This window comes from Fringilla coelebs, assembly GCF_963513975.1.
Source record: "Fringilla coelebs genome assembly, chromosome: 3".
Lineage (NCBI taxonomy): Eukaryota > Metazoa > Chordata > Aves > Passeriformes > Fringillidae > Fringilla > Fringilla coelebs.
Genome location: NC_140030.1, coordinates 5,482,206 through 5,623,774, shown reverse-complemented (window position 1 = coordinate 5,623,774; position 141,569 = coordinate 5,482,206). Strand labels below are relative to the sequence as shown.

The 141,569-nt window shown below is 42.1% G+C and overlaps 8 protein-coding genes across 13 annotated transcripts; 2 read left to right on the top strand and 6 right to left on the bottom strand.

The window, feature by feature from the left end:
- Positions 1-4,042: 4,042 nt before the first annotated feature.
- Positions 4,043-36,851, bottom strand: CDC5L (cell division cycle 5 like). Of its 2 annotated transcripts, XR_014615994.1 has the most exons (17): positions 36,583-36,851; positions 33,541-33,644; positions 32,555-32,716; positions 31,597-31,724; positions 30,676-30,775; positions 30,374-30,592; positions 29,101-29,245; positions 28,791-28,979; positions 27,288-27,436; positions 25,479-25,641; positions 24,269-24,433; positions 22,604-22,684; positions 22,035-22,280; positions 19,102-19,299; positions 7,479-7,691; positions 5,540-5,798; positions 4,043-4,173 (listed from the first exon to the last, which is right to left on the bottom strand). XR_014615994.1 is itself a non-coding variant. In XM_084201707.1 (16 exons), exons 1-16 carry the CDS (start codon positions 36,625-36,627, stop codon positions 5,694-5,696), a joined length of 2,412 nt encoding a protein of 803 aa, XP_084057833.1. In that variant the 5' UTR covers positions 36,628-36,851; the 3' UTR covers positions 5,175-5,693. The 2 variants fall into 2 exon arrangements, 1 of the variants encoding a protein (XP_084057833.1); XM_084201707.1 differs by lacking the exon at positions 4,043-4,173 and having other exon boundaries at positions 5,175-5,798.
- Positions 36,852-38,512: 1,661 nt separating this feature from the next.
- LOC311152184 (uncharacterized protein) lies at positions 38,513-44,679 on the bottom strand. The gene is made up of 3 exons (XM_084203041.1): positions 44,585-44,679; positions 43,752-44,354; positions 38,513-43,117 (listed from the first exon to the last, which is right to left on the bottom strand). Exons 1-3 carry the CDS (start codon positions 44,649-44,651, stop codon positions 40,476-40,478), a joined length of 3,312 nt encoding a protein of 1,103 aa, XP_084059167.1. The 5' UTR covers positions 44,652-44,679; the 3' UTR covers positions 38,513-40,475.
- Positions 44,680-64,359: 19,680 nt separating this feature from the next.
- LOC311151312 (opsin-5-like) lies at positions 64,360-70,424 on the top strand (the record flags this gene model as incomplete). Its single annotated transcript, XM_084201666.1, has 4 exons — positions 64,360-64,432; positions 68,039-68,332; positions 68,928-69,259; positions 70,077-70,424. 4 exons carry the CDS (start codon positions 64,360-64,362, stop codon positions 70,422-70,424), a joined length of 1,047 nt encoding a protein of 348 aa, XP_084057792.1.
- A 2,554-nt stretch (positions 70,425-72,978) lies between these two features.
- MMUT (methylmalonyl-CoA mutase) lies at positions 72,979-90,676 on the bottom strand. 2 transcript variants are annotated; one of them, XM_084203498.1, is made up of 13 exons: positions 90,622-90,676; positions 88,112-88,491; positions 86,829-87,196; positions 85,944-86,101; positions 85,552-85,723; positions 83,942-84,190; positions 83,540-83,651; positions 82,156-82,271; positions 81,508-81,623; positions 76,961-77,092; positions 75,266-75,413; positions 74,987-75,154; positions 72,979-73,394 (listed from the first exon to the last, which is right to left on the bottom strand). In XM_084203498.1, exons 2-13 carry the CDS (start codon positions 88,464-88,466, stop codon positions 73,266-73,268), a joined length of 2,223 nt encoding a protein of 740 aa, XP_084059624.1. In that variant the 5' UTR covers positions 88,467-88,491; positions 90,622-90,676; the 3' UTR covers positions 72,979-73,265. The 2 variants fall into 2 exon arrangements, with proteins under 2 accessions (XP_084059624.1, XP_084059625.1); XM_084203499.1 differs by lacking the exon at positions 90,622-90,676 and adding an exon at positions 90,382-90,515.
- CENPQ (centromere protein Q) lies at positions 90,661-95,506 on the top strand. 4 transcript variants are annotated; one of them, XM_084203502.1, is made up of 10 exons: positions 90,728-90,784; positions 91,148-91,248; positions 91,770-91,925; positions 92,207-92,264; positions 92,397-92,511; positions 92,668-92,736; positions 93,305-93,434; positions 93,654-93,773; positions 94,067-94,144; positions 94,753-95,504. In XM_084203502.1, exons 3-10 carry the CDS (start codon positions 91,773-91,775, stop codon positions 94,879-94,881), a joined length of 852 nt encoding a protein of 283 aa, XP_084059628.1. In that variant the 5' UTR covers positions 90,728-90,784; positions 91,148-91,248; positions 91,770-91,772; the 3' UTR covers positions 94,882-95,504. The 4 variants fall into 4 exon arrangements, with proteins under 4 accessions (XP_084059630.1, XP_084059627.1, XP_084059628.1 ...); XM_084203504.1 differs by lacking the exon at positions 91,148-91,248 and having other exon boundaries at positions 90,661-90,784; positions 92,210-92,264; positions 94,753-95,506; XM_084203501.1 differs by lacking the exon at positions 91,148-91,248 and having other exon boundaries at positions 90,661-90,784; positions 94,753-95,502.
- Positions 95,507-97,344: 1,838 nt separating this feature from the next.
- On the bottom strand, positions 97,345-104,855 carry LOC311152414 (cytochrome P450 2K4-like; the record flags this gene model as incomplete). The annotated part of the gene is made up of 9 exons (XM_084203500.1): positions 97,345-97,765; positions 99,063-99,204; positions 99,289-99,473; positions 100,142-100,283; positions 100,871-101,044; positions 101,689-101,849; positions 103,011-103,160; positions 104,242-104,404; positions 104,598-104,855. 9 exons carry the CDS (start codon positions 104,853-104,855, stop codon positions 97,578-97,580), a joined length of 1,563 nt encoding a protein of 520 aa, XP_084059626.1. The 3' UTR covers positions 97,345-97,577.
- Positions 104,856-109,180: 4,325 nt separating this feature from the next.
- RHAG (Rh associated glycoprotein) lies at positions 109,181-122,631 on the bottom strand. The gene is made up of 10 exons (XM_084201727.1): positions 122,478-122,631; positions 117,782-117,965; positions 115,945-116,095; positions 115,603-115,750; positions 114,722-114,879; positions 113,762-113,899; positions 113,411-113,532; positions 112,628-112,713; positions 111,706-111,779; positions 109,181-111,021 (listed from the first exon to the last, which is right to left on the bottom strand). Exons 1-10 carry the CDS (start codon positions 122,608-122,610, stop codon positions 110,944-110,946), a joined length of 1,272 nt encoding a protein of 423 aa, XP_084057853.1. The 5' UTR covers positions 122,611-122,631; the 3' UTR covers positions 109,181-110,943.
- Positions 122,632-134,639: 12,008 nt separating this feature from the next.
- LOC311151755 (cysteine-rich venom protein-like) lies at positions 134,640-139,310 on the bottom strand (the record flags this gene model as incomplete). The annotated part of the gene is made up of 7 exons (XM_084202389.1): positions 134,640-134,780; positions 134,968-135,056; positions 135,814-135,908; positions 136,470-136,615; positions 137,019-137,109; positions 138,267-138,398; positions 139,251-139,310. 7 exons carry the CDS (start codon positions 139,308-139,310, stop codon positions 134,653-134,655), a joined length of 741 nt encoding a protein of 246 aa, XP_084058515.1. The 3' UTR covers positions 134,640-134,652.
- Between the last annotated feature and the right edge of the window lie 2,259 nt (positions 139,311-141,569).

The window sequence follows — 141,569 nt, the reverse complement described above, 5'->3', positions numbered from 1 at the left end:
GAACACAATCTAAGGAATAATTTAACTTTTATTTATAGTTATTTTATGGTCTGCCATGGAGCCTAATTAATGTGGTCAGTAAACTCACTCTTTTTCTAAGACCCAACTACAGTGATGGCCCTGCCCAAGCCCTAAGATAATTCATGAACAATTATAGATAAGAGAGAGACAGCTTTGAAATCAATGTTTTACACAAGAGCCAGATATTACAAAGATCAATGCAATAATTAGGTTTTTTAAAAAGTAAATATATCATACAGTTGAATTACTCCAGGGGTGCCTTTGTGTCTGAGGTTCAACCAGTAGATTCTTTTAATCAGAATTAGTTCTGGAATAGATTTTGCTGGCTATGGAGCTAAAAACGTAATCCTGGCTGGCTATTCAGCTTTATTAGGCATTCATGACTATTTTTCAAAAGAGGATCTCTTTCTTCTCCTCACAGAAAGGCTCATCAAATACAGACAGGAGAGGAGAGGAGAGGAAAGGAAAGGAAATCTCAGCTCCATTGAAGCTGAAGCCAAATTTCCCATTGAATTCACTGGGGCCACAGACTCACCTAAGCTGCATAACACACTTAAAAATGCTACTGGCCTGATAATTATACAAAATAGACCCCACATTTCTGTCCTGGGAGGGGAGAGGGAGAGGGAGGAGAAGAGGGGAACCTAACACACACATCTGTTAGATCCTGTGAGGCATTTACCAGTAGCGTGTACTTGGCAAAAGATGTGATGTATGAAGTGAATAAATAACAAGACAGTCTGTGTTTCCTTGTGTTGCAATTCCTAAATGCTTTCGATGCACATAAATGATCCTAAAAGATGAACTTGCACTTCCTTTGAGGAATCCTTGAGGAATCCAAATGCATCAGCACCACGGCTGTGACTAGGAAACCTGAAAGTCATCGAATGAGGCAGGCCCTGTCTAATCTGATCTGTGAAAAACTTTTGACTTGAAAGCAGGACTTTTCTAACCCTGACACTAAGGCATCTCTCAATGAATCACAGTAAACCCAGACAACACCCCCCAACAACTGGCAAACAATCAAACCCACTATGAGTAATCACACCAGCAGCAGAAATGATGCTGTAAAACACTGCCATACCCACTTTACCTTTTCACCTACTGTGTGCATCACAGTCATGCCTGAGGCAGCAGGAATTGGTTAAAGCCACCTCATTTAAATACATAAAAAGCTAATGAGGCTTGCTGAAGGGGAGATGACTCACCTAAAGGCCTGCATGAAACCAAAAAAGTTAAGCTCCTCTTTTTTCTTTTATCCACAGCTACTCCCCTTTGCTTCAACATTATTAAAGTCTCAAAAGTGCTTAGTGTGGAACTTTCAGGGTGAGACAATTGCCTGTACTTAGTGGAGATACAGGGCTGCATTGGCTTAGATATGTGTCAAATGTGTCTTTTGAAGTCTTTTTCAGGGTCTGATCTCACTCCTAATATCGCTGCAAGTCTTCAAGATCAGCAGAACCAGGTATTTCTTGTTGGTAAGGAAAGGTAGAAACTGGAGCCCTGGAAAGGCAGAGCACACAGGTCTGGAATCAGTTACAGGGACACTCTGCCTTGAGATGAGTATCTGGCTATTTTTCAACGCCCTTTTCACTCAGCTAGGAAGATGGGGGAAATGCTATTTGATACTCCACTTTTAAATCCTGCTTGGGAGACAGGTGTTGCTTTGAACCCACATTATGGAAGATAACTGCAAGCTGGATTTCAGAGATGAATGTGAGGCAGATTAAGTCCAGACCGCAATAATCTCTTTTCTCCGGCAACATCACTGACCGAGGATACTGAAGGCAAGCCAAAGTTCACACACTGGTTTATGATACTGTTAGCAAGTCTGCAGCCAAAACAAAAGTTCAAACATGGGTTTTTATGCATTTTATTTAGAAATCTATGTTCAGGCCATGATGACAAAAAACAATGAATTTCCAGAGTTTTCATCAGGGGCACAGATCCAGCTGAGTCTGTCAGGGACCTAATTGTGGGTAGTTACCTCATGTCAGCTACTGGCCCTGGAGCACCCAGCCCATGTTTCACACTCACTTTAGCCAGACAATGAAGTGGGACATCCTCTGACAGAAGCAATCACAGAATCATTAAGGTCAGAAAAGACCTCTAAGATCATCAAGTACAAACATTAACCCAGCACTGCCAAGCCCAACGCTAAATCAGGTCTTTAAGCACCACATCTACATGGTTTGTGAACACTTCCAGGGGTAGTCACTGCTCCACTTCCCTGTGCAGCCCATTCCAATGACTGATCCCCCTTTCAAGGAAGAAATTTTTTTCAATATCCAAGTTAGCCCTTCTTAGTGCAATTTGAGGCTATTTCCCCTTGCCCTATCACTGGCTACCAGGGAGAGGAGCCTGACCACCATCTGGCTGCCTCCTCCTGCCAGGGAGTTGTGGAGAGCCAGAAGGTCCCCCTGAGCCTCCTTTTCTCCAGGCTGAGCCCCTTTCCCAGCTCCCTCAGCTGCTCCCTTGTGCCCCAGACCCTTCCCCAGCTCCATTGCCCCTCTTTGGACACCATTCTGCCCCACTTCCACATTCACTTGCACTTCCTACCAGGAAATGTGGCCCAACTCACATCTGCCCTGTTCAGGGGTTTAGACAATCAAGATGGATTAACATATTTTAACCCAAATGTGCTGCCTCAATGCTTGTCTCAGCAAACAAGGGTGCAAAAGGCAAACAAGCAGCAACAGGCAAAGACAAGATGCTCCTGTTGGCACTGGAAGTGTCTTTCTAAGGCAGCCAGAGAGCTCTGGTGTGTCTTGGCCACTGCTGGCTGCCGTGACTAATTACAGTGTTACACAGTGCTTTTTTCTCTGGAGATTTGCCAGGTTTGGAAGAGCTGGCTTCAGCTCTGTTGGGTTTCTCACAGGGAAGCTCCTTTGCCTCTGAGGAGTCTCCCCCTCACCCCAAGCTCAGGATCTCTGTTATCTGTTGGGTATGGCTGAGACACCCAGCTGTTATAATTTAGTCCCCTTGGCTTTCCCAGGTACCGGAATCCAAGTCAATTGAAGTAAATGACAGCCTTATCAACTCCACAGACTTTGAAGCAGGCTCCAGCTATGGGATTGATCCAATACATAAATGCCAAATCTGATTCCAGGAAGGGAGGAAAATCATCAGCTGAAATTATTTAAAGGCTTGCAGATATATTTTGGCATGCTGAATGGAAATGGAGGAATTTCTCGGGGAGAATGTTAAATAATTCTCAAAATAATTGTTAACACACACAGCACAGCCCCCATCCCACCTCTGTCACACAGGTTAGAGCTTCCCCACTGTAGTGAAATGTTCATAAGTTTGCACTGTTTATAGTTATTATTGCTCTTGGGAAGAAAGATCAAATCAGTGGCCGGCTTCAGAATTTTAGATAAAAATTTGTTGTCAAGGTGTGCTGGTGACTCTTGTGTCCAACAAACATCTGCATTTAGCTACAGGGCCATTTAGAAAGAGATTCAGGGAGTGCTGTTAAGGAGATAAAGTGGGCCAAAACCCAAGAAATAGATCTGGCAAGCCCAAGCTCCATCATCACCTGCAGCTGGAAGCACTGACATCTGCATCTGAATTTGCTTGGACAGATTTCCTGCGCACTTCAGTTTAAGATCCCGCACCTGAATGATCTCAGGATGTTTTATCCAGGCTCTGCTGCTCCATTCACACCATTCTGGAACCCACAAATGCACAGAGCACCCTGTGTGAAGGTTTTGGGGTAATTTCAGCAGATCTATGACTGGCTGCCCTAGAGCAGGAAGCTGAGGGCAGGTAAAAAGCTAAAGCAGGGCACAGCCAAGCTCTAAGGAAGGAAAGAGACTTTATTAGTTTTCTTTCTTTACTGAGATAGAAACTGCAGGTCAAAAACTCTGACTAAAGAGAGGGAAAACTGTGCACTTGCTTAAGTGTTGTGTGAACAAATTGTGCTGTAGAAACTGAGCAAACCTCCTGCAGGTACTTCTCAAGTAGAACCACCTCATGCCTGCTGCAATTAATGACTGATTAATTGCATACATTTCAAGAAAGAAAAGTGTTTTGTGACTGATCAGTCCTTCTGAATTTTTTCTTTAAAAAATTTAAGGCAGAGTTTGAATACCTGTCTAGCTCCAAAGCTGTCAAAAAGACAGGGCACATCAAAGAGGCTCTGCTGCAGCCCTAAAAAGAAAAGAAACAATTGTAGTTGTGGTATTGGTAAGCCTACAAGGGTTTCTCTGTTAATATCTCCAGCTACCACACAACCACAAGAACTGACATGATATGCCATGATTTTTCCTTTTGGGTATAACCATCCAAGCTAAAATACCCCATATGCTACAAGATTGATGCTTAATACTTCATTCCAGATGTGTTCTGGCTTAGTTAAATATTTAACACATTTCTAAAAGAATGTAGACTATAATTGCATTAATACTTCAGAAGAATGATGTCTTGGTGAGTAAAGGGAAAGATATTCCAAGGCTGGCTGTGTCCCTACTCCTGCCAGTGACAGCAGGACTCACCCAGGTTACATTTAAAAAAATCTGATAATCATTAATCTCCATGGATGGCTTGACAGAGCTACACAGGCACAACCCTGACAGTGTTTCCCAGTAACATTTCCAAGGCCTGAGCAAAGTGACACTGCAATCTGGTAAAATACCAGGCAGCAAAATTCTCATCTAAATTTCAAATATATCCAAGCAAAATTGCATGATGCATGTTACTGGATGTATTTAATTGCTGAATTTTGTGCTGTTAACAACAGTTTTGCCGTTTTCCCTGTGCCTTTCCACAAGTTATAGCTCAAAAACCCAAAGTGTAGGCACATTCCCACCTTTCCCTAATTCTACCCTTACCCTACAAGACAAAGCAATGAGACACTTAAATCCTGTTGGGATGTGGTGAAAGGAGGAGAAAACACAGAGCTTCTTTCTTACCCCACACCATGGGCAACAAAGCAGCAGATGATTTATAAAAAATAATACTTAGAAAATTTAACAGTACATTTTCTGCTGAAATCTATGGTGGCATTAGGCCATGCTGGGTGTCTTTATAAAACCTATCCCTGTATGGGTCCAGGATGGGGAGATTATGCCAGTATGACCATTAGAGCACCTAGATAAAGCTGAGAGTGTTTATTCACAGGCACAGAGAAGAGCTGGGAACATGGTATTTATTATCTGGACATTAACTATCCTGCACAGGTAATTCCTATTACAAATCAGTCTTGGAAAATAAAGGCAGCAGCAGGGGGAAGGGAAGACCAGAAAAACAAAGGAAGGCTGGGATAGGTGAAGATTCAATTTTAGTTAAAAGACAGACATTATTACTTCATTGTTTTTTAACATTCCAGATTTATTTAAAAGACATTATTCTGCACGTATCTTACAGGTCTTAAGACTGGTAAAACACTAGGAATAACGTGATAACCCTAGCAAATGAAGACATGGCTAAAATCATACCAGAGTGATTTTTCTTTTCTTTCAATAAAATTCTGGACATTTCAATCCCATTTTTAACACTGGCCAGGAGCTATTCATACCTAGAGCATTTGGAATAGTCCATTGAAGGAACAAAACTTGACAAGATGGAAACAGCAGACTACACTTGATTTCTGCAACTGCTGGCAAAAGCTGCTGGAGAAGTATCTGCACACTTTAGAAATGTTACATCAGTGACAGATGGAATTTTGTGCTTTAATACTTTGCTTGAAAAGTCTCTTTATCCAACATGAAGTCAGCAAATCTCTGCTGGAGCTCCTTTTCTCTCTCCTGCTGTCGCTGCACATCTTCCTTCAGACACTGTAAGGAAAACATCATTAAACAACCAGTCAGTCAGTTCCCCACCAGTCACACCCATGAAGATCATTACCAAAGGCTGTATTTTAGTTCTTCCAGAGGAAGAGCTCAGAATTAATTCAGAACATTGCTGAAATTACTTACTTTAAATATACATGTAAAACAGAGCAGTGGATGTAAAGTATCAAGAATCACAGTTATCTTATTTCAAATGTCAGGTAGCTCACCCTGTTTTTGACAGCAGCTAAGATCAAATGCTTCAAAAGGAGAGATTTCAAATTGGAACCTTGCAATTTACTAAAAAACAGCTGCTATTAGCAGCTATCAAGTGATTTAATATGCTTTAACTGTTATCTTTCAGTAAATCAACTAATCACTTCTGAGTTTGTAGACACACCTATCAGCATTTCTAAATCATCTTCACAAAATCAGTTTTAAGAACTGATGCGTTTTATCTTTTTTTAGCAAATGGTTGAGAATATCTAAGCCTCAATGGAAGCCTCTGTTCTGGAGTAAAACTACATTACAATAAAAGTTGTGCTCAGGTGAACACTTATTCCTTGTAAAGAAAGGCTGGTGCTGGTTCAAACCTAGGACTGAGTCTTGATTAAAGGTTGTCTCATTAGCTGAATAAAAGGAGAATATCCTGGAGATTCTTAAACTAAGAGAAACAGCACCAAGCTAGTGATTTCAGGTATATACCAGCATTTAGTCTGCTGGCTTTTAAGGAGGAAGGAGATTTTAGACAAGTTTTACATTTACCCGAAGCTCTAAGAGTAATTCAAACTGAAACAAACCAAATCAAGAGAAAGATGGAACTTGTACTGATATGCATTGCAGAAGACTTATAAAATAAACCACACAAAGAAATAAAAAAACCCCAAAGTTAAAGAACACACTGCCAGATTATTCCCAGCCTCTAATATGTGCATCACAGAATCTTTGATACTGAAGTAAAAAACAGATGAATCTGGTAACAGCCAAAAATATGACTTTAAGAGAACATTAAAAACTTGATACCAACTCAGGCTGTAAAGGTCAGTGTTGGGGAAGATGAAACAGGAAAGCCTTATAAATATGATTGTCTGGCAAAAGATTTTGAGAATATAGAAACTGTAAGCGAGATTGAAATGAAAGCAAGCTTTGAGATCCCTTAGTTACTGGACAACTGGAAAACAATGGTATGGCTGGCTGAAGGTAATCCCCTTTTGATGAAACAATAGCAGACCCTACTAGCATGGCAGAAGGGGTCCAAAGAGTAGTTTTTAGGGTTTAAAATGTAACACAGTATGGTAATGTAATGACTCTTAATAGGCTGTATGTAACTGCTATATGATTTGTATCTTGTACTAGACTGGTTAGTGAGATTTAGAATATTCAACACAGAAGACATTGTATTGTAATAGGAACCTCACCCTCTTACCCTCTCATCCTCTCTCTCTCTCTCTTTACGTCTCTCAGGCCTGCTCCAGCTGTGGCTGGCAGCTCCCAGCAGGGCCCTGCACCCAGGCCCTTTGCAATAAACCCCAAGTTCCCCGCCCTGGCTGCAGAGATCTCTCGTCTCTGTCCGTCCCGACCGTCTGACCCCCGTCACTCCTACAGGTCAGAGCCTGTGCCTTGTAAAAACATCTTTTCCACGAGGTGCCTGTGTGTGACCTTAGGTACGGGATTTTGGAATCTCACCTCCAGTCTCCGAGGGATGGCAGCATCCTCATGTTTCTTCAGCTCCTCAAAGGTGCGCAGCTCCAGGTGGGCCTGCTCGATCTGGTCCCATAGATCGTTCAGCTGCTTGATGAGCCCCATTGCTCGAGACTGGTAACCACCAAGAAGGATCTTCAGCTTCTTCTCCATCTTGGCAGCCCTCTTGGCTTCAGTGGTCATGTGGCCTCTGTTGATCTGCCAGAAGGAAGCCAAGAGTTGTTTTAGTTACCCAGAATTCAAAAGTCAAGAAGGAAAAAAAAAGTAAAAATGTATCTGTGGAATGGTGTTGAGTTGATCAAGTTCTTTGATTTCTATTAAAATAATCATAGTTCACATTTACAACAATCTAGACTTCTGGATTAAAATCTTTATAATAGACATAACACATCTCTAAAATTTTAATCCAGACAAAATCCATAAACAGACAAGTGACACAAATTACAAAATTCTGTCACCTCAGACACAACACCAATAACTGAACATATTTGAGTTAATTTGTGTTATAACATATTTGTGTTATAAATGTTGTATAAAACATTGTAAATACCAAAGGTAACAGAAGTCTTTGTGCATTTTTCTACCTGGGGTAAAATTAAATGAACACTAAAAGAATGAAATAGCCATCAGAATTTTTAAAGGCGTCAAAGAAATCTTTAACACTGAATCCTAATCACAAATGGCCTAAAGATGAAGACTAAATTACATTAAATATTTGGAAGAAATTGTTCCCTGTGAGAGTGGGGAGGCTCTGGCACAGGTTGCCCAGAGAAACTGTGGCTGCCCCTGGAACCCTGAAAGTGTTCAAGTTTAGGCTGGACAGGGCTTGGAGCAACCTGGGATAGTGGAAGGTGTCCCTGCCATTACAGATGGTGAAATGAGATGATCTTTACAGTCTCTTCCAGCCCAGGCCATTCTATGCTCCTATGAAACCCAGAAAGAACACAGGTCTCCACCACTGAGCACAACTGTGGAGAAGTGCAACAGCTCACATCTCCCAACAGGGACATAAGGTTCCTTGTTGAGGCTTTTTTAATGCTACTTCCTTAAAAAAAATAACCCAACAAAATAAAATAATTCTTTTTAGAAAGGACTGTGTGAAGAATGCCAAGCTCAAGAAAAAAATTGAACTTCTCATATTTTGACTTTTGCCACACTTAATGATGTATTAGTGCAGAACATGAAATATGATATGAAAGTTTCTCAAGTATTAAAATATAAAAGACTAATTCAGAACCACAGTGTTTGAGTCACCAATCCTTGCCTTGTTTCTTTAAAAATCAAAGCTTTGCTGGTGAATGTTTTCACATACAAAGAAATTACCAATAATCAACCAAAATGCAGCACCTTTTCATTGCTACAATGACTCAATATATCATTAATTACCAATGAAACAGAACTCCTTTGGGGAGGAACTACTGAAGAGGGATCTGCCCTTCACAGTGATAACTACAGTCAGCCATCACAGTCTCAACACCAAGCTACTGCAAAGTGCATTTCATCAGCGTTCCAACTGTACTGAAGTACCCTCTGTTACACAGCTGCAGGTTTCTGTAACGTGCCCTCCTACTCCTTAACAATTTATTCACTCATTTAGAACAGTTTTAGTTGGTGGTGCAGAGATAAACAAAGTGAATGGTCAAGGGAGCAAACTGTTAATGGGTGAGTGAAAGAGAAATTTGACTTTCTGAGCTGTCTAGTTTGCTCCTGGGGAGAGCCATGCAGACTGCTACGCTTTTCAAATTCTGCTGGCAATGTAGACTTAAGCTATGCCCAAGGTGCTTTAAGCATACAGAAAGGCGCCTCTTTTTCAATATTTATATAAATCTAGAGAAAATTAAATAAATAGATTAGGGATTTGTGAGGATACTCTCTGATGGAAAAGTATGAAAGCTTTAAATGTCTTCATTGGTAAATAATATGCTATTACTGCAACAACAAATACAGCTGTGCGGTCAATGAACTATTTTCCAATTAATGTTTCTTGGATGAAAAATGTGTGCTGAGCACCATGGACATTTAGAGATCATGGAATAGATGGATGCACAGGCAAACAGAATTTTGTTTGTAACAGAGGCCTAATGTAACAAAGATCAACTGTCCACGTTGCTCCCAGCATTACAGACAATGTAGAGTATGGCTGCTATAAAATTAAACTCCCATCACAATGTCACTCTTCAGAGAAGACTAAAAAAGACCATTTAGAGAAGCAGTTCCACTCTTCTGTCATGCTGAGTGAAGATCTCATTCTTTACTGTGAGGGTGGTGAGGCCCTGGCTCAGGTTGCCCAGAGATGTGGCTGTCCCATCCCTGGAAGTGTCCAAGGCCAGGCTGGATGGGGCTCTGGGCAACCTGGGCTGGTGGAAGGTGTCCCTGCCCATGGCAGGGGGTTGGAATGAGCTGAGCTTGAAGATCCCTTCAGCCAAACTATTATGTGATTCCTTGATCTCTCAACAACCTAATTTTCTCATAAAATGTTAAACACTGAGTACCTAAGGGCATAAATACAGTTATCAGCACTACCCCCACCATACAGAAAAGAGACTGGATCAGGGCACTGTGGTCACAAGCCCTGAATTATCCCCATGTTCCAAGTACCACCAGCAGCGGCGGCAGTACTGGCTTGGTCTCACACTTTTATACTTCAGCTGAGATTCACTTTGCTTGGCTTTTGACATCAACATCTGAGTTTGTCACAGGACACCTTTCTGTCATCAGGAGAGAAACTGGCAACTCCAGGGCCTTGGGACAAGATTAAACACCTCAGTGAAGGGCTCTTCACTGATGGTGATGGGACCACAAACTGTCTGTTTAGACACTGTTATCCAAGACCAGGTAGATCAATCACACCGTAAGTGTGTACTATCTTAAAGTGTCAGCTATAATAAAGCATTTTTAAATTTAAAGCTTCTAACAAAGCCAGTTCAAGTCTGATACTTATTACATTATCAGACCCCAATTATTTAAGCACTCTTGAAATTTTCAGAGAATTTGACTTAATATTTCTGAGTTGATCTGGATACTGGACTCTTAACTACTAGAGCTCCTTAGGTTATATGTTCCTGTATAGCTTTTCTACTCCGGCCCTTGTCCCATCTTGGATTATCATAGGCCTCACTGCTGTGAAAAGACAAAAACAGTAAAAAGAAAAGCAAAAAGTCTCCCAAGTTTCTAAAACCAGAAATAACAGACCTTTCTTCCTTCTCTGCTTAGGGAGAAATGTGAACACTCACCACCTTTTCCCCTCCCTCCCAACTACAAAATTTTAGGACCTACTACGAGAAGGTCAAAAGGAGGTCTCAGCTTTTGTAACAAATACTATTTATTAAAAATTGCTGACTGCTGCATTAGTGCCAACAACTGCATATAATTTCAGTTCAAGCTTCATAAAATTTTAAGGCTCAGATACCAAGCTAAAAATTCCAAGCAGTTATGAAGAGGTGTGTTTAAACAGTAGTCTACATTATTTGCTTAAAGCAAAGAAATAGATTTGAGTAAGATCTGACAACCATTTCCCCCTGAACCTAACAGAAAGAGTAAAGACATTTGAAAGTTTTCTCCACTTATTTATTTTGTACTGTTCCTTGGCCAGCTTTGGTTCTGCTGACTTTTATACCAGCAACAGCAAAATGAGAACAGCGTGTACAGACACGGGGTAAGATGATATATGATGTTAAGGCAAGTGTGAGAGCCTCATCCCATCCCAAATCTCCGATGTAAAAGCTTCCCTCATGACTCGTAAAGTGGTGTTCAGTTTTCAGTACTGCACTAGAGAACCAAGAAAGAGAAACCAAAACAAGCAGCAGACAAAAGAGCCAAAAGAGCAACAGACATAACCAGAGGTTTATAAAAAATGATCTAGAAAAGGGAGACTGACTGGAAAACCAAGGTTTGTTTGATTTGTTTTTCCTCATTAATTACCAATAACAAAAAAAGAGAAAAAGAAGACACAACACCCTGCTTTAAATATCCCAAAGTAAATTCATCTGTTCTTACTGCTACTGAGAAAGGAAGAGGGACTTAAATTTGGGAAGGAAATTTTAGATGTTAGTTGTGAGGTTTAACTAAGGACAACGAAGGACAGAGAAGAACTCCTTATGAGAACAAACATCCACTGGGAAAGATATAAGAAAAACTGACCCTGAGGAAGGAAGAGCTCAATTGCCTTAAAAACTGCATTTTCAGAATTCTCATCTCACCAGGTCTACTAAGGACACCCCTCCTCAGTTCCAAGGGTTTTTTCGCTGTACTGACTGGTTTGTTTTCCTTCCCTTTAATGTAGAGCTTCTGGTAATCCCTGAACAGCATTAAGCTCTCTTGTCTTTTAATTGATCTTCCTAATCACGCTGGATGGATTAAACAAACATGGAAGAAAAACTGCTGCATGTTCAGAGCAGAGGCACAGTCAAAGTAAACCAACCTGTTCCGTGACCTTGGAGAATCAACACAATCACAAAGCTGCCTCGCTTGTGCAGAGAAATCCTCTGCCAGCTTCAGCTACGCCGGCTGAGCAGAGCACTCCTGGAACATACATAGGACTACTCTAAATGTTACTGCAACTTCCTTCCTCACCTCAGACCCACATGTGGCCCTCCCAAATTCAGTTCTGCTGGCAGGAGATGGATTGACTTAATTGGACTGGCAGGTTTGTGAGCCTGGCTCATGCTGGCTCAGCCGCAGCGTCTGCAGTGAGAGCGCTCAGCTCGACAGCAGCTTGTGCTCCAGGCCAGGCATTTCCAACCACTCCAGGGACAACAAGGACTGCCACACTACAGAATCCTCTGGCCACGCTGGGGTCATCTGTCCTTACAAGGTTATGGTGCACTCAACAATAGCATGTTTTAAAAAAAAAGTCATTAATTACTCTACTTCAAAATGCTTTTCAGTTCTAAGCTTTTGGGCAGAATTCTCCATTTTTGGCTTGAAACACTGTTATATCTGTCTAGAGTTTGACCAGGCAAAACTCTCTGTAGAGCCTTGCCTGAATTACCCCCAAGTTAGTACAATATAAGTCAACTCTGCTGGAAACTGAGGCTTGGAGTTAGTATCAAACCAAAACTGCAGGTCCAGTGTAGAACAATAAGGCCTCAATCTACTAAACAACATTAGCTCAGCTCATTGACCAAAACCACTCCATGGGCTTGACACAATTTCACATTCTTGCTGTGGCACTTAAGATCACAGAATCAGAGAATGGGCTGGGTTGGAAGGGACCTAAAAGATCAAATCACTCCAACCCTCCAGCCATGGGCAGGAACATCTTCCACTAGACCAGGCTGCTCCAAGCCCAAGTCCAAGCCCAACCTGGCCTTGAACACCTCACCTCCAGTAAGCTGCTCTACTTAATGTATGAGGGAGAATGAGGATCATGAAGTAAAGGTGCTGATCAGGATCAGAGCAGTCAAAGAGGGACCGAGCTTGTAGCTAATAGGACATGAAAAAGAAGAAATTAATTCTAATTGACTGGGATCACACTAAGTTTTTTATGGAAAGATTCACTTAAAAAAATCCTCAATTTAAGGCATTGCTGGTAGGCAACTACAACTTCCCAACTGAAACTAGACCAGATGTTCAGAGCTTGCATAGCCATATAAAACTGACTTTTCCCAGTTTAATAGGGGAGCCCCAGATAAACTCCTATATTGTACTTTGTCATGTAGATCATGTACCATTATGACTTACTGATATCTGCAGAACACTGCTCTCTCTACTCACAGCCAAATCTAATGACCAAAGAGCATGCTCTCCCTGAAGTATTGTTCCAGAAATTATAATGACTTGTCTTCAAACACCATGAGTCATTGTGACTCTTGAGTAAAAACAATACAGGGTATATGAAAAGCAAGTGTTCCTACAGGGACTCACAGCATCAAACTAGAACTAGAATAATCTAGGAAAGTTACTGTGCAAGTCAGTAGCCATTACTGGTCTACAGCCAAGGCATTAAAGTTCACTTTGAAGATTTTTCTTTGAGAACTGCTTTTAAGACCAGCAGTTTTATGAGTGATATCCATATATGCTCCAAACAAAGAAAGGAGGTTGTACTGCAGTGAGGGGTCAGTCTCTTCTTGCAGGTAACAAATGACAGGATGAGAGGAAATGGCTTCAAATTGCATCAGGGGTGGTTTACACAGGATATTGGGAAAAAAATTTGTTATGGAAAGGGTTGCCAAGCATTGGAACAGGCTGAACAGGGGAGAGTGATGAAGTCACCATCCCTCTAGCTGTTCAAAAAATATGTGGATATGACATGATTGAGGACATGGTTTAGAGGTGAACAAGATAGTGGTAAAAGGCTGATGGCTGGACACGGTGATCTTAGAGGTCTTTTCCAAATTTAATGATTCAAGGATCCTATCTCAATCACAGCAGAAACATGTCTAGAAGAGCATAGGTTATAATAAAAACCGAATAATTTATTTTTACTCAACTTTTTTGGAAACTCTCTACTACCCATTGGGAAAGAAAAACCTTGCATTAATATCACAGACAGCAACACCCACCAGAGGCCAAGAGCTTTGATTAACCACAAGCAAACACGGGTCACTGCAGTGTCTGATGAGGTTCACAGGGCAGCCAGCACAGTGTAATTACCTTCAAACACCACTCCTGCACTGGCCTCTTCCAGAGGCTGACAAGGTTGTGGAAGCTCAGGCAATAGAGGAGCTGCCTGGCTCCCTCTCAATACAGCAGAAGCTCCGTGGTGATCCTGCAGCACTCAGTTCTGGACAGTGAGGGTGTGAAAAGGCCTTTGCAATGAGAGCTTTGCCAATGCTGACCTTTATTTCTAAGCACACTAAGTTAGCAGATTCTGAACAATCTGACAGTCAAGACCCCTGATACCTCTGCTGTGATCCTCTGGTGCCAACTACATTCCCAACAGACATTATTAAAAGAAGTGTATTCCACAAATGCAAGACATTAGGACAAAATAAAACATATGACCATAAAAGCAATTCTACTTAGGATGTTCACCATATTTTAGTTTGGTGAGTAATTTCTCTGTTCCTAGTCCTATAAAATCTCTATTTTCTACGGGCGCTTTCTGAGTACTGGCACACCTGAAAATGCAAAAGAAACTGCAAACTTTAGCACATAAACTAGAGAGAAATTAAAAGACAATCTCCAATGAACTAAAGTGACACACCCTGCAGCATGTATCCTATAAAACTCCACCTAAGCAAGTTGTTTTTAATCTGAATTAATTCAGAGGACTTGGGCTGCAATTAAAAGCAAACACCAACACTTTGATAAATCATCACCTTGATGTATCTTGGATACTGCAAAGAATAGTTAATTTACTAGATTTTGCATATACAGTGTATCTTGAACTTTTTCCCCTGTAGGCTTCCAATAGCATTTATAATTTAGTAATCAACTGAAATGATAATGTTAACTACAACATTTTTAATTAAAGTATTTGTATTCTGCAAGCCAACTTTATTAACTGTCTTCAAAGGAAAAGCAAAGATGGCAGGAAGTTTCTATGTTGTGAACTACAAAGGGAAGCAACTAGCTGGTTAAATAGATGCCTTTACTATCTCATTTAATCTAATAATGTTCCCATTTTAACATATGTTAGTAGGAATGCTTTATAAATGTATTGTTTGGAAGAGAAGGGAGCAAAAGGTATTGGAGAGAACTGAAGCTGTTACTCAACACAACTGCAAGCATCAGAAAACCTCAGTTTCTGAAATCATTTGCTCTGCAGTGTAGCCTAGCCTTGGAAAAATACTCTGGATTTCTAAAGCTACTGGAAAGATCAGAAAATTCCACAAATCTAAGGTGTACCAGAGCCACACACTGAGGTGATGGGGATTCACCTGCATAGACCTGAAACTCCCTATCTGTAATGCAAGAAAGTTCACATACTAATCCTCTAACACATTCAAGGAGTTCAAAATCCTCAAAACAAAGCAATGCAATGTACTACTAATACACAGCAGTACACTCCAAAATCAGAACTACTGATGAGCTGTGCATTACTGATGATGCCTGGACAGGATACCAGCCAAACAGAAGCTCTCCACAACGGCTCCACTTTGCCTCCTCAAGTTCATCAATAACAGCACAAATCTGTTCGTGATATCAGCATCCATTTGAGAAAGATAAATGTCATGTCAACGTAGGCTGCCACGACTAAACCACTCAGGCAGCGAGAACAGGACAATTAGAGGAAGATGAGTGTGTGTCCACACCATCAATCCAGCCAGGAATCTCTGAGTGACGGAGACAGACCCAGAAACAGCTTGGTTTTTTTGCACAGGATCTGCAGGGTGTCAGCAGCCCCATATGGAAGTATTAGACAGTGACTTCCCCATGTGCAGCTGTGCCAAATATCACTACACTTTCATGGTTTTTTCCCTCTAAAAATCTTAGTGCACTATAAATGGCAAGAAGCATCCCCCAAAACTGACCAACATCAGTTGGTGCTGCTGGTAAACTTTGTTTTACAGTTTCTACTCTTCTCACAAAGACAGCTAAGAGTACAAGCAAGTGTCTTGGGGTACCGAAAGCAGATCTAATATCCCTGCTTTTCATTAAGCTTGTCTGATATTTCCCATTAAAATATCTATTTCAACTGATATTGCTTTCAGACAATTTTAATTGGAAAAACATTAAAATGAAGGTGGGTTTTGTCATTGCTGAGAACAGGGTAGGAAAAAAAAATCTGTACTTTTTTATTGGATATTCATTAGTTCATTAAACTGCTATGCTTTTTATTTATTGCTTAAGAAACAATTCAGCAGGTAAGCTATGCTTAAAAAACCTGTATATCTGTCTTTTAGGAAGGCCTTTTAGGGTCAAGCCACAGAGCTGCACTAAACTGCATTTTGCACACACTTGGGAGAGATTTTCAGGTCAAATTTAACTTTGCACAGAGTCCACCTGCACTCAACAACAGTGAGTTGTGAGAGAGATCACAGTGCTCACTGCACCTGCAGGCACGGGGCTCTGCCGGCCCCACTGGTGTGGTATTTTGGAACACAGGAAAATGGGAGAGCAGGATTGTGTGTGGAATTGCACCAAGCCATGAGTCTCATCCAGCAGCACTCTGAGCTCCCAGGGGATGTAGCTCCATTAGCCAGAGTCTCATGACTGCAGTGACTGATAACAGACACAGAAGGGGTCACGCCGGAAGGGACCACAGTGGCTCATCTGGTCCCTCCTCCCTGCTCAAACAGGGTCATTCCAGAGCACATGACACAGGATTATGTCCAGGCAGTTCTGGAATATTTCCAGTGAGGGAGACTCCACTTCCTCTATGGACAATCTGTTCAGTGCTCAGGGTCACTGCACAGGAAAGAAGTTCTGCCTCCTGTCCAGGTGGAACTTGCTGGGATCAGTCCCTGCCCGTTCCTCTGGTGCCATTGCTGGGCCCTGGAGCAGAGCCTGGGCCCTGCTCTGAGCCCTCCCTGCACACAGGGACACCCAGGGCTGAGGGCCCCTCTCAGCTGGGTCTCCTCTCCAGGCTGAACAGCCCCAGCTCCCTCAGCCTTTCCTCCTCAGGGAGATGCTCCAGTCCCTCCATCATCTTTGCCACCCAGCACTGGACCCACTCCAGGAGCTCCATGTCTCTCTTGTCCTGAGGAGCCCAGAACTGGACACAGCACCCCAGATGTGCCTCCCAGGGCTGAGTAGAGGGGCAGGATCACTTTTCTTAGCTTGATGAGACACAGCTAACAGGATTTTGCTAAGTGTCTTTCACAGAGTCCCATGCAATGTTGGCAGAAAATAAAACCTTTTCTTTTTTTTGGCAAGACCTCTGATTTGCACTTTCCTTCCTGGGTGACTGTCTTGCGACTGCAGAGCAAAGACTATTTAGAACAAACATACATGAGCTTGATAAATTATAAACTTGACCTTATTTTGCTTCAGTATCCTTAATACACATTCCATCACCAAATACTCATTCAAATATTGGGAAGAGAAGGACAGAAATCAACAGCACAAGAAAGCCCACACAGAAGTAACCAATTTAGACTGCAGAAACAGTGTGCAGGATAAAGGCACAGGGCCACACACCAAACAATTAAGAGAAAACAAAATATTCAAGAGCTACTCATTAAGCAAGTACCATCCACCCTGTGCAGTAAATGAGTCTGTGGAAAAACTAGGCTGCAATCATGAAATTAAAGACTGTCTCAAAAAGCATATGCACAGGCAAATTAAGACTGTTCGTGCATTCCCTTACTTGGACTGTTTGACTTTGCAACTTTAATAATGCCCTTCTAATGTCGTTTTGGACCTAAGATATTTAAATTTCAAAAGGATTTGTACACAAATTAGGTGCAGCCCTCTGACTTCTGGCGCACTGCCCACCAGGCCCTGCTGCCATGCAGAGCCAGGCTGCTGCTGAGCTCCCACACGGGTTTGGGAAGGCAGAGCAAGAGAGAGTCTGTCAGGCAGCGCTGGGCAGGGCAATGGTGCTCTCTGCTGGGTGAGCAGCAGCACGACAGGGGCTCTGGAGTTCCTACTAAACCCCTTCTGCTGGGCTACATACACACAGGTGAACTGCTCCTGGCCCGGAGCTGGGCTAACACCTGCGGGAGCTGCACCTGGACAACGCCCTTGCCTGACAGACTTCACAAAACACACACTCATGTTGTATTTCACATGTATGAATCAAGTGAAAATTCAGCCTTTCTGGCTTCTCTAGTTATTTCTGGCGTAGCAGCTGTTTGCGGAGGTTTACTTCTAGCTACAGTAGCTATGTTGATAATAAATAACTTTTTTTGCAAAGTTTCCTTTTACCATAGGAAAAATATAATCTGATTCCTGCATAATTTAGAGAGACTTAGGCTAATGCAGTATTTTAGAAAGCATTTATGACTTACTGCAAGTCAGAACAAACACGTTCCGTGGGAAGAAACTGTTTCAGACCAGCTTACTTGTTATCATGAACATTGTCTATTTTTGCCTTTTTTGTATGGAGTGTTTGGGTGAAAATCTAGAGAGAGGAATGGGCAAGGGAAATCAGTGTCAAAGGGTCTGACAAAGATAAGTCAAATGGAATCACAAACATCCATTGTTCTCTTTTTTGGAGGGAACCTCTGGAACTGGAAAAAGATGCCAGCCTGGAAAGAATTCAAGACTATTTAACCTTCATGTATGTAATAGTCAGCCAGAAACCAAAATTAAGTTGGAAAGAGAAAATGAGCGGAACTTTGGCATAGAGATGATTTTTTAAGCATCTTTCTCTGAGGTTTCTCCTCATCCTGGCCACAATCAAGTGCAAACTGAGAAAGATCTGATCCACTCAGAGCAGAGATTAAGAAAACATCAAAAAATCCACATGTAATTAACATACAGCAGAATGTAACCTTCTCTCCAGTAGAGAATGGAGTGGATGAGCTGTGCTACAGCTACAGTGCAGAGAGAAACTTTGTGTGGGAATACTCTGTGTGGGGATATTGTAAGGAGGAAGATGAGAAGGTGATTTAAGCACCTCAAGAACATCTATAAACTCCCTAGGAAAATTCCTCAACCAACCTTTTCAAATTAATCCCTTCAAAAGACCTGACTGAATTCCTACAAAGGAAAACTAAAAAACACAAGGAAACTCAAAAAAAAGGAGGTGCAAAAGGCAGAAAAAAGTGACACTGACCTCGAGTCTCTTTTCAAGTGACTCTATCCTGTCCTTTTTGCTGGCCAAGTTAGCCCTTGTGTAGCGGCTCTGTCCAGGCAGGTACAACACTTGGCTGTAACATTCTTCCCACACCTGGTTATAAGCTTCACTTGACAGCTCTCCATGCCCCATTCCTTGCTTTACCACCTCCATCTCTTGTGCCAGTAGATCCTGTGCCTGTTGGAAAGGATGAGAGAAGTTGCAGTTACAATACACAGGATAAAAGGAAATTTCTCTTCTATCAAACCTTCAGTGTGCAATTCATGGGGGCAGCTTTTCTTTTCATACTCAAAGCTCACCATCAGGTTAAGCTAACTATGAAATTGAATACAGATGCTGTGGATTACAAATGAAACCCAGGCTAGAAGGCTCCTCACAGCACAACTATCCCTCATTTTATATAATTTGGCCAAACCTGACATCACTCTGGCGTGGCTAATGAAAGCTGTGGCACAGTGAGATACTTCATCTCGCTGCACAAGAACAGAGATAAAAGCAGGGACCTTGAGGGGAGGGAGAACTGTACAGACAGAAGCAGCTGTCCTATGAAACAAAAATCACTTTTCATTTCCTTTTGCTTGCCCTTCTCCACACAACCTGGAAAGTCAAGTCTAAACATTCCCGGGTGAGCTGCGTAAGCTGTGCTGCAGGAAACACAACTCTGACTGTAACTAACATGTTCTGTGGCTGAAGAACTGGTGAGATATGAGCATTCTGCTGCTTCCACTTTAGTTTTCAAAGTTTACAATGAACTGAAAGGATTCTTGTTGGTCTTACAGCTCTTAATATTCCTGACAAAGAGCTTGGCCCACAAAACTACACAGTCACCCAGGTCCTTCTGATTTTATTAATAACTAAAAAACTAAAGCATCTTTGCCAGTCTAGATTTCATTGGTTATAAGAACATGTCCATGTCCTATCTTTCAACAGCATTTACAGGTGCAGCACAAATTTCCCTATCAGCAGTAGGTATCTTACTGCAAGCAGATGTTATGTTTTGTAACTGCACACTGACCAGGTAGAAATTCAGGTATCACCAGATTACATGATTCCACAGACAGGGGAAAAGAAAATTAATTACTTGTTCTTGATGGTCAAGACAGATAAAATAGGAGTAACACAACCACACCTGACAAAGCTTAATGTTATAAATTACAATTAGCCAAGATTAGTACACTGTGAAGAACTACTTGAGGGTATTTACTTGTGGCACCAGAAGTGTTTCCCAGCTCCAGGACTCAGCACACCCTGCCCAGCACCATTGCTAATCTTTCCCAAAACAGAACTGCACATCAGGAAAAGAAAGGAATATTTTATGAAAGGGTTTTAGGATGAAGATGTTCTAAAAACAAATGAAGTAAAGCAAAATAAACAAGCCCTAGATGAGATCACAGAGATAGGAAAATTTTCTGGTTTGAGCTGGATTTTAGACAAGAGGGAATACTGTGCTGAATGCTAGAGAGCAAGCAGGAGCAGGGATGCAAAAAAACTTCTGCCCATCAGTTAGGAGATGAAACTTCCAGGGACTTTGAAGAAAAGTTTCCAGACAAAAACTACTGGACCGTGTAATAGTCTCTAAAGGAAGTGATAGCAAACCTGATTCTTGCTGCACTTCAAAACAACCAGAGAAAGCACTTGGAGAACATTCCTCAGGGAACAGTCTGACACTGGCAAGGCAGTGAAATTCATGATCTAACTGTATTTTCCATCTTAACGTCTCCTGGTAAGAGATCTTGAAGTATAATTTTTCATTTCACAGCAAATTGGAAGTACATACTGTTCAGAGTTTCTCCTTTCAGGCTCTACATTCATTGGTCAGATATGGTCAAGGACATGGATTTAAAATCTGCTTGTGTATCTTTAGAGTCACCTTAAAGGAATAAGGGGTTTAGGTGCAGAGATACAACAGGTATTGTTAGAGGACAAGGCTAAAGAGACAGACAACTTGGTGGCACATGATTTTGCTCTTTTCACTCCTTTTTATTCCTGTAGGCATTCGGTCAAAGGTTATTGGCACAGCTTCACAGGTGAAGCTCTTTGAAAGAGCTAAACCACAGAATTGCCTATCTGTCACTTGGCAGCAAAAGGCAACATCTGTAGCTGCTTAAGTAAACGAACACCCTGAACTGGAACCCTGGTCCAGAGCTGCTGTTTAACTTGGGATTACAATGCAAAACAGGACACAGTGCCCAGGCCGCCCACTCACTGCAGCCAGCCAGGGCCCAATTTGCCTGTTCAGCACTTCTGGACCAGGTATGGCTGCAAGATCAGCTGCCACAGCCCAGCAGGCTCTGCACCAGCACAGCTTGCCTGGATTGAGCTTGACAAGCATAATTAAGCAACTTGATTTGCTGCTCCAAGGTACAAGCTGACTACCATTGTCCTATTCAGTCTGCACTGTTTTGAAGAAAATGCTTTGTAATTCTGGATTAATAAAATTCAGAGGCAGCAGAAGGTGGGTATTATACCTGGTTAATGCCTCAATGATTTAACAGCAATTTACAGAAATGGCAAAGTAGAACTTGTTCTGGGGGTTAACTAGGGTATTATTCCTCTTAGCCTTATTTAAAATGATAAGCAACCACAACACATTCAAATTTGTATCTCAGTGACAATGTCTATGGGCAAATATAGCATCCTCATCATTCTGCTGAAAGCCCAGATTAACATCAGCTCACAGAAAGCAGAATGTGCACTTAAATCATCCTTACTTATAAACTAATCCTTACTTAATGCTTGGCAGTGCTGATTATCTTAGAGGTCTTTTCCAACCCCAACAATTCTATGATTACAGCCCTTCATATAATCCTCTGGAGATCTCCCAGCTGAATTCTGTGCAGGCTTTTTTCCCCAGTATTATAGAACTATGCCCTAAGGAGACTTTAGGTCTCCTTAGGCCACACAATTCTCACCTTCTTGAGATCCTCTTTGGAGAACTTCTCATAAGGATTTTGTTCCAAGTAAGCCATGTGCTCAGCATTGTTGCTTCCAAATCCTGGGCCTTTGCCTTTCTTACCAGTAAACTGTTCTCCAAATGGATGATGTAAAAGATCAAAGTGAAGCATGGTAATCATCTCTTTCTTTATGAGTTCTTCACTTTTCTGCAAGTCTGTTAGGGGTGGTTCCACATTTAAGGGTCTCAGAATTGTTTCATTAACCTGTCCAGGAATAAAAAAAGTTTGTAACTATAATATACACCAAAGATAGTATTAAATTCATGTATCTCCACTCAAGTATGAATTTTATGTATCAGCTAAACCCCGCAGTGGAGGTGCCAAAACCCTTGTGACACATGCAGCAATCTCAACATCTGCGCAGACGAAATGCCACATGACCACTCTGCTGGAGGAGTTTCTTGAAAAACAGCATAGTCAAAGATTTCACTCTCTCATGATTTCCTTTGACTGTATTTCCTCCTATAATGGTTAAAGCCTTTATTTTAAATTTTTCTTCCTTAAAAGTGAATTTTGTTTCCACTTACTTCTGAGGGCCGTGGTAGATTCTTCTGCACAGCTTTGTGCATTCTCTTCAGCTCCTTGGCACGCTCTGCTTCTCGGAGAGCCTAAACAAACAAGCCAAGTGTTACTCCAGCCACTGTAACACAATCAGATGCTGCCTAGAAATGTATGTGATATAAAAACTAATTGATTATTGCAGCAAAGATTCCTTCCACTATACAGACTTCATGTTACTAAGCCAAAGCTATAAATAATGTGATGACAATGTAATTCACTGCCTCTAAAGTGAATGGGAAGAGCACAGCAGATTAACTCCAACAGAAAAGAGATCTTCAAAAGTCATTTCCAGGCATCAAATTCTCCTTCAATCTCAACTGCAGCAAGATTTCCTTCTTTACACATTTCTCTACGTGTGACAGCTGCTCTAATTCTTCAGACATAAAATCCACCAGGAAAAGAAACACTCTTAAATTAGCAGCCATGACTCTGTTTCTCATCTTCAGTGACTTAAAGTACATATTTCATTGGAAAAACATGAGAGCTCTCTTTAGAATATACTTTCAAGCAATAAATAACATGAAAAGCCAGTGCTGTCAGGAACTTCAGGAACAATGACCAACATCCTCCATGTTCTAATCCCAGCATGTCATATCTTCACTTGAAGGAAGGATGCTCATCTCTTGTATGATGGTACAACTCAGATTTTTTCCCCTATTCTACATACATTACTTGTATTTATTTAGACTTTTTATTAGGTTATGTATGCACAAGACATACAAATACATGTATAAAACATGTTCCTCCCCAAACAGGACACATGAGGAATCAAATTCTGGGAAATGCTTATCCCATTTAAACATCAAAGCATAGGATTTTTAAAAATATTTTGCTCACTTGTCAAGCACAGCCATTGTTAAAACATTCTCTGGATTCAAAATCCCATTTATTTTTATAAAAAATGTATAATTTAAATAAGGTATATAATGGAAAGAGATTTGCAACACTAAATTTAGGCTTAGCAATAAATAGAAAAGGAACTTTTCTTAGAAAGATTTAAAGTGTCTCTGGTTACTGGCCAGTACAGTCATTTAACTGGCAGAATTTAGGCTTGTACTTTATCCAGCCTTCCTTGATTCTAAACCAAAACAAAACAGGGACCCATTCACAACTTGGCTGTCAGGTAATCCTCTGGTAGTGGCCAAGGGTGCCAATTCCCTGCATGGCAGATTTTCATCTGTGTGCTACCAGCCTGCCTGAGTTTGTATACACCTGTCTAACCTTTCACAAACAGCAACTTTTAACCTTGAGAGAATAACCTGAAACTGAAAAAAAAAGCACAGTTCTTATGTGCTTAAAATCAAGCAAGTGCCACTATAGAAAAAAGCTTTTAATTAAATTTTTATCTTCTGGGGGACAAACACAGCAGGTAGGACACAGGTACTCTTAGGGCCTTCATGGTTTAGAAAACAATGTGATCATAACATTAAGAAATTAAGAAAATTATTTCGAGAGAAAACTGATTTGGCTCCTGTGTGTGCATACTCTGACAGCAGCAAAGAACACAGGTATATTTTATTTTGCTATCCTGTAGAACAAGCTGTACCTCTTCCATTGAACAGGTGTGAAATACATACAAGGAACACATTTTATTTTACACAAAAAGCACCTTCCACATCTCACACACTGACCTGCTTGCGGGCTTCTATATCAGCAGCATCTTCTACAAAAGTTTCATCTACTTCATGTTCTTCAAGTTCCTTTTCTGCATTTTCAGGCAGAACAATCTCAAAGTCATTCTTTGGAGCAGGGAGGGCCATGAGCCCCAGGCGCAGGTGCTCCCGAGACTCCCTCTCCTGTGGGAAGAGCAGGGAGATGTGATGCTTCTGGATTCATACCCTGAATCACTGCAATACCCTGAGTGCAACACAATCAGACTCCACTCATCTGCATTAACAGACAGGAACAACACACTAATTATTCCCTGGCCACCTCAGTCTGCTGCAAAGCCAGCCAGCAGCAGATCTGGAAACCAGGGGAGTCCACCAGGGATTTGAGGCCTCAGTTTCCCTTCTAGCAGTAAAAAGTCCTTTTACTATAAAAAGGCTAAGAGAGAACTAAAGAATAACTCCATCAAATAAACCTTCTCCTTCCAGCTAAGAGGAGTTCTGGAATTTTGAACTTGAAGAGTTATTTTTGTGAGAACATGGCAAACACTTGGAGTGGATATCTTAGCTAGGCCAAAACCTGCTGATAGCTCAGGTGGGAGATATTCAAAGCCACAGTCGAGACTGCAGAACCAGCCACATAAAAGGAGGTCCCAAGGTGCTACCTATTAGGTATATGCCCTTTTATACCAGGTCTAATTGGCTGGGCCCATCTGGCTGAATCTCCAAGAATGGAAACATCTGTTGCCCAAGGTAATGAAAGAGACTGGATGGGACTCAGATTTCTGAACATCTCAAACCCCAGTGCTCCTAATGGCAAAAATGAAACTCCTTTAGTTCAGTGTTGTCAACACGGCAGGCTGATGAAAAGGTCCTGTAGGTAAATCAGAAAGTCAAGATGATGAGGAATTTGAGGATTGTGTAGGATTGCAAGGAAAATCAATCTTTGCTCAATGCATTTCCTGCTCAGCTTCGAAGCTAGAAATAGGATGGAAACTTAACTATGTTTCTCCAAAAAAGTTTTAGTGTGTTTACTGAGCACACTGAAAGCCATTCTAAGTGGCCAGACTTCTGTTCTTTTAAATAAAGACTGTATTTTATTATGTGATGAGGACAGACCTGTAGACAGGTGGAAGAAGTAACATTTATTATAAAATAAAATTATTTGCAGCAGATGAGAACTAAAAACCTGTAAATTGATAGAGCACATTTCCACTTCTTAACTACTACTTACCATTTGTTTTGCATAGGATGGGTCACTGTAATCTGCCATTCCCTCTTCTGGGTTGATGTTCAGTTTATCCCGCAAAGGAGTCCTCCCTGGAGTTGTGCCAAGTGCAGGTTTGGGAGTCAGTCCTCCTCGAGGAGTTAAGCCCTCTGACCCCTGAGAGGGTGTTCTAGTGAAGTGCAATTAGTCATTAGTTTTTTACTACAGAACTCTACTTACAAAAGTCTGAATTTTGGGAAAAGTTACATAAACACAGTTTATACATTCAATCTAGAGTTTTTTTTTCCTTGGGAGGCAGTGAAACTGTAAAGTGCAATTACAAGAATACTAAAAAGAAATTGTTTAAGCCAGTCAAGGTGCAACTAAGGTCCTGTGTCAAGCTGAAATCTAGGTACATCATCATTTTAAGAGAAGCTTCAGGAATTCCACCAACATAAACTCCCACTGCTGCTTTCGGGAGAAGAGCTAATCTAGTCACCAGGCATTATTCTGGGATACAGTAACCAGGGTTGAATTGCAAGCTCTGATTTCCCCACCTGGGCAAGTCTTTTGCTCTGAAATCATCTGGCCCAACAGCTGTCCCACACTGCAAGTGGATGGATCATCCTGAAATGCCTCTTTGCTTTCACTGACTATTGAAGAAGTAATTACATTATAATTATTACTTCTAAGCATCTATGGTTAGGCAACATGGATTAATTCTTAAGATTTTGTTGGCCCCAATTGCTTCTCCTCTATACTAGGAAGGAATATTGTTCTCTATCCCAATGACCTACTACATGAATGAGGGACTGCTTCATGGATTAATTAATTTTTTCCTCTGCTTAAGGATTTGATTTTCCCACTGACAGAGCATTTCTGCAAGCAAGCCAAGTTGACCCACAGGTAACATGTGCAAATCTGAACCTCAAAAGCTAAAATAACACCACAAAAAATCCTAAACAAAAAAAATTAGAGAATCTCTACTTTTTAAAATATAAAATAACACAAATCAACAGCCAGATCACTCCAGGTCAAATTCTACATTCATTTTGCACCACAGTGACACCAACAGATCTTCAAGAAAAGCACTCACTGCTGGAACTGCTCTTTTTAATTAATAGATCAGGGCTTTTGCACACAGCTTCTGAACAAAATAAAGAAGCTTTGGAAAAGCTGCCATAAAGGTCCTTTTTATTTCATTCTCCACTTTTCCTACTAACATGATACAAGTAAAATTAGATCCTAAGTGAAAAAACCTCACACACAAAATGTACCAATTGTAACATGTTTTAGCTGTATGGTATTTGACATTTGTGGGATATATATTTGTTCACTCTAAGAGTTAAACCAGCAATTCTGTACTATTTAGATTGGCAATATAAGAAATATTTTATTTTGGATATATATGGCTTATAAAATATTTACTCCAGCTTTTCAAAAATTCAGTGTGGGTTTGGCTGAGGGACCTCCCACATCTTTGATTCCAAGGTAATACTTTGGAAAGGCCAGGATCCACATACAGAATGACACTCCAGCTTACTATTTATACTCCTGCATTACTCCAGAATAATTTATACTGCTCCAGACCACAGAAGGCCACATTTTGGATCAAAACTCCAGTGAGTTGTATGAACACAGATGAAGAGGACATGACTGAGCTTTCTAAAGACACAGAGAAGGAGAGACTTGTACAACAAGGGCTTGAAATAAAAGTGAATTTCTTTTGAAGCTCTAATCATGATAGTATTTTACACATCAAAATTTGCTCCATTCACCCACCTCCAAACAGACACATGCCCACCCAGGCACCCATCACAAAAGGAGTCTGTTTACCTGAAAGGTGTGGAAAGCACAGTATTTGGAGTCTGAACAACCTGTTTCTGTGGTGTTACCCCTGAAAAGTCACTTTCATGCAAGGGAGTATTAAGACCTCCTTTCAGGGGCGTATCCACATTTGTGAGAGCCATCAGATTCTGGGCCTCCTGTATAACAGACAACACAAGAAGTGCTTCACCAAGACATTCACAGTCATGTTTAACAGATTCAGTAACAGAACAGCTACTGCAGCAGAGCAGCAGAAGAGTTATATGAATATCAGTTTGTGGAAAATGTTTAAAATTTTTTAGCCTTAACACCCATACATTGGTATTTACAAACTCTACTGTTCCACTGAGAGGCATTTGAACTTCATTTTCAGTAAAATATGTTAGAAACTGGACTTGCAAAACTGAGTGTGTTACTTATTGTTTCAGCTTCCTTCAGTTTGCCAGACTCCATAAATCTAAGATTTGTTAGTGACTGAACACTCAAGTAATCCTAAGAATTCTGATTTTAAAAGGGAAGAGCACACTTGAACTCTGAAACCTGAATTCAATCAACTTTATCCAAACTGCACTTCTAAGACAATGTTCCAGAAGAGATGGTCACTATTCAGACTTTTGGTCCATGACACAACAGAAGCTTTTATGATAGCCCCCTTTTTTATTTCATTTTTCCTTATTACAGTGAAGAATTAAGTCTTTCTGAAAATGAACTACTGCAAATAGCAAATATATTCCCAGAAGACCACTAATCCACCTATGTGTAGGCATAATGCTGTGACATTTATAATAAGCTCCATTTGAAGGTGAGACTGACCATTCCTGCAAACATTGTACAGTCTTAGGTTATGATCTGCAGAGCCAGGAACTTTCTCTTTTCTCTTATCATGGAACTGCTGAAATACAGCTCATTGTCAACTCAGAGGGTTTTTTGTTTTGGAGTGGGATTTTTGGGGTCTTGTTTTGTATTACACACTAGCTGCACTGATTTAATTTATCCATTTCCACATACTCAACAAAATGTTACTCAACATAACCAGCTCTTGAAAAATCCAGGCAACCAGAGGTTGCAAAGGCAGGTTTTGGCTAACCTAAGTTTTAAGCCAATAAAGTGCTATGAAAATATTCTTGTGTTGTTGCAGTTAATTACTACTTGTTATTTGAAATAAAAGTTGGACAACATAAAATACACTGTTTTAAGGAGATGAACTCATACATCTTCAGCATTGAGAGACACACAAGGAAGGGAAAATTATGCAAGACTCCAGGAGAATGGTTAAAAGCTTCACACAATATATGACTAAAAGAAAAATAATCAGAATGCTTTGAAACACAGTGACAATTGATTAAATACAAGCAGATCTGCTTTATGCCCTTCAGTGTGTCCTGAAGATTGGGATTGCTTCAATCCCAACACTGCACATAATCTAAGGAGTGTTTCTCTGGCACTTATACCTTCTACTCAGTTGACTCCTGCTCCAAAACTTAAAACCCACCCTGTACACTTATACTCTACCTGCAGGATCCTGTCCTGGGCTGCTGGAGTTTTGGGAGTCCTCAGAGCTATGCTGTTGTTGGTTACATTATATTCAGAGAGAAGAGTGCTGGAAGCTGAGTTTGTGATTCCAGATTCCTCAGCAGTCTGCCGTGCAATCTCACTTGCTTGGCCAACTTTTACAACTTCTTCAAGCTCTGTATCAGATATCTTTGAAAGAGAAAATCCCAAGGCACAGTAAGATACAATGTTGCTATGAGATCCAATCAATAAAACAGAAAGCACCGTTTTAGTGGCCTTATAAGTTGTTTATCATCAGTAAACACCTCACCTGAGGAGCTGGAAGCACCAGTTTACTCCTTTTCTTGGTAAATTCTGACACTCCACTGGTCTGCAGAATAGCTGAAGGTAAGTCTGACTCTTTTTTCCGTTTCATGTGCTGCTTGTCCTTTTTGCGCTCTCTTCCCTCCCTCTCACTGTTATTATGGAAACAGAATCATTTCAGAACACACAGAGCAGCTACAAAGCAAAGCAAACAAGCCAAGAGCAAAAAGGCTGTACCCTTTTCAAACACTGGATATGCTGAAATAAAACACTGCAGGAAGCGTGGAGCGCGTTGTGGGTGATTAGATGTGATCTGCAGATCTTGCAGCAGAACCTACTACAGGGCAGTGTAATGCTTTTAAATCATGGAATTAGCCAACAGATTTAGCTTTTAGGCTGAATAAATACAATCAACAGGGTCACTGGATCAATAAAAAAATGTCAGGCCAAGAATTCAGACAGTAAAAAGGAAGGAATGTGAAGAGTTCCTTCTCCAGCAGCTGCTAAGGGAAAGTGAATATTTTCTTTTGTGGAAAGTGACAACCAATTTCTTGTCAGTCTTTAATAAAAATGGAATTTCCTTCAAACAGCAATGAAGGCAGTCAGAGGAATCATAACCTTCAGTCTGAAGCTCCTGCCTGACCCTCTGAACAAAGAGCCATGCAGAAAAATCAGTTAGTAACACCACATCAGTTAATAAACCAGACTGTACATGGTACTGGACTCTTTCAGTAAAATGCAGTTTTGGCAGTAATGGGAAATGCAACTGTACAATTAAATATGTACCCAAGAGAGGCATTTAACTTCTCAACTACACTTTTGGGAGTTTTTGGGGGGGGATTGGGAGAAATTTTGGACATCAACTTAAGAATAACTCTATCAAAAGTAAAACTACAAATCTACTCCTACAAGCAATTGTTATAAGGTTATTATTTAAAGGGCACTAAATACAGAAGCAAATAAGCTGCTAAAAAAAAACCACCTCAAAAAAAAAACCAACCATTTCAACTTAAAGAGCAAGAACACGCATGAGAAACATTATTCTGATAAAAGGTGAACTAGAGGAAAGAAAAAAGGTGATCATAGATAACAGGTGAACTAGACCTTCTGGAAAAATAAACCACAGAAAACCGAAAAGGCAGAGGCCACCCGCACTTGTTTCTGTCGCATGGAAAATACATTTCCCACCCATACTATGTTTCCAGGACTTAACACAAAGATATTTTGGTTGCTTTTATTTTCAATTACTCTGTTCCCTCCTTATTACAACACACACTTACGATCTTAATTCTCCATCCAGGTCTTGCTGACGCAGTCTCCTGAAATCTGCATCCAGGGACTGATAATTTTCTTCTGATGTATCATAAAAACCAGGGGCAGGCTTCTTTTCAAATGGAATTTCTGCATTGTAATCCACACCTCTCTTCTTTTTTCTTTTCTTCTGGATCTCAATTCCAGCAGCGCGAAGTTCTCGTCTTTTCTGGAGAGCAGCAAGACGTCTAAAGAAACAGTAACACCACATGATTTAAAGTGAAGAGTAAAGAAAAGGAGTCCCAGGATATGAAACCAAACATAAGTTTACCGAGCTTCTTCCAGCTGCTTCTCCCTGGCTTTCCTCTTGGCCTTCTTTCCCTGTGTATTTGCCAGACGTGCTCGAGCCTCAGACAGCATTTCAAGCTCATCTACAATAGCACAGATAAATACAGCAGTGAATCTGCACTTAAAAAATGAGAGTCAGGAAAAAGGTGACATTAAAATCAGAAAACCATCTTTAAAAGCTGAATCAATCAATCAATCACAGGCATTTTGTGTCAGCACTAATCTCCAAGTTATCCCAATGTATTTACTGAATTACTGGCCAGGTGAAATGAAGACTTTTAGAAAAAAAGCCTCATATTGAAAAAAGTATCAATACGTATCAACACCAAATCAAAATATTTATGTAAAGAGGCCAACACACCACATTAACAAAAGTAAAACTTCATTTACATCTTTATCTGAGAGTATTTTCTTGAGAACTTGTTAATTGCATTTACTTCCAGAGCTGAGAATGCTATTTTTGTGAACCTGCGACTGTTTGAAATCACCAATGGTCCATTCATGGGATTTTAACAATGTGCATTTTTCAGTTTATAACATTGCTTTGTGCAAGGGGCAAAAAAAAAAAAAGGAAGTCAGGCAGCCCTGTGCTTCAGCATGGATTCATCTGAGAGGTGTGACCTGATGCAAAATGACGAAGATACAGAATTGCCCAAGTAAAGAACAGCCAGTCTTGGTAACAGATGAAGGTGACAGATGAGGAGGCAAAAAACACACCAAGAAAAGAAAAACTGGAAAAGTATAACTGACTGACCAGATACAGAAATAAGACAAAATTTGCAAGTAAATTAATGACCAGGCAGTGGCAGAAAAAAAGAAGAAACCAAGGTACAATGGCTGTGTAAACAGAAAAATCAAACAGAACATATTCCTGTCAAAAATGGTAAACACACTCCTAACTCACCTTCATCCATGTCAATGGGATCTGGCCTGGCAGGTTTGGTTTCTGGATTTGGATCGATTTCTCCAGGTTTCAGTTTCCGAGGATCATCAGCAGTTTCTTCCTCATTGTCTCTCTGAGCAGCTTTGTCCCTAAAACACATGGTAGGTGTTTGTTTTCCAGCTCTTTGTTTTCACCCAGACTCATAATAACCACTCCTTTAATGTCTCCAAAGACTGATGATAAAGCAGTACCCTTGTGCTCTGTACAATACAGCAAATCTGTTATACAATGCACAAATGTGGTACAGCTCCATAATCTTAAACAAGACAAGAGAAAGAAACCAACACAGTATTACATTACAACAATAAAATATGACATAAAATACAATGCTGATACACTTAGTAAAGAAATCCCCTCTTTAATAAAAAAACCAAGATTTCCACCAGTGTGACAAAATTAAAAAATCAAGTTTTATATTATGTTTTTTCTACTCAACCAATTGCACCAGAATTAAGAATGCTCACAAGGGAAAACAGCATGTCCTTTCTCTTCTCATGGCCAAAAGAAACTCTTTGCAGCAGAGATGGCATCTGCACATTCAGCCACTTCAACATATGTTTTATGTCTCTTTTCTTTCTCACATACCCACTCCTGTTGATCAGCCACTAAAAAAATGCCTAAACAGCCTAATAAAAGCACAAATCTTGGCAATCCCTTGGTCAGAATGACCAGGAACAAGAAGAGATAGACCTATCTCTATCCAAGCTGCTCTCTAGTGTGGATAGAGAACTCCAGGAACTTCTTTCATGCTAGACACAAGTGACTGAAAACAATCTTTAAAGATTTGCTTACAAAAGGACTCAGTCAACTTGAAACCACCCAAATTTACCAAAGGAGAAGGGAATGATATACTGCTACAACTCCACAGGTTTTCTGGGTATTCTAGGCTAGGTTTTCCTCTAGGCAAGCAGAAACTTACAGCAGAAATTCATAGTGTTCCAAGCACTGTGCAGCAGTTCTCCCAATGATGGGGGCAATGGTTCTCCACTGGGTTGGCATCAGCTTGGCCAGGTGCAACAGCTTCTCCTCCTCCTCCCGAGACCACTCTGTCTTTTTGATGCTCGGGTCCAGCCATTCGTACCTGTAGTAAGGGGAAAAATTAAGGATGACAGATCCAAGTTATCCCTTGATTTGTCTTCAAGAGTGTTTTCATGACATATGTATTTGAGCTTTAAACTGTATTATTTATCCAGCACTTTTCATACAGATACTGCCTCTTCTTCCTTTTCCCATCTCTATTCTGGCAAAGTTAAGAGTCACAGAATTAATCCTGAAAACAAAAGTAAAAATTACAACTATGAAAGATAGAGAAATGGTAGAATTGTTTGGTCTGGAGCCTTCAACAATTATCGTACTAATCCTCAACTGTGCCAGTACTGTTATCTCTACAAGAAGTATTCTATTAAATTTGTGCAGTTCAGTACTTGAGAAACTAAGTCTGATTCTCAAATACATTTATGCTGCATCAGTATTTGCATCAGTTTAAAGCTCCTATTTTTCATAAAATACTAAATTTCACAGTGCAATTTCTTAACATTTACTCTCAAGCCAAACTCTCATTACATGAAATTAGAAAATTATATGTAAGAGAGATTAGTATCTTACAATTTTACCTTCTTGGCAATATCCACTGATTAAAACATGTTTAAATAAAGGGAAAAACTAATGTTTATAATTTAAAGTGATCCTGCATTTGCTAACAGTGCAGTCACTGGCAAACAGAACAACTGGCTACTTTTTTCCAACAATTTTCAAGCAATAAGAATTTGAAGTTTCCATGATAAAATCAAACAGTGTTAAAACTGTTGTTGGTCTGTGGACATAAGTCAGTCTGTGGTAACATTTTTTCCTAAATTTCCACTAATTATGAAGGTCGCATTGCCAGGCACAGCACCTCTCACTTACCATCTGGCTTTGCACTGCTTTGCTGATTTCCTGTGCAATAACGAGGCAATTCGAGACCACTGGTTTTTGCCATATTTCATAACAGCTGCTTTCAGAATTTCATCCTTGAAAAAACCATAAATAAATACCCTTATGGACTGCAAAACAGAAAGTCTGAGCTCAAGCAAAGGAGAACGTGGTAAATTTCATGGGCTGTCCCGGAGGAAACAGCATAAAACACAGCTACTTCTGTTCCATTTTAATCTCAAGAAAAACGAGGATTTGAATTGCAAAGGTCAATGAAATCCATAAAGATTAAATGAAACAGACACATGATTATTGCTCCAAACTTCATATATCCAACAGAACTTCCCAGATAATTATTTTCAATGTTCTCTACTGCACTAGTGTTTAAAGGCTCTGTATGTCTTCCCTGAAGGACAGCAAGACAGGTAAGGAAGTGTTTGTCTGGTAATAACACCACAATTGGGAAAAAAAGTAGAACTGGCAGATATCCCTGGCTGCATTGTTTTAAATAATACTATAAAATTATCTATTTTTCACGTTTTAATACAACTGGAATAAAAATGTAATAGATTCAGCTTGGGAGCCAGGTTGTCCATGCACAATGAAGTGTGCACTGAGTTTGACCAAAACCAGAAGTGCTATCAATTGTCTGTCAATCCATCCATCAACCCCTCTCTCCCTTTCTTGATAGATGGGTTCATTATTTCTGGTTTATTCAGAGGAAGTGGTATTTTAAATGCATTAAAGCTATCCTTACAGCCCTGTCAACCACACACATCCCTCTCCTGTACCCAGTGAGAGTTCAGTGAGTCTGACACTGTCTCCACTGACACCTCCCAGGGAACAACAGCTTTAACTGTGAGCTTACGATCAGCCCTTGATCTGGCTTGAGCTGCTACAGGCAATAATTCATGTGATTGCTGTTCTGAAATAAATAATAAATCCTCCCCTGTGTGGTTTTTTTTAGCTTACTTGATGCTCTATGGCATACAAAAACTGTACCAGTGACATGAATAGGCTTTTTTGCCTGCAATTGGTCATTTTATGAATGACTTGGTATCACCTGACTCCCTTTTCTCAGTCTATAATGCTGTATATATAATCAAAATGTTAAAAACAAACAAAAAAATCCAACACTTCTTTTATCTCTGGTAAACAAAGCCTGGTGAACTAGGGATCTGTTTGGCCACTGGAACTGGCTCCTCAGGGCAGTGGCCACAGCTCTAAGCCTGCCAGAGTTCAAGCAGCATTTGGATAATGCTGTCAGGCACAGGGTGGGATTCTTGGGGGTGTTCTGTGCAGGAGCTGGACTTGATGGACCTCGTGAGTCCCTTCCCACCCAAGCTTTTCTGTGATTCCATTTAATGCACTGCTCTTTCTCTTCAACTGTCACCAGAATTTATCAAGTATGGAAAACCCTCAGAATGGGGGGAAGACAACATTAGTTTTCCTGTCCTCTGCTGACCTCCTGGCACACCACTGATACGGCACAAGTGCTTAAAAGCACACACAGCACATTTTATCTTCTATTACTTTTTCCTCACTGATTCCTGGAACCACACAGGTGCCTGGTGTTCACAGTATGCAGTGACAGAGTTCTGTATTTTACAGTGCCAGGTACATCCTCTTGCTTTAAACATGCATCTGATAAAACTGGCATCCTTGATTTCTCATGTTATTTATTTCTTTTTCATGACCACTTGTGGTTCTGAAAGCCTGTGATAGAACTGGAGGGGGATCATTCTTTTTTGGAACAGTAATTTCTGTGTACAGTATTCTTGGGTTTGCAGATGAAGAGTCCACATACATTGACAAGAAACAGACTGAAGTTGCACCAGGGGTTTAGATTAGTTATTAGGATTTTTTTCCCATGGGTGGTAAAGCATTGGAACAGGCTGCTCAGGGTGGTACTGGAGTCACCATTCCTGGAAGTGATAAAAAACCACGGGGATGTGGCACTTAAGGATGGGTTAAATGGTGAACATGGTGGTGGTGCTGGGTTGATGGCTGGACACTTGGTGACCTCAAGTCTTTTCTAATCCTAAAAATTGTATGACTCTGCCTTTTTCATTTCCACATTTGGAAATATCTTTAAAGGCAAGAGATTCCTGCTGCCTCATTCTCCTAGAGCATAAGAACCCTGCCTGTGCAGCACAAGTTACACTCTAGCCTGTGAGAGGGACATCTCCACACACAGCACAGCCCATGCTTCCACTCCAATGGCAGTGGGAACAGTTTCCCTTGGGCAGAAGGACACAACACACACGGCTGAGCTTCCCAACCTGCAGCCCAAGGGAAAAACAATACCAATGACACCTTGTGACCTTTGCCCACTGGAAGGAGGAAGGCACAGGTTACTGGGGAATTGGCACTCAACACAGAGCCAAGGAATCACAGAATCAGTTAGGTTGGAAAAGGCCTCTCAGACCACTGAGTTTGATCTTCATCTGATGACCACCATGTCAGTGAGGCTATGGCACTCAGTGCCTCATCCAGTCTTTCCTTGAACACCTTCAGGGACAGCGGCTCCATCACCTCCCTGGACAGCCCATTCCAATACTTAATAATCCTTTCTTGTGAAAAAAAAAAAAAAAATTCTTCCCAACGTCCAACCTAAACCTCTCCTGGTGCACTTTGAGGCCATGTCCTCTTGTCCCGTCGTTTGTTGTCTGGGAGTAGAGCCCGACCCACACCTGGTTCCATCCTCCTGTCAGGAAGCTGTGGGGAGCCAGAAAATCCCCCCTGGCTGAGCCCCTCCAGATCCCTCAGCTATTCCTCATCAGACCTGTGCTCCAGACCTCTCCCCAGCTGCGCTGCCCTTCCCTGCCCTCGCTCCTGCAGTCCCCAAACCCTCTGATGTCCCAGCCCAGCGGCTCCGGCAGAGCGGACCCTGCCCCGGGATCCCCCAACGCCGGAACCCCCGCGCAGGCGCACCACGACACCCGCCCCCTCCCGCGCCGGCGCACCACTGAGGGCTCCCCCCCCACCTGCCCGGCCCTGAGGGGGGACAGGGGCTCGAACCCCGCCGAGTCTTACCTCGGTGTTCCGCCACACGCCGCCTTTAATCATAATCCGCGGCATCTTGGCGCCCAAGGGAGGCGGGGACGAACCCCGGGAGCGAGAGAATGGAGAGGGGGCGGGAGCGCCACTGGCGTCAGCGGGGCCGGCCGAGACGGCGCACGGTCGCCCTCACGGCGGCAGGTGCCGAGGGCGAGGGAAGCGGGGCCGGCTGCTCTGCCAGGAGAGCGGGAAGCGGGTGCGGCGGCTTTTCCAAGGGAAGTGAGGCCGCTGCTCCTCCGGGTAAGCGGGTCCGGCCGCTTTGCGCATGCGCAGCCTCCCCCCCTCCGCCCCGCGTGTCCTGAGGCGGCGCTCCGCGCTAGCGCCGCCTGCCGGCCGGAGGAGCGCACGGCGGAGGGGCCCGGCCGGGGCCAAAAGGAGGAACTGCGCGTTCATTAAACAATTCAATTCCCCCAAAGGACGCAAATGAGGGAAGAAAGGCACAGCGGAAGGAAATCACATCTCCTCAGTGTTCCCAAGGTATTTTGTTAATTTCAGGAAAAAGCCCCATGCGTTTCGGTGTGGAATAAATTCTTGGCTGTGAGGGGAGGTGAGGCCTTGGCAAAGGCTGCCCAGAGATGTAGCTGCCCCTGGATCCCTGGTGGTGTCCAAGGCCAGGTTGGACAGGGTTTGGAGCACCCTGGGATGGTTGAAGGTGTCTCTGCCCATGGCAGGGGATGGAACGAGATAATTTTTAAGGTGCCAATGCAAAACTATTCCATGATTCTACAAGAAAGCAACATTGATAGTGCATTTGCATATTAACACTCACATGCCCACTAAGAGAATATGTACAAGGTACATACCTGAATCTGGGTAATTTTCATAGATAGGTACTCATGTCACTCTCAACAGGTGAAGGGTTGAGTCTAGGGAATGGGGATCTCAGCTCAGGACCTGTCACTGTCCCTCAGCTGTGGTCCCCCAGGTATCTCCAGCCTGGGAGCTGTGTGGCTGAGAGGCTCCACTCAGAGGGATGTGCTGATCTCAGCTTGCTGCAGTCTGGAGAGCTCAGAGGGTCTAAAATACCATTGCTTAGAGAGGCACAACAGACTTGTTTTGCTCCTAGCAATTTTCCACCCTGGCTGCAATTCGGGTTGGTAACTTTCTCTGAAAGTTCAAAACCAAAAACATTGTTCCACCTGGGTGGTTATTAAGCTAAGAAAAACAAGTTCCCAAAGGTTCTTAAAACCCAGGGAGCTCCTTAGCCAGCACAAGTTCCTGGGAGCAGATAGTGTTTTAGAAAAGCTCAAGAGGAGCTTGGCTCAGCTTGTCAAAGCCAAGCCCCAACAAGCATTCTGAGACCACAGTGTGGCCCAGACAGGAGGATGCACCACCACACCATACAGGTCTGCCTCACTGTTGTCCATTTACATCACCTCCAGTTTAACTTGTATTCATTTAATTAGTAGAAGCACAGCAGGTAAAATGAGAGCCTTTTGCTCAGTTTGTCTTGCTACATTTCCCTGTTTTGTCCAAATTCAGGATATGTTCATGGAGAAAATTATGAAACCTCTTTGGTTTAAATAGGAAACTTCATAGTATGATTTAGGAAAGGCTTTGATTTTTGTTTAAACTACAGGAATAAAAAATACTACACTTCTAGCTACCAAAAAAAAGAAAAAAAATCCAACAACAGCCCATGTCTTATTTGAAACTGAATATGCCTCAACCTTTAAATTTCACTGACTTAGCAGAGTGAGAATACCTTTGAAACCCCAAAAATCCAGGGCAGTGCATAAGGAACAGAAAGCAACATCAGGAGTCATTGAACTGCTTATTTTTATTAGAGGCAGTGACTAGGAATAATTATTTTTATAAAATCAAGCTCTAACTGAAAGTACCTTCTTGTTCTTACTTAAAACTTGAAGAGACTTACATTTACAAACTCTTTCAAAAATTTACTGCAGTTAATTTATCCCCCTAAACCAGCCTCTTTTCATCATTGTTGTACACCATGCTTTTAAACAACAGTGCTCTATCAGATTTAGCCTTTCTAGTCTCACCTAATATAGAGGCCTACAATTCCTTAAGTATTTTTGTTTTCTCTTTGTACCTGTTCTTTTCAAATAAATGATCAGAATTGGAATGTAACACACATAAGAACACCTCCAAGCTTGAGTAATCATTAATATTTCCCAGAAATGCTTTTCTTTCCTCATACAGGATAACATTCTTCTTTCTCACAACTGGATTAGGTGGCTCCAAGGTCTAAATCACTCATATGGAACCACACTGGTTCAGGCAAAGATACTTGTCTGACTTCACTGAAGCTGCAAAGAACTGGATCACTTGAATATCTTTGCTGATCTGGCCTTAAATACATTCATCTGTCCATGAGTTTCAATCCATTATTGGAAAATTGTCTTCCAAATCACAGAATGGCTGCAGGGGTCTGGAAGACAAGTCCTGGCTCAGGCAGGGCCACCCAGAACTGGCTGTCCAGGATTACATCCAGATGGCTTTTAAATATCTGAAAAGAGGAGAACTCCACCACCTGTCTGGGCAGCCCTTCCCAGCCTGTCTCCTACATTACCTGAAAGCCTCTACAAGACATTATGTGTATTTCTACAGAAAGACACACATCCATAAGGAGTTCCACATTTACATTCTCTAAAATAAACCACAGGTTTGTTCTGCTGCTCCATGGACTGAGCTGTAGCATTGGGACAGTTTGCACCACGCCTTTGCTGTTGTCTTTCCTCACACAAAGGAATAACACACTTAAAACCACTTACGACACTCAAGAGTTGCTAGCACTGCCTAACTCCAAAACAAAGATTTGTCTAGATTTGAATATAAATTGGAAGCAGCATCCATCTGGGTTCACCATACCAAAACAAAGATTTGTCTAGATTTGAATATAAATTGGAAGCAGCATCCATCTGGGTTCACCATACCCTGCACCAACTGCTGCATAGTACAATGGTTCTTACACACGGTCTTTCAGACTAAAAGTTCTTAAAGTAATTTTAATTAAAGATAATGCAAAGGTCTTCAGTGTAACTAAACAGCATTCACAATTATCAGTAACTGCTCATATTAACAGAAGTTATTTGAAAAGTGTGTCATCTATTTTAACAAACAACACAATAACTACCAACCTGAGAAAATGTAAGGCTTTTCATACTAGATTAACATTAGACATTCACATAAAATTGAAGATTTAAAGATTGCCAGTATCATAAAATAGATGTTTCTAGACATTACCATTTCTGTCAGACTACTCAAAAAATTATCAAAACTACAGACAAGGTAACAGCTTAATAAACATCTTATATATACAGACAAACGTTAAACATATCAATATCACAATTACCCAGTGATGACATGCACATTTTGTTTCTGTAATTTGGTGAAGTACTATTTTTGTATTGCAAAAGCACCTGGGAGTAAAGGAGGCAACTTTCAGCAGATGGGAGGTAGCATTTAGCCTCCAGATGCACTGATAATTTTTATATGAAAATTTATTACTACAAAATATAACATGCCCTTCCTTCCTTCCCAGTATACATTCTTTCAGTTAAAAAACAGGTTTTTTTTCCTTAGTAAATTTTTACAAGAAAATAAGTAGTGCAGAATAACTGCTTAAACACAGATGAACACTGGCCAAAATAACTGACCTCTACTGAAGCAGTTACTCAGGGATGAAAAAGTGTCTCCAAGATCTTCAGCGCAGCCTGTGCTAGAACTGATGTTCCCAGAAACACCTGCAGCAAAGCAGTACCCCAAGTGTCACTCTCTCGACCAAAATGCTGCATGCATCCATTACCAACCATTGCTCTGGGCACAGCAAAGGAACATAAAGCCATGAAGAAACTCAGGACATGTAAACCTGTCCAAAACCAAGCACCAGCTTCCAATGCTCAACCTCACATTCCAACATTGTGCTGCTGCTTATGCTTCTCCAGGAGTTTTTCGGTGGGCAGCACCACATTACACTTTGCACACCTGTACTTCTTTTTGTGTGTTTTTATGTGCTTTTGGAAAGCTTGTTTATCCACTGTGGAATACCTGCACCTCCTGCAGTGCAGCTTGAGGTGAGTCAGCCAGTGGCGCTTGAGGTGGCTGGAGGTGCGGAAAGCCAGGGAGCACTGCCCACACTGGAACGGCTTCTCCCCCGTGTGGATTCTCCGGTGGAGCTTCAGGTTCCCGTTGTGGGCTGTGCAATAGCCACACTCCTCACACCTGTACGTCTTGACAGGCAGCTCCTTGTGCTCGTAGAGGCAGCCAGGAGAGGAGGTTCCCTCCCCAGTGTGCGAAGCCAGGTGCTGCTTCAAGGACAGCCATTTGTTGGTTGAGTAGTCACAGCTCATGCACTTGAAATGCCCCAAGTTCAAATGTGTGAGCCTGTGCCTTTTCAGGTGACTGGAAGTACGGAACTTCTTCTGACAAATGGGGCAGCTGTAGGGCTTCTCACCTGTGTGAGTTCTGATGTGGAGCTCCAGGTTGCTTAAAATGCCAGTAGCATAGCTGCACTCTGAACACTGATATAATAGGGGCTGACTTTGCGCTTGTACATCATTTGCTGTGCCCCTCTGAACACCTTGCTGAACTCCCCAAACTTCTGAACCAAGCAAGGAGCTGTTTAAGCCTTTGCAGGAATCAAAATCCCTTTCTGGATATGTGCCTCTCTGGATTTCACGATGCAATTCAAGATTCTCTAAACACCTCTCTACAAAGAGGCAACTTCCAAACTCCTCTCCATTTTTCACATGAAGAAGGCTGTGTTTCTGCAAATGGTTTGATGTTTTAAATGTCTCATTGCACTCTTTACACACAAATGGTCTTTCATCTGTATGTATCTTAAGGTGCAGCCTGAAGTTGTTAGGAACAGCAGTAGCATAACTGCAGTGGTGGCATCTGTAGGTTTGGAATGTATTTAAATTAGAAGGGTATGTATCCTTCAAGTTTTCCACAAAGCTATGAAATGAAGCATTATCTTGCACTTGTGTAGGAGAGGTCTCTGATTTGAAGAAAGGCTCCTCTTTGTAAGTGACGGTGTCCATTTGGTAAGAGGTCCGAGGAACTTCTGATCTGTTTCCAGCAACAGCCAAGCTGTTGCTTCCTTGGCTGATTTCAAGGAATTTCTTTTCAGGGCATATTTTCTTATTGTCCCACACATCACCTTCTTGTTCAAACTCCACTTCTGAAGCCAGGATTCCGCCATCCAGGCAATCATTTTCTTTACCAAAAAGAGAGTGAGAAACATGGCCCTGAGAATCACCATCAGCTTTGACTATTGTGCTTGTACAGTATTTATTGCTCTGACTCGTGTAACCATTGGCCTTTAACTGTTCATGAAATTTCTTGTGAAAGCTGAGATGTCCTTTAGTGTAGAAGACCAGGTTACATTCATCACATGTGTAAGTCTTTGGAGGATTTTCACTTCTCTTTCTCCCACTCCGGCAGTCGGGTTGCTGTGCTTGGCACATTTCTGTCTCTGCATGTGTCCTCCTGTGTCTCTCCAACCCTGAGGTACTGGTGAATGCTACCTGGCAGAGCTCACAGCAATATGGTTTATCCCCTGTGTGGACGTGGCTGTGCCTCACCATGCTTGCATAATACAATGAAAAAAAGGTGCAGAACCTGCATTGGTAGAGCTTATAGCCAGCATGCCAGTACATGTGATTTAACAGGTAGGACAAGCTGCTGCAGGAGTAATCACACTGAGGGCACTGGTAAGGTGGTCTCTCTTTGTGTCCCTTCATGTGATGAATAAAAGTCCTAGGACTGGATGAAACAAAGAAACAAACTCTGCAGGAAAAGCTAACTGGCACATCCAGAGGTGTAAAGTCCCTTTCAATTTTAATGAAAAATTTCTTGTATTTACTTTCTTTTTTCTTGGTCTCGGATTCTCCTTCAGATCCCTTCTGCCCCCCTTTTCTCGCACTTACTCTATTTTTTCTTGCCTTTTGCAACCTAGCCATCTTCTTATGGAATTTAAGGTGATTCTTAAGATTGAAAGAAAAGAAAAAAGTTTTTTTACAAAAGCAGCATTTATGTATTTTCTTATCTTTATGAGCTGAATAAATATGTTTTTTCAGGTGTGCACTGCATTTAAACACAGAACTACAAAACCTGCACTTGAAACTCAATCTTTCATTCTCCTTTGTAAAACAAGATGTTTTAGGAAGAGGAGTGATGGTCACACTATCATTCAACCATGTTAAACCTTCTTGGTGGCTCTGGAACTCTTTTGGGCTTGCATGAGAAGAAACAACTTTTTGTTGCTGGTATCTTTTCTTAGGGAATGGTGTTAACATCTTGTAAATATGTTCTCCAGTAGTATTTGATTCAGCAGAAGTAGAAGCATTCATGTCAGGTTTCCCAACATCTTCTAGATGTTCCTTAAAAGTAGAAGATTCATTAAGAAATGGATCAGAAAAATTATAGGTAAGTTTCTCTTCCTCTTTCAAGCCATGTTCCAAAAGAGAACTCTGAGTTTCATCTTCAAATTTGCCTATTTTCCTGTAATCAATTTCATCATCTCCACTCTTTGAGGAATCAGGATCTACAAGGAGATATAAAAAGTCACATTTCATACAATCACAAATATTCATTATTAATTCCTAGTAATAATCCCAAATTGCCTAATGACTTGCTTGCTCTTCATTACTTCTGCTTCCTTATTATTTCCCTCTCTCAATTTTTTTCCCTAATGCCTCTCTTCATGCTCCCCTCTGCCCCCAACATTTAAATGTTGCTCCTATTTAGAAGCCACCTTCTCTCCTACTATTTTCACTCAAGGCTCTGAATTTCACAAGACAACACCACATCCAGAACACCTTTATGGCAGAATTCCTATCAAAGTACTAACATCAAACTCTTCTAATGCTCCATTCTCACAAATCCCATGCTTTTTCTGCATTTTTATTTTGAGAATATTTCCCTGATAAAAGGACACCCTTGTTCTCATTGGAGGAGAATGACAAAATTTTGTAGTTTCACTGCCTTTACCAGGTGTCTGTGAAAGAACTGAGCATATTCCAGGCAATATTTTCCTTCTGTTGCACTTATGAATCTAATTTTAAATGCTTACTCTAAAAGAAATTAGTTTCTTAGCTTTTCTATACAATTTTTTATTTCAAAAACTTGAGGTTTACCATGTTTCTTAAATTCTTGCAAAAATCTTATTAATATATTACCTTCCATTTTAACAATTATATTAAATTCCTTGTGGATTTCTGGTTGTGTCTCTGGACTGCCATCAGAAAGAACACTTGCAATACTGACAGGTTCTTCTTCATGTTTGGGTACCACTACCAATGTCTCCAAAGTGTCAGCTCTGTCACTGTCAGCAGAGGAGAGGAGAGAAGGAATCTTCTGAAAGCCATCATTATCACCACAATCTTCTCCACCACTGTATTCCACTATCTCTGGAAGCTCTGTTTTGCAAGACGATGTAGGTAACATGCAATCTGGACCATATTTATCCATGTCCGCATCACGTCCATCACTTACAGATAATTTTGATGTGTTACACACACTCTCAGCAAGCCATTTCTCTTCAGAGTACTTAATGCAATTTCCTTCGTTTGAAGCAGTCTTGTTTGCATCCCAACTGCCTACACTGCTGCTGTCAGTTGAAGGCTCCACTTCATTTTTTAGGTAAAGGCTGTTGTTTAATTTAAACTCCTGCTCTACCTCGGGAATGGACGCTTCCTGGTCCTTATCATCATCCTGGAGAAAATCCTCATCGCTCAGCACCAAGACAGTGATAGGCAGCACAATCTCAAACACCTCGGGCTCTGCGAGGAGAAACAGACACAAATATCGCAATTCCCCGAAAAAAAGCCCCGAAACACCTGACGGCGCCGCGTCCACCATAATCCCCACGCATACCCAGTGCGCCTGCGCACGCACCGGCAGGCTCGCCAATTCGCCCCACTCCCGCCCTCCCCACTTTCCGCAGTCCCTCGGGCACCGCCGCTCCCGCGGGAGCCGCGCTGGATCCCTGCCCGGGCCAGCAGGCACCTACCGCTGTCCGCGGCCGGCTGCGGGATTCCCGCCGCGCCCGCCTGCGCCGCTCCCGGCTCCGTCGGCATCTCGGGGCCGCTGCGCCGCGGGACTCGAGCCAGCGGCCGGGCGCGCCTGCGCAGGGGGGCGGGTGGTGCTGCTGGCACCTCCCGGCTTTGGGGGAGAGGCGGGGGCGTGGCCTGAGGAATGGGTGGGCTGGGACGTGAGAGTTTCAAATATGCGCTAAAATTCAGTTTTAAACGTGCTCATAAGTGGTTTAAAAACTCCGTTTAATCGTCCGCCTGAGCCAGGGACACCCCCCCCCCCCCCATGATTCGAATGCTCTGTGAAACCTATTCCCGGTTTAAGCAATTTTGCTCGATTGTTACTTTTTTTCCTGTAAAATTAGATCTCAGCTAATACAGATCATGCTCTTAAGATCGGAATTGTACCAACATTAAGGCAGTCCCTTGCTGGGTACAGAAAGAATCACAAAATAATCGCAGGCAGGAAACACAAAACAGCACCTTTGGTTCCATTCTGTTCTCCTTGGCTGTTCAGGCTGAAAGTGGAAAATATATGAATCTGTGTGCATACATATTTACATTTATATACATCTATAAATCTCTCCAGAGAAGGACAATCCACAAAATCCCTGAGCAGCCTGCTCCAGTGCTCTGTTACCCTCAATGTAAAGAAGCTCTTCCTCTTGTCTAGGTGGAAATTGTGTTTAATTTTATGGCCACTTCTCCTCATCCTGTTGCTGGGCACCGCTGTAAAGAGCCTGGCACCATCCTCCTGGCACCTATCTTGGAGATACTTACACAGATTGTTGAGATCCCCTCTCAATCTTCTCTTCACAGACTAACTGGGCCCAGTTCCTGCAGTCTCTCCTCAAGAGAGATGCTCCAGAGGCTTCATTATCTCTGTGGCCTCTCCAGCAGTTCCTTGTCCTGCCATCCCAGGGATCCCCCCAGCTCCCAGCACCCTGTTCCTGACATTATTTTATCCCTACCTCCAGCTGTGATCCCACATTCTGCACTGCTAGAGGATTCCCAGTTTCCATTTTCCAGGCTCAGCACTCTGTAGTGGTGTCTCCAGAAGAGGGTGGAATGTTTAGCCACTCCAATGAAAGGAATTTTCCCTATTCCCTGTCTTCTTCCCTCTGTAAAAATCATGGGACCAATTATCTGCCTTAATTTCAGAGCCTTGCACTTCTTGTATATGGAGCAGCACCCATTTATAGGAACATTTGTTCAGTTTGTGAAATTTAGGTGGCATCTTTTTATTTTCAAGTAGAACTGGTGAAACCTCAAGAGAGGAGCATTTCCAAAATCCTCTTAACTGGGAGTATTAGGAACAGGTGAGAGGAATATTGGCTTCTGTGTTTCAGCTCTGAGGGAGTTTGGGAATCTCTACAGAGGGAGAAGACTTGTTGATCCTCCAAGGTGAGAGAAACAGATGCTGGGATGAGCAGCATGTCTTGTGTAGACTTTTTGCTGCCTGAACAAGCCGCAGCATGTGAAAAAACAAAAGTAAAAAAGTCTCATCCTGGCAGAACCGTTTTGGTCTCCCCCACAAGATGGCTCTGCAGCCACAGGCTCTGCAAGCAAAGAACCTGGAAATACTGGTTATTTCTTTTTTTAAAGCATTAACTTTAAAATAATCACCTTTGAAAGATATTTGCCTCATTGGAAAACCTGCAAAATTCTGTGAAAACTTTACAAAGATGTCAATCCAAGCCTTTTTCTTCAAAAGTGGCTCTTTCTACTCTTTTTCTTAAAGGAACAGACTGTTACTCTCAGCCTACTACTTCTTGATGCCATCATGCAGTGAACAAAGTGACCATGAAATGGCTGAGGAATGAATCTGGTCAGTCTGAGCTTCATCTTCTTCATTATAAGCCCTTTGCACAAAAGTACGTTTTGCAAGTTCAGCTTGCAATGGAGTGATCTGAACCTGCTTGCAACAGTGCTTATGCCCACACTCCTGCATGAAAAAAGTTGTGGAAAGTATCTTGTAAGGAATAGGATGGGGGGAAATGGATTTAAGATGAAAGAGGGTGGATTTAGATTGGGTACTAGGAAAAAATTCTTCCCTCTGATGGTGGTGAGGCCCTGGCAGAGGTTTCCCAAAGAAGCCCCATCCCTGGAAGGGTTCCAGACCATGTTGGACAGGCCTTGGAGCAACATGGCCTAGTGGAAGGTTTCCCTGCCCATGGCAGAGGCTTGGAATGAGATGATCTTTAGGTTTCTTCCAACCCAAACCATTCTGTGGTTATGTGAAATATTAGATGCTATAAGAAATTGAAGGAATCCCAATAAATTGTGATTTTTTGAAGTGTGGATTTTTGACATTTTTATGGCCAAAATGGTGGCACAGAGTTACCTCAACTAACATAACATATTGACCTAAAAAGTGTAACTTGAGACTGTAGCCACCTTAGGCTGCAAGTAGGTTTTATCCTCTTGCATTTAATCCTGTAGGTTGGAAGGGCCTGTGCCAGTAATTTTGTAAAGTTTTATATCAGTATTCTTCACTTTACAAGCCAGGGCACATTACAAAAAATCAAGCTGGAAATACTGAATAAAAAGCCTGAAAGTTGAGGGATAAAAGATAATGTCACTTTTAGACCAGGGAGTATCAGAGAATTGTTCCTGGGAAACTTATGTTGTGTAGGTGCATAATGTAAGTGCATATGGTCTGGCAGTAAGAGAAGTGGTAGCTGAATATAAATCCAGCTGGAAAAGCATAGAAAAGGGTCTGGATAAGTTGCAAATGAAGTTATTGATCAGTATGAGCTAATATAAAGAGGGAAATATCTCCAGAAGAATTGCTCAGCCCAGTTTCAGCTGGGAGCTTTTTAACAGCCCAGATGTTGCAGTAACTAATCAAGGCTTAGTAAGTAAATGGATTCTTCTACTGTAAAACCTGTTGATTTGTTTTTCTCACATTGCCATTGACTTTTTTTTTTTTTGTCCCTTTTTGAAAACAGCTCCACTGAAGTCTGCTCCAGAGGGAAGAGAAGAAAACACATCAGCGAGGACAAAGAGCTGAGCAGCACTTAGGCACAGAACCTTCTCACACCAAATGCCCACAGAGAGATGCAGCTGAGGATTGAGAGTCACACAAAATCCTAGCACACTCTTCTTTCCAATACCTTCTGCCCCAAGCAGATCTCCTTATCACTAAGTTCACCTTGAACTTGTGGAAACTGCAAGACTAGGAAAAAAATGCGGTCTTATGGTTAGGGCACAGGAGCCAGAAAGTTTGATTTCCATTCCTGTTTTTTCTGCAGGTTTGTGAAAATCCCTATTGTTTGCAGAGTGTTTCAAGCACTTCACATTGCTATAAGAGAACAGAGCAGTGCTCTTATTTGTTTTCAGCTCTCAGTGTTGGAAAAAGTTTGATTTCTTGCCTTATGCAGCATTTCTCTTAATCTAGAGAGAAATATATCTAAGGTAAAACTCTGGAAAACCTGGAAACACAGAGTTTTTTTCTCTGGGAAATTGAGCATGATCCATTCTACTGATTTTGCTCATTTTCTCTTCATAGAATCATGGAATAGTTTAAGATGGAAGCACCTTTTAAAGGTCATTGACTCCAACTCCACTGCCATGGACAGGGACACTTTCCACTAGACCAGGTTCCAAGTCCCTTCCATCCTGGCCTTGGACACTTCCAGGGATGGGGAAGTTCTCTTGTGCATTTCTTATGTGAAAGACAGAGAACTTTTAAATCAAAAAGGATTGTTTTTTATGAGGCCACACTGATCTGAACAAAACTGAGTTATGCAGTTTGTTGCCTGTTGAGAGAGAAACAAATGTGACAAAGGAAATTTCAGCTTGAAAGTTCCAGCATAGCAAGACCTCATTGTGGAAAGTGTGAGGAAATCTTAACAGAGGGTGTTAGCGCCTCTGCCTTCTAGAATAATCTGAAAACTGAACATTAAAATACTGACAGTAACAGAGGGTAATGAGCCATTGCTTGTCAGAAATAATATGTAGGAAAAGGTCAGCTCTTTGGGAAAGCAAGTGCCTTTGGATTGACAAGGTTAATCATAAAAATAAGTGTATTGCTGCCAAATTGCCAGTTGCTGGGTAACCCACAGGTGAAGGGAAGGGTGTTTGCTTAGTGGCAGGAATTTAATGATTCACCATCTGGGTGAAGTTTTCTTCAGTGGAGTGTGTAAGGTTTTTATTCAGACAATGCAGTCTGCCTGCTCCATTTGACCAGCTAATCTGTCTCTAGACTCCATTGATAATATTGGCTGCAAGTTTAATTCAGTTGTCTGAATGTGAATAGTAAAAAGGTCTCTTTTTAGTTTTTCTGTATCCCTAATGGACTTAAATTAACTTAGAATAACACATCCACACCAGATAAGATAAAATAGCACAATTAGTTTGTGGAAGAGGTGCTTACTAGGCACAAGGTTTGAGACCAATCTGAAAACATCATGATAATTTTTTTTTTTTTAGAGCAAGGCAAAGGTGCCTTACCCAAAACAGAAACTGTTCTATTTACTTTTAACTTGTTAATTGATTGTTTAGCTGTTTTTTCACATGTTTTTTGCATTAAATTCTTCGCTCTGACAATGGTGAGGTCCTGGCATACGCTTTCCATAGAAGCTGTGGCTGCCCCATCCCTGGAAGTGTTCAAGGCCAGATTGGACAGGGCTTGAAGCAACCTGGGATAGTGGAAGGTTTCCCTGTCCATGGCAGGGGCTGAAACAAGATGAGCTTTCAAGTCCCTTCAACCCAAACCTTTTATGATTCTGATTTTGTGTGGCAGGGCTTTTCTGCAGATTGGACGCCTTCTGGTGTGATCTGGTCATGCCCTATTGTGAATTCCTGTACCCTCCCAAACTGGGTGATTAGGGACACCTTCCATAGCCAGGTGACTCTGACTTGGATCCAGGCAAACAAAATTTCCAGGTACAGTTTAGGAGGTACCATGGGCCAGGGCTAATTTCCCAGAACAGAAATAAACAGAAGGAATGAGCAGAGAAGATTAATGCCTGTACAAAAACAGATGAGAACCTCTGGCACTCATGAAGCCATCTAAAAAGATGTTTGCTATAACATGCAAGTCATTTTTTGTTTGTGTGTTTCAAAAGATTTCTTAAAAAGTCCCCCCAAACCTGAACTATATGGTGATCAGATGTAGTTTATGGAATTATAGTCAGTCTGGTTACTTGTCTGCAGCTCGGGAGGAGTCTTTCAGCTAAAAGCAAAATAGATGAATGGTCTTTCAACTGATTTTCAACTCTGTTGTGTATTCTGCAGCTGCTTCTAAATCACAGCAAAAATCAACAATATTATTCTTGCTGACAAGATTAAAAATAATGAAAAATTATGGAAAAGGAGAAGCCAAAGCTTTTTGGTGTTTGCAACGTTTTCCTCAGCTAAACACATCAGGTTCCTCCTAGCTTATTTTTGTACTTTCCTTCCAGCTTAGATTATTCCATCTTAAAGTATTTTAGGTACTTTTTGAACTTTTAGCAAGTGCAAAACATTGGGTTTTTTTCCCTGTAGTTTTGCCTTGCATAAGTGGCAGTTACACAGCACATTGGAAGTGATTGAGACATTCACCAAGTGGTATGGATTTCTCAGTAAAGTAGGATCATTACCAGCATGACTGAGCAGTCTAAAGGCATTATATTTATATTTTTCCTGGTGAGGGTGGTGAGGCCCTGGCACGGGTTGCTCAGAGAAGCTGTTGCTGCCCCATCCCTGGAAGTGTTCCAGGCCAGATTGGACAGTGCTTGGAGCAACCTGGGATGGTTGCAACACAGCATCATCTAGTGGTAGGTGTTCCCACCTTGAGGAATCTCATTCCTTGTCTGTATTCATTTCTTATCTGTATTTCTTTATGGAATATTTAAAAAACAGAAATCCAGATCTTGCCCAAACAGGTCTGCATTCCCTGATAGATGCTATAAATCCATATGTCTCAGATATGTTCACTCAGTTCACAAAGTGCTCTGAGATTTCAAAATACAGCTATTATGGAAATAACCATTGTTATTCTTGTTTTTAATAGCTGCTGACAGTCAGAAATATTTTGAGGTAAGTGCCAAGTTAGAAGCTGTGATTCTGAATAGAATTTTTCAAATGCTCAAGGGGTCTGTTATGTTTGAGGTAATTTGTCTGGACTGTCATCTCAGAAACATCTGGTGGATGGCACAACAAAGACTGGCAGTGGTACTCACGTCCTCTTGTGGAGCCACGTTATGGGTTTGCTTGTGCTAAAGATTTTGCAGGGCATTACTGAATTTTCTTGAGCTGTCTGAAACTCAGCATTTCCATTTCATGGCAAATGTCAAAGTTTCACAGTATGTTTTTATTCTCAGTGTGAACATACTCAGAAGTATAAAACCTATCCTGCCCTTTTAGAAAAGTGTTGTTTTAAACACTAAATATATAGAGAGAAACTTCACTTTAAAATTAAATTACTAGTTCAAAGCTTATTTTGTTTTGTTTCTAATCTTAGGATGAGGTGCTGGTGCATGTCTGAAGAAGGACAATGGAGCTGAGGCAGGGTCTGGAGCACAGGTCTGATGAAAGAGCACCTGAGGGAGCTGGGAAAGGGGCTCAGGCTGGAGAAGAGGAGGCTCAGGGGGGACCTTCTTACTCTCTACAACTCCCTGACAGGAGGGTGCAGCCAGGTGGAAGTTGGGCTCTGCTCCCAAGGAACAAGTGATAGGACAAGAGGAAATGGCATCAAGTTACACTAGAGGAAGTTTAGATTGGATATTAGGGAAAAAATCTTTATTAAATGGGTTATCAGTTGTTGGAATGAGATGCCCAGGACAGTGGTAGAGTCACCATCCCTGGAGGAATTTAAAAAACATGTAGATATGGCCTGTGGGGACATGGTTTAGTGACAGGTTGGGCAGTGCTGGATTAAAGATTGCATTCAATGGTCTTAGAGGTTCTTTCTACCCTAAACCATTCTGTGATTCAATGATTCTCTCCTGACACAACAGGTCATGGCCCTGCTCATCACACTGTATCCTGCCAGCATAAGAACCAGATAAGGATGCTGTTGCTGGACAAGCACGTGGGCAGTTTCTAGTAGATGAGATTCATCAGCAATTACCTAATTTTAGGTGGCTTTTTTGTGTCATGACTACACTGGAGCTTGGTGGCCAAATTCCTGATTTGGAGGGGGATTTTCTACAGCCAAAAACTTGTAGTCCAAGTCAGTCTTAAATTAGATGCCTCTACTTAGACAAGTGATTTCCTGTCTCCATTGCCTATATTGAGTCATTCTCCACTAAGCATAATGGGAGTCTAGACTGTTGTAGCCATGTCCATTTAGGTTTGAAGCTGGTGCTGAATTTCCCCCTGCTCTGTTCACCAGTGGGACGAGAGCTTTCCAAGAACTCATTACTGGCAATAACTTGAAGCCTCTTGTCCATTTATTGTTATTATATTTATAAAATGCATAATACCATTTTGGGCCTGTGATCCAGAACGTGTAACCAGAGCAGGGTACATCAAAGTCTGTCTTGTCACTGGAATATTTTTTAGTTGGTAATGTAAAATCCTATTGAGGCAAAGCTCTGTAGTTCATGCAAGACAACTCAAAACCAACTGGGTTCATCTGAACCTGTCTCCATTAGCATCTTGTGTTGACTTTGCTGTTGGATTTAGCAATCAGCTATAAAAGACAACATTTTCAAAGCCAGTCTAATGAAGATACTTAGAGTGATATTCTTCCAACCACATGTTTGAATCTGAGAAAATTACTTCAGGCTTTATTCCCTTTATTGTTGATGGGAAGAAGCAGGAATTTAGATGTGAGTCATCTGACCTATTTTAGATGTCCATTTTGGAGTGATGAGTTGCAGATGAAATGCTGATTTCTCCCCATTGAGTATTAGAGGGCCAGAGGGGGATTAACTGAGATGCAGGTGACTGATGGGATTGGAGGAGCTCATCCCCTCCTCACTTCAGGGTACAGTGTTTGGCCTTATCAGCAATAGCTTTATCACCCAGCAAAGGCCATGGCTGATAGGGATCTCTCCCAGGACAAGTCTTCATGGAGATGAGGCCAGCTACTGGAACTGGAGCTCCATTTCCATTTGAGAATGATTCACTGAGGTCAAAGGGAATCTTTCCACTGGCTTCAATGGGCTTTGCAAACCCCAGCGTTTCAGCATACGCTCATTTAGCAGCTGTGTGCCACAATTTGAGAGAACATCATTCCTCCTGGGTTTTATTATCAATGTTTTGCCAAAGGTCAGCACTCACAGCAGAGCTGGCAGACCAAAGTTAGCCACAGACGAATACAGCAGTTCACTTGGTCATAAAGGCTGTGCATGTGCTACTCCTAACAGAATATTCCTTCCCTTGGTACCTGAGTCTCCTCTGCTTTGGTTTTATCTAGTCCATAGTCTTCATCATCATAGAAATCCATACTTAATCCCTTTGTCCATCTCCTCCAAGGCTGCCAGTGGTCTGTGGTTTACAAAGAACAGCCTCCCCATCCAATCCCCACTCCCTGACATGTGATCTTTGTCCTTTCAGCCTTTGACCACCTTGAAGCTGCGTCTCAGTAGCAAGTCTGGTGGATTAAACAAATCATCTCTGATAAAGAGGGTGCTGAAAGAAGCATTGATAAGAATTCAAGATAGACAAAAAACTTTGGGGTAAAAGCTGGATGTTCTTCCTCTCTGCCAGGCAGGCAGAGATGTTGCTTATTTGAAGGAAAACTATCAAGAGAAAATTCAGTATTGAGTTGTATAACTGAAGTTTGAAACTTCATTAATTAATAATTAAATAACTTGAAAAGCTATTATAGTTTTTGGGGTAAGTGAAGACTTTGGAGAGAAAACAGAAGAGTTTAAGTATTTGTCTTATTTTCATGGCATTGTGGGTGCTTTTGCAATACTTATACTTTTACTCACCCCACTGCCACGACATCCTTTTCAGCATCTGGGAAAAAATTATTCTTTTAGAGTCCACAGAGTGCTTCAGAGAATACACTACTGCCTTACCAGAAAAGCCTTACAGGTTGTCCTAGGGTGACGCTATAATGCTTGTATCCCCATTCGTGTGTGCTGTTTATGCTGGATATTATGTTCTGTGCCTTCAAGACTGGCTCTGAAGAGTGAAAGTTTTGTTTTGGCTCCTTATCAGCCTGCTCCCCCACGGCTGGCAGGACAAACAGACAGGGCAGTACATAGTGCTGCTTCTGCTTTTTGCTTGGCTTTTGGCTTTGCTTCTTGCTTCTGCTTTGCTTCTCCTTGCTCTTGCTTTTTGCTTCTTCTCATTAGTTAGATTAGCTAAACAGTCCAAATTTCTTCCTGGACTGTTTCTCCTTTCCTTTTTGGACCTACTCAAACCTGCTCTGGACTGGGACCTGGGAACACCGAGAGTTTGCACCCTGTGGCTGCAGCAGCTGCCCCAGCACCGGAGGGACTGATAACAGAGTGACCACACCCAGGAGAGACTTTCTGAATTTGTCATCTTTTTCAGAGCAGTGAAAGAGTGCTGTCATCCGGTATTGTTCATTTTGTGTGCTGTGCCTGTTAAATAAACAGGTTCTTTCCACTTCTCTCTGAGGAATTTCTCCTGAACCGATGGGGGGGAGGGGCCGTGTGGGTTTGCTTTCTGGAGGGGCCCTCCTTTGGAGATTCTATCCCAAATTTGCCCTAAACCAGGACAAAGGTACTGACAATTTTCTGCACCAAAAGAGGAGCAAACTCATGTTCACTGTGTTGTCCAGGTCAGTGTGATGGGACTTTCACAGTCAAACCCAGATCATCCAAATACTAACAACATAATTGTCTTGGTCATGTTTCTACAGGAAGGAAATGGTAATTAAAAACCTTTGGGAAAATAATATTAAAGTTGGACAGCTAAAATACTTTGTTTTGTTTTAAATAGCAACCCAGCTTCATGACCACTGCATGCTCTGAGGAATTTCAGTTTTGGCAGCAGTGGAAACAAGGAGAATATAACACAGTTGAAAGCCTTAACTCAAGATTTGAGACCATATGTTCCAGTTCATCCTTTATTACAGGTTTCTTGTGTTTCTTAGAATGTCTATCAGGGCAGGATTCAAATCAACCAAATTTAGCCACCTCAAACTGGGTGGCTTATTTTAGACACCTCTCTGGGCTCTCTGTAATCCCAGAATGGTTTGGGTTGGATGGGACCATAAAGATCATCTTGTGCCACCCCTGCCATGGGCAGGGACACCTTCCAGTATCCCAGGCTTTTCCAGCCTGGCCTTGTACACTTCCAGGGATCCAGGGGCAGCCACAGATTTTCTGGGAAACTGTTCCAGGGCCTCACCACCCTCACAGTGAATCATGATGGTATTATTATTATAATTGTTATTGCTATTATTGCTATTAAATTTAATGTCAATAGGCACTTCCAAATAACAACTGATCTCATCCAGAGAAGGTATTGGTATTTCTCCACCAAGAGTGTCTTTCACTTCAGTGATCTTTCACTATTGACTCCAGGGAAGTTTGGATGACCAGTTTCAACCAGATCTGAAACTTTTACATGGTTTTATTTAGCTGAAATACACTTTCTGGTGAAGTTAGGACTATAAAATCTATTTAAGTACATGTGACAGATTTTAATATATTCAGTTACAAGCCAATAAATGTTTGCTTCAAATGTTCGGGTTATAAAAACCATTTCAACATGTGTGACAGGAAAATATTTTCATATATTCAGTTACAGACAAAAATAGATTGGCATTACTTTTTCAACTCCATGCATTAAAATGGTCACAAGTCAATATGACGGCAATGATGAGTGAAAAAAGTTTCATAATTATGGTTCTTTATTTACCTCATGTTTATTGTGCCTGTTGTATTTATGCTGTCAGAGTTTTTCTAAAGAACTATAATGGATAGAGATGGCCTAGAATTTCCCCTTCTGAATGAATACAGAGTTTCTCTCCTGATGAAGATACAGAGTCTACAAACAAACAAACAAACAAACAAACAAACAATGTTTGCAATGCAGACTGAATGGAAAATGCAGTTCCACTTCCAGGTAAGCCCAAGTGAGTGATGGGGACCTTTGTTCCCACGTCCTGATCCAGGTTCAAGAAGGCCCCAGCACCAAACCTCATGAAATCCAATGAGGCCAAGTGCAAGATGCTGCACCTGGGTCAGGAAAACCCCTGGTATCAACCCAGAGAGCGGCTTGAGAGCAGCCCTGCCGAGGAGGACTTGGGGGTGGTGCTCAATGAAACGCTGGGCATGACTCAGCAATGACTGGTCACTTCTTGCACTTGTAGCCCAAAAGGCCAACTGTGACCTGGGCTGCATCAAAACCAGCCTGGGCAGTGGGTCAGGGGAGGGGATTCTCTCTCTCTGTGTGCTCTGTTCACCTGAAGTGCTGCCTCCAGCTCTGGGGGCACCAACACAGAAAAGACAGGCACATGTTGGAGCAGGTCCATAGGAGAACACAAAGATGCTCCAAGGGCTGGAGCCCCTCTGCTGTGGAGCCAGGCTGGGAGAGCTGGGGATGTTCACCTGGAGAAGAGAAGGCTCTGGAAGACCTCTGAGCCTCTTCCAGTGCCTAAAGGGGGTTTCCAAGAAAGCCAGAAAGGGATTTTTTTACAAGGGTATTTAGTGACAGGACAGGGAACAATGGCTTCAAACTGACAGGTTTTATATTTGGGTTAGATATGAGGAAGAAATTCTTCCCTGTGAGGCCCTGGCACAGGTTTCCCAGAGAAGCTGTGACTGCCCCATCCCTGGAAGTGTCCAAAGCCAGGCTGGATGGGGTTTGGAGCAATCTGGGATAGTGGAAGGTGACCCTGCCCATAGCAGGGGCTGAAATGAGATGAGCTTCAAGGTTCCATCCAACTCAAACCATTCTGCTCCCATGAATGTGTGACAGTGATTTAGAGGATATCAAAAAGAAAACTTATTTGCATCCATAGTTCATTTCTGGGGCATTAAAGCACAGAAAGATTTAATCCCTGGCCAAAAAGCAGTGACAGGAAGACTGTGGCAAGGCGAAGATCTGAACTCAGAATGCCCCAGGGCTGTCACCACAAGCCTTTTTTTCTGAGAGTATGTTCATCTGCATTTTTTCAGTGTAATTGTGTGCAGGAAGTATTCACAGTCGCTGTTGCTGATTTTGAGCATGGTCTGTTAGAGAATAATCTGAACCTCTCAGAAGCAAGACAATGCTTTTCTGATGTACAGAAGATAACATGAGCAGCAAAGGCATTGATGTCATCCCTACCTGAGATGAAGGAGGCTGCAGTGATGCTTTTCTGAGGCCCTTCCTTGTCTTACGAGTTTTTCACTGTAGAGTGGCCCTGGGAATGCAAGCAGAGGGATAACTCAATATTAGCAAAACAAACTGAGTGCTGTGTTAACATGGGGGAAAGAGCTGGAAGTTTTTCTCTGTGAATGCAGGGATTATCTACTTAATATGTAACTTACTCCCACTTTTGTTTCCTGTCAAGTATCAAGAACAATGAGCAGAGGACCTGGCTGCAAGTCAATTACACTTGTGGGATTAATTTTTTCCAAGTTTAATGATCTCTTATATCCCTGCAAAGGGCATTTCACACCGCTGCAAAGGAGTGAAGTGCAAAGAAGTAAAACCTAAAGCACTTTACAAGGTGTGGAAAATGCTCTCTGAAGGCAACATGTTGCTGCATTTCAGTTAACCTTGAAAACTCAAGCAATTAAAATGCTAGTGACTAAGAAATAATAATTTTGAAAAAGTAGTTTTTCTTCTTTCCCTCACAGTCCTGCTCTGTGCCATACTTACAGCCATCTTGAGCTGGCAGTTTTGTATAGGGGGAATTTACCTCCACTTGGCTTAAAGGGTCAAAAGACCTCAGAAAGAAGTCAAGGCAGAAAAGCTGTGATTTCTCTCACTCATAATCTGGAGGCTGGAAAAGAGACCTGAACGTGATTTGATGAAGAAAATGACAGAGGGTCTTGACATGAGGCTTCTGGTGCTCCCTGTGCTGGGGACCCTTAAACTCCAAGCAAGGTCTTTCACTGGAAGTTAAAATCCAGGGAAGTTGCCTTAGCAGTAGTTTGATGTGATAGTTGTCAGTCAGGCAGCTCTGCTCAATGTTGTCCTCAACAGGGTCATTGTCGAAGAGCTGCTGATGCCACCACAGTTTATTGCAGAGCAGAAGTTTTGTCTTCCCCATTCTACCTAATAAGAGATTTGTTATCATCAAGCCTCTGTTGTGCCTTTGTTTCCCAATCTTTTTCTTTCTCCATTAAACTTTGTGTTCCAGATTGAGCAAGGAAACCTGCTCTTTTCCATCCAAGGGAAGCATCTCCATGAATTTCCACTCCTATCTGCCTCTATATTTTTACAGGATTCAGTCTCAGCTATTTTTCTTTTCTCTAAATAAGAAGTTGTAATCCTGGCATTTTTGAATTCCCAGCGTGGGTCTATTTAGAAATTAGTAAGAGTAATTCTAATATGAAAGAAAATTGGCCTTTTTAAGCTATTGTTGTGCCACAATGGTGCTGAGAGGCACAAACCAACAATGGCGCTGCTTTGTTACCAGACACTGGGCAGAAATAGCTGGAGATCAATCAGACCTTGGAAAATGTACAATTTTAGAGGGTCAACCAGAGGCAGCAAGAGGAAGGAAGTGACTTGGGGAGTGTCACACAGTAGGCAGCAGCAGAGCCAGGGCAGTGCCATTGAGCTCATCTGTAGTGCCATAGGATTGCACCCTTGAACATCCCCACTGTCTGTGTGGGATACACAGCCATGCCTGCTCTGGGATCACATCCTTGCACTGCTCTATTCCTGCCTGGGCAGAGAAACTGGAACAGGGAATAGAGGTGAGTGCACCCAAACAGTCTTCAGAGAGCCCTGGTGTCAGCACAACTGGGTTACACTGTTAGGGTAAAGATTATCAGTATATAATCAGCTCTGGCCCCAAAGGTTGTATAAATACCCTGATCTCATCTTCCACTCTGGCAACCTTTTCTCTGACTACCTTCAAAAAAATGTAAAAATTTTCCCTCAAAACAAATCCCCTTTTCCCTCTTCAGTGAAGCAAAGAACAGCACCACCAGCTGCAACCAATGAACTCTTTTAGAGGCAGCACTGGGAGGATTTCACTGTCCTCATGCCTGTGTCCAGGAGGGCCCTGCAGTGTTTGCTGTCCCATGTCACCCTGCATCCCAAACATCCCACCACAGCCTGCTTTGTCCTGTCTCCATTCTGCCAGATCCTAGTCCTGTTATCCAAGTTAAGGAACAAAGAGAAGGACCAGTTTCACCAGTGCTGCTGGAGGGATGGTTCTGGATTTCCTAGCAAAAAGGAGAGGATTGAGTTTTGTTATTCAAAAGAGAAAGGGGTAAGCCCAAATCAGTGCTAGGTCAAATGAAAAAAATGTGAAGGAGCAGAGATGGGATTAGTCCTGATGCTGGGCAGACTTCTGCAGAGCTGGCCTTGCTGCTCCCAGTGCTGCTGGAGGAATCTGGGCAGGCTTGGTCCCAGCCCCACACACTGTCATCCCTTGTCTCCCAGTCCTGTTTGGTGTTTTGCTGCTTCCAGAACACTTCTGGTCTTAGGATCACAGACAATCACATCCTTGTTGCCATCATGCTACAGTAACACAAAACTGGAGAATCTTAAATGATCCAATCTGTGTAATCTGGCTTTTTAGAGGGTAGAGTGGCTGGAATGTGTTTCTTCCCAGGTCACCCCTCTCTGTAGCCATACTTGTGCTTGCCCAGAGATGTGCTCACCATAGAGGTGAGGTGTGCAGAGGATGCAATTTTCCTGTGGTGGCTGAGTCCCATGTGCTCCATTCTGCAAATTGTGGGTTTTTTTCCCATTGTTTGAATGACACAAAGGAATCATGAATAAATGGAGTGCAGGACCAAAATGCAAGGGAAAAGTCAGTGGAGCTTGCTACCAAAACCTACATGTCAAGAAATGGTTGGAAAAAAACCTGTAAGAAAGTGTCCCTGTGTGATTATTTGTGCAATATCCAACATAACAGAGGGTGGTTTTGTCCTTGAGCTCTTGAAAATGAGAGTTATTGCTGTTCATACCAGTGTTAAACTGAGGTCTGGGAAAATGGTCATCATATTAAATATGAGCAGTTGGAAATGTCAAATTCCATACCATGGGCAATACATTTTATTTGTCTCTTTTCTTGACACAATAGTAGCTTTCAATTTATTTTATTACCTATGGTGCCATTTCCTTTCCAGTCTTAATGTCTGTCTTCTCACACCCCTGAAACAGCTGTAGTATGCTTTGTACTTTAATGTTGAATTAACCTCCAATCTCTCCTTTCCCACCTCCTGCTGTGTTTTTCCTTTGCCTTGTTTACTCAAATGAGAACCTTTCATTACAAATTTGAGATGCTGGGGAGGAAAATAATTGTCCCTGAGAGGGCAGCCTATTGCCCAGTTGAAAAGAGCTGGTTTGTCATGTCTTTACTTTAAAGGGACATCTTTACTCCATGTCTGACTTTTCTCACTGCATACCTGGTATTTTTTTTCACCAGTGCAGCATGACTATCATGGTTACATGCCTCATTTCATGACTGCTTTATTAAATTGAAAGTTTCGCAAAAACTTCACTTCACAAAAACAGCTTTAAGATATGATCCCCCCAAATAATGACTTTGTTTAATAAATGTGAGCTTCTGGCTTCAGTTCCACAACCTTTTCCCAGCTCTGTTGCTCTTCCCTGGACCCACTCCAGCCTCTCAATGTCTTTTCTGTCCTGAAGGGGCCCAGAATTTAACACAGCAATTGAGGTTTTGCCTCAGCAGTGCCCAGCACAGGGGACAGTCACTGCCCTGGCCCTGCTGCCACACCATGGCTGGTGCAAGCCAGGTGCCTTTGGCCTTCTTGCCCACCTGGGCACACCTGGCTCATGTTCAGCTGCTGTCCCCAGCACCCCCAGGTCCTTTTCCAGTTTTCCAGACACTCTTTCCCCAGCCTGCAGCATTGCAGGAGTTGTTGTGACCCACGTTACTCACTTGGTCTGGGTTAACCAACACCCAAGTTTTATGTATTGAACTGGCTGTAGTGAAAGAGCAAAATGTATCAATCAAAGTGGATTCTTCAGTTCTGCCAAGGGAAGTTGGGGAGTTTCGTGTCCCTAGACTGAATTTAGACTTTGTAAATAACCCCTCAGGAAATAACATGCAAATCAGTGCAGGCAGCCAGAAGAAAACAATTTAAAAAGTACTATGCTTGAGGTTGCAAATACCAGCTTAAACAGGATTTAGTTGTTGAAAACATACAACTTCATCAGGAGACTCTGAGAATTCCACTGAAATGCTGATTCTGATTTTCATAAATAGAGGTGAAAGCTAGAGAAGCTCAGCTAAAGGTCTCAGCTTAAAGATGAGCATCCGAAGTAAAACTGCAGAAATAAATGACTGTTTAAAAGGAAGGAAGTTGTAGGAATTCCTGGAGAATGAGACGAAGGCATCTCCTCCAAGGAGTTTGGTAAAGGTGGCATTTTTTAATCAAAAAGCTTGAGCTGTGTATCGTGGCAGACGTGTTTTGCAGCAAGGAGAGGGCACTCAAAAGGGCCTGTCCCCACAGACTGTTTGCACACTCTGCTCACTTGACATCTCAGAGTCTTTGCAAGGAGAAGATCTGGACACAGCAGCCAGAGATAAACAGGAATAACAGAGCCATGTCTTCCTCTAAATGATACATTACTATTTTTGATAGACATTTCTGATTCATAGCCCTCCCCACATATCGGGAAATATCAGTGATTTTGGTATATGGTACCAAACACAACCCAGTATTGATGTCCCAAACAGCTCCACACATTGAGACATTTTTTCTTTCAAAATGAACCCCTACATAGTGGCAAACTGATAATTCAGAGCAATTCCCTTGTTCCTACAGATTCAGAATACTCTTTATGTTTTTCCCTGTGGAAAGTAAAAATAAACTCACAGGACATTCTCACTTGGTAGCATCAAGTAATTCCTCAACTCATACCCTGTTTTTATGCCAACAATGGGAACTTTTTTTTATATGTATGTCCATATTTATATCAAGGATATATAATAGTTTCATGGTGAGTTCATTTTTTGCTTGAAATTTCACATAACCGTTCAGAAATGAGTAGGTATCAACTTCATCCTTTATCTGCCTCATTTCATTTATTAAATTGAAAGTTTCACAAAAACTTCACTTCACAAAAACAGTTTTAAGATATGATCCCCCCAAATCTGTGTCTGTCAAGATGTATAAACTTGAGCTGTTGTGAACAGATGATATGGCTTGATCTGATGTGCAGGAAGATGGTGATGAGCACAACTTGCTATTGTTAAACTACACATGAATAATGCACTGGGTTTGGGACCCATCAGCTCTTCTGGTTTTAATCATTCATTTTCTTTTCTTCCATTTCGTAACTGGGCTGTTGATGTAATCCTACCCCATGTGAATGCCAAGCAGGGGGTTTCACAAGAAATGAAATGCCATCTAAACCAGTGTGAAAGAGCCACACAGCATAATCTAAGGTGCCCACAAGAGCTGGCAGAGGACTGGGCTCCTGATGTAGCCAGTGGAGCCTCCAGTAATTAAATAATAATTAGCAATTAAATTATCAGCAGAACGTTTTAATCTTGCCCTTGGTCTCCTTGCTTGCCTGAAGAAAGACAGTGTTTTATTTCAGCAGAGAGAGGATGGACCATGAAACAAGCGGGAAAGCAGGAGATCTGGCTGGGGCTGGGTGACATCAGGCTCCTTGAACTGAGCCCTCTGCCATGGAGTCACCAAGAAAGACCAAAAAGAAGTATTAGGTGACATGACTGCATAGTACAGGCCAGGAATTTTATCAAGAAAGGGTTTTATCAGAATTAAAAGCTCTACTTGAGAACTTTAAAACAGTCAATCCTCATTCAACAGCTGCACCCTGACAATCTAAATGTTTGCACTCAGGATAAGAGAAAAACCCATGGGCAGCATCCGTGCCAGGGCACAAAACACTTTGTTTTCAAAGCTGATGATGTTACTGCTTGTGGGGAACAATCCTGGGCTCATTTTAGCCAACCTGTGCCTGGGAATGCCAGGACAGTGCCAGCTGGCCCAGCCCAAATCAGTGCCAGGAGCTGTTCTGTAAATTTAGCAAGGTGAGCAGTCAGGTTCCAGCCTCTTTATGGTGATCTGGCATTGTTTAATTTACCAATACAAAGGGTTTGTGTACTGGATGGAGTGACAGAATGTGGCAATTTTCTGCTTTCAGCCACAGGATTTGTGTCTTTTATATTATACTAGCAGACATTTCTCCCTAAATGTTGTGGTTCTGCCCAGGTGCTATAGAATCACCTCCAGGTCCTGGCCATGCCCCTCCTGGCCGCTGTAAAATTAACCCTGTCCTGGTCAGAACCAGGACACTCCCTCAAAATGCTATCAAATGGTAACTTCTCTCCCTTGCACAGACTACACTGACTTGACCAACCTGCTTGAAACTCTCCATACTGGGCATGTTTTTGAGACAGCACCTCTTCCCTTTCTTATTCCTTTCTGATAGAAGAAGAACCTCCTGTTATGATTAACACTGTATATATCCTAATTTCCTAAACTGAGTCTTTCTTGTACGCCCATGGCTCAAGAGCATGGCAACAACCACCCACACTCTTTCAGCTGAATCTCCTCTGCTGGGGAATGTTCAGTGAAGGACACCTGCACTGCTCAGCTCATGAGCATCTGCTGGATTTCATCAGCTGGGTGCTGTCTGTGTTCCTGAACTGTGTGAGACTTAGGGCAAAAAGGCACTGGAACAACTGTTGTGGAGTCTCCGTGCTTGGAGATACACAAAACCCTGCTGAAACGAAAAGCTTTTAAAGTCTCCCAGATTCCTAAGTTTAGGCTGTTACTGCTATACTTGAGCACCTAAATTCCACCTAAGTCACACCTGAGATGCCTCCATGCTCTTGTGAATTTTAAAATTCCTTATCACAGAATCACAGAAGGGTTTGGGCTGGAAGGGACCTTAAAGACCATCTAGTTCCAGCCCCCTGCCATAGGCAGGGATGCCACCCATGAAGCCAGTTGCTCATTATGGTGATCTTAGGCTCAGGTATCATAAGGAGAAGGAAAACACAGATATGATAAGGAGAGGTGAGGTGTTCCTGTGGCTGCTGGCCAAGTCAGAACTCTGGAGTGTCACAGAGTGACCTCAGAGGTTGCTTCTCTTCTGGTACACTGCACTGGACAGAGCATCCTCTCGTTCTGCACTGGAGCAGCTCAGACAGTCCTGTCTCCAGTGGTGTGACTTTGAGCCTGCTGAACCCCTGCAGCAAACACCTTTCCTCTAGCACTTCAGCTCAGAGGCTCCTGCCCTAACCTCATGTCTCCCACACTCAGCCATAAAGCTGAAAAACAAAACTCCCAACCTTCCTTCCCTTGCCAACCCCCTCAGCCTGGCTTTATTTCCCAGGGCTGCTGGTGGTTGAAGAACAATTGGTTTTTGCTCATCTGAGGGGATTTGCATTGTGAATCTTCCCGGCAAGCCAAGGAGCAAAAGGGTGGGAGAGGAGGGGTGGGAGGAGAGATGCTCTGCCAGCCAGGCAGGCGGGATCGCTCTGGCAGCAGCTCTGCCTGGCTTTCACTCTGCCTCCCGGGGGAAAACCCTTCCTCTCACTCCAGGCTTCTGCCCTGCCACACCACAGGCAGCACAAGGAGGCAGCAGAAGGGTCCCTGCACTGCCAGCACCCAACACCAGCTCTCACCTGCAGCAGGCAAACCATGAGGACGAGCTCTTTGCTCCTGCAGCGTCTTCACCTTTGATTGAAAACCTTCAGCCATCTCCCCAAGGGACCATGGAGGAGCAGTACATTTCCAAACTCCACCCAGTAGTGGATTATGGAGCTGGGGTCTTTCTTCTAATCATAGGTGAGTTCACAGCCTGCTGGTTTGCTTGGAGCTGGGGAACAGGAGGCAGGGACTCCCTGTCTGTGCCATGGTCAGGCAGAAGAACCTGGAGGGAAATGACAGCAAATATTTCCCCACAGGTTCTCCTGCTTAGTGCTCTGGGGTTGGCTGGCAGCCAGGATGAATCTCCACTCTTGGATTTGGAATCTTGTTTTGATGCTGAAGAATGGCCAGCACAAATTAGCCTCTGTGGCATCACAAGTATTTGAAATAAGTTGTGTGTTACTTTCTGTGGCAGCTGAGCCCTGAGAACTGAGCCAGGGCAGCTCAGCCCCTGGGACTGGTCAGGGGGAAGCAGCTGTGGGCTGACCCTGGGTGGGAGAGGTGTCATTCTGCTGTGTCTGGGCAGGAGGCACTGCTACAGAACAGCAAAGTGTTTCCAAATAGCAGTTCTGGGTCTTGCAGCAGCCTGTTTGTCCTGCCACAGGCAGATTGAAAATGAAATAAAAGTGGGGATAGCTACCAGCCCATGGCTTCAGTTAAGTGTTTTCTTCCATGTCTGCTTCTTGCATGTACACAGACATTTGTTTTCTACCCCTGTAGATTTGGAGAGGAGTGGAACTTGTTTAGGCATGCTTTCCACCTGAATTTTCCCTAAGAGTCCTTCCTTTAGCTTTCCTGAAAACTCAGTTTGACATAAGAAAGACAAGCCTGTATTTTCATTTGCTTTAATACTGAGGCTCTGGGCAGAAGTGCTGGACTTTAGCACTTCATATTTCCTCTTGTTCTGCACAGTAGAGCACAACTCAGGGTGAGAAAATCCCTGTTTACAAAAAATGAAGGGCTTTTTCAAGTCAGGATGCCAGTTCCTGTCTCTCAGAAATGTAAACACATAGATGCAGTTAAGGCACGATGGCAAGGGGCAGCAAAAAAGGGCTGGAGGCTGGAGCTCCCCATGTTTGTGTTCCACTAGGCTGCAGTCCCACACCTCCCCTAAAGGACTCTGAGGCACTGAAACTCCAGGCACAGCTTCCAGCAGGGATCCAGAGCCTTGTGTGGCAGCCAGGTTCACTGCATCCTGCAGGGACTCAGAAATAAAGCAGTGAGCTGAACTGGGATCAGGTGCTGTATTCATCCAAAGCTTTGCCACTCACTGGGGCGGCACGTTTGTGCCCTGAAATGATGTTTTCATCAGGAACAAGGCGAGGGATGGGCAGCAGCATTCACCACCAGCTGTTTGGTTACTGTCCCACAGTTATGGCTCTGTCCATCAGCTGCCCACAGGCAGGGATGGAGGGGAAGAGCTTCTGTCAAGGGGAAGGAGAGGCTGGGCCTGGGTGTCACCTCTGACACAGAGCTGCTTCCTGCATATGGTACAAGGGCTGGGCTCTTACAGAAGAAAGTGAACTGGGTTCATTTTTCCTCCTGAAGCCTGAGGATGTTCTGTTTTGGGATCCTCACTGCAAGAAACAGAATGAGGGGCTGGTGTGACTCCAGGGAAAGGAACAGAGCTAGGGAAGGGGCTGGAGCACCAGGAGGGGCTGAGGGAGCTGGAAAGGGGCTCAGCCTGAAGAAAAGGAGGCTCAGGGGGGACCTTGTGGCTCTGCACAACTCCTGACAGGAGGGGACAGCCAGGGGGGTTCGGGCTCTGCTCCCAGATAACAAGTAACAGGACAAGAAAAAATGGCCTCAGGTTGCAGCAGGGCAGGTTTAGATTGGATATTAGGAAACATTTCTTCATGGAAAGGGCTGTGGAGCATTGGAACAGGCTGCCCAGGGCAGTGGTGGAGTCACCATCCCTGGGAGGATTTAAAAGCTGTGTGGATGTGGCATTTGGGGACATGCCACAAGGGAACAGGACAGAATCTTTGTCTGTCTCCCTCTTTCACTTCTGACTTTAGAGGACACCTTCTCAGGAAAACCTTTCATCAAAATGTTGCTAGAGCACCATGTTCACTTGAAAGAAGAGAGAAAATGAGTTGTTTGGTGCGTGTACTTCTGATGCTGCTGTCACCAGCACTTTGAAGCCCTGTGGCACACCTGAATAATGTATGCCTGGCAGCTCCTTTTGCAAAGCAAGCTCTGGGTCTGTTGCACGCCCCTGGCTAAACTCCCTTGGCCCCACTGCTCTCAGAGACCACCAGAACAATCATGGGAACGTTCTCTGGGATCAGCAAGGACTCTGAGCTGCCCAGACAGCACATGCCCACCACCCAGGCAGCTCAGAGCGCAGTGCTGGAGCTCCAGTTGAAGGTGAGGGAAGTCACAGAGAGGGAAGGTGTTGGGAAGTGCAGGGGACAGGTGGCCAGGATGGCTGGAGTGCTTCAGCAGGAAGGAGAAGTGAAGATATTCTTTCTCAGTGCAGAAAATACGTGGACCTGCTAGGGTGGGTCCAGAGGAGGCCACGAAGATGCTCTGAGGGCTGGAGCACCTTCACTCTGGAGACAGGCTGGGAGAGCTGGAGGGTTCTCTCTGGAAAAGGCTACAGGGAGACCTCATTTTGGCCTTCCAGTACTTAAAGGGGGCTTATAAAAAAGACAGAAAGTGACTTTTCACATGGATAGGCAGTGACAGGACATTCCAAACCCTGTCATGGGCAGGGACACCTTCCACTATCCCAGGTTGTTGCAAGCCCTGTCCTGTTGTAGTGTGTTTTTATACATTGTAATACTTTGAAGTAGTTTGGTTTTTGTATCCCTGTAGTTTTCCCAAACAGTTTATCCCAGATTGTACCCCTTTCCCTTTACCTATGTAATTCCTCTCCCTTGATGAGATCATCCCCAAATCCCCACCCTGGCTCTCTGTCAATCACTCAGCACCCCCATCCCCTCCACCTAGAAGCTTCGGTCCAAGACCTGGAGTGATCAGCCAGAGGCCAGGGCTCCGCCCCTGAGACTTGCCCTGTACTCTGTCCTAAATGTCCATCCCCCAGTACCCATCCCTTAGGGTCATTTACTGGTTGGTAAAGTGTTATCTACTTTTGGGGTTCCACCTCCCTTTATATGTAACCTTGGCACAACTCCTGGGGGTCCCGGCAGGAGGCCCCCTGAGGTGTTGGAGCTCCCCTGGCTCCTGAATAAAACCTTGGATTTACCCCTGCTAAGAGCTCCTGAATAAAACCTTGGATTTACCCCTGCTAAGGGTCGGTCCCTTTATCTTCCCCCGCTGTCTCTGGTGTCTCTCCTGCTGCAAAGGTGCCCAGCCCGGCTGCCCCCAGCCCCCTCGGGGCACAGAGAGCGTCTCTCTCCCCACTGTCGGCCGTGTTGGGGCTGCTCCCCCAGTGTCTGTGGCTCAGGGCTGGCCGGGGGTTCCTGAGAGGCTCCCAGAGGGACTGAGACACTGTCCAACCTGGCCTTGGACACTTCCAGGGATCCAGGGGCAGCCACAGCTTCTCTGGGCACTCTGTGCCACGGCCTCCCCACCCTCACAGGGAAGAATACCTGATATCAAATCTAAACCTGCTCTCTTTCAGTTTAAAGCCATTCCCCCTTATCACTACATAAGCTTGTAAGAAGTCCCTCCTCAGCTCTGTTGTAGCCCCTCTCGGGCACTTCACATGCTTCCAGTGGATTTCCCAGGTGCATTAACCATGTGATGTTCCTGTCTGTGTTGGTCCTTCCCTTTCAGCCATCCTGACAATCCTTGGGAATTCTGCTGTCCTTGCCACGGCTGTGAGACGCTCGTCCCTGCTGAAGCCACCAGAGCTGCTCACAGTGAACCTGGCGGTGGCAGACATTGGCATGGCCCTCAGCATGTACCCCCTGGCCATTGCCTCTGCCTGGAACCACGCCTGGCTGGGGGGAGACGCCTCCTGTGTTTACTATGCCCTGATGGGTTTCCTCCTCGGGGTCTGCAGCATGATGACCCTGTGTGCCATGGCCGTGATCCGATTCCTCGTCACCAACTCATCCAAATCCAACAGTGAGTAATCCAGCAGCCTGTCTGCTCACCTGGTGCTGCTGTGTTTGGGCTGGGCTGCTCTGGGAAGCGCTTTGTGCAATGTGGTGTGGATTACCAGGTCAGTAACAGCAGAATAAGTCTCAGCTTTGATTGCAGTATCAAATCCTGGTGTTCCCAGAAGGACCTAATTAAATTCTGTATGAAACGGTGAGGTTTTTCACTTCTCAGTTTTACCAAGTGAAACTACCTGAAAATGGAGAGCACAAATGTTTTCCAGGACCAGACTGCCTTCCCTTCCTGTTTGTATCCAAGCAGATACTCTGGAACTTAAAAGGAAGGAATATTCTTCTGGCATTCCCGGGCTGGGACCACAGCACATTCAAGGTGAAATTGATCCTGTAAAGCTCCCTGCCTTACTAAGCTCCAAATGAGCACTGAGGGCTGTGTTCAGTCTCATCCAATCCTCTGACGCTGCTTCTCCAGGAGCCCCAAGGTTAGGGACCTGCAGCCCGGGTGTGTCTGGGGTCACCATTCTTCTGTCTAAGGAGGAGTTATGGCAAACCCCCATGTGGCTGGGATGGGATCCATCTATGCTTGCTCTTCCTCTTTCTTGCAGGTAACAAAATCACCAAGAACACTGTCTGCATCCTGATTGCTTTTATCTGGCTCTACTCCTTGCTCTGGGCAATCCTGCCCTTGGTGGGCTGGGGCCACTACGGCCCTGAGCCCTTTGGCATCTCCTGTACGATAGCCTGGAGCAAATTCCACAACTCCTCCAATGGTTTCTCCTTCATCCTGAGCATGTTCCTCCTGTGCACGGTGCTGCCTGCACTGACCATCATTGCCTGTTACTTGGGGATTGCCTGGAAGGTTCATAAAGCATACCAAGAAATCCAGAATATTGACAGGATCCCCAATGCAGCCAAACTGGAGAAGAAGCTGACCCTGGTGAGTGATCCCTGTGCAGTAATCAGGAGCTGGCAGAGAGCTGGCTCTGCTCATGCAAAGCTCACAGAATCATGGAATTACAGAGACCTATAAAGAAATTCTGTGTGGAAGCAGGATTTTAATATATTAATATTAAGTAATAATATTTTTTCCAAATATGGACTTCAGTTGTGCATTTCTTGTGGAAAAGCAGAGTTGATCCAAGCTTTCTAGAGGCCAGTCACAGAATCACTGAATCATTAAGGTTGGAAAAGGTCTCTAAGACCATGAGGTCCAACCATTAATTGAGCACTGATAGGTCCACCACTTAACCATGCCCCTAAGCACCACAACAACACATTTTTTTTTAATATTGCTAATGCCAGTGGCTCCACCACTGCCCTGGGCAGTCTGTCCCAATGACTGACAACCCCTCCTGTGAAGAAATGCTTCCTAATATCCAATCTAAACATCCCCTTGTGCAACCTGAGGGCATTTCCTCTTGTCCCTTCATTTTTTTACCTGGGAGCACAGCCTGACCCCCACCTAGCCTAGCTCTAGCATCCAGGGAGTTGTAGAGAGTGATAAGGTCCTCCTGAGTCTCCTTTTCTCCAGGCTGAGCTCCCCCCGCTGCTCCTCATCAGACCTGTGCTCCAGACCCTTTCCCAGCTCAGTTCCCTTCTCTGGACCCGCTCCAGCCCCTCGGTGTCTCCCTTGTCACGAGGGCCCAGCAAGCCCAGCTTTGAGTGCTGCAGCCTGGGTGTGTCCCACGCACACCTCGTGTGCCAGGGCACCCAACCCTGTCTGTCCAGCTGCAAACAGCTCTGCTCCCTTGCAGATGGCCGTGCTCATCTCAGTGGGGTTCCTGAGCTCCTGGACTCCCTATGCAGCCACCAGCTTCTGGTCCATCTTTAACTCCAGCGACTCCCTGCAGCCCGTGGTGACGCTGCTGCCCTGCCTGTTTGCCAAGTCCTCCACGGCCTACAACCCTTTCATCTACTACGTCTTCAGCAAGACTTTCCGCTGCGAGGTGAGGAAGCTGCAGTGCTGCTGTGCCTGGAGGGTTCACTACTTCAGCTCCGACAACTCCATGGAGAATCCCGTGTCCACCATGTGGAGCGGGAGGGACAACATCCGTCTGTCTGCGGCGCCCAAGGTGCAGAACCTGGGAGCTGCAGCTCCCTGAAATGCAGCTGTGGGATCAGCCTGGCCTCACTCCCAGGGATGCAGCAAATGAGGTTGTCACTGCATATCTCATGTCAATACAGAGGTTTAGGTATATATTTTTAAGCAACTTTCAAATATTGTCTTTAAGCCTCATAGAAAAATTAAAAATCTAATTTTTCCCCAAGAAATTCCACTTTAGGGGAAATAGATTTATGTACCAAACATAAAATCATGTAAATTAAACTTATTTTCAGGTAAAAAGAGAATTATTATTTTTGTTGATTTTTTTTTTAATGCAATCTATCTGCCAACTGTTGGCCCTACCAGAAAAACAGCCATCAGAGAAAACCATAGGTTGCACAGTGTTACCAAATAAACAGACCTGAGTATGTAGTTTTCCAGCAATTCAGACTGAAAACCATATGGGGAGCAAGAAATGTTCACTGCCAGGAAGAGGTGAGAATGTGGCTGCTCCCAAAATGATATAGAGATCTCGGGTTCCTTGTTCTCTCAGAGGTGCAGCTCTGACTCTCCAAGCACAAATCCAAGGAGCTGAGCAGCCTTGGTTGGATGAGCTTTGGTGGGAAGGTGGAAGTCAGTGAAGGATGGCTTGTGTGTGTCCCAAATGGCACAGAGGGAAGGGAAGGGAAGGGAAGGGAAGGGAAGGGAAGGGAAGGGAAGGGAAGGGAAGGGAAGGGAAGGGAAGGGAAGGGAAGGGAAGGGAAGGGAAGGGAAGGGAAGGGAAGGGAAGGGAAGGGAAGGGAAGGGAAGGGAAGGGAAGGGAAGGGAAGGGAAGGGAAGGGAAGGGAAGGGAAGGGAAGGGAAGGGAAGGGAAGGGAAGGGAAGGGAAGGGAAGGGAAGGGAAGGGAAGGGAAGGGAAGGGAAGGGAAGGGAAGGGAAGGGAAGGGAAGGGAAGGGAAGGGAAGGGAAGGGAAGCTCTCAGCAGGAGGAACTGTGTCCTACAGCTGTTCCTGGCTGAGGTACAACAGCTCTTCTGCCACAGAAGCTGTTAGAGCACTTGGAATTGGAAATGTTAAGGTTGGAAAAGACCTCTAAAATCATGTCCAACCATCATCACTGTGTTCACTACTAAACCATGTCCTCCAGTGCCACATCCACATATTTTTGGAACACTTCCAAGGATGATGAGCCCATCACTTCCCTGGGCAGTCTGTTGCAGTGCTTCACCATCCTTTCTCTGCAGCTATTCTCTGTCCAGGATGTCACAAGGTGTTCCCCAGGTGACCTTCCTAGCAGCGTCACCTGGCAGATGCAGTCCTGGCTCTCATGGCTTCCATGGGAGCTCCTGAGATCCCAAATTCCCCCCTGGCTAAGCACTGACATGACTGCAGCTGGGAGCAGAGTTTGCTGACTCAGTACAACCATAACACCAGGTCTGCTTGGTTGTTGTTTTGAGAAGGTAATTTATGGTCACATTACAATTCCATGGTTATTTCCTACCCCGCCCTGGACTGTGCTGTCTTTTCAGGATGCAAGAACTGAGTTCAGGGGCAAGTCTGGGCACCCCATGTTTGCAATCACCAGCACAACCACCTCAATACAAACAGAAATTTGATCTCAAAACTCCAACAGATCAGATCTCTGATGTATTAGGAGTTTTCTCACCACTCTTAGGAGGTTCACAATGCAGACACTCAACCTGAGCCAGCCACCCTTGGCTTCCTTCTTTCCACTGAGGAGCTCCCTACTTAGATGATGACATGTAAAGTTAAATAATACAAATAAAACTCTAGGATGTATTGAAATAAGTTTCATTTCAATGCCCTACTTTGAAAAAGCTTCTAGGCAGTCTCTGGCTATTGAGGCACAGGAATAACTTACAGATTTTTTATAGAAAATTTCTGTTAATGGTCAATTTTCCATCTGTAAAATTAAATGTGACTCACTTCAGAACAAAGATCAATTATTTGAGAGAGGTCATTATTCCAGAAGTTAGAGCATGAGGCTCTAGAACACTGCAAAGGCTTGGATTCCGCCCCATTATTTTGCCAGTAATACTCTGCAACTTAAGCTTTGTCTTGGGTTCTTCTCTCATCCACACAACAGATAGAGTTTTGCTGCTCGTGCATGTAAAACACAAGTTGTTTGATGAACAACTTTGTAAAAATCACAGAAACACAGAATCACAGAGTGGTTTGGGTTGGACGGGACCTGAAAGACCATCTTGTTTCAACCGCCTTCCACAACCCCAGGTTGCTCCAAGCCCCATCCAGCCTGGTCTTGAACACTTCCAGGGATGGGACAGCCGTAATGTAACTCTCTTTATAAAACTACAGGTAGATAAACCATCATTATTTAATTTCATGGCATAATAAGATAGAAATGGTGTAGATGGCAGTAGCCTGTGTAGGAGCAGCTGAGCATTGTGCTCTGTTCCCATCACTGCCCTTCCCTGAGAAGACACCATTTCTCAAATCAAAGTGCTGCTGGGGTCAATCCCATCTCTGCTGAATGAGTGATACTGCCTGAAGACTTCTAGATCTACTATAACTGCCAAAAAAATTCAAAACAAGTTCTCTGCATGCAAAAGGGATCAGGCAAAAGAGACCATCCAAAGAGCTGCAGCAGTTATTTTATTTATCAGTATATCTGGAAAAAAAACCCAAACACACTTATTTGAATTCCCTTCACTTCCTGAAATCATAGTTCTAGAGATAAAATTTTCTTGTGGGTACCTATACAAATAATCCTCAAATAGAACAAGCAGAGAGTTTAGAACTTTCTTAGAAAGCACAAAACACAAGGCCAGGGGGCAGTGGGAGCAGAGGTTTGTGGCTGGCCATCCCTTGCTGACAATCAAGTGGTCAGTGTAAGGCTGCTGAGTTGGGACATTTCAGAGTCACATGGATTGCTGCCTCTTCTCCAGGCACTTCTCAATGTCATCCAACACCTGCACAGCTGCTTTTGGAATACGAGTGCCTGGACCAAACACATTGGCAACACCAGCTTCATACAGGAAGTCATAATCCTGTTGGAAAAGAGATTTAAGATTATAGTTAATAGTGAACAGAAAATTGGTAATTGATTTATAACCAGTACATGCTCTGCCCTCTATGCTGGGCGTGAGAAAGCAACAAGTCCCAGAGAGAGACAGCACAGCTTCAAGGAAATGGGAAATGGGTAGAAGTTAGAAGGTAGGAAAAAAATACTAAAAATTATCCACAGGAAAAGGTTTATTTCTTTAGAGTCAGACTTATGGCAGTCCTTGGAATGTACTCAAAAGTCAACTGTATATGAGTCTGAATAACCCAACCTAAATTTGATCTAACTTCTAATTTTGAAAATGCTACTTTAAACAAGGCTTGGAGCAGATAACTGCCAGTGGTCTCTTGCAATCTAGAGTTAATTTAATTTTATGACTGTCCTGAAATTTCAAAAAGACTTGGGAAGCAGCTCTGTATTCTCTCTTTCGTCTGCATAGGACGTATTACACCTTTACCAACCACAGGGTAGTAACAGCCCATTGAGAGATACTGGACAGAACACAAATTGTCATCTAAAAAATACTATGAGTTTTGTTTGCTCAGTTTAGAATTCTGTCATTCCTGAATAGTTACTTGACTGCCTATAAAAGGGAGAGGTGTGGAAAAAGAGAGTAACAGGAGATTTATATGCAAAATCAGTTTGGATCACTATAGGCAGAGGATGGCTGTAAGGTGATGGAGACAGGCAGACTGCGCAGGAGCTAAGGAAAATTTAAAGATGAAAGCTCTGACTGCCAGGGAATTCAACAAACTGCTCAACAGTTTAGGAGAAAGCAGAGGAAATGAGAGGCAATGCCTGCCTGATGATAGGGAAGGTGAGGAGAGGCTGAAAAGGTGAGTGAGATATGCAGCCTAGGGGTGATGGGACCTGCCAGGGGCCTTAGTCACTGGCTGTGGCTCTTCACAACCATTGCTGGAAGTCAAAAGGTCTCTTAAGACAGAAGCCAGCCTGTACCAATGATAACCAAGGACTGGTGATGCGAAACAACAGAGCATAAAGAACATATCCCTGAAGCTCATCTTTTCACAACACAGCTCCATCTTCCATCCCACAAACACTCTAAGTTAAACCAGGACATGCTGTAGAGAAAATCAGACTGGGGGATCCCACCTTACGGATCTGTGCTGTCCCTGGTGACTGTACAGAGGAGCCTTCAGTGCTCTGACATTACAGAACCCAGGAAACAGCTCAGCAGTTCAGACAGAGATAAATCAGTCTCTTAGCTCAATGGAAATGTGTGGAGACCCTGGGGGGGCATTCCCTGGTTTAGGGAGACACAAGAAGCTTCCCTCAATAAGTTTTAGACCCCATTGGCTCCTTCCCCTGTTCCTATGTCTGTTCCTAGGTCCCTGAGCCACTCTCCCCATATTCCCTGATTGGCCCAGAGACCAGGGTCAGCCCCTAGGCCCTGGCAGAGAGAAAGTGCGACTCTCTGGGTGTGGGTGCTGGGACCTGATCATCTCACCGCTGCTGAATAAAACATCAGTGGATATTATGCAAAGGTTCTTTCTGCTTCCTTAACCTGGACTGTGCTAGCAGCAATTCAGACTGCTACAGAAACGATGCTGCCCGTACCTGAGGCGGGATGACTCCTCCACACATGACCAGGATGTCGGGCCGGCCCAGGGCATTGAGCTCCTTGATGAGTTCAGGCACCAGGGTTTTGTGCCCCGCGGCGAGCGTGCTCACCCCGACACAGTGCACGTCTGCATCCACGGCCTGCTGCGCCACCTCCCGCGGGGTCTGCGTGGGACAGGGCGTGGGACAGGGCACGGCCATGGCCCGGGGGCTGAGCACGCCCCCGGGAGAAGGGATGCACAGGGAATGAATGCTCTGGGCACTGCTCAGCCCTACCTGGAAGAGGGGCCCTATGTCCACGTCGAAGCCGATGTCAGCAAAGCCGGTAGCGATGACTTTGGCCCCTCTGTCGTGGCCATCCTGGCCCATCTTGGCAACGAGGATACGAGGCCTGCGGCCCTCACGGTCCATGAACTTGTCAACTCTGGTTGGAAACACACATCCTGTCAGTGCAAGTCACTGAGAATCGTTGGAAGTATTTCCACACATAAAAAAAAAGCACTTGCTGCAAGTGTAGCATAATTTCATCAAATAAAAAGATCTTCTAAGTCGTGGTTTGGCTGTGCAGCCTGCACACTATGTTAATATTCATGTTATGTTCTTAGTAACTCACTTCTTGTACGTAGCAGCCACAAAAATAAAATATTCTTTATTTAAAAAAATCTTCCCTTATTCTTTTGCTTTCTAACAGGTAAAATACTGAATTCTCTGAGGGTTTAACAAGATGAATTACAACTCACCAAAACACATTTTTTAGTTTTTAAAAATAATTATGACCTATTATTTCAAAAGTACTCACACAGAGATGGGTCCTGGACATCACACTATGCATTATCATTCCACTGGGTAAAAATCTGTCCATGGAAGGATTATTGTATCTCCTATTCTGTGCACTCATTCCACTGCCCCTCTTTTTTTGGATACTGGCAGCTCATATTTCTATTGTATTGATGCTACTGTGTAATCACAGCCTCAGATACTGCTCACTATTCAAGTACCACCAGGATCTGTCTGTGGTTACAGGCTGGACTCACTGATCTTAAAAGTCTTTTCCAACCTATATGATTCTGTGATTCTATGTAAGAAAGGGAGCTACATCTTGATTTTCAAGGGGTTAGTTCAGTTCTCTTTCACATAAAAGCATAACTAAAAATAGTTAAATTTAAATAGTCAAAATAAAAGAACAATGGTGACATTTCCTAGCACAACTACTTTCAAGTCAGTCTAATCATCACCACTGCAAAGCCATCAGTAATTCCCTTTCAGGAGAGCCTGAACTCTTAAATGGGTAAACCCCAACACAGCAGGGACTGATTTGTGCTGCATCATCTCCCACAGAAGCAATTCAGGCTCTGTACCCCTGAGGGCAGCAGTAAAGGCAGAAACTGAGAAAAGACCCAAAAGGCAACTGTTTTCACACATACCAACATCTAGGGATGCCTCCTCCACTGGGGTATGAGTCATACCCAAAGACTGGAGGCTGTATGTGGATATCCAGATAGATTTTAGCAACAGTTTCAGCAACAGTGAGAGTGAAATTGCAGAAACAATTTATGGGTAAATCAAAACAAGGTTTTGTAGTATGAAGTGCTGGAAATATTTTAAAGATGACTATTACACAGCCTTTAAAAGAAGCAATCCAATGTACAGGGATTTCAGGCAATGTTTCTCAGCATCTTAATCCTGTGTCTTAGGCTATTTGGACAAAACTCTCAAATCATAACTTCACCTCAGTGAATTTTTGTTTGCAAGCAAATACAATTTCAAATAAGTTTTGACCTTGTCTTATTGTACTTATTCCTTGTCATTCTACTTTCCTGCTTACAAGAGTGCTTTTGCAGGTCCAGGGATTCCCCAGGGATGTCACCCAGATTTGGGAAATGTTTTTTTAGGGCACAGTCAGTAGCACATGTACCTCCTTGATTAAATGTGAGGCTATTACACATTTGGCTACCTGGGAAGAGTTCTCACCTCTTGATGGCATGAAGGATTTCATCACTCTCCCCAAACTCCTGGCGATAAGCTCCGCTCACCATGCGGTCGCTGGCTTTGTGCTCCCCGAACACCTTCTTCATGGCATCTGTTATCTCCCCCACAGTGCACCTAAGACAGACAAAAACCATTCCTGTTATCAGCAGGCTGACATGAAAACAGAACACAGACATCACTGGCACTGGCTCAACCATCTGCCTTGCTGCTGGACAAATTTACTTAGATTGGTTTCCCTTTCAGTGCTGCAACTCTGAAAATCCAGCTCACCCCACTGCTACCCACTGACAGAACATGCAAAGGCATTTTTAAGAAAATACTTTATTGCTCATGTGAGAATTGATTTACAACAGGCAAGGCAATGGGGAATGGCAAAATTTTGATTCAGCAAATTAAATCAGATTTTCTGAATAGAGATTTTTTTTTTTGGGTGGGGAGGGGGCCGGGCTCAGACTAAAAGATCCTTCATTGGGATTCATGCACAAATATAAAATATAAATCAAGAGGGGACAAAAACAAAAGGAAGAACACACAGAAGAGACTGAAACCTAACATTTTAACAGGAATTTATTTGCCTTTCCCTTGATGCTTTTATTTTAGTGTTCATTCTTCTCCTCTTCTCCTGACACAGCTCCTTTACCCACTAGATGCAGAAGGATCTGGGAAATTTATTTATGTGCAAGTTACAAGTTTTGTTTGCTACTGGACACACTGTACATGTCTGAAATAATTCTTCTGCTGAAGCACAAGTGAGAGAAGCAAACTAGGCTCTACTCTCTTCTTGGACAAACATCAGCAATAACAGCCTCTATCCCAAAGCAATTAAAAAATTTGTGCTGAATACAAATTAATGCAAACTTTGTCAAAGGAAGGAAATAAAAATACTACTCTTCTGAATCACTTTAAAACTGTGCTTACAAATACAGACACCAAAGCAGTATTAAGTGTATAACTAATTAAGCTAGCACACTTTGAAACTCTGGAATTCATGTTTTCTCCTGCCACATTATATTTATTCTCTACAACTCCCTGAAAGGAGGGTGGAGCCAGGTAGTGGTTGGTCTCTTCTCCAAGGTAACAACTGACAGGACAAAAGGAAGCGGACTTAAGTTGCACCAGGGGAGGTTTAGGCTGGAATTTAGGAAAAATTCTTTCACTGAAATGCATGTCAGGCTGTAGGACAGGAGCTGTGGTGGAGTTCCCATCCCTGAGAGATTTAAAAGCTTTGTAGATGTGACCCTTGGGGACATGGGTTAGTAGTGGATCAGCAGAGATGGGTAATGGTTGGACTCAATGATCTTAAAGGCATTTTCCAACCTAAATGATTCTATGATTTAACTACAAGCTACTCTGAGGCAAAATTACCTTAAGCATTCTCTAAAGCTTTTACATAAAATGCTCAGGAAAGACTGGAGAAGACGCACCTTGCTGTCCACACACCTCTACAAAGAGATGGCCAAATGAGCTGTACTCAGTTTCCCTTCTGCTGTTTGCAGTTTCAGTGGGTATTGATTCCTACCCCATGCAATCTGCCACACATGCCCCCAAAGTAACAAGACATGGATTTCTGCTGCATTTGCTGAATCCTCCAGTAAATTTCAGAGAGATGTTTTACTTCCTGTGACCACCCAACTAATTTGCTCTTTTGCTGGCTCATATCAGCTCATACTTAGTTATAAATGTAAACTCTGCTAAGGTAAAGTGTCAGAAATCCATTTGTGATCACACATCAAGATCTGTACAGCTCAGATGTCTGTAGTGGCCTCTTATCTCTGCTATCACTTTTCACAGTTGGCCAGCTTTTCCTAAGGACAGCATCACTCTGGAACAAACATTTAAACTCATGTTATTGATACTGTTTTGGCCATTTCTCCTCCCCCGGCTTTCTGGAATTCTGTTTGACTCACTGTTAATCACTTGTGTCATCAGGTTTTGATTTTCAGGACATCTAAATAATCTTATTAATATTATTGCTTTCTGTAATTACTAACAAAGAATGAAAAGTAAACTGCAAAAGTGCATTAGGTAAGGTGACTTCCCCGAGGCTAAAATGCAAGTTTGCAGCAGACTTAAAAAGTGTCTATAAATACTGACTCCCTTTCAGAGTGCCAGACATCACAGATTGCAGCCCAAAATCAATACCCCCCATGCACAAACACTGAGGGCTTACTCCTGGTAGTGTGGTGAAGGGCTACAGCAGCATAAAACACATATTTTTTCTAGAGAAAACTAAGCTTAGATAAATCTTTCTCTTCCACTTTTGCAGAAGCAGTATCTGAGTATACCTCAGTATTAAATTAAGCCCTGCATGGCGGTGATGTGTCTTTCTGTTCTTATTACATAGAAGTGTGAAAGAAATTTCTGTGTTACAAATGAAAAATAAATGAGGTATAACCTGGTGGCTGGGATGAAGTTGTTTTAGTGTACTGTACAAAAATGAAACACACTTCTTTCTTCTATAGACACTGCTTCTGAAATCCCTGTGTTTTGAAAATTGTGTCCCAAATCTCTGCAACACTTTAAATCCACTTTTAAGTAGTAACTTAAGTAATAAGGAGCTTTGATTTTAAATTACTCATTAATACTTTTCTGCTGTTTACCAAGAAACTATTTTTTTGATCTCTGCCACATATACATCCACAATGGATAGCTGTCTCTGGAGCCAGGAGTACAACCTCTTTTCCTAACAGAGTAATTTTTTATCAGTATGTATTTGTGTGTGACTCTCTCCCAGTGGTCCACAACCAGCTGCAGAACCCAAATACCAATCTGGAGAAAGTCAATGACCAAAATGTGCCTGTTAGAGCTGGCACCCTGTGTCTGCTCAGCCTCAGCTGCTGCTGCTCCTCTCTGCATTTCCCCAGTAAGCAGAGGCAGCAGCATGAAATCAGGTGAGGAAGTACCACAAGGACACAGATTGGGCAGAAGAAGAAGAAGCACAAGCAGTTACACTGCATTTCTGCCTTCCCTTTCCATCACTGAACTTCAAGTCTGGAGAGGGACCAAAAAACAGCACAGCAGGTGAGGGAGGAGAGAAAGAACTTGGTGTAACCTGTCCCACTGTCCTGTAATGGGGTTTCTAATGAGACATGAAGCACAGAAGGGAGGTACTGATCTCATTCACTTCAGATCTGCCTTATTTCTTGGGTTAGAATAACAACATTAACTTTTCTACTCGTATTTATCAGCACTGAAATCTCTGTACTAGTCCACAGAATCTTTTCCATAGTTCAGCACTGACAGTTGTGTGCTACTCATTTATTCCAAATGAGTTATATTGCATCATGCTCAAAATCCATCATTTCCACTTGCCAGGAAAGAGGCAGCTGTCCCTCTCATGCTGGTGATACTGGCCCAATTGTTTTCTGCTTGTGAAGGGTGAATGTGTTAAGTTTGAAATCTCTTCCCATGCTGCCCCCATTGAAGGCTCCTTGTACATGTTCCCAGAGCTCACAATCCTCCTTCAAACACTCTGTATCAGATGCCACTGTGTGGCAGTGACAGTGTCTTTCTGTGGTCACCCCCCATATATAGTTTTGGGGCAGAATTAAGTTCTGTGTTTGGAACTTACAAAGTGCATCTTCAGTCCATTAATGCTTTTACAATTAACAAAAACAAGGTCACCAATGAGAGAAACTAGGAGTTAACTGGTTAATTTTGCTACAGAAGATATAAATCCCTTAAATCCAACACTTGTCTCCTGTCATCTCCCCAGTTCCAAGACAAATGTAGACATACTGCTGGAGATTCCTGACAGGCTGGGGTTAAATGGATTTAAAATACAGTTATTTGGTATTCTAGGAATGGGAATGAAGGAATTTGAGATGTGACAGTAAAAACAGGGCAGCACCACAACAAAGAAGGAATATGGTTTGCTTATATTTGGGGTATTTAGTTAATTAAGGAACAGACAGACAGGATCTATTCTAGAGACTGATGCTGACCTTGAAACAGGAAGGAAAACAGCCTCAAAAGCACCTTGGGTGAAAAAAGGAACTGTTCCACTGGACTCTAAGGATGCCTCACACTGCTCAAGAACATTTCTTACAACTTTGCCTGACTAAACAAACTGATTTCTCCTTCAGCCAAAAAATGTTTTCACACCAATCTGTGGTGCAAGGAGAGATGAAGCAACAGAGCATAAGACTGAATACCCATTTTCACATCTCAGACACTTCTTAAACTCCTTCACCCATGAAACAGCTGAGTGACAGAGAAACTCAATTATGTCCTGGAACTGGTAAGAATATGAGTTGTGAACAGCAGAACGTGTACAAACAGCCTCATTTCATATCAGATTCTTTATATCTGTTGTGTTCCTTGTGAGAAATCTAAGCACTGCCTTAAGAAGTTGTAATATAATAACAGTGCATCTTACAATGTGAAACTGCAGCCATTATTTACTTCCACTTCTAATGAAAAACCCCAAAACTCCAACCCTGCTGACACCACACCCAAGAAAAGTTAAAAGGTGAAAATGAACATCAATTTGTAAATAAGAATTGGCTGTTCAACCCCACCCCCAGTACCTGGCACGTGCTGCTTCCACTGCCAGAGCAAGTAAGTTGCCTTCCCCAGTGGCAGCACATTGTGTGAGAGCAGCCAGGGACTGCTGGGCTGCTGCCTGGTCTCTGCTGGCTTTCACCTAAAGAGCAGGACAGAGACATTCAGTTCAAGGAAACCAAAAAGGGAAATGGGAAGTCAAATGTGGAAGACTAACTTCAAATATTAATTCTGGATGGGGAATTGTCAATATTCACTTCCTATTTCAATGAGATAAGAAGTCAAAAGGCAGCTCAGACCTTAAAATATTTACAAGTCCATAACATAACCCTAAACCAATTTTGTCTATGTTTTCACTGATTATGAAAGTGGATGTTGATTTCTGGTTCGGTGACCCTCAATAGCACTTGATAAGAAGCACCCAACAGTGAGCGATTAAGCAATGTCACAGGCTTTTAGAGCAAAACATTGCATAGATGGTTTCTATCATATTTTCAGAACATGTAAAGCTCTCCATTTTTAAAGGTTGGACATACAGATATATATTCCAGTTTCTCCACTAATGAGTGGAGAGTGGACTCTCAGAAACTGGAAGGTAAACTTCTGGCAAGCTGCCTTTACTCAGTCTCTCTCTGCAATTACAATAAGATTCATTTTTAGAAGGTTGTTCTTACCTTGTTGATTTTCTCGATCTGCTTGGCACGGACTACGGAGTTGTCAATGGCCAGAACTTCCACTGCCTCCTCTTTCTCTAGCTGGTGCTTGTTCACTCCAACAATTACTTCAGACCCTATTTCCAGTGGAAACACCAGAAACTCAGAACACATTTGCAAACTATTGTGAAAAGACACAATGCTAACAGGACAAGAAGATTTTGAGCATTATTATGCATAGCTTTGTTTATATAACCACGTAAATTTCAAATATATAAAATCTGCTCTTATAGAATGGATTTAAGTCTGTATTTTCCAGATTTTGTGATGAAAGATTAAATGCGTGAACATTCAACTCAGTGAATACTGCAGCAGGAAAAAAAAAAAATTAAACAGAACAATATTTATCTTGCAAACTGATTTAGTAATGAGTCCCTAAAATAGATTGGCTATTTTTCTCTTTTTAAGCTTACATAAGTGTATCTGACAGAACTAGGCAGAAGTGCTGGTCCCCTGCTCTGCATTTACATTTCTGATTTAACAGATAAGAAAGTTAAGTTCCTACCTAAAACTACTCCATGTGCATAAAAATTAATTTATCATGCTGGAAAATTATATTTTAGGTTTCAATCATTATGGAGTTGTCAGATATTTTTAATTGCAGTGCCTGATAACATTATACACTTTTTGAAGCAACATTAAGTAATTTACCTTATGAGAGAAAACACAGAACTTTACTGATTATTCTTTATTGGTCTTAATTAAGACCTGCTTCAAATTTATCCTCAATACAAAAATGTCCATGTAATTTCTTTCATGTTTGAGTTATCCCTAGTTTCTGTTCCTGGATTACTACTGGAATGCCCATTACAAAAAGTGGAATAGAGTTTTAAGGACACAAATATAAATATCTCCATAAATACTTACTCTATGAGTATATACACATATGTATAGCAAGCAAGGAATTGTATCCTCCTCTGCTATGATCTGACCATTCTGGGAAAACGGGCAGCTCTCCAGAAAACCCCGGAATTTGGCCAGCTAGGGTGAGTATCGCCACCTGGTGGCATTTCTGCTTTTAAACTCAGGAATCACAGCTTAAAGCTCCTATCAAGCCATTCACTACTGAAGGCTCCAAACACTCTTTTAAAATGGTGTTTCTACTGCTTTGTCTAATCTAATCTTGAACATGTCAAGCAAGACTTTTCACACTGGTACTGTATTTTGTACATTCTGTCTCTTTCCAGAGCTTTCACTGACATAAAACCATCACCGCTTGTTCTAGCACTCAATCTGCTACTCCTAAACTGAGAAATAAAAAACCACAATGAACATGTGTGTAAAAACCCTTTATACTGAAGTATTTTATTGTCAATTTTCCCTTCTTTCATCCCCCTGCTCTTACCAGAGTCAATCCTGGCTTGTCTCCGGGCTGCACACTCTTCAATACGAAGTTTGGGGATCCCCTCAGCAACAGCTTTGGCCATTCCACCCATTTCTTCTATCTCCTCAATAAGCTGAGAAATGAAGAGGATTGAGATACTGAGTAGTAGCAAGGTTTAAAAATTGAGCTTTGTACCTGTACTACCACCCACATTTTCAGTAAACCTTTTTTATCCAGTTTTGTGCTCTAAACTGTGTTCTGTAAAATTTATTTACAAAGACATCACTGAAGTGTAAAATAATTCCTTGATTAGAAATTACCAGTATATCAGACAAAGAAGACATAAGAAGTCTTTCCCTCAGAAGACATTTCTCAAAACTCCTATCCCTACAATTTTCCCAGAGAAGGTTTCTGCAAACTGACCTTTAAAGCAGCTTCATAGACATCGTTGGTGAGGCACTCCATGAGGTAAGATCCCCCCCAGGGATCTGCCACCTTGGGAATCCCTGATTCCTCCTGGATTATGATCTGTGTGTTGCGGGCAATGCGAGCACTCTTCACTGTGGGCAGCCCCAAGGCTTCATCATAGGAATTGGTGTGCAGAGACTGCGTCCCCCCGAACACCGCGGCCATGGCTTCGATGGTGGTGCGGATGACGTTGTTGAAGGGATCCTGGAAGGAAAAAGGGAGCTCTGAAGTTCAGTGGTTCTGCCACAGGGCTGGGGCGGGTTAGTCATTATTGCAAAGAAACAAATGCAAAATTCCCCACTGAAACACTGTAATCAGAACAAAAGCTGAAAAAACCCCAAATCAAACTGATTTATCACTTGTCGATATCTTAACAAAGAGATTAATTCATAAAGAAAGCCAAAATGATCACTGTGCCAGTAAACTGCTCACAGTAACAAATCAAAGCCTAATTTATATTTAGTGGTGTTTCAAAGAACTTAGTGAACCCAAATCACAGAGGATGGAACAGTAGGCCTGATGTCTTCCATCCTCCAAGTCCAGAATTCCTGGAGCAGCGTACAGTACGTGTGTCAGACAAATTACTAGTCAAGATGTGTTTTGGAACTAAATGTGCTTAAATATTTTCATTCATGACAGCATCACATAAGGTAATTATAGAAAACTGTGATTTGGATAGGTAAGAATGTAAAACATAATTTATGAGTAGATACCTATCTAAAGGCATGTTAAGTATATTTGCCCTCTGAAAGCTATAAGGAGAAAATACTCCACACTGAGAAGCTATACTAAGATAAACCACAATGTTTAGACAACGAGTTATGATCTAGCCAAAAAAATATTTACACTGAACACTGGAAGACAATTGAATATAGTTTTGGTAATAATAACATTTTTGCACTCCCACAATACTTTTAATTGGAGGACCCACAGAGGTCACTGTTCAGAAAATTCCATTGTTTTAGTTTTACTGTGTGTAAATAAGTAAACATTACATTTATTTAAAAAAAAAAAATAAACTTAAAAAAAGCAAGGCACAGAAGTCAGCAATGCTTACAATCACGACCTAAAAATAACTCCTATTGCATGACTTTGAGCAGCAGGCCTTGGGATCACAGCTGGAACCTAGCTCTGACCTCACCTGGGAAACTGTATGCACTCCAATGATTTATCTCCTTGCTGTAAGGTGAATTAGCAGGAAGAGCAGAGAGTTTCAAAGGAGCAGATGAGCTGTAACCATTACTTCTGTCCTCAGCACTGAGCATGAGGGGTATGAAAGACTCCCTTGGCTGCTGAAATTAATTCTCAAGCCAGTGATCCTGAGAAAAAAGTGCCTCTATCTGCTGACTGCACTGCATTTTGGAATGATAACTCACAAATCCAAGAGAGCTTCATCCTCTGAGTCCTGAATTGCCATACAGGTGTATCCAGTGCCAGTGTGTGCATTTGTCAGAGTGAGAGGACAGCTGCTGCACCTTTGTGAGTACCACCAGCAGCCCCCTTTAAGACACACACCACGAGAAAAACCTTTAAGTAAGGAGGTTGATGAGAGTCCAATTTCTAACCTGCTCAGTGAGTGACCAGCCTGAAGTCTGACAATGAGCCCTCAGCAGAAGAGATTTGGAATCCTTGGGCTTAAACATTTTCTCAATCAAGTGAGCCCACAGCCGCCTCCCAGCTCTCAGCTTTGCTATTTCCATATAGAAGTTCATGCCAATTCCCCAGAAGAAAGAGAGCCTGTAATAGGAGAACATGTACGGAATATAACATTGAATCATTCAGGTAACTCTGGATCAATAATGGAGAAGCCTGACAGCAAGGTCTCTGATTAATGTACTTTCACAGATGATGGGAATGTTCCTATTTGCTTGTATGTGTAAAATACTGAATTTCATATTAAACTATATAGAAGTTTTACCAAAATGGATTTTTATACTTGCAAATTTCTTGAGCTCACCTAGGTGCAAATTCATCAATAGTGAGGCCAGCTTTAAGCCCAGTTCTGCAGTATTCCAAGCCATCTGCTATGGTATAAGCTAATTCCAGGATGGTGTCAGCTCCTGCCTCTTGCATGTGGTATCCACTGATGGAAATGGAATTAAATTTTGGCATATGCTGAAAAAAAATAAAAAGATACAACAGGGTATAACAGCAGAAGAGAGGGTCAAATACTTGTTCTATCAACATTCACACAGAATCCAAGAATGATTTGAGCTGGAAGGGAGTTAAAGGTCATCTGGTTTCAACAACCCCTGCCATAGGCAGGGACACCTTCCACTATCCCAGATTGCTCCAAGCCCCATCTAACCTGGCCTTGGACACTTCCAGGGATGTGGCAGCCACAGCTTCTCTAGGAAACATCTGCCAGGGCCTCAACACCCTCACAGGGAAGAATTTCTTCTAACATCTTATCTAAATTCTCTTTTAGTTAAAAAATGTTCCTCCTTGTCCTGTCACTATCTGTGTAAAAAGTTGTCTCTATTGGTGTAAAAGGTTGCTCTCAATCTATTTTATAAACCCCCCTTAGGTACTAAAAGGCTGCAATGAGGTCCCCCTGGAGCCTTCTCCAGGCTGAACACCCCCAGTCTCCAGCCCACTCTCTGAATTCCTTGCTGACTGCAAATAAAACCCATCTCTACAAAAATGTGTTTGCAGATCTGGTCTGATTCAAACTTCAAATTTATATTTTAAGTGATGTTTGATATTAACTTTTCCTACTGTCCCTTTCCACAACCACCTTACTCTTCCCTATGACATGTCTTCCCATCTTTTCTTTGTTTTCCAAAGTGCCTCATAAACACTTACCCTAATAATAGAAGTTATACATTTAAACAATGAATACCTTTGAGGTGTACTGGAAGATGTCAGCAATGATCCGCATGGATGGTTCTGGGGGGAAAATGTAGGTATTCCTGACCATGAACTCCTTCAGGATGTCATTCTGGATTGTCCCTGTCAGCTTGGCCTGAGGCACTCCCTGCTCTTCCCCAGTCACAATAAATGTAGCCAGCACAGGAATGACTGCCCCGTTCATTGTCATGGAAACTGACATTTTCTCCAAAGGAATTCCATCAAAAAGGATTTTGGTGTCTTCCACTGTGTCGATGGCAACTCCTGCCATTCCAACGTCTCCTCGGACTCGGGGATTGTCTGAATCATAACCACGGTGGGTGGCTAAATCAAAAGCAACTGATAATCCCTGCTGGCCAGCTACATGAAAAAGAAAGGAAAAAATCCAAACAAACAACACAGAGAGATAGTTAGAAGTGTTGAACAGACTTGCACTAGGATGGGATCTAAATTTATTCACTCTATTTTACATGATTCAGGCTTGGATGGCAAACTAAATGTTGATGTTAAACACTGTTCCCTCCCCAAACCTGTCCAAGCTCTAGCAGTCTTAAACTTTAAATGAAGAAGTTTTTAACTGGGAAAAAAAAGCCAGAAAGGTAGTCCTTACTGTGCTTTAAAAACTGCTGAATAACAGCTCACCCACAAGTTATAAATTTGCCTAGACAGGCAGTAAGAGCTTACACACATAAATCAGCTTGGCTTAGCTGGGAGCAGAAGTGTCATAAACTCTGTCACGTTACCTTCTCTTTATCACAAACTAAACACCACAGACTGTTCCCTGGCTCTACTGACACATGTTTTTTTTAAATCTGCAGTAAGAGAAAATTATTCCTATAAAGTAGGGAACAGGACAGCCTGAGTTCTTGTTACTGCAACCTGAAAGCAGAATCCAAAACTCTGCTGCCCCCAGGCATTTTCCCCTCTGACCAGTGACTGGGCTGTCCTACCAGCTAACCCAGGTTACCATTTCTGCTTCAGCTCTGTGATCTCAGCTGCTTGAACCCTGGAATGGATGCAAATTATGTCTATGTGTTAAGGTGCAATAACTAAAAGCAGCATTTAACACATTCATTCTCCACAGAAAAATGAAACAAAGGCACTTCCAGAAATGATCCAATTTCCCAGTAATAAAGAAAGACAGTGCCACTGGGAAGATCTTATCAGAAATCCAAACTCACAGCATAAAATAATCACATTTGCCATGTAACTGACTGAATTCATGTCCCCCATTGCTTCACAAGGCAGTGTTGCTTCCCAGACCAGCTGCCCCACCTTTGATGTTGTCCTTGTAGAACTTGTTGCTCTCCTCCACTGTACTGAACCCAGCGTACTGGCGGATGGTCCACGGCCTGTACGTGTACATGGTGGGGTAGGGCCCTCGAGTGAAAGGCTTCACCCCTGGCAGCTCCTCAGGGAAGTCCTCCGTGTCCCTTCTGGAGTATAAAGGCTTGATGTCGATCCCCTCTGGGGTGTGCCAAATTAAATCCTTTGGGTTCTTGCCTTTCAGCTGCTTCTGAGCCAGGCCAGCCCACTCGGGGTGCAGCGGCTGCCTGTGCAGGGCGCGCCAGGCCAGGAGCGCGCAGCGGCGCGGCCGCAGCCGCAGGACGGCATCCCTGGCCCTCAGCATGGCTCTGCTCACGGGCTGGGGCAAGCTGGACAAAACAAAAACATGCACTCTGCATTATCATATGCACCTAACATAGAGATGTGAGAATGGAGAGGTCAAGCAGTTTGCTAAATCCAAAACAATCCTTCAGGAGAAAAGTGAAATGTGTTATTCATGCACTGATTTAACAGACAGTCCTTCCTCTTGCCTTTCAACAAGGAAGAGAAAAATCCTACATTCAGGAAAAATCCTACATTTTCCTCTAAGGAAAACATTCCCTCAACTTATCTACATCCACATCTGAGATGTGTAACTTATTTCAGTCCCTCGGCATCACCATCATTAATCAGTCACTGAAAAGCCAGTGTGAGGCATGAAGATGACATGGCCAGCTACCCTCCACCTTCACATCTCTCTCATCTAGGAATTCCTTCATGTCAAAGAGCGATGCTTTTCCAGGGATGGGGCAGCGACAGTTTCTCTGGGCAACCTGTGCCAGTGCCTCACCACCCTCACAGAATTTCTTCCCAGTATCCAACATCAAGGATACTCTGACAGCTCACTCTGAAGGAAGTGAGCTGTCAGAAAATTGCTGATGTAATCATACACTTTGAAATAGATGGCTTGGGCTGGATGGAAACTAGAGATAGGTTGAAAAAGAAAGGAGAAAAAAAAAATGTGGCGTGTGAGAACACAGAGCTTGTCCCACCATGCATGAGACTGATGGGGCAACAATGTGAACAATTCCCTGTGAGGGTAGCGAGGCCCTGGCAGAGGTTGCCCAGAGAAGCTGTGGCTGCCCCATCCCTGGAAGTGTCCAAGGCTAGGTTGGATGAAGCTTGAAGCAACCTGGTCTAGTGGAAGATGTCCCTGCTCATGGCAGGGGTTGGGATGAGATGATCTTTCAACTCAACCTAGTCTGTGAGCTCAGTCCCTCCTAAAAGCTCTAAGCTCCTTTGCTTCTGCTATCCATACCCTATCCTTGCACTTCCTTATAAAAACAAAACCTTTACAGCTTAGCTGCAAGGGTCAGTCATTTCCTTACTCCCTCATCTCTTTCACAACTGCCAAGAAAAACAAACTTCCCTGACACCTTTATGAGAAACCCTTTACGAGATACAGGAAAGCACCTGTATCACTGAAGCAACACTCTCCAAACATTTGCTTTAATAATATATATGCTAAGTGTGGTATGCCTACCAACTGAGGGGCACAGAGGAGCTTCTGAGGAGCACTCATGCCCTGCAGGGATGTGATGCTGCAGCCAGGACGGAAGGCAACCTGTGCCCACACCACTTCATGGGTCACAGGATGGGTCAGGTCAGAAGGAATCACAGTGGCTCATCTGATCCAACCTCCCTGCTCAAGCAGGGTCACCCAGAGCACAGGACATGTCTCCAGACAGTTCTGGAATATCCCCAGAGAGGGAGACTTCACAGCCTCTCTGAACAATCTGTTCAGCACTCGGTCTGCCTCCTGTCCAGGTGGAACTTGCTGGGATCAGTCCCTGCCCGTTCCTCTGGTGCCATTGCTGGGCCCTGGAGCAGAGCCTGGGCCCTGCTCTGAGCCCTCCCTGCACACAGGGACACCCAGGGCTGAGGGCCCCTCTTAGCTGGGTCTCCTCTCCAGGCTGAACAGCCCCAGCTCCCTCAGCCTTTCCTCCTCAGGGAGATGCTCCAGTCCCTCCATCATCTTTGTTACCCAGCACTGGACCCTCTCTAGGAGCTCCATGTCTCCCTTATCCTGAGGAGCCCAGAACTGGACACAGCACCCCAGATGTGCCTCCCAGGGCTGAGCAGAGGAGCAGGATCACCTTCCTGCTGGCATGCCGGAATTATTCTGCCCCGGAGCTGGACGCTGCATTTACCCTTGTTCAGTTTCTGACAATTCCGCTCTGCCCATCTGCCATCCCCGCCCTGTCACCCCCTCTCCACACCTCTCTCTCCTCAGCACCCACAGCCGGACAGGAACGCTCCGCTCTCCGTCCCGGGACAGCGCCCGCCGCCAGCGCCCTCCCCCAACACGCCCCTCGGGCGGCCAATGGGGACCGAGGGCCGGGCCGGGAGCCGGGACAGGGGACAAGGACAAGGACAGGGGCAGGGCTGGGGGCTCCGGGCATGGACGGGACCATGGAAAGGGATCGGGATCAGGACCAGCGATGGGATCCCCCCATTACCTGGCACCGGCCCCTCCGTCAGCGCACGGCCCCCGCGCACGCGCGGTGGGCGGGAGCGGCGTTGCGCGTGCGCCGCGGGAAGCGCGGGTTTGTTTGGTAACGTCCCGGCGGGCTGAGGTGGGGCCGGCGGCAGCTCTGAGGAGGGGGAGGCAGCGCCGGGAAGGTGAGGCTTGGGGCGACATGAGCCGGGGGGAGAGGAAGGGTTTTGTGGAGTTGTTATCCGGAGTTGTTCTGCTGCTATCCGGCAGCACCGGGGAGCGGGCGTTTGGGAATGTGAGGGAGTATGGGTGAGGACTACAACTTCCAGCATGCACTGCGACGGAGGAGACAGTCCTTTGCTGCGGCGGGAAGCGATGCATGTCGGGAGTTGTAGTCCTTACCTTATTTGCGTTCTGCTGTGAAAGCTGTCCCACAACGTGGGTAGTTATGGAGGAAGGGCCACGCAGGGGTTATTTGCTTGGTTTAGGGCTTATTTAGCTGGTGTGGAGTTTGTTTACCTGGCATATAGTTTATGTACCTGTTTTAGGCCTCAGTAACCCGGCCGGGGCTTATTTGTCTGCTGTCAATTTGGACACTTGCCTGGTGAGAAGTGACAGGACGTGAGTGAGGAAAGAGTGGCCTGAGGGGGTGAGTGAAAAGCTGAATAAATCTGAGTCGTGGTGCTTGAGAGACGAGAAGGGCAGTGGCGTTTGTGGCTGCTCCCGTTTGTGTCACAGCTTTTCCCTCTGTTTCTGTGGTAAGAAAAGAAACTGTAGATTTAAACTGCATCAGAGACCGCTGTACTTATGTGCTAAAGTAAAAAGTGAAAAGTTCTGGTAATTGGTTCACTGCACTGAAAATTAGAAAGATAAATCACAGAATGGTTTGGGTGGGAAGAGACCTTAAAGATCATCTGTTTCCAACTCCCTGCCATGGGCAGAGACATCTTCCAAGTGGGGGTGCTTTTTTAGTGGTTCTATATTTAGGTAAATTTACAGGATTTGGGCTCTAGCAAATATTCAAACATTTAATCTCATTTAGGGTCATTTGGGGCTTATTGCATTGAGTCCAATTTCCTTTTTTTTTTTAAGTATGGTTTGCACTGTATGGGTTATAATTGATGGATTTTAATTTTGTCTTTGTTTCCTCCTGTTCCCGTTGGTTTACAGATAATGAAACCCCGTCACACATCTTCCAGTAAAATGGGGAAGCCAGCTGGTGGGAGATCAGCAAAAAATCCTTCTAAATCACAAAATCAACAAGGGCCTTCTAGCAAAAAAAAGGGAGCAAATGAACAGAGAAGAAAACAAGGTCAAAAAAGACAGGTATTTATTATTTTGGAAGGGGAAGGGGAAAGAGGGGAATTCCCATTTTTTAAATTGGAATTCATAGAGAATAGTTCATTAACTAAGAATAGTCCTCTTAAGGAAATGCCTAGTCTGAAGAGCTCTTTTAAGCAGACTTCAGTAAAGAAGTTTTTTGGGTTTTTTTGTGCTCAAAGACATTTGTCAGACACTGGCATAGTGAGTTCACAGGAATAGATGAATGATTGCACAGCAGAGGTTGTCTCAAAATTGCCACATTTGCTGTAAATTTTTCCCTTCAGCAGGTCCCTCAGACAGGCAGAAGGGGAGTTAAGGAACTGAAGGACTCTTCCCCTGCAGGTAGGGTCCTGTTCTTTGCTGTTAAATCTGAACTGTTTTACACCTTTGACTCCAGTCTGACTGAATTGAGTCACAAAGCTGTCTGTCCAGGTTTGACAAGTCATATTTCTCTTTTTTCCTTTGTGATAACAGGAGAGAGTGGTTCTTCAAAAAAGATGAAGCTGTCCAGTGCTGCAATAAGATCTTGGCAGCCTCTCTCAGAGAACAGTAGGCTGTTCCTGGAAAATATAGTGGATTCAGTAGTACTGTAAGTGCCAAATACCCTGGTGGTTCTTCTTTATTTCCTCAAGGAACAAAGTGAAAAATCATAGTATTACTTGAACTGAAAGTCAATGTGGTTTTTGACCTGTTTTCTGTGCTTGCACACTTTGTGATGGAAATTCTGCCTGCATTTTCTTTCCAGATCTGTTTTGTCCCAACAGAGGGAGGGAAAAGATGATGTTCAGAAGCACCTCAATGTACTGAAAAACAGGTAAGAAATTATAAATTAAAAGGAAAGAGGGAGAAAAAAGATTTCTTCCACCCAGTTGTTTTGTACCATACTTTGAGGGTGAACTAAAACTCTCCTCTGACATATATATATTTAAATATTTAGATTTAGATATATATATAAAGCTATGTATCATGTTTCATAAAAGCATTTCCAGGTTTTACTAAAATGATCATCATTTGGAAGCAGTTAAAAATCCTCCTCTTAGAACTTAATTTGAAAAACAGAAGGGTCAGAACTGGGAAAATATTAATTAATGTCAGTTTATATTAGGAGTGTAGAGGCCAGTGGAATATAAACCACACAAGGTCAGTGCAATAGCAAGCATGAGAATTTTTGGATTTCTTGTTCCTGGTTCTTTCCTTGGACACCTACTCCACATGATTTTGGAAAACAATTCAAGGCAGTTTTTCTTTCCCTCTGCAGTCATTTACTTCACTGGCAACAATTTGGTCTAAAACTATAATGAGATTAGTTTTCCCCCATAATTTGCTTTTTGCTTTGCAAAGAACTCCAAACAAGTAATACTTTCCCTTTTCTGTAATTAAAGGGTGCTGAGAAGTCTCAAGACTTTACATGTGCCTCCAGGGAAGCTGGGTAACCTGAAGAATAACCTGGGCCTTCAGATGGCAGAGAAACAAATGCTTGAGACAAATGAGGAGTCTTTGGTACAACTGCAGGTATGAAAAGCAAGGAAGGCAAGAAATTACCTCACCACACTGCAGATCGTGCCTGTGCTGTTGTGGAGGAGTGTCCAGGTGTTCCTCATTGTCAGTCACCTTTGCTGCAAAGCACTGTCTCTCTTTGCATGGTTTTTCAGGGACTCAGTGTGTTCTGTGGGAAAGATTCACCCTTTCTAAAGTGAATTTTCTTCTGTTTTGTTCTTGGTTTTGTTTTAGGATGAAATAAATGAAGCAGAGCGATCAGCAGAGCGCATTGAGGAACACATACAGCAGCTGCAGTACAAAATCCAGGTGCTCAAAAGCCAGTTAGAGGAAGATGAAAAAGGTGCCAGGAAGGTATAAAATAATAAATAAATATAAATAAATATATAAAATAAATACTTGTGTACTGCTATAACCTAGAGGAATGGGCTGACTTCCAGAGCTTTCTCAAACAAGCTGTTTCTCAGTCAGTGTCGTTTAAGGAAGGCCTCATCTGCTTTTGGGAATTGAGCTTCTTAATCTTTCCAACTTCAGTTGCAGAATTAAGTTTGGTTTCATAAGTTGGATAATGACAGGTTATTTTCCTACTTGTGTGCCTGATATTTGGGGGTTTGGATTGTTCCTTCATTTTCTTCTTTTTTTCCTAGGTATTCCAGGAAAATGGCAGTGGAACACTCCAGCTTCCAGAACTCCCCAAGCGCAGTTTGCAGGCACCCACTTTGCAAGTGAGTGTGGAATATATATTTATCTTTTGAAATATGTATTTGTCTTTTCAGAGACACTTTGGTTGTGAGGCGGAAGGCAACAGAATGTGCTTTTATCCCTTAACCTCTTCCAGAGGGGGCAATTCTGAAAATTCAGAAAATTTGAATAGATTTTCATTTTCTGTGTTATATTTTTGTTCTTTTCATTGAGAACTATATACTTCTGATTTAAAACCAGGACAGAACCCTAAAAACCCTCCTCATCCCTGAAAGTGTTCAAGGCCAGGCTGGATGGGGCTCTGAGCAGCCTGGGATAGTGGAACCTTGTGGAAGGTGGCCCTGCCCATGGCAGGGGCTTGGAACGAACTGATCTTTAAGGTCTCTTCCAACCCAAGCAATTCTGTGATCTTATGATTTAAAACATCACCTGTCTTTTCCTAGAAACACTATGGCCCTAGGGAACTTGTAATTTCTGAAATATATCTATAATTGCTGGAGGGAAGACTCATTCTGTGACTTCGAATCATTTTTTGTTTAAGCTGTAGCTGGGCTGCGTGAAGGTGAAATTCCTGTTGCACTTGATAAAAGCTGTTTTTTTATTTGTTGTCTATGATTCTTTCCTTCTTTAGGAGGAAATTTTGAAGGTAAAGAATCAGAAAGGCCTTTTAAAGGATATGAATGCTATCCAGCAGTCAGCTGACTTGAAGAACTTGTTAACCCTTATTGAAAAGACCTATGAGAAGGTGGATTTGCTTTGAGAAGCCAAAATATGTGGAGTCTCCATGCTGAGTTTGGAATCTGCTTTCTTTCTAATGGCCTTCCTGTTGTGACTGCTGCATTTCTGTCAAAACATTTTCTATTAACATTGGTATATAAATGTGTAGATACATTTAGGGACTCAAGTGATTTAAGTCATCTGCCAAGGTTTTTTGGGATTTTTTTTGACCTGTGATGACTTCTAATGATGATATATACTGTCATAGGAAAAGGGAGGGAAATGGATCCTGGGTATTTGGGAATTTTTACAGAATAAGGGAACTATTCCATTCTATTTGCATTTCTTTATCTGTAAATCACTGAAGGCTGTGTCTTCTACGAAAGTAGTTTTTATTTGGGAGTTTAAACCTGAAACAGGCAGGAAAAATAAGCTTATCTAACACTCAGTTGTAAATCCCCTGTTCAACTTTCTTACTATTTTTTGACAAAAACCCTCAATTGAAGAAAATGGAATAATTTTTATCAAATATACAAAATTGCTTTTACATTTTGGTTACTTAATAAAAAACCAACATCAAACAACATGAAATACTTCCTAGGTTAAATTACCTGCTGAAAGATAGCAGTGCTCTTTACACTGACTTGCTTCATAAACTCTTGTTCTGCTGTTTACAAGCTGCTGCTACTTTTAATGAGACAAAAGCTCATTATCTTTCTTCCAAGAGGGCTTGAAAGCCTCTCTGGAGTTAGAATCATGGAATATCTCAAGTTGGAATGAACCTGTAAAGATCTCTGAGTCCAGCTCTCTACTCCTCACAGGACAACCTAAACCATGTAGGATCAGGAAACCAGACTAAGTACTTGCTTTATACTGAATCACAGGAAAAGGAATATAATTATTTAGAAGTATTTCTCAAATTTGTTATCACTTGGCAAGGGAGGCAGTTACTGATATAACCATTACCCCAAAATAATTTAATCCAGAGCATGGGTTAAAGATTTTCCTGCATGCCAGGAAAAGGTTAAGTAAAGATATACTCCTTTGCTTTCATTGAGGGTGATTTGCTGTGTGGGTTTTGAACTTTCTGGACCACATAGAGACCTTTGCCTTTTTGAAAGTTTTTTATTTTGAAAGGAAAGTGTGGAGAAGAGCAGTGAGTAGGAGTCAGAATCAGCTTCCACAAAAGGGAGTTGAAATAATACCTGAAGAATGAGCTGCTGCATTATAGCGCTGGATAGATACAGAGGCAACTCGTAATTACTTTAATTTTTTTCCCCAACACTGGGTGACTTATGATAGGCTGGCTGTGGGTGTTGCTACTTTGGGGCTGTCAAGCACACATGAACAGGGTAACATGAACCAGGGAACATAAATGCAGGCATTTAGGAGTGGTCTTAGCTCCACTTGATGGTGGATACTCTTGGACAGAGTTGCAGAATGATCACATTGTTGGTTTTGATGAGATTTGAGGCCTCTTCCAGAAGGTTCACTGTTGGTATGTGTTTTTGGAGCTGTGACCAGAGCTTTGTGATTTTGTTGCCCGATCCGAAGAAAACACAAAACAACCAGAGTTGCTTTATGCGGTGCTTTATTGAGGGCCCGGGAGCCTGAGGACTTTCGTCCAAAGTCAGAGCCCCAAATTCGCGATAAAATCTACAGGGTTTATATACTTTTCTTAACATTATTGCTTCATTAGATTTGCGTATATCACTAATCATTTTTATAGATAATTGAAGATTCATTAGATACATCATGACATTTTGTTATTTAGCCAAAAGGTACATTCCATAGATAAGACTTAGTACATTCTCTAGATAATACATTCTTTCGATCTACCATGCACCGAACCTTGTATCATGCACTAAAGTTCAATTAAAGTTTACCGGGCCTACTGCGGCCTTAGCATAACTACTGCTATTCATGCTAACTATAGTATTGTTTCATTACTCTAGATATCTATCTATTAACCATGATATGATTTTCAATAATTTTCAACCTTCTGCAACAATTTGACCTGAAACTTTAATTTCACAAACCTTGGCTTTAAGTAGGTAAGACATGTTCATGTGTGTGTATGCTGTATGTACTGAGTTTATGCATTTAAGGAATACTCAGGGAAAATCTTTAAGAACTTCTGAATTCAGGTCAACTTAGCTTAACATTTTTCCTCAGAAGTGATCTACAAGTGCAGAACTGTGATTTCTTTGCATATGGAAATGGAGTAGGGAGAAGAGCCAAGGGAGCAAGCTGCACTGAGGCACTGGGGAGCATCAGGATATCCAGCCCAGCTTCAAACACAGCTGACTGCCAAGGTCAAACAGCCCATCTGTTCTGACAGCCTGAAACTCTGAACATCCCACATTTATCTCCTTGTACAACCTAAGCACAGCTTCATAGTCCATATGTCTTTTGGGAAAAACCTGGACTTGGGAGCATTTTTTAGGATATGCTTTCAACAAACAGTGAACATGGCAGCAAGAATAGGAAAGCTGAAGGCTTGTAGTATTTAGCCAAGATTAGGTGATGTAAGAGATTAATCCATGAGCCATCAATACTTCATGCTTCTGGTCCATTTCTGCCCTCTCCCAAAAAGTAAAAAATAAAAGAACACCACTTTGATTTAGAAGTACTGGAAACCTCAATTGAAATATGAATTGTTTGGTCAAAGAATTAAGAAGAGAGATGCCATGGAAAAATTATTTAAACATTTTAGAACCACAGTGGATGATTAGAGCTCTAGGAACGTGCTACAGCACACATTTTATAGGGTTTGGGGATGACATTAAATGAAATGGCCGGGCTGAGGTCCAGATCTGACTTGGAAACTCCAGGTGGAGGGAGGAAGTTGAACCTCTGCAGAAGACTGGTGAAGAAGAGGAAGAGCTCCATTTTGGCAAGAGTCTCCCCAGCACAGATCCTCCGCCCTGGAACAAAAGGCAAAAGGACCACAAGAGAATCAGTGAGCTGCTTTTTCAGGGTTGGAAGAAAAAAGCCTCTCTTATCAGCTTTTGACCTGAAAAAGTCAGTGGGAATCCAGAACATTTGAATGTTATGCCCTAGGTATGAATAAAGAACAGTAGATTTTATGTCTTTTGGGTACAAGTTGAGAAAGAGGAATTTTGATCTTCAGAAGTATCCTACCAAAGCCAGCTGGTGAGGGTTTTTTATTTTCCTTTATCTAAATGCTTGAATTTGCAGAGAAATGTGTGGAAATGTAGTCTGAATTCCTTAGCTCCAGTTTTCAATAAAATCTGAATTTTTACTTTATTTTCACCATTTTCTTCTACTTGGCTGAATTTTTGGATCCCAAACTAACAGGTTTAGTCTAGACTTTAGGTCTTTAGTCAACTCATAGGCAATTTTTTATACTAAAATTTGTCAGCAAATTTCCTTGAAGATTCACAAATGCTGGCCAGAGTGGGAGTGAAAAGCAAGGTGGAGGAGATATTCTATGGATATTCAAAAGTGCTGTAAATGTAAATTCTGTCAAATCCAAGAGCTAGTAAGCTGCCTTATTCAGGGCATGATGATTCAAGGCCGGAACTAACAAAAACCTGAACTAAAATTTGGTGTTAACACCCCTATGTGACAAAAAATGGAGAGCTATTGCATGGCTGTGATATGAAAAATGCTCTCCAGGGAACGCCAGACCTGACACTCCCTGGATGTGCTTTCAGCTGGGACATCTAGGCCTAAGTCTGGAAAAGAAGAACTGGGAACTGGAAGTGTCGTAAGTTCTTCTAAAAAGAAAGAAAAAAAATACAGTGTACTGGATGAGTGTGCTGGTGAGTATGATAAGAAAAAATCTTATTCAAAGATCATACAGAGTTAAAAAAATACAAATAAGGTTGATAAAAAAATGGAGAGTGTTGTGGATATGACAGATAAATTAGCCAGAGACTGATGTATGGGAAGTTAAAAAGAGCAATTACAGAGCCTGCAAAGCTCTGTAAGGAGAAATGCCAGAGCAGGAGCAAGGTTGGAATCTCCTACGATTTGGCAAATTGTGTAAATTCAGGTGAATGACACACTCTGGGGAAGCCTTGAAGCGCAAGCCCCTTCTGTCCTTTGATTTTACACAGAATTTGGGGGTTTCTTATATGAAATCTTGACCCAGCTGATATTTTTTGTGACTTTTTCAAAGGGAAATGGAGAAATGAAGGAGGAATGCAGAGAAGCATCTTTGCTTTGTGTTCTGTGTAAATGTAAAAGAGAAAGCACCTGCTGAGAAAGGCATGAAAGCATCTTTCTTCACAAATTTCCCATTGGCATCAAGGAAGTGCTCAGGGTAGAACATGTCTGGTTTCTCCCACTGCGATTTGTCTTTCAGGACTGAGGTCAGTAAAGGGATGATGTAGGTTCCCTGCAAAATAGGACAGTGGAATGAATTCCTGGAAAAATTCAGAAAGAAGAAGTGTTAAAAGAAGCAATCCTGTAGGGATCTCACCTTGGGGATGAAATAGCCTTGGAGGGTGACATCTGCAGCAGTCTCATGAGGCAAATCCAGTGGCAGGATATTGGCATACCTCTGAATTTCATGGATGACAGCATCTGTGTATGGCATCTGAGCTCGGTGCTCGATCCGCGGCGGGTTCGACCCTATCACTTGCTCTATCTCGTCTTGGACCTTTTCTGAAGAAAGAATCAACTCTAAGATGCAAGCACTCATTTACCCCTGAGACACAGTGTGCTTTACTGATGTAAAGTATAATAGATCTGGAGTACAAATCATAAATTCTCCAAAAATCATTTTCCTTTCAGAAATAATGGGAGGTGAACAGGACTAGTGTTTGATTCTTTACCAACAAGAAACCTAAAGACTTTTTTTCTGCCATCTCTTCTCTCTAAAGATCTATGTTCTGTCCAAAGGTTGTCTCGAAAACCCCACTTGACTCCGAACAACCCCGGACCATCAGCTGGAATGGAGATGCCAGACAAAGGCAATCTCAGGTCCCTAAAGCCTCAGTAGAGTTTATTTAACATCTGCACAGGCCTTTGGTTTATTGACAGTTTCTGAGGGAAATCTGGAACAAAATAATTGAGCAACACAGGACAGCTCTTTACTTACTAATTAATGAGATTTCCCTAAGCAGAGGGCCTGGCCTGTATGAACTCTGGTTCTGTTGCTGACCAACCACTGAGATCCCCACTGGGTCTGAATCAGAGGGCACAGAGACAGTAATTGGCTGGAAATCTCAGCTTTTTGTAATTTGGCCTATTAACAGATGTGTTGATCCTCCAGGTTCCTGTTTGGTCACTAATTCCCTGAGTGTAACAGTGTCTATCATTAAACCACTTACTCTGGATTTCAGGGTACTTTAGCATCAGCAGAAAGCCCCAGTTCAGTGTGGTGGAAATGGTCTCAACACCAGCAGTAAACAAATTGCTCACCAAGCTTAGCAAGTTGTCATTATGGAAATACCCATTGGTAGTGGATTTCTCCTGAAAAAAAGTTGTTGAGATAAAAGGATGAAAACTCAAAGCTTTCCATGTGAAAATGCAATTTATGTAGATAAATATTTGCTAAGATATAAATCCTATATTTTAGAAAAGTGTGAAAGACAAGGAAGAGCTTTGGGCTTGTGCCTGGAGGAGAGGGCTGACTCATCTTAGTATTTACTGGGACCATCTGCAAAGGGAGCTGCCTTCCCCATGGGGAAGGTAACCCAGCCGTGTCAGAGACCCCAAATAAGTCCCAGTAAAGCCCAGGTAGTGATTCCATTCTGTAATGTGTTATGTTTTCAAAAGAGCCAGAAGTGCTGGGACAACAGAGAGAGCAGATAAAAAGATACAGCCTTGGTAAATGTATTTATACAGTCTGAAGAAAATAAATAAGGATAAATGTTCATTGATTAAAAGAGGCTGGAATTTCAACAGCATGAAGTATCTGTTCAACTCTACCACTTTGCCATATGTATTTTCTCAAAGACAGCTTCCCTAAAGAAATTCAGCTGTAATTGTAAGGACTGAAAGAAAATTCCAAATGTCTTCATAGAATCATAAGAATCAGCAAGAAAATACTCAGTTACCTCCTGCTGTTTAACCAGGAAGGCATCAATAAAACTTCTTTGGTCATTTTTGTCCAGGTTTTTGAGGTATTCTACAAAAGTAACTCGTAGAAAAGAATGGAATTCATCTCTGTTTCGAAGGATAGCCTTGTTAGCCCTTAGGAGGAATCCAAGGTATGGGAAGATGTTGTATATCTACAAGAGTGGAAGTTAGAGAGAGTTTATCAGCCGGAGCTCTGAAAACACTGCCGAAACAATTTAACAACATTTTGCCTTCTTTGCAGATACAAAGTCAAAAACTTAAGATTAATATCTTGTTTTTAGGAACATGAAAAACGGAGTGGATGAATTATGGTAGAAAATTCATCAAGGACCACCAAATAGATGTAAAAATCTTGTAAAATTACTATTTTTCTGGAATAGTGTAGGTGTCAGGCTCAAACAGCTTCAAGCTGCCACCAGGCAGATGGAAATATTGGCCAGCAACTTTTTTTTATTGTTTTGGCCAGCTCTTCCACTAATTTTTTTTTTTTTTCCAAGACCTAGATAATCATAAATCAATCCAGGGTGTGGCAACATTGCATGCAAATATACGAAGGTATTTTTCACTCACTAGCACTCTTCAAACTCTATCTTAAAAATGTTTTTGAGACTGGGGGCTTGATTGTTGGCTTCATGATTTGCAAACTGTCTCTCGAGGGTTTTTTTTGTCCAAGAAAGTGCTTTGCAAACCAATTATCTCTCAAAGTCTCAGATTTTCCTGTTTAATAGAAGAAACTGATCACCAGTATTGCTATTGGCATGCAGTGGAACAGCAACATAAACATGTGAATCATTACCGTGACCAAAGGTGTCCCAGCAAGCCTCATGTTTTCATTGGTCATATTTACAAGTCTCACAAATCTGGGGTCTTTGTAATCAAATCGTTTTCCAAGCAATATCGACACAATTATATTAGCAACTGCTGCATTAACCATTTTGCTGGCATCAATGGGATTTCCTAGACAAGGAACAAGAGAATTTGTTACATTGTAATAAAGAGATGTAATTTGTAAATGCAAATTTATTATTAAATATTGCTATTTATTTATGATTGATTGCTATCATTGATTATTATCCAATGTCAGAATACCATAGCAAGACACAAAAATGCCAGAGGAGCCAAATTCATCAAACTGGTGTACATTTCCTATAAAGGTCTGAACTTGAGAAGGCTCAAAAGGTCTCTGCATGCTTGGACAAAATCTCAGAGGTAGTGAGGCCCTGGCACAGGCTGCCCAGAGAAGCTGTGGCTGCCCCATTCCTGGAAGTGTTCCAGGCCAGTCTGGACAGGGCTGGGAGCAGCCTGGGTAGGGGAAGGTGTCCCTGCCTATGAAAGAGGGTGGAGCTGGATGAGCTTTAGTGTCTCTTTGAACCAAACCATTCTGTGGCTCTGTGATTCCATGGGTTTGCAGAATGAACAGCCCACCTTTCGGAACCCAGGAAATTCCTATGGCTGCCCTGGAGGACTCAAGCCCCTGCCCGGGGGCTCAGAGACCTTGGCACAGAGCCCAAGACCCCTGTGCCTTTGATCTTCACCCATGGAACAAACAATTACCAACCTTTATATAAAGAATTACAACTCAAGAGAGTTTAAGTAGAAAAATAGTTAGTTAGTCATGGGGTGAAAAATAGATTTTTTGGGGTTTTTAGAATGGGGGTTCAGGAGGCAAGATGGAGGAATCTGGGTGAGTCCAGCCTTTCTCCTTCTTCTTCTTGGCCTCCATCTTCTGCTGTGATGTTGGCACTTTTGGGTTGGTTTAAGGTAGAAACTCACTGTCTAGCATAGGTGATGGGTATTGGGAAGTTATGGTAAATAATGCACACGTAGTTTTTAGTATAAAAAGATAACCCTGCCCCAAGGCAGTCAGTGTGCCTCAACCCGACCTGCCAGACAGACCTCAGCTGGCCAGAGAAAGACTGTTATAAATAAGAAATAATAAACAGCCTTGAGAATGAGAACAGAAGAATCCTGACTCCTTCTTTGAGAACAGAAGAATCCTGACTCCTTCTTTGAGAACAGAAGAATCCTGACTCCTTCTTTGATGGCCAGGCTGGGAAAAAGAAGCTTGTACGTATCTCAGAGTCACTCTGGCCAGCAGAGGTTCTGAGACCCACCCACCTTCGTGGGAGGCGATGGAGTCTGCCAGGTGCCCGTACTCCTCCACGATCCGATCCTCAATGGCCTTTTTGCCCATCCCAAAGTCTCGTAAGGCTGTGAGGGCAAACCTTCTCATCACCTTCCAGTTTTCACCATGGGAAAAAATAACCCCTGAGACCAAGAGAACATTTCAATGGGGCAGAAGATTTTGAATAATTTTGAAGGCATAGAATGGAGCTGTTTAGTAGCAGTCACTTTTAAAACAAATTGCATCCAGATGAGCAAAAACACAGATGTGCCTTAAGTATTTTCAATCCTCAGCAATAGGTTCATTACACAAGCACAGGATAAATATTTAAGGTTTATTTAATCAAATCTTAAGAAGAATATATATCCTCAAAGACACTTTTCACTCAAAGAAAGTGGACATTGGAAGTTCAAGTTCAAAATGCTGATAATCATAGTTTGGAAGAGGAATTGAACTAAGATCTCTGATGACTGCAAGAAAAAATTAAACAGAAAAATACATCTTAAAAAATTAGTTAATGTCTTAAAACCTCCACCATCAATTTTTTTTTTCACTGTAATTCTTATATTATTTAACTGATGACCTCAACTATGGGTTTTTTCTCCAAATTAAAAAAAAAAAAAAGAAAAGTAAGCCTCTATGCAACGATATGATCAAAAGATACAGCTGTTAAAATGTTCACAGAATTATTCCTGAATTTTTCCAAGGATCTTTGGAGACATAAACATTAAATTTTTACACTAAATTAGAATGGAGTTTGGGTGTGAAATTCTTATTTTGAAACCAAATAAATCCACAGTTCTCTATGTGCTACATGCTATCTATTGTCACATTCTGGATTTAAAAGCACTATTCACCTGAATATGATGAGCAACAGTAGAATATTAATTTCAGAAAAGGTTGTTCTGTAATAAGCCCAAAACCCCACAAGTTCAGAACCATATCATGACAGCTAGAAATGCTTTTGTGGCAAGGATGCCCTGTTCTAGATCCTGGAAATGAGTCCCTATCCATTTTATGTTGCTGTAGTTATTTTTAGGGTTATGGTTGTTTTGTTGCCATTGTCAACACTGAATAAGTTGCTAAAATCAATGAAATTGCTCCCTATTTCCAATGCCTTTTGTGATCTCTGATCCAAAGTGTTGTTCCAGCTCCTGCTTTGTCTATAGGGGAAAAAAATAAAAGAGTAGGTCAAGCTGATAAGGAAGAATAAAACCAACTTACCATTTCCTTTGGTCAAATCTTCAAAGACTGGGATTTTAGGTCTCTCTGCAAATGCATCTGCTTGGTTTACAAGAGCTTCCTTCACTGTCTCATAGCCAGAAATCACTACAATTTTCCTGTGCCCCATCTGAACGCTGAAGACTGGACCATATATTTTGGACAGCTGTCAGGCAAAGAGAACAAAGATTTACAACTTTGACTGCCTACAGAGAAATTCATCACCTGTTCCAGTTTCCAGTCCTGCCTCTGGGTTACTCCCATGGTAGGTATTTTCCTGACTGTGGGGAAAGGCACTTGATTTAAAGGATGGGAAAGTGCCAGACATTGTGGTGGATAATGACTAAATGGAACAGTACCTGTAGATAAGTCCTGTAGGGTCTCTTCAAGTCAAACAAAAGAAGGTTTCCAATTATAGGTAATGGTCTTGGACCTGGAGGAAAGTTCTGTCTTCGGCCATTGTTCCAGAAGCCTGCTGTTTTCAGAATGGAGAGAAAAGCCAGGATCAACACTAATACAATGGAAGTGCTGCTGTTCCAGAAACCTGCTGTTTGCAAAATGGAGAGAAAAGCCAGGATGAACACAAAACCAGTGGAAGTGCTGCTCTTCCAGCCCATCTCTATTCAGCCAAGAATTTGCTACAGAAGAGTAAAGAGAAAATGTGGACTCTGGATCTCGGTGCTCCTGAAATAATTGTGCTTCAGAGGCTCTTGTGTTCGTCCATAAACCTCTTTTCCACTGAAGGGTAAGTTTTAATCGCAGCTGGTGACCTGTTCTCTTCCCATGTGCTTCCTAATGAATCCTCGGAAGGGTATGGGGCCATATATATATATATGTATGTTTGCTTACCAATGTGACTGGGTGAGAGTATGGGTCACTGGGCAAGTGTGAAAGTCCAAGAACAGGCATAACTGCAGGTCATCAACCTGACATTTGCTATAAAAGCCATAAATTCTGCACACTGTCCAGGTTACTGATTAATCGTTTTTTGCCTTTACCACAGATATTCTTGATACCCCTGAGAAATCAAAATTCCACTGCCCAGGGGTGTAGTGCAAAGAGATTAATATTTTTTTAAAGTGTGTGATGTATGCACGTGAGACTCACAAGCTGATTCATTCCTAATGAACCTGTTTTTGCAGAGCTAAGACAGTACTCACATACTTAGTGTGAGAATCTCTGTTCAGTTCTTCACACATAACCCAGTTGCAGGACTCTAATAAATCTATCAGCCTGACAGTCTGTTATTTTTCTCAAGGTTTGCGGGTTTGAGGAAACAGGACTCCTTTCCTGTTTTCAGATTGTGTAATTGTTCTCTCCCATGCTTCCCAGGGCTTTTCACAAAACTGTTTATGGCTGGCATAACTTTGATTCCATTGAATTCATTGGGAACTTGAAATCACAGAATCACAGATTTATTGAGGTTGGACGGGACTCTGGCATTTGTCTGGTTCAATCCCCCTTTCAAGCTGGGGCACCAAAAGCCACTTGCCCCAGCCTGTGTCCAGACAGGTTTTGAATATCTCCAAGGACCTAAAAAATTATATGACCCTAAGGAGAAAGACTCCACATCTCCTGGACAACCTGTGCCAGTGCTTAGTCACTCTCACAATGTGAAAGTGTTTCCTCATGTTCAGAGGGAGGCTCCTGTGTTTCAGTGTGTGCCCATGGCCTCTGGTCCTGGCACTGGGCACACACTGAGGACAGTCTGTCTCTGACACATTTGATCCTCCCCCCAGTGTTTATACTGATAAGATCCTGCTGAGCCTTCTCTCCTCTAGGCTGAACTCCCACCTCTCTGTGTTTCCTCGTGTAAGAGATCATTCCAGCACCTTTGTGGCCCTTTGCTGGACTCTCTCCAGTCTGTCCATATCTCTTTGGTACTGGGAATCCCAGAACTGGACACAGCACTGGGAAAAGATGTCCTCTGTTGGCTGAGGAAAGGGGGCTGAGGTACAGCCTAACTCAGGTGTCTCAGAGAGTGAACAGCAGAGGAGGAGGTGTTGAAAGAAGCCAAGGGGAAGACTGGACAGAAAAGTTGAGTCACAGCCCACAGAAAAGTGTTTGGAAGAGTTTTCCAGCAGCAATCTTGAACATACGTTGCATGTGGCCTTGAGGCCAGAACCTGAAGGTTGTGTGAGGTGCAGTGCCTTAAGGCTGAGCCCCTTGTCCTTCTCTCCCAAAAGTGTCAGGGTCCCTGCAGAGACTTGGCCAGAGGCAGAGGAGAGGAGGGAATGGGGGAATTCTCCAGGGGCCCTGCAGAGACCTAGAGGAAAAGAACCCTGGCACATGGCTGGGAGCTTGGGAGGAGGGCTTGAGCAAGGCTGGGAGAAGGGCTTGAGCAAACCTGAGAGTGGGGCTTGAGCAAACCTGGGAGAGGGGCTTGAGCAAGGCTGGGAGAGGAACTTGAGCAAACCTGGGAGAGGGGCTTGAGCAAACCTGGGAGAGGGGCTTGAGAAAGGCTGGGAGAGGAACTTGAGCAAACCTGGGAGAGGGGCTTGAGCAAGGCTGGGAGAGGGGCTTGAGCAAACCTGAGAGAGGGGCTTGAGCAAGGCTGGGAGAGGGGCTTGAGCAAACCTGAGAGAGGGGCTTGAGCAAGGCTGCTCTTGGCCTGGCTCACCCTGAGGCTGCTGCTGATCCCTGGGGCTCCAGAGGAGAGGTCAGGACATTTCCCCTACTTGGAAGATATCCTGGAAGAAGTCCAGGGCTAGTGTCCATCTGTGCTAAAGTTTGCCTGATTCTACTTGACTTTTCCAAAGTAGGTAAAAAGGCACTGTATGTGTCAAGTTTTCCACATATATCTGGAATTTAACCAATAACAAGGAACTGAGAGGAAGCTGAAAGGTAAACAGTTTGCAGGAGGCTTAGAAGAACAGGAAGAGCTTTCCTTTGGCAAGAGGAGACATATTTTGTTATATATATTTTGAGAAAAGGTTGATGCCAGTAAGAGAGGAAGAAGACATCCCCAAGAAATGTTAAATAAATACAGTTGGTCATCTGATCATTCAATTAATGCATTTATTCAGCAGCAGATTTGGGCACAAATGTTAACAGAAATTTTGTAAGCAAATATTCAGCCAATGGCTTTCAAATACATTATCTTTTCAGTATGAATGAAATACAAAGATACTGCTCTGACAGAGGTAGGAATGGAGAACTATCCAACAGCCTTCAAAGCTATGGTCACCCACTGGTACTCTGAAAAGGGCTGACTAGTAAGCTTGACCTTTAGTTGGTTTAAAGTAAGTTTGACCTTTAGTTAGTTTAGAGAAGATGTCATTGAAGTTTTACTTATTAAGAAAAAAACCCACAAAAACATAAAAAAACCCCACTCCACCAATGCCTTATTTAAACACTTAATGTAAAAAAAAAATCAAAGTGAGAACAAAGGTAAGACACGAAGAGTGTTGAGTGGTTGTTGGAAGGAATAAAACATTGCCAGTCTTTTATGAGAAAGAAAAGAAATGCTGATGATCATGAGCCTCAAATTTAGGGTAGTTGTACTTTAACTTTTGTTTACTTTTCAGTCCCATCCCTTAAGCTCATCCTTTGCTCCATGTCTTGTTTAACTCCTTGCTTTCCTTTCCTGCCAGTGCAAGGCTTCCTCGTGGAAGAACAAAAAGGTTTTTTAGTAAAATAATTTTAGCTTTTGTCTTTTAAGCATCCAGTCATGTATTACACAGAAGTTGTAACTAATTATTAGTGAAGCTCTTCTGATTCAAGGTATTCAAAGATTTGATTAATTGGGAAATAACCAACCAAAGAAAACACCCTAAGCCAAAGAACCTAATGCCACTGGCATCTGCAATGTGGATGTGAGCAATAAGGGTGAAGAAACCTTTGGAGAAAAAAGTTGTATACTCAAAGGGCACAGTCACGTGGAAAAAAAGTACTATTTATAGCTCTGGTAAAGGAAAGGGATTCCTTACTCCGTACTCTGTTTTTTGAGAGACAGAGAGAAACAAGTTGTATACTTCAAGGGCTCGGTCACATGGAAAAAAATAGCATTTAAAGCTCTGGTAAAACCAGGGATTCATCTCCTTACTCTGGTTTTTGAGAGACCCTAAGGGACTGATTTCTCTAGGGGAGGAATCTTCTGAAAAAGAAATTTGGGGACAATGAATACTGAGAGGATGAGGGTATGGATTACTATGGAAAGATTATAAGGAGAACTGGAAAACAAACATGTATGGATAATTTTTTCCCTTTTGGATTTTAAAAGAACCCCTAAATGTTATTATTGAAGGCATCCATCACCAGGGAACATTTAGGTTGGATATTAGGAAAAAATTCTTCACTGGAAGAGTGGTTAAACACTGGAACAGGCTCCCCAGGGAAGCAGGGGTGTCACCTTCCCTGGAAGTGTTCAAGAAGTGAGTGGAGATGACATTCTCAATGTGGTTTACTGGCCATGGTGATAATCCATCCAAGGTTGGACTTGATGATCTCAGAAGTGTTTTCCAACATTAAGAATTCTATAATTCAAAGATTTACTGCCAGTGAGTGATGCTTTCTAACTCAAGTATTCCTGTGTGGTCAGCACTCAAAACTAGTGAAATAATCTCACCTCACCTGCTTTAAGGTGAGTGAAAGACCCTCTAAACTCCCAAGCAGGAATTTGAGGGGTGAAGTCAATGCATTGAAGATAAGATTTTTACAGGCTGTCCAGAGATGGAATCTTTTTCATGTACTTCAACACTTAATAAATTCTGCACAAAATACTTCTAAAATTTTTACGAATGCAATATTTACATTGTTAATTGCTTCCCCAATTTTTACAAAAATGAATGTGTGACAGCTTTGAGAGGATAAAGGTCATCTTACAGCCAACAAGGTAGAAGAGTCAGTCATTGCACATCTGCAAAAGAGCTTATCTGAACTGAAGTGTGATACAACAAATGTTTTTTTATTCATGGACAGAAATCTGACATATCTAGCAGTATACAGCAGGTATAACATAGGGACAGCCCTACCTAGTATCTTTCTAAAGATTTTCGTGGAAAAATACATCAGTAGAAATTAAAACGTATTTGTTATTTCATACGAGAGGAGTTTTCCCCTTAAGTCTGATAAGTAAGACTTGAAATAAGATCCTAGTATTTAAAAAAAAGGTTGAAAGTTCACCCTCTTTGGCCTGTTATTTAGACATCAGCATCAGCTTTCCATGAATGATGGATTGAGTCACTGTGTTCCTTCTGCTTGATTTCCACTTCCCATCCATTGTCTCTCAATGGATTATCCCATGCACAAAGGCACCTCATGGAGTTCCTTCAGCTACCTCAATTTTTGTCTCTGGACTGAGCAGCCTCTGTCACCACTTCTCCAATGAAGTTAATTTCCCTTAATTTAGCTTCAGTTTTCTTCTTTTTGCTTTCACTTCTTTTAGGAGAAAGTGACTTCAGAGTCAGTGGCTCGCCCCATGGAAGTTCTCTGCTGAGACTTCTGCAGGATGAACATAATTTCTTTCCAACCAGTTCCAAACAATTCATGTTTTTCTGGAGCTGGCATTAGTTCAGGGTATATTTCTTGCCATTGTAAATCAAAGGAGACTCCGATGAAGGGGTGAGAGAATGATGCATCTGACTCCATGGTCAGAAGGCTAAAGAATGACTTTATTATACTATACTATGTACATTTCATCTAAACTGGATCTGCCATGCACTCAGAAATGCACTCATCTCTGACTCTCTCGTGACTGTCCCGTGACAGTCCCACACACTCACACTTCTTGGCCCTGATAGGCCAAGGGAACAAAACATCCTCATTTTGGGTAAACAGTCTCCATATTGCATTCTACTTTAGCACAACACAGGCACAGCAAGCGAGATAAGAATTGTGTTTTCCTTCTTCTCTGCTTGTGTCAGGGCTTCTCACTGCTCAGAGGGCATGTGAATACCACTGTTAACATTGCTGCAATACACTCATTACTGTTGAATAGAATAAGACCTATTATGCAATCACTTGGTTTTCATAGCTCCTACTCAGTTTCCTTATTATGTCCTTGAAACTAACTAAATCTATGACAATAAATAAATAGATCTATGACAATAATGAATTTTTTACAATTTCACTTTCTTTTCCCTTTCAATAAACATATTAACAATGAATCTTGATACTCATATTGCCTTATCAATCACTATATTATGTGCTTTGCCATAAGAATTATTTCAACATTTTGCTTCCTGCCATAATCAAGCATCAAAATACAGCATTGGAAAACAGGACAACACACTTTCTCAAAAATTTAAGCTGGGGTACTCTGGTGAAAAGTTTGTTCTAATCCATATAAAAAATATCAATCAATTTCTTTTTGATTACCCCTATGCAGTTGAAGGATGTAACTCAGAAATCTCTCAGTCAAATATATTGTCCTGTAATAATTTTGAAACCCAAAGTTTACAACAGCTACATTGTTGTCAGTGACAACAAAAGATGAAATATAAATAATTTTAAAGAGCAATTTGTGGTGCCTTTTTATGATGAACAAATATATTAGAAGAACCTAATTTATTCACCTGAGTTTGGCATAATGACTAAGTTATCTAAAATCAAGCTTGTTTTCTTTTACAAAAATATACCTATCTTCAGCTTTTTCTTGAAAATCTGGTGTGGTTGGGACAATAGTTGGATGTTGTTTCATTGCTTCTTAGCATTAGAAACAGAAAAGAGCATCATTAGGACAAATACTGCAGATTAATTATTTTTCTACATGGCAGCTTCAAATCTGCTGTGCTCATCACGGTGGCTGGAGTGAATTTCAGGCATCATCTCCTCCTCTGGAACCTGCCATGAAAAACAAAGAAGAACTCAGTTAAGGATATATAGATTTGCTTTTGCCATAAAATAAAACTAAAATGTGCTGAGAATGTAATTCTATTTGTATATATTATATGTCTGTTTATTAACATTGACACAGCCTGACATGAGCCATCAATTCTGGATACTAAGGGGTGAACTCAGGGTTTCCTTCATAGAAAAAGGTGTTTAATTTATTGAAAAAAAAAAAGAATAAAATTTCCTTTAGCTTCACATTTTATTTACAAGGAATGTATATTATATATTCTTCCCTTGCCTTTTTTGGGCTTGTCCTGGCATAAAACAATAAAGTTCAGGTTGCCTAAATTAAGAATATGTCATCAGTCTCTGATAAGGAAGAGGATACCTGATACAGTGAGCACATAAGAAAGAGATAAAGGCCTCCACTGTGATATCAATTTGTTGTCTCTCTTTCTGCTTTTTGTTCAAGTTGATTCCAATGAAAAAGGCATGATTACCTAAGAAGGCTAAAAACTATCCTGAAGGTGGCCTGGCCTTGATAAATTCACTCTCTGAGGTAGAGCAGGTTTTTTGAATTTTGAAGAGGCAGCCTTTCTCACACATGTGTGCAAACCCCAAAGCCCAGGAGAGCGGGGCTGCAGTGGCTGTACATCCTCCAATATAATGAAAATAAAAGGAGTTGTGTCTTACCTCCCAGTAAGCAGAGTCATCAAAGCAGTTCTGGTCAGATACTTGTCCCAAGAAGGGGATCTTTAGAATAGCACCTGCAGGAAAACCAGCATCAGAGGTTTAAAAAATGAAGAAAATGACCAAATGAATGTCCCTCAGTTGTGCCCTAGACATCCAGATAAGTTTCTGACTGATTTCTGCATCTACAGAAATGCCCAACCATCCTGGGACATCAGGTCAATTATTCTGAGAGATGATGCAGATTTCTTCATACAAACATAAATAAGAGCATAAATAAGAGCTTGCTTTTAATTGACCTGATGATTTCTGACCAAAATTTTCAGTTTCAGCCTGCTTTTCTGTTTGTTTTTTTTGTAAGTATTCACAAACACATGGAAATGTGTGACAGCTCATTGAGTAGGTTTTGACCTCAGACTAGTTTCTGTTCAGAATTTACAGGGTCCGAATCTGGAGAAGAATTCCTTCCAGAACAACACCTTGTTATTCCTATAGGTATAAAACTCAGTATCTTTGGAGCATGTATTCAGTAAGATACATAGAATAACAGAATCATAGAAACATTTAAGTTGGAAAAAAACTCCCAGATCGTCAGGTCCAATCCTAGACCAAACACCATTGTTGTCAACCAGACCAGAGCCCTGAGTGGCACATTCACTCACTCCTTGGACACCTCCAGGGATGGGGACTCCACCACCTCCCAGGGAAACCCCTTCCAATGCCTGACCACCATTTCAGTGAAGAAATTCTTCCTGACAAACCTGAGCTTCATTTGAAGACAAAAACATTGGAAAACTGTTTTTGAGTTTCTGGCATCGGGACCCATTATTTCAAGTTTGTATTATTCACACAAAATTGTTTAGGTTCTCTATGGAGAAACCTCTAAATTCACAGTGTTTTTTGTCACTATAATCATCACACTGACCTGTGAGTGCTCCTCCCACAATTGCAATTGCAAGTGTACTTCCCAGGGCAGCAGCCTGCATGGCAGGAGTAAGCACGTGACCATTCCTGAAAAGGGTGGAAAACCAAACCATTGCCCATCAAAAAATTGTGACACTTTGAGACTGATGATCAGTCTTACAACTTGTACTTGCTGCATGCTGGACAAGGTGACTGATAGGAAAATATCCTAGAATATTTATGGTTGGAAAAGATCTCCAAGAACATTGAGTCCCACAAATCCTGCCATTGCTGTATGTAAGATGGAACTCATGACTTTAATTTAACTTTCTTTTAGGCTACAGATGAAAACAAATTCTTTGAGAAGGTTGTTAATGTCCTGTAAGTCATTAGAGAATACTCTCTGTTGTCAAAACAGCCAGCATTTTATCTTTCTGGAGTCTTAGGAGATAGTGGAAAAAAGCCATTTTGCCTTTTTTTCTTAAATCTTAAAAATACCAACAGTGTAATTTTCGAGTAATAATAAAGGTTTTTCTATGTTTGAATGGTTCAGTGTGTTGTTTCTTTATGATGTTTTAATTTATTTCTTTTTCTTTGAGCTTTTGATCTGTAACAAGCTTGGCATTTAAACAGTGTGTTAAAGGCAGGAGATCAAGAAGAACCCAAATTAAATGAGAATACAATGCCTGGCATCAAATAAATGATGCATTTCTGAAAAAACGTCATAATTAGATTTAAAGACTTTCGCAAATTAGAATAGACCTTCAAAAATCAAAAAACTTTCTCTCTTCTCTCTATAACTCACCTAATTTCCATTTTTATTGCAGTCACTACGATGCCAGCAATACCCCCCAGAATTCCAGGTAAACCATGTAAGTTATGAACTCCACAGGTATCTTGAATTTTCAACTTGGATGCCATCACAGGCTGAAATGAGAGGAAATAGGAAGCTTAGAGTGAGTTTATAGTTTTCCATGATCTCTAGATGGATATGCAAAAGAAAGAGCAGGAGTACAAGAATTAAATAATTCATAATAAAGTCACCATTACCTGGATTTACTGTATCTATCCTCCCTTTGTAGCAAACCAAGGGAGCTCCAGGAAAGCCAAAGAGAAATAAAAAAAATGGGAGCAGAGCTGGGTCCCCAATACTTACAGTCAGGAACTGGAACCCAAGGACAGAGACAATTCCAGCAATGACCCCAATGAACATGGCAGAAAAAGGGTGGATTTCCAGGTCAGCACAGGTACCCACTGCTACTCCTCCTGCCAGGGTGGCATTTTGAATGAGAACCTGCAGAGGGGACACAGAGTGAGGCAGAGGTGGCACATGAGGAGCAGGGGTTTGTTTTAGGGCTGAGTGCCTCTGAGGGCTCTCTTGCACTTGCTGGGCTCAGACAAATATCTGCAGCTGCTGGAAAGGAGTGGGTGGAAGCTGAGCTGGATTTTAGGGCAAAGGGATAGAAGCTGGTTTGGTTTTGTCTGTTGTGCAGATGCACTGAGATTTCCAGGGAATGGCTCATTTCCTTGAGACGCCTGTTGTAATAAGGAAACTCAAATAGGAACGTTGGAATAAGATTCAAAACTCCACCTGAACACTGGACTAATGTCTCTGTGGTCCAGCAGGTTCTGTGAACAAGAGAGAATTATCACAGAATCATTAAGGCTGGAAGAGACCTTTTAGATTAATTAATCCAACTATTAAACCAGTAAAACCAACATGTTCCCACTCCACTACACTGCTTTCCAACCCTTTCTGTGAAGAGATTTCTCCTAATATCCAGTCTAAACCTGCCCTGATGCAACTTGAGGCTCATGCTGTCATTTGGTATTTGAAGAAGAGACCAAGCCCCACCTGGCTGAACCTTTCCTCCCCAGGGAGTTGTAGAGAGAAGATCCTCCCTGAGCCTCCTTTTCTTTTAAGCCCTCCCAGCTCTCTCAGCCACTTCTCACCAGACTTTATAGGTTTCACAAGTACAATAGCTCTAATTCTGGCCATAGTATGGGGAAAGGCTCCAGATGGCCTGGACAGATAGATGGACACTGAGAATCTGCCTGCTCATCCTTATTGGAGAGGGTTGACTCGATTTAACAAGGGTTATGATGTGATTCTTACCATGCTGAATTTGCCTCTTTTATCCACCAAGCTGGAGAGGGCGAATGTTACGATGGTGCAGGCAGCCAAGGAGTAGTAAGTGTTGATAATTGCTATTACCTGGGCTTCTGCAATGGCAGAGTTAAAACTGGGCCAAAAAAGCCAAAGGAACAGGGTACCTGCATGAACAGAAGTCAAAACAAAGCAAAAGCTGTTTAGTAACAAGGGCAAATACATCAGAGCTACAAAGAAATGAGGATGATGATTAATGAGAAAGAAGGAATGGCCAAAATTCTGGAGGAAATAATAGAATATGCAGAAGCTTTTGACCCTGGCAGCAGGGATTTTGACACATGGTGTCTTGTCAAGTCTTACTGGGAGGCATTAATGATCCCTTGTCATTCCCCACTCACTGTCAGAGCTCACCCCCACTGTGAAACCCCAGCCAGAGCAGGAGGCACAGGCAACACAGTTCACATGCAAATCCTTTATCATCTATCAATACAGCTGAAAGTTTGAGCTGGTGAATTGCTCTATGAACAGTTCTCATGGACAGACAGAGATATGGTTTCTGACATTCATTACCATGACCCAACTCAATCCTTTTAATTATGGACAATTACTTTGGAAATACTGCTGAAAAGCACAAGATTTAACAGAAAGGAAGTCACCACTAATGCACAGTGAAAACACATATTTTATTTGATCTTTCCATCCTTGGAAGCAAGGAAAAACTGTAAAAATATGTGTGCTACTGAAAATATGGTGCATGCATGAGAGTAAAAGGAATTTTCCCCCAGAAGTGTACTTGGGAAAATTAATGTAGTATAATAAATAATAGGTAATCAGAAAAAAATAGGGATGGGGGACAGATGAACAGCTCTCGATATTACTTCACTTACCAATCATGGCAAACAGGTCTGAGTGATAGGTGGATTCATCATTTTCATGTTTGTTTGCCAGACCAGGACGGTACAAGACAAAAGCTGCAGCCAAACCAAAATAAGCTCCAAAAGCATGGATAGTCATCGAAGCTCCAACATCTGTGGCCTGTAACAGGGACCCAAAATAATGCCAGAGATTTTATACAGCATAAAGACAAGGGTCTGATGAATGAGAAGTCTGGAGGACTTAAGGGTTTCATTCTGTGGTAGAAATCAGAGCCTAGCATAAGCAAACTGGAAGTATTAAAAAGTGAAAGCATTTGTTATAAAGAGAAAACAATGATTACTAAGTAGTTGTACCTTGAATACTTTGGTGACTAGATGTTCATTGCATGCAAACATGGTGATCTCCAGAAGAGTCAGGATCAGCATCTGAATGGGACTTGTTTTCCCCAGGAGTGCTCCAAATGAAATCAAAGCAGTTGCTGTACTGAAGTCTGCATTTATCATGCTGAAGTTAAGAAAAAGAAAACAAAAACAAAAACCCAAACCACAGAAATTAAAGAAAATCAGTTTAAAAGCTGTTTAATATCCAACATGCCGTTAAAATGATATCATTAAAATTATAGAGCTTTAACTCTTCAGATTCAAAATTATCAAGCTCATCTTTGTGGATAAAAATGAAATCAAACCTTTCCAGATGGATTTGTAAGGAGCTTACCAGCTAGTGAAGAGTAAGTGTAGAAGGTTTCCTCCTGCTTACACCATACATGGGCTTAGCTGGTTGGAATTATGATGAAAAGGCAGATGAGAAGTGCAGGGATGTCATGGAATCACAGAATCATTTAGGTTGGAAAAGGTCTCTAAGACCATTTTACCCAGCACTGCCAAGTCCACCACTAAACCATGCCCTCAGTGCCACATCTGCAGTGTTTTGAAACACTTCCAGGGCTGATGACTCCACAGCTTCCCCTGGGCAGCCTGCTCCAATGCCTGACCGCCCTTTCTGTGAAGAGATTTTTCCTAATATCCAACCAAACCTCCCTTGGTGTGATTTCTTCTTGCCACTTCGGGCGATTTCTTCTTGTCCTGCCGCTCATTTGTGCAGAGTGAGCAGAGCCTGACCCCCCCCTGGCTGTCCCCTCCTGTCAGGAGTTGTGCTGAGCCACAAGGTCCCCCCTGAGCCTCCTTTTCTCCAGGCTGAGCCCCTTTCCAGCTTCTTCAGCCACTCCTCCTCAGACCTGTGCTCCAGACTCTTCTCCAGCTCCTTTGCCCTCTAGACATGTTCCAGCCCCTCAATTTCCAGCTCTGACTGCCACCTAGGCTTCAAAGATGACAGTGAGGTCTGTGGCCAGATGGTTTCTATAATCCTGGAAGCCTTGCACACCTGTCTGTCTCTGTGCACCATCTTTGCATGAGCTTTCAGGCAGGACCAGTGTTAATATGTTTTGGGGATTGGCAAAGGTAAAAAACCCAGAAATTGATCAAAACCATAGAGCACAGAGAGGCACTAACCTGTGGGTCCCTCTAAAGATGCCTGCCTGTAAGCATTAGGAAGCTACTTGTACCATTCCTGCTTTCCCCTCTGTAATGTTCTGATGCTGTTAATTTCAAAAGTGTTTACAAGTTGTCCCAGAAAACAGAACTGCAGATGTGGAAAACACTCTGAGACCTTGGTAGAGGCAGGACAGGTGAATAGGAGGGGCATTAAATGTGCTTAGAGATGTTGCCCATGAGGTCTCTTATTCTGTGATTGGTGCTCAGACCCTGCTGATGATAACCATGGAAATCATTCCTTGAGAAGCAAGAGGAAACCTTGAGAGTGCACAGACATGCTGCTCCAGCCTTGCTTCTGTGACCCCGTGTGTCATGGAAAGACAGATCCTTCCATGCCTGCTGGGTGCAGGATGTGCTGTGCTGCTGCTGGGAATCTTCCAGCCTCCACAGCTTCAGAGATTCAAAGCAATGTCTCTACAGGACCCACCCCTCCCACACACAAGGCAGCACCTCAAATTTCTTCACAAACTTTGGCCCAGGGGTGCCCCCTCAGAGGTGAAGGGCAGGAGGATGTGGAGAGGGGCACAGCAAGGCTTAATGAAATTCAGGTCAACCTGAATAACCCCATAGATGTTGTGGTTTATGGTTCTCCTGGTATCTTTAGGGATAGAAATATCAGTTTTTGTGAATTCATGCATACCTTTCGATGTTAACAGAAATTTTCCCTCTTTCCATATGCCAAAATCCTTGCATCAGGATTCCCCACTGGAGACCGAAGGCGGCAATGAGCATGTTGAAACCAACACTGCTGAATCCATATTTCTTCAGAAAGGTCATCAGGAAACCAAATCCAACAAATATCATCACATGGACATCCTGAAAGTCTGAAGGAAAAATACATCTCTGTAGAGACTGTGAAGAGTGACTGAGAAGAGTGAAAATGTGGGCACAAAGGCAGCTTGAGCAGGGAAGAGTTCCAAACTCCAGACATGCATGTGATCCATTCTTCCCACTTCAGGACCAGTCTACCAGCTGAAAACGGAATGTCTGGAAAATGCCACACCTAATTATTGATTGTATTGATTCCTATATCATTATGGAAAACCACTGGAGCTCTATAATTGCAAATTTACCTGTGTCTGGCACTGTCCTTTCTTTGTGAAGCTACCTGGAACACCATCGCAGCTTCATGTCCTTACAGAGAAGTTTTGTTCCCCTTCCAATCAAGGTGGTCAGAGCAGTGTGTTCTGACTAACTCCAAAATGGTACGTGGGATTTGTTTGGGTGAGTGCTAATCCAGTGCAAAGGAATCCTTGGGATCCCTAAAAATTACTGTCTGAGACATTGACCTTTTTACATGCATAAAAGAAAAGTTAATTGTAAGGCTAAGATTAAATTAACAAATTAATATAGGTAATCAGTACACTATTAGTCTTCCTTCAAATATTAGGTTGTTTTTTGAAATTTGAATTTTGTTAAAATATGGTTAGTTCTTTTTCTACTTTTTAAAGTTATTACTTAAATTTTGTTTTTTTTATGGTTTTAATACAAACTGATTCTATCACCACAGCATGGATACTTTATATTTTAAATTATTATTTCACTTTTAAAGTTTGCTTTAAGATTTAATTGACTCTAAAACCAGACAGGTTTGAGTCCTGTAATTGCAACTTTTTTCTGATTTCACTATTACTAAGAACCTCCAGTATAGAGAGACCGTTTTTAAAAAATTGTATTTCATTGCTCTTGCATGCCAATGAGCCTGGAAAACTTGAGCTGGTTAGTGTAACATTTGGCTTGAGGTTGCAATTGCCATTACTTGAAGTATTCCTCAGTTTTGCATTACCAGGCTTGGCCAAAAGAGGGCCCAGGAGTATAAGAATTTACTGGGGATTCCTAATAAACTCTTTTATATCTGCAGTGTCATATTCCAGCCCTGCCCTAGCACTGAAATAGCAGCAAGAGCTTTTACTCTGCATTTAAGAAACAGCATCATTGGTTGGCTGGGGATTAGATGATGAACTTTAAGTTCCCTTCCAACCCAGGCCATTCTGTGATTCTATAGAAATGCAGGTGGTTCACAAACACCTCCAACCCTTTTGCTTCCTCTTCAGGCTGGACATTTTAAAGCTGTCTGGACTTATTCACACAAATGGTTTAAAGTCCTGGTTAGAACTAGGTTAATTCATGGGTGTTGAGGACAAATTCCTTCTAGTTTAGCCTGTACCTTGAACTTCAACCATCTTTTATTCATGATTTTAAAGAGTAGGTCTGGATTGACTTCAAATGATGAAGAAAAGAGATGATTTGAAGTGAAATGTTTCAGTAACTAGTTGTGTTTGACAAAGCATAGCACTTCTGGGTGAGAGGAAAATAAAGATTGGGAAAACCCTCCAGCAGATCCCGGACAAAGCCACTACACAGAATTCTGCAAGGCTGGCCAAGACCAGCATATTACCTCCACTGCAAGGTGGTCAGTCTCAACACAAAGATGCTTGTGACATACTCTAAAACTGACCTTGCTTGGCCTAGAGTTGTAAACCACAGAACCCTGAACAAGAGGGATGCATAAGTTTTCTTAAGCCATGAGTCATGGGTGCTCACAGGACAATGCAAACAGGATGCCAACACAAAAGAAATCCTCTTGCAGTGCTTGAAGAACCATTCCACCCCTCCCTTTGTTCTCCCATTCCAGTGGCACAACAGACCTGAAACTGTCCATCCAATTTGCCATGCCAGTTCTTGTATCCACCAGAAATAAATAAAATGCAAAGATACACTTTGGGAATGATCTCAGCTCAGCCCTCCTTACCTAAGTGCAAAGCTATGCTGATCCTCCACTATTATGTTCATTTTTCTTCTGTCCAAGCCACGGAAGCAGCTTGAATTCATGGTGCTGAGGTGTCCAAGGCGTATAAAATCAGGCCTTGCACTGTGGTACTGAGAATATAATTTACCTCCTGGATGAAAGAACTAAATCTCTGAGGTAGAGCTGGGTCAACATCCTAAGGCATAGCATAGGAAGCAGTTTGAAACCTTCATTTTAGGGGCTCAAGGGAAGTCCTGGCTCAAGATACTTCCTAATACACCTATACAACCATAGCATTAAATTTCTGCAAAGTCCTCAGGCAAATGGAAACATTTTTGTTTCCACTTTGTACAGGGGAATTTGAGAGTAAGGTGTCCTAAAAGTGAAAATATAGGTTTTGTGACAATCTACTTTTATTCCCATCCTTTATTGGAAATGACCTCTGTGAGGCCAGCATCTGAAAATTCAACATGACATCAGTGGTGTTGGCTTGGTTTATGTATCTACTGGTAATCTGAACAGCCTGGCCAAAAGAAATATATGTTCTTCTCTCTAAAACACCATTCCCACCTTAGAGTAGTCCCTTATCCATGCTATTCCTAAAGCCATGCCTGGCAGGAGGTCAAGGGGGCAGTTTGCAGGAGCCCAAGCCATCCCAGAAGGCTGCTGACAGGTCAATAGTGTGGGCAGCCAAGGGACAAGTGTGCAGGAATGACACAATCATACACTGCCTGAGTAGGGAGGCATAGGAGACAGCAGGAAATTCCTCACACACTTTTTAGACACTGATATTAATGAAGAAATAAGCATAGGTGATCTCCAACTGGGTAGGTTACATTTGAAGATCTATATTGTAGTGTTAGTACAATTACCTCTGCTCTCAAATTATTCATGTGGGTTTGGGCATAGGCCAACAATCACCTCCTGGGTGACAGTGGACCAAGAGTAATTCCCAATGTTCTGTCTAGACCAGACCACCTAATTTAGGAACTTGGATAGTTCAATACAGTTGGGATAGTTTAATATGGCACCAGCTAACAGAGCTGCATTTGTTCAGCCTGGAGAAGAGAAGACTCTGGGGAGACCTAAAAGCACCTTCTAGTACTTAAAGGGGGCTTATAAAAAAGTGGTAGAGTGACTTCTTAAATGAGCAGATAAAGATAGGACAAGAGGGAACAGTTTTAAATGAAAAGAGGAGAGATTTATATTGGGTATTAGGAAGAAATTCTTCTCTGTGACAGTGGTGAGACCCTGGCACAGGTTTCACGGAGAAGCTGTGGCTGTTCCATCCCTGGAAGTGTCCAAGGCCAGGCTGGATGGGGCTTGGAGCAACCTGGGATAGTGGAAGGTGTCCCTGCCCATGGCAGGGGATTGAAATGAGATCATTTTTAAGGTCCCTTCCAACCCAAACTTTCCTTTGGCTCTATGAACATCAATGACATGACCAAACTCTCACGGAGAGAGGGCACAGCCCAGGGTGCCACATGTCAGTGGAGCTAACCTAAATGTGAGTAATTAGCCTCTGATGTCCACCAGCAGACTTGCCTCTGGAGCTGAGTAATGCCCTCATTTGCTGTTCTCTGACCCAGACAATGCTCTTTGTGAGAATACATAACACATCATTACTCCAACCTGATTCCACATGCCCCTGTAACAGCCACTGTAAGGACAGTTAGGCTGAGAGAAAAAGAGTGTTCAAAATTACAAAATTACATTCAAAATTACACTGGTGCTACCTGCAGGCAGGGAGTTCTGTACTCTGATCCCCATCAAGCACATTGCAATCAGGGCTATAAGTCATTGAGGCCTCAGAGCCAAAACACTGAATAACAAACCTTCAATACTGCCAGGAAAACACAGCTTGCAGCTCTGCAAACTGTGTTTTCTGTTAATTCACAATAATCTTTGCATGAGAGAAGTAACTACTCCTCAGGCCAAGAGCTATTTCTGATCTTCACCAAGTGTTTGCAGAGCAACAAATCAACAGAAACATTTTCAGGCTAAACCATTGCTCCCTAATGGAGCCACTGCTTTGGAAGATAGCAGGGGGTTATCCACCTTGTCACCAGCACTATGGCCCTTTTGGGAGTCCAGGTTTCACAAACATTTTATAGCAATGATGCATATGCAGCTCAGTTTCCATGTTCTCATAAGACACCTTTTCCAAACCCGAATGGTAGCAATGAAATGTTCTATTAATTTTAATTATTTAATACATTAATAATAACAGAAGGTCAGGCAAGAAACACCCCCATCTGTCTCTGGAAAATGCTGGACTCTTTCAAAGCAATACACAGTTCTCGAACTCTTAACTAGAACTGTGCAAACACTAGAACTATTTCTCAGGCTCTTCTCTCAAAGAAAAGTAAACTTCTCAGCAGTGAGGTACTTGCAGAATTTTATATCTGCTCAATTTGGATTTGTGTTTGAAGCCTACTGCTTTCACACCTCAGAAAAATGTGTTTGCCCCAAAACAAAACTTTCTTTTCCATCTTTATCAGAAGGTCTCATAAGTTATTCAGAAATCTTGCTAAGGATCAGTTTAAAGAAATTTCAGCTTCTATAGATCTTAGACAGAAATACTTACGTGGGTATAACTCTTTGGAATGATCTGGGTCATAATCCACAAATATCCCAAACAAAACAATGACAATCACTTCCAGAAGAAGCGCCAGGATGGAGAACTTGAACTTCATGTTGTTGTCAAAGTCTGGAGGCATTGCTGGAGAGCAGGTGGCTGTGAGAGCTTGATAATGGGTGTTTGCCTTCAGAGGAGCTGGCTAATTCCGTGGATCTGGGTGATATAGTAAAAAAAAAAAAAAAGAAACAGAGACGTGAACACAGCGTCCCACCCACTATGGGAGGGAAAAAGTGCAGGTCAATATAGTGATTTCCATTTCCCAGGGTGCTTCTGTGTCTGAAATACTGGATTGCAGGTAGGGTTTTTGTCCAGTTTGTAATACAAACCAGTTCATTCAGCCACAGGCGTACTTCTCACGGCCTATATGTATTTTAAAAAGGAAATAGCCTTTAAGAAAATCTCACAGAGCCTGGTTTGCTGCACATAGTAAGGAGTAGTGACTTTCAATTGTGTTGCCTGTAGTCAATAATATTTTCAAGTTGTAGCTCTTCTTCCAAAAAGTAAATAATTTTGCATTGCAAACATGGAAAATCACCTCTCTTTGTATAGGCTGTGATAAGCAAAGAGAATCTCTTTCAACAATCTGAATACATTTTTTTTTTATTTTACAGTGAAGGACTCATTCTCAGAACACAAGTTCTTTTTGTTAACTTTTATTTTAAAAAGGAAATTATTGCACTTATTTAAATGCAAAAATGATATTCATAGCTCTTAAAAAGGAAAGCTGCAATTACTAAAAAGAGGAATTTGAAGAGACCAACTCCATTTTTCATTTTTAATGATTGCTTTTTTAAACATTTCTCTTAGCTCAGACAATGGAAATAGGTCAGAGACCAAATCTATTACACGGTTTAAAAAGTTAAATTTGTAAACTTTCTCACAAATGGAGGAGAAAATGAAATTTCACATAGTTTACTGTTGGATGATGTCTCACTCTTGAGAGTCTAATTGCTTCTCTAATATAAAGATAGAATTAGACCATTATCCAAACTAAGTTCAAAGTTCTCACAGCTTTTTCTCCCTGAAAATGAGTCTTTGCATTTGGAAGAAAAACCAAAGCATTTAGCAAGAAAACTCTTGCCCATCACATAATCAAGCCTGCAAGTGGCAAAGCTAAAATAAGCACATATGTGTTTTTTCCTTCATAGCAACTGTATTCCATTTGAGCAGCTCAAAGAGAGGAAGCAGAGCTTTGTTGAAAAGCTATCACTCATCCTTACTGCACCCCAGGATTGGACACACAGCCAGCTTTGATTGTGAGGACCTGTGAGCTCCTACATTTGCTCAGGAGATGATTAAAAAAGGACAAACTCACGAGCAAAGCTAATTGGATTTTTTTTTACTCATAGCTCAGCCACGAATATCCTGTGTATTCATTGCATAAAGTTTTTCCTGTAAAGATCCCACATGACATACCTGCAAACCTTATTGCACCTTAAGATGTTTTAGGGCTGCAGAAAAATTTCCTTGCTGAAATCTTAGCAGGAAAAGAGCCTTTTAATACTGTTTAGAGTTTAAAATAGGTCAAGTCCATTCAATCAGGACTTTTTCTGAGGTTATTATTTTATGTCTTAAATCTCATGCAGCTACATACACAATCTGTACATAGGTACACAATCTGTATTGGAAGGGTATTTATCCATGTCTTTTTCCTTTTTCCTTGAGAAAGGAAGAATAACTTAGCTATTTTCCCAGTGAGGTGAACTAATTCCCAGCAGCCACAGAATGGCCCCTAGACACGTACAGGTGATTTACACACAAATAGGGATACTGAAGAGATTATATTCCAATATTTATGCACTCTAATATTTGTTCTTCTAAATAAATGAAACATTTCTCTCTCACTACTAACAAGGCTGAATCTGTCACAAATTATCTTCAGATATTGCCAACTTTAAGCTAAAAGGACTGACAACACAAACAGCCAGGAAGAAGATGCTTTATCCAAGGGGTGGAGCTGGGCTATTTTCCTCACTGGACCTTTTGGGAAAACCCAATTTGGTCTGACTTGGTGCCTCAGTTTTTGCTTGCTGAGATGGGCTTTGGCCTGTATCATATTTGGGTCTGGGCATTGCTTCAGGAAATGACAGGTGCTCTGGATATTCTCCTGCAGGCTCTCCAAGGGAAGAGTTGTGAATATCCATCCCCTGGGTACACACACACCCAGTCCCAGCATCTGTGGAGAATACAGAATGTCTGTCCTGTTAAATCAGGAAATCAAGGTCTGGATCTTTCAGCCCTACATCGCAGTGGAAACTTTGTACATAGGAGGTCCTACATTTTGGTCTGATGTATTTCCCAGCAGAAGCAGCTGCCACATCAATAGCTGTCTGTCATTCCCATTTTTTCCTGATTGCCTTGTTTCTGACACAGGCTTTCCAGGTGATGGGGAGCAGCCACCTCCAGCATCTCCTTTCAAATGCCTTTGTGTGTCCATCCAGCTGCTGCATAGGGCAATCAAAACACACTCAACTTGAACTGTTCCTCTTTAGGAAATTCCCTTATGTCTCCTTATTTGCTTTATTCCAGTCCTGGTGGCTATTAGTGCAAAGGAGTGAGGGTGCTTGACAAATATTGTGGCACACCTGAATCTACTAAATAACTTTACGTATTTGTCATTTAAATAGCTGTTGGATTTTTTAAAATCCATCTAAATAGGGTGTTGGGATAGCTTTCCATCTAAATAGGGTGTTGCTAATATATCACAAACTATATGTAAATAAATGTGAACAGTTATAGCAGAGTTTTGAGATTCTGGAAGGATAAAAGAAAGAAATAAAGGAATTGCTTGAGCAGTATCTTACCTAAAGAATGAGAAAGAATGTGCATTTAATAATCTTCTTACAGAATGCCCTCCAGCATTATTAGGAGTGGCATTCAACTGACCAGACACACTCTGTGCATTTCAGTGCCTGATCTAACCTGCAGTGTTTTCCCTTTAAATCATGGACTCATGGGATCATTAAGGTTGGAAAAGTCCTCTAAGACTGTGAAATCCTACCATTAACCCAGCACTTCCAGGTTCACCACTAGACAAGCACCACCAACTGTACTCCCTCAGCACCATATATAAAAGTGTTTTCTATTTATTTTCCAGAAGAAATAGAAACTTCTAAGAGCAATTTTTTTTTTATGTTAAAGGAAGTTACCTAAAATAAATAGGTAATAAATAGGCCAGGTGAATGGCAGTGCCCTTTTTGGTCATGTTTGTTGGCTGACACAGGTTAAATCAGGTTCAGAATGTCTCCTAGAAGATGCTGATATTATTTAAGACTCTGAGCTCAGCTCACTGAAGTCTGAGCTACAAGGGTTCCTCAGTCAATGTGGATTTATAGCGGGTGACTTGGGTGCACATTAATCTTCAATTTTCTTCCTTGGTGTGTGCTCTTGGAGACACAGCTGTGGAGACCAGGGAGGTGGAATAAGGTGCATCTTGCTTCCACACTGGGACAGAAATATTTCTTAGATGTCCTGAACTTTGAGCTAAGTTTTTTAGAGAACGTTGACATTTATCCCATTTCTGCAGTGTTGTGGAAGAACCATTTTTTTCATTAAACATTAACCTTAATTCTTCAAGTCAGCAGAACCCTATCTCTCCTCAAGTTGAAAGCTCATCCAAGAAAATGCAATTTGTCCATGCAGTCCTTAAATAGTCTCCTTCACCTTAAAGACAGAAGTAACATTCAGTGGATTTTCCGACTCCTTGGATAGCAACAATAAGATCAGGAATGGGTCAGGCTGGAAGGGACCAGAGTGGCTCATCTGGTCCCTCCTTTGGGCTCAGCAGGGTCATCCCAGAGCACAGGGCACAGGACTGTGTCCAGACAGTTCTGGAATATTCCCAGTGAGGGAGACTCCACAGCCTCTCTGGACAATCCACTCCAGGTCTCAGTCACTGCACAGGAAAGAAGTTCTGCCTCCTGTTCAGGTGGAACTTTCTGTGCAACAGTTTCTGCCCATTGCCCCTTTGTCTTGACTGGATCCATATCACCTCCACCAGCCTTTTAGCTGATTTCTTGTAAATGTGGGTTGATATTGCAGTGTCTCTTTCTAAAATAAATGTGTTTTATTTTTCCACTTGAAATCTCACAGACTTTGTTCTCTAAGACCTTAGTTGATTACTAGACCGTATTTTTAATCTTTCCAGTACACAAAGAACATCAGTAGAAGGTAACAGTGGAAGGAATGAGGTTTTTTCTTTCTTCTAAATAGAATAGGTCAAATAATTGCATCCAGTTAGGCTATGTTCAGCTAAAGCATGACTTCTTGAAGAGGAGCACGTTTCACTTAAAAACTTTACTTTTTAGTTCTGCTTTTATTGCATGAGTGTTGCAAAACAGGGGTTAAATGCTGAAACAGAAACTTTTGGTGGAGTTGTATCCCAAAGCTGCAAGGAAGCTGTTTGCTCGAGATAACAGGGTTCTGCTCCCTTCTGCAAGGGCCAGTGGGGCTGTCTGAACTGCTCTTGTGATAAAAAGGAACCTCAGCTAAGATGGATGCTTTGCATAACACCTAGGAGCTCTACCTATTATTTTATGAAAGCAATAAGAAATACTAACCATTAGATGTCTGTGTTTCAGTCTCAGATGGTGTGAGTGGTGAATGATGTATTTTTATTGACTTTTCTTATGTTAATGTGCTTCTCTTGCTCCCCAGCAGTCCCCTGTGCTTACTTGTAACAGGGCACTTGATGTGGCTGTGCCTGCCCATGTGAAATCCCTCACAGAGTCTGGTTCTAAAGGCAAGCAGGTCTTAAGCTTCTGAAAAAGCACAAGGAGATGACTTCATGCATGGCAGGGATTCATCTCAGTTGTCTTTCCTTACAGAGGACTGTCTGCCTCTAGGTTTCAAAATGCATTCCACAGCTGTGAGCACACCTGGATTTGTTTTCACTCTTTGCATCACGTCAGAAGAGCACTAGGAAAGGACACTTGTAAAGGAAGGTGGAGATAATTGTGTTGAATCTTGGATATTAGGAAGAAATTCTTCCTTCTGAGGGTGGGGAGGCCCTGGCACAGGTTGCCCAGACAGGTTGTGGCTGCCACATCCCTGAAAGTGTCCAAGGCCAGGTTGGACAGGGCATGGAGTAACCTGGGGCAGTGGAAGGTGTCCCTGTCCATGGCAGGGGCTGGAAATGGATGCTATTTTAGGTCCCTCCCAATCCACACCATTCTGTGATTCTATGACTCCATAAGTCTTTGGTTCCTCAGTGACCTTTCATGACACATTCCTTACTTAAATCAGCAGGCAGTAACACAGGTCAATCTGAGCAATCCCAGAAAACTTCCTGCTAAGAGTGGCTCTTCCATCATTTGTACAACCATCAGCCTGATGCTGAGCTGGGATGTTCTCAGTGGTACAGCATCAGGGTGTGGTTTAATGGTAGCATGAAATAGTTGATCCACACAAAAATCTGTCAAGCCAGAGAGAGACAGTAAATATAAAATTTCTGTGCCTCAGTGAGTGCTGTAAACTCTGCGCCACAGCACAAGTTAAACCCCAACATAAACCGTGCCTTTTGTCCATGTGTTCACACTGACCCACAAATTCTAATCATTTTGACCTTGGCAACAGTTGTAAATGTGGGTAGAACAATTAGTACATAGCAAATTCCTATAAGAAACTCCCATATTGTTTGTTTTTCCTGTGTACAACTAACATCTCCTCCAGCTGGCTGAGGAGGTTAGACAAGTGGGGACTTCTTTGTTTGCAGCTTGAATGCTGGCCTGATGGAAGACATGATTTGTCACCTTCATAATTAATTTACATGACTGTTTTTTAATTGTCAGGAAGTAGGTGCTAAATCACTTAATATCCCAAAGTAGTCCTGTGCTATTGAACTGACAAGATGAATTTATTATTTCCTCACAATGGGCCAAGGACAAATTCAATGAACAACTCAACTTACTGTCTAAAATACAACACCCCTTCCGGGACAAGCCAACACAGGAGGTACTACAATGAATTGGGAGCAAAGAAATATGAGTATGAAAGGAAAAATTACCTCAGTGGAAAAATCCACTCTCTGAAATGCTCATACCAAGCTGTGAGAAGTACAAATTTTTGTGCTATAGCTCTTTAGATGCTACATTCTCCTTAGGTACCTCTCATTTACCACTAAAACATGCACAGAGTGTTAAATAATTCATATAAAGCTGGATAAAAAATCTTTACAACTGATCTGTCTATAACTGCAATGACTCTTAGGGCAAGGCTACTGGAATAACCTAAGATCCAAAGATTTAAGCTTGGTTTATGACACATTATGGTTAATATTATGTCAAAATGGCCCGGATTGGTTTTCTGTTTCCAAAGTTCCCATCCTTATGTTCATTGATTACAGAAAAGATGGCCAAAGGCTCATCTAGGAGGCTGGGCAAAAAGCAAGACCAGAGACAGATTGAGCCAAAATGGTGCTCCTGGGTCATGGGCAGGTGGTGGGAGAGGCTTCAAGGAGGTTAAAACCTCCTCAGTGCTCATTATTAAATACTAGGCTTGGGTGATTGTTGATATTTCTGGCTATTTTTACCTGCCCAGACAAATTTCCACGTCTTTGAGTGGCTTTTTTCTTATCACAAGGTTTGTCTCCCTGCCTCCACATTCTACAACTCCTTTTCCATTCATCTTTTCCCTCCAGGTTCTTTACACATTTCTTTTCCTTTGCCATTTTTCTCCTTTCCCAATTTTAAGCTGATTTCCACATGAAGACTGAGCCACAGCTATCTGTGGAAGAAGCATGATCACTGCTTCCAACACCTAATTTATTGTGACTGACATTTTTTGCCTCTTCAAACACCCAGCATTTGTCTCTTCAGGAGCATGGAATTTTTAGGTCATTGGGGACTTTTCCTGCAATTGTTGGAAATGCCTTCAAGAAATATTTTGCTCTCTGTGAAATTTTTATGTCCTTCTTCATTCAGGTGGAAGGCTGCTGCTGACCTTTCCAGTTTTAATGCTTAAAGATTGGTTTCACTAAATTTCTTTACGAATTTTATATATATATATATATATATATATATATACAGACACATATGTGTATATATGTATTGGTTTTGTGCAGAAAGTAAAGAATAAAATGCAAGATGTTGAGAAACATCTCCTGCCATAGGAAATGGCACCTGCACAGGAGCCACTCCTAGAAAAAAACCATCAAGAGTCTCTTTTAGGAGACATTTTCTGGTATGTTGTTGGGTGAGCATGGGAAATCACCTCCATCATCTGACTGGAGCTGCACAGCCACATTTACAGAAGAGGTGAATTCATTCCTGGTTTGAATTTACTGAACTTCTGTAATTTCTGTGCTTCAGAAGCAGTAGTGCTCAGAAAATGTCCCTGACTCTTCAGTGTGTCAGGTCTGCCAAAAATCACAAGGGCTACAGTTCCATTTTTGCCAAAATAAGCTTCTTATGACCCTTCAGCAATCACTTTGTGGGAAACTTATCATATGTGCCTGCACAAAGAATGCTGTAAGACAGTAAATAAAAATGACACATTTAATATAAGATAACACTTCCTTTGTTATCTCTACTGTAGTTTTCTGGAATTTTTTTTACATTGGGAAAAGACTTTTTAAAGAAGGTAGGTGCATGGTTTTGAATGTCCTAAAAAAACCCTGGTGGTTTAAAGTCAGTACTTGAAATAAAATATCTTCTGGTTCATTCAATGAAATAAATAAAAGCCATAATTTGATTTTAGTGTGGCATCCAGGGCTTTTCTCTTTTACTTTCAGCACTTCATGGAGCAGTGGGAAAAGAGAAGAAAGCAGAGGAATGTTAATGATGCAAAACATCAAATGAAAAATATAATTTGATTTCAATTGTCATTTCTGTGGAGAAAAACTCAAGAATCTGATGATAATGATTTTAAAGAGTAATTTCCAGTTACATGTGCTGAGCCTTGGGTTCTCCATCAGTGACCAAATGAATATTTAACATGGCCCTTTTCCATGCCAGCTTGCTACCTCAACTTTTCCAAAAATTTGCCTTTTTTCCAGCATTGTTATTGATGCTGGTGCCAGAGTATCTGTCAGTCCTGGGGAGCAGTGTGAGGCTGTCATTTCACAGACCCCAGGGCAGAGGGCTGAGCCCAGTGACCAGCCCACGAACCCCATACATCCTCGGTGGGTCAGGAGGGAGTGTCACGTCCTCACTTCTATCTCCCACTGCCCCCTGTCCCCCTTGCCTTGTGGTTAAACTGAGATATAATTGTGCTGGAGGTGTGGCTATCAAATGTGACGTTATAATTTACAGGACCTGGTGCTTTGTGGGCTCTTCCTCAGCGCTCACTAATTAATCTTCCTTGCCCTGGCTGTGTGGGTTTATCTCTGCCTTGCAGTCGGTGAGGCTGAAGCTCGCAGGTCAAATGTCTTGCTTGGGGGTTGAAAGTCTTGCTCACCACCTAGAGTGGAGACAGGAGCTGTCGAGAAAGTTCTTAATCAGAGAGTTCATCTCCTGTTTTTCACAGTTTAGCCCAGGCCTTTACATTTAGAGGAATCCCATTTTTGGCAGCTTGGCCTGGAGCGATGGGAGCAGCCCAGGGGTGGGGAACATCCTCTCCTGTCCCTGCTCTGATGGACCTTTTCTGCTTGGCTTGCTCAAACATCTTGCCATGAATTTATTTTATGGGAATAAATTGGATATTCTGACAATACAAATTTCTGGTATCATGGGAAGGTTTCCAACTCTTGCTTTCTATTTTGTATGAGGTTTTGAGGGAGTAGCCTCAAGTTGTGCCAGGGAAGGTTTAGATAGGGTATTAGGGAAAATTTCTTCATAGGTAGGGCTATCAAACATTGGAATGGACTGTCCTGGGAAGTGATGAAGTCACCAACCCAGGAGGTGTTTAAAAGGCATGTGGAAGTGCACTTGAGGTCATGGTTTAATTGTGAAGGTCTTTTCCGACCTTAATGATTCTGTAATTTCATATTAATCTGTTGGTGACATTTGTCAAGAACAAGAGTGAGACTAGTTTTGTGGAAGAATTGTTCTAACGTAGCAATAGATGGAGAAAAACAGGGGAGATACTGGCCCATGACACTCAGCAAGACATTGGGATACTGAGAGTGATGACAGAATCATTAAGGTCAGAAAAGACCTTCACAATTAAACCATGACCTCAAGTGCACTTCCACATGCCTTTTAAACACCTCCTGGGTTGGGGACTTCATCACTTCCCAGGACAGTCCATTCCAATGTTTGATAGCCCTGCCTATGAAGAAATTTTCCCTAATACCCTATCTAAACTTTCCCTGGTACAACTTGAGGCTACTCCCTCAAAACCTCATACAAAATAGAAAGCAAGAGTTGGAAACCTTCCCATGATACCAGAAATTTGTATTGTCAGAATATCCAATTTATTCCCATAAAATAAATTCATGGCAAGATGTTTGAGCAAGCCAAGCAGAAAAGGTCCATCAGAGCAGGGACAGGAGAGGATGTTCCCCACCCTAGATTTGGCCATGGAACTGCTGCCGTTGGTGCATTTTAAATATCAAAAATATTCTTTCTTCAGAAACTGTCAGACTGTTAAACTACTTCATAACCTTTGTTCAAAACTGTGTTTAAGGCCCTTGTCATGTGAACCAACAGCTGAAGAGCTCTTACACCCCTCTCCACAGATAAGGCCCAGACTTGTTCTGTAGTAGTTGCTCTTATCATCTCTCAGCACCTGTGCTTCTTGTGAGCAGAATAGAAATTGTAAGAAATTCCTGGTGTTATTTGCTTCTTGCCTGGACTAACACCTAAAAGGTAGCACAATTCAGCACAAACCAAAAAGCACGTCCCAGTGTCAAAAATGAAGCCACTGTCAAGATATGAGTATGAAAAATAACTTTGTGACAATACAGGCAAGTAAGAGAGAGAAAAATCATTTGACATGCTGGATCTCAGCAAATGTCATATTGCTTTTACCCCATCTGAGTGTGATGAACCCATATTCAGCCGCACCTCAGCTTTCACAGGGACATGAACAACAAAGTGAAGTATCCCAAGCACTCCGTGATGTCAGCTCTGAGAAACAGGAACACCCAGGTAGCATTTCCAGCATTTCATCTCACCCCCTGTTTGTTCTGTCCCACATCAGTAGGGAAGCAGAACCTTTTGAAATCTCCTACAAAAGCACAAAGGTTGTGCCTTGGTACCCTGCAGTAACCCAGAAGGGTGCCTGGTTCTCCAGGGTGGCACTTCAAATTATAGGAGATCCTTTCCAGCTCCTGCTGCTGCCATGCTCAAACATCATAGCTGGATTTCCAGAGCATGCAATTTGGCTCTCTGGGGAGGGAGTTCTGTCAGAAATCTCTGATAAGAAACTAATTCCTTGTTAAATTGGCCCAGATAAAGGGGGAGGAAAGAGGAAAATCTTGGAAAATAACCCAGAAAACACCTGAACGTTTTGCCAAAATTATGCATCCCTCCATAAGAGAATTGGGGTTTTACAGGTTAGTGTTTTCTGAGGAAAACACAGGTTTTTTTAGGAAATTTTCACCAGCTTTAGTTTGAATTACATTCTCTAAAAATCATAGAATCAAGGTTTGTGTTGGAAGGGAGCTAAAAGATCATTTTGTTGCACCCCCTGCCCTGGGCAGGAACACCTTCCACTATCCCAGGGTGCTCCAAGCCCCATCCAACCTGGCCTTGGACACTGCCAGGGGTGGGGCAGCCACAGCTTCTCTGGGAAACCTCTGCCAGGGCCTCCCCACCTTCAAAGCAGAGAATTTTTTCCTAATATCCAATCTAACCCTGCCCTCTCTCAGTTTGAAGCCATTCTCCCTTGTCCTACTGCTCCATGCCATTGTAAAAAGTCTCTCTCCAGCTTCTTTGGAGCCTTGCACAGTGGCAGTGGTCATGAGAGTGAAACTGAGCTTCAGAAAGGTACAAAATCAAGGCTACCAGAATTAATTTATGTCCTGGAAACCATAAATTTCCCCAATTCAACACTCTCAATTGTTTTAATATGATGGTAATTTGACCAACAAAACAGGATGAAATAATAGAGGGGAGGAAACCAATGCCAAACTGTTTCTATATGTTTTAATTATTTATTGAGGCAATATTAGCTAAGAAACTTTGTGCAAGCAAGTGTTAAAATCAGGCCAGACTAAACCCAGAACTTTAATATCTAATGAAAGGAGAAATCCTTTATACAGGTAGAAAAATAAATTTTTAAAAAAAAAGCAATGCAGGTTCATGTCTGGGTATGGCTCACCCTCTTGTGTCTTTATCTAGAATTGCAGTCTTGTGGAGAAAATGATTTTTACTGTCCTGAAATAAGAATGGGAAGTGGTAAGGGAGCTCTGCCCTGCTTAAGGCTGGTTTATGAAATTCAAGGGCTATGGAAAACCAGAATCCTTTCAGGAACGGCTGGAGGTCTGGTGGGACACCCAGTGTGGTGCAAGGTCAGTGGGAAATAGCCACAGCAATAAAGTTATCATTTATCATCAAAGTTATCATTTATCACCAAAGTTATCATTTATCACCTGCAGGCAGATGCAGCAGAATTTTTGTGATTAGGTCAGAGGAAAAGTTGCAGATACAATGTGTGCCTTTTATTTTGCCTGTACGAAAAATTGCCTCCCTTTTTGCTTTGTACTTCTTTTCCTTTCTCCTCCACACTCACTTGAAATATAAAAGAACCTCAAAATATCCATAAGGAATTTTCCAAATTAAAAAACCCCCAGCCCTTTATATATAAATAACTAGTTAAAAGCTCTGTTTGTGAACTGGTGGTAGATCATATGTTTATTTAGCAGGAGGACATTCCATTAACAATGAAAAAAGTTAACATAAGAAAATTTAGTGGCATCTAACACAAAAAAACCCTGAAGTGTTTTAAAAGTGTGTTTCCTATTAAAAAGAAATAAATCAGTGGCAGATCCACTGCAAGGAAAGACACAAAGTAACGCATTAGTAGCTTAAAACATAAGATTTCTACAAAACCTAAAATAACATCAGAGGTTATTTTGAGCTACTAGTCTAATTTAAGACTGACGTAATGGTCAGATTTCAGATAAAATTATTACCAATAGGTCAATCTGAGCAGATGCACTGAGAGTGAATACACTTTACAGCGGGTTCTACTCTTTCCTTATAATCTCTCAGCAGCTGTAATGACACCCAGCAGGAATTTAGATGATTTGAGTGGTGCATTTGCAGCTGGCAGGACACTTCTGCTTCACCAGTGAGTGGCTACAGCCAAACAACATTTTCAGATTTTTGCAGTTTCCAAGGAGGTCTTGATACTTGCAAGGGTTGGCTGAAATAGAACAGAGAGAAGCAAACACATGAAATATTATGTAGAAAGTGAGCTCTAGTTTGATGATTCTGCATTTTCCAGAAATTCCAATTGTTCATGTCTCTATAAACTTTGTGCTTTTGCTCTGCTATTAAAATGGCTTGAATGTTATAGAATATTTTTTTTTAAGGAGAATGTAGTGACTTACTGCAAAGTCCTTTGTCACAGTGGCCAGGACAGTCAGCACATTTTGGTCCACTTCTGTAAGGCATAGCTATTTGCATTGGGTTATTTCCTCTGAAATTTAAAAGAATTACAAGACAAAACAAGATCAACATGAAGCTCTGAGCCATTAACAGGAGTTTTTTATTTACTGCAGTAAAAGGCATCCAGAAGATTTTGGATAAAAAATATTTTCATAGGCAGTCATGTTTTAGTTTCAATTATTTACAGAATACCAAAAACCTTGATTTTAAATAGGAGGGATGATAAGGTTTAGAGAAACAAAATGAATTGATCGATTGTATATGTATAGCATTATCTGTTAAAAAAATGCATGTGCTTCCTAGCTCTGCTTCTCTAATAGATTTCAACTGATTGAGGTAATCATAAAATCACAGAATCACAAAGTCCTTGGGTTGGAGAGGACCTTAGAGATCACTTAGCTCCAACACCCTGCCATGGGCAGGGACACCTCCCACCAGACCAGGTTGCTCCAAACCTCAGTAAAACCCTTCTGAAATGCAGTTCTTTACCTCTGGGAATATTCATTTGCTGTTGACCTTTGTGGTCAAAATTACAGCATGATTTGTGCCTGATGCCTGAATCTGACAGAGATAAACCCTTGTTCATCTGCTAAAATTTCCCTAATATCTCTTTCAATGTGAAATAAAACAAATATTGATATTCAGCATGCTGCTAAACCCATGATTCACATTGCTATTTTCAAAAGTATAAATGGTTAAAGTGGATTGCAATTATTTTTTCCTATAGCCAAGGATGTTTTGGAAACATATCCATAATCCCCACGACTGAGTAAGAAGGCAGTACATACGCAGGGCAGTATTGGCAAACATAGAAGTACTTGTAGGGGCCTGTGGGACAGTAGGAAACTCCACATCCCACCTTGTGACTGTTGTACCAGATTAGCTGTAGATTGAAAAAACAAGTACATTATTTCAGAGTGAATTCTTGTAAAAAAAACCCCAAAACCTCACAAAGTAACAGAACCAGAAGATAATTTTTTTTCTTTCATTTTTTTTCTAGTCAGCTTTTAAATTTAAAGTTTAGCTGTCATAAAGAATACATAGAAAAATGAGTTTCCTTCAATTTCCAAATGTTTTTCAACACAGCTTCTGGCAGGACACTAAAGTTGAAATTCAAATATTTTCATCATAGGTATTTTGCTTTGACACTTCTTAATCATGCATTTCAATTCCACTATAGAAAATATTTACTTCTAAATCAAAGGTTTTTCTACAGACTAATATTTTCTTTCTGGGCAGCTCTTCCAAAACACTGGTTCCATTGACTATTAATTAGATGGAAAAGAAATTTAGCTTATCATTCATCTTTGGATCAGAGTATGAATTACAGATAATAGTTTGATGACATTGATAATTTTTTCCTGATTATAAATAACTTCCAGCTGGCTTAAGTGTACTCCTGTGATTCTGGTGTATCCCTGCAGTTTGTATCAAGTCTCCATACCTGAGTGTAGCTCTCAACATTGACATTTTTAGAGGTTGCTCCATATCCATACTTGAAGTTGGAGGACTGACTGTACCACACTTGAATTGCATCAGCCCATGTCCTTGGGTAGGATGACAGCAACACATTCTCACCACAGGTGACACCTGGAGTAGAAGTAAATTATTTTATTTGGAGAGAAGCAAGGTATAGGGCAGGAGGTGGAACAGAGGGGCTGTAGCTATATGCTAAAAAAATGCCTGTGATGCCATTCACTTTGCCCTGTGATTTCAAGGACTTGCAAAAATTTGTCTTTCAGAGTGTTCATCTGACAAAAATGATGTTTTTCTGTTTAATATTCACAGAATCATTAAATTATTTGGGTTGGAAGGGACCTAGAGATCATCTTGTTCCAACTCCCCTGCCATGTACAGGGACACCTTCCATCTAATAATCCTAAAAAGCTCTTCTACAACAGAATAAAGTCATCTTTATTTCTATTTCACATTCACAGGAGTCATCTGCAATCTGTCATTAACCCATCAGCTCAGGCTCCATGCTTGTCAGTACCATTAATGACTCTCCTGTCTCTTGGACTGACTTTCATCCCACACTGATTTGCCCATTTCTGAGCATTTTTGGCAGTTTTCTCACTCCACACCTGAAAGATACAAAGGAAGAAGTATCCAGGTCAGAGATAGATTAGTGCAGCCCATGAGAAGAAAAACAAAAATAAAATGTGGAATGGCTTGGGTGTTGAGCAGTGATTGCTCCCATGGCCCTCAATCAGTTGTGCTGATTTACTCTCCTGGGGCACATTTCTTCAACTCTTAAAGGTTTCAGAGCAGGTTATTCTGCACAGTTCTGTCACACCATCCTGATCTCCAGATGGTGCTGATTAAAAGGGTTTTTATCACATACTACTGCTTTCCTTCAGCTTCGTGTCTCAATGACGCTGCAGAGTGCACTGGACTAAGTGGTATAAATCTGATTTTCAGCCCAGGTGTAGCTGAGTTGTGGTGATTAATATCAGCTGGGCTTTGAACCTGGGGAATGTTTCAGGCCTTGCTACACAGGATTAACCACAAAGCACTGACCAGCTCATCTGCTCGTGGGACAGGGATAGCAAGGACTATCAGGGGTGACAGGGATGGGAGATGTTTTACAGATCTGGTTCTCCTTTGCCCTCCTGACAGTGTGAGATTCAGAAACTGCAGCTCCCCCTTTGTTTTGCATGCTCTTTCCTACATCCAGGGTTTGTTTCTCTTCTTAGATTTGGAGAATCAGAGATTAGGTTGGAATGGACCTTGGAGGGTCATCTAATCTAAACTCTGTGCAACGAGCAGGGACATCTTCAACCAGACCAGGTTTCTCACAGCCCCATCCAGCTGTGGATACATCCAAGGATGGGGCAGCCCAGCTTCTCTGGGCAACCTGTGCCAGGGCCTCCCCACCCTCATCATAAAAATCTTCTTCCTATATCTAATTTTAATCTACCTGCTTTTAACTGAAAACAATTAGCCCTTGTGCTATTGCAAGAGTCCCTGATAAAGTGGTTTTATTTTCCTTATTTTTATAGACCCCCTTTAGGCACTGTAAGGGACTCCAAGGTCCCTTTGGATCCTTCTCTTCCTCAGGCTGAACACCCCCATCTCTCCCAGCCTGGCTGCAGAGCTGAGGGGCTCCAGCCCTTGGAGCATCTTGCTGGCTCATGCTGGGTTTCTCATCCATGAACAGCTCCAAGTCCTTCTCATCAGGCTGCTCTTAATCCTTTCATCCCACAAGGGACAAGCAGGCTGGCTGCAATTCATAGCTCACCATCTTCAGCATGTTCCTGGCTGTGGGAATCACAGATCTCCGTATTTCATTGTGGAGCTCAAGGATCTGTTTTTCATTTTGAGACTTAAAATGCGGAAAGGAGAAAGACTTCACGTTTTTATATGGAAAACCCTGGAAAAAATAACAGTGAAGGTCCCAGTTAACAGAAGTATAATAAACAAGATAAATTATGATCTTGTCACTTTTGTTTGGTTCAACTGAACCTACCCCAATAATTGGTCTCAGAAATCTTGTTTAACTTAAGACATTTATGGTGGTAGAAATAACATCACAGCCACTAGTTTTAGGCTGCAGCTATATTCAGGTAAAGGAAAGTATCAATTTACAGCATGGTTCACCTCAGATTTATTGAAGAAAATGATAATTTTCTTTCCTAAAGTACTTGTTTCTTTTCATTCATTAATAAGAAGATCTTGATAAATAGCTCTCATGCAAGTACCTGCATAACAGATATCTTACAAACCCAATCCTCTCTAGGAGATTTATGAATCATATTTCTGAATCTTAAATTATTCATTTATTTATGAAAAATGTCTTTTTAAAATTAGCCCCATGAAGGGAAGAGTATTTTGATAGGCAGGATTACGGAATGATTTGGCTTGGAAGCTCAGAGCTAGTGGCTCTGGAGCCCCTGTCTTGAACAGGGAAACGTTCTACTAGACTAGGTTGCTTAATTAACAACAACAACAACAACAACAACAACAACAACAACAACAGCAACAACAACAATAATAATAATAATAATAATAATAATAATAATAATAATAATAATAATAATAATAATAATAATAATATCATCTGCACAAAATGAGACTTCATCTTCAATATGTCACATTAACATATTAACAATAATTGCATCCCATAATTCTAAATCTCTATAGATCACAAGATCAGACTACATCAGGTCAGATTTCTATACAAAGGACTCAGATATGGGTGTTTTGCACAGATGACTGATCCTACCTGTCCATCAGATTGGTGTAACAAAGCAGCCAGGAGAATAATTGCAGTTAGTAGATCCATTTCTAGAGGGGAAAAAAACCAAAAACAACGACCCAAAATCCATTAGTCTCTGTTGCATACATTTTATGTCATAATGTGATATGTGAGCAAGATACAAAACTGTTGCAAAGTAAAGCCTGCACAAAGAAGTTTATTTTAGTTGTTCCTGAATATGGATGGGCTGAAACTGTGCATGGGCACCACGGCTTCCTACAGAGAGAAGACTCCACCTTGCCTGGAAGCAGGGACTGTCAATAGCATAAAGTTGTGTGGTAATTGGAATAGATGGATCAGCCTCCTTCTGACTCCTTTATTTAAAAATTGCTTGAATTTGCAGCATTTCCTTCATGTCTGCCTCCCTGTATATAAAAAAAGTCCATTAATGTGTTCAGTACTGTCACACCAGAGTCCTTCTCAAGCCTCATCCACAGTGAGATTTGGTGTTTTGGAGTGGAGCACTGAACACATGGACTGTAGTCTCCATTTCTTCCCCACTTCCTTGTTTCCTCATTAAATCAGCATCATACTGGCTCAAGCAAATGGTGATGATCACCCTCATGTTTCATCTAACACCTAGACATAAAGAAAACCTTCCCATATGATGTTATTAACAAATAATGTTGGCTACTGCACTCCGACTCCTGAGGCACCTCATGCAGGTAGGTGTACACAGACACCCTGAAACCCAATCATATACACAGGAAGCTTTTTCTGCACATCAAAAGAATCAAAAGTTATATATCTTTGATTGATGAGGTTATATAGGGGGAAAGCTCTTTTTGGTTATTCAAAAGAGGTGGCAAAATCCCAAGGAAGAATAGTTTTGAGTCAGCAGGTTGCCTTAAACCAGATGGGCAAGAGGGAAATGTAGGCAACAAAACCCAACAAATATAAAATGCCTTAGAGCTGGCCTCTCAGAAAAACTCATGGTGTGAGCAGGACGGGTCAATAGAAATCTAAGAAATTCTTCTTGACAGGGAAACTATCACTGTAAAAAAAAAACCAAACAACTGTCCCCCCCTTTAGTTTAGAATCCCTACCCCTCGTCCTGTGATGTCGTTCAGATATTCAGTCTTTATCATGTTTTCCTGTGATTTCATAAGGAAATCACTTGCATGAGGTAGAGGCAGGGATCTCACTGATATCAGTGAAGAATAAATCCTTAAACTACAGGGATATTTTTAAACACAGAGGAGTTGTCTTGCCCTTCCGTGCACACAGAAACAAAATCTTTTTGGGACTTCCCAAATTAAATACTGCAACAGGAAACATAAAATATTTCTAGATCGAGAATCAAAGTTGATTAAATACTACTGCACATCTTCAACTTCCAGACTCTACCATCAAATCTGTCTCTCGGACTAGATGTGTTGGGTTTTATTTTCAAAGTCAAACAATGATGGTTCCCAGATACACTTATCCTTCCCTGTCAATAGTGCTCAATCCACTAAATCACTTCTATGCTTCTGAAAAACAAAAGCCAGCAATGCACTTTTAGGCAACTCTACTTGAAAACCCAAGGTTTCATGAAAATTTGATTGAGTGTAAAAGCAAATAAACATTGATAGCTTCAAAACTGTAAACAAATTTGTATTTGAAAAATATGGTCTTTATGTTTAATCCTTGTGTTTCATTCCTCAGTAGAAACTTTCTCCTGCCATCTGATACAGCTTTCAGGGCATAGCAGGTTTGAAAGTTTGGCAGTGCGAATATTTGTCTTTTCAGTTATTTTGGTATATTTTTCCTCTACCTTCTCTGACTTTACCTCTTTAAATTTCATTAAAGTAATAAATTCACTGTCCATTAAGAAAAGGTAATCAGCTTATTACATACTATAATATATACTAGACATTTCAGCAGCATATATACCTGAAAGTTTGGACAGATAGTTAACATTTAGAGATGACAAAATTTTGAGTTCGGCTGTACTGATCCCAATACTCATGTGAAATAAATTTAACACCAAAACAATTTCTATGTTGTTTAACACCAAAGCATTTCCCATGACTGACAACTCCATGAAAAATGGATTCTTTTATGTTTACATTTGTAGGAAGAAGCAAGTGGGTCCAAGTGTTACATTTTGATCTAAAGAAATACAGGAATTAGACTCCACTGAAGCAGTTTTTCATCCCTACTTATGGAAGGTATTTTTCAAAGAAGATATGTTTTATTTAACATTCTTTCTCTAAGAGATTCTAAGCATAAATTTTCTTTCAATTATCACATTATCAATTATTGGTACAAGTTAGCTATTAACTCCACTAAAATTCGTAGCAC

Coding starts and splice junctions, on each gene's coding strand:
- CDC5L (XM_084201707.1), bottom strand. CDS start 36,627: ATGCCGCGGATTATGATTAAAGGCGGCGTGTGGCGGAACACCGAG. Junction 33,645..36,582: donor GCGTGTGGCGGAACACCGAG/GTAAGACTCGGC, acceptor GGTTTTTTCAAG/GATGAAATTCTGAAAGCAGC. Junction 30,776..31,596: donor TCCCATTGACATGGATGAAG/GTGAGTTAGGAG, acceptor GTGCTATTGTAG/ATGAGCTTGAAATGCTGTCT.
- LOC311152184 (XM_084203041.1), bottom strand. CDS start 44,651: ATGCCGACGGAGCCGGGAGCGGCGCAGGCGGGCGCGGCGGGAATCCCG. Junction 44,355..44,584: donor GCAGCCGGCCGCGGACAGCG/GTAGGTGCCTGC, acceptor TTCTCCTCGCAG/AGCCCGAGGTGTTTGAGATT. Junction 43,118..43,751: donor TATAATTGTTAAAATGGAAG/GTAATATATTAA, acceptor ATCTCCTTGTAG/ATCCTGATTCCTCAAAGAGT.
- MMUT (XM_084203498.1), bottom strand. CDS start 88,466: ATGCTGAGGGCCAGGGATGCCGTCCTGCGGCTGCGGCCGCGCCGCTGC. Junction 83,652..83,941: donor TCTATGAAGCTGCTTTAAAG/GTCAGTTTGCAG, acceptor TTCATTTCTCAG/CTTATTGAGGAGATAGAAGA. Junction 75,414..76,960: donor ATCCTTCATGCCATCAAGAG/GTGAGAACTCTT, acceptor GTTTCCAACCAG/AGTTGACAAGTTCATGGACC.
- CENPQ (XM_084203502.1), top strand. CDS start 91,773: ATGAAACCCCGTCACACATCTTCCAGTAAAATGGGGAAGCCAGCTGGT. Junction 92,737..93,304: donor CTCAATGTACTGAAAAACAG/GTAAGAAATTAT, acceptor CTGTAATTAAAG/GGTGCTGAGAAGTCTCAAGA. Junction 93,435..93,653: donor AGTCTTTGGTACAACTGCAG/GTATGAAAAGCA, acceptor GTTTTGTTTTAG/GATGAAATAAATGAAGCAGA.
- RHAG (XM_084201727.1), bottom strand. CDS start 122,610: ATGCCTCCAGACTTTGACAACAACATGAAGTTCAAGTTCTCCATCCTG. Junction 113,900..114,721: donor AAAGAGGCAAATTCAGCATG/GTAAGAATCACA, acceptor TCCCCTCTGCAG/GTTCTCATTCAAAATGCCAC. Junction 111,022..111,705: donor ATGACTCTGCTTACTGGGAG/GTAAGACACAAC, acceptor TTTTCATGGCAG/GTTCCAGAGGAGGAGATGAT.